This window comes from Phascolarctos cinereus, unplaced genomic scaffold, assembly GCF_003287225.1.
Source record: "Phascolarctos cinereus isolate Bilbo 61053 unplaced genomic scaffold, phaCin_HiC Scaffold_5;HRSCAF=322, whole genome shotgun sequence".
Classification (NCBI taxonomy): Eukaryota; Metazoa; Chordata; class Mammalia; order Diprotodontia; family Phascolarctidae; genus Phascolarctos; species Phascolarctos cinereus.
The window spans coordinates 375,451,747-375,595,925 of record NW_027555958.1 but is presented as its reverse complement, the minus strand read 5'-3'; the positions used below and the strand labels follow the sequence as shown (position 1 = coordinate 375,595,925).

At 41.9% G+C, this 144,179-nt stretch overlaps 2 protein-coding genes across 3 annotated transcripts; one reads left to right on the top strand and one right to left on the bottom strand.

The window, feature by feature from the left end:
• Window positions 1-28,370: 28,370 nt before the first annotated feature.
• Window positions 28,371-91,366, top strand: MAPKAPK2 (MAPK activated protein kinase 2). The gene is given in 11 exon segments (XM_078156360.1): window positions 28,371-28,809; window positions 28,812-29,074; window positions 83,435-83,574; window positions 83,915-83,979; window positions 84,681-84,760; window positions 86,302-86,428; window positions 86,977-87,052; window positions 87,430-87,554; window positions 87,914-87,999; window positions 88,140-88,220; window positions 89,267-91,366. Coding segments are annotated over 11 exon segments (1,263 nt in total). The 5' UTR covers window positions 28,371-28,733; the 3' UTR covers window positions 89,411-91,366.
• A 42,194-nt stretch (window positions 91,367-133,560) lies between these two features.
• Window positions 133,561-139,906, bottom strand: IL10 (interleukin 10). Of its 2 annotated transcripts, XM_021002936.2 has the most exons (5): window positions 139,600-139,906; window positions 138,237-138,296; window positions 137,764-137,916; window positions 136,097-136,162; window positions 133,561-134,735 (listed from the first exon to the last, which is right to left on the bottom strand). In XM_021002936.2, the coding sequence occupies exons 1-5, from the start codon at window positions 139,846-139,848 to the stop codon at window positions 134,643-134,645; spliced, it is 621 nt and encodes a 206-aa protein (XP_020858595.1). In that variant the 5' UTR covers window positions 139,849-139,906; the 3' UTR covers window positions 133,561-134,642. The 2 variants fall into 2 exon arrangements, with proteins under 2 accessions (XP_020858595.1, XP_078012485.1); XM_078156359.1 differs by lacking the exon at window positions 138,237-138,296 and having other exon boundaries at window positions 139,600-139,897.
• Between the last annotated feature and the right edge of the window lie 4,273 nt (window positions 139,907-144,179).

Genomic DNA, 144,179 nt, shown 5'->3' with positions numbered 1-144,179 from the left:
CTGGATGTGAGATGGACCTGTAGTCCATTTTACTTCAGAAATCACTCTTCTTTTGTAGAATTGGGTATGTTATTCTCCCTCAAAGAAGAAGAGGCTGAAATGAGATAATGGAGCTTTACATAAGCGCTCTGCAAACCAGAGAGCACCATGTAAAGGTCAGTTGTTTATTACTGTTGTTGTTAGTCTGCTGTACCTCAGCACTGAAGTCACCAATCTGGTGACGACTTATTCCCTGACCCTTTTACTCCACTCCTGCTAAGCTCAAGCAATGTTTATAGAGCAATACAAGGGTGCACTGGTAAAAGTTTAACAGCCAGACTCCCCAGAGGGGGAAAAATGTATACACATATGCTTTAAATTGAATCCACATAATTAACACTTTCTTATGTCTAGGCAATCAGGAAAACAATCAAGGCCTGGTTTGTAGTATTTCTTGATTTCTGAGGTATAAATGCTCATATTGAATATTTAATAATCTCCAGAGCTGGTTAGAGTTGGCTCCAGCACACCCCTGAAGAGTCTCTTTTGGAAGAGAAAAGGAGCCTGAAGAGCAAAGGGAGAATTCTGACAAGGAGGCTTTTTAATATTTCAGAATAATGGGATCTGGGGCTAGAAGGACTTTAGCTATTATCTAGTCTAATCTCATTTTCTAGATGAAGAAACTGAGGCCATGAGAGGGGAGTTCCTTGGCCAAGATTACACTGAAAATATGTACAGTTAGGATTCTCCCCCAAGTTCTCAGCTTCTCAAATCCCAGTATTTTCTCTATCACACTTCATTATACTTGCTTTTGTTATTTTAAACTTATTATTATAAACTTTATCCTCGGGCATGGTAGTGAGTGCCTGTAATTTTTGTTATTGGGGAGACTGAGGCTGGTGGATTGCTTGTGATTGGGAGTTCTGAGCTGCTGGCATCTGAACTCTAAGTCTGGCTCCAATATGGTGAGCCCCTGGCAAAGTAGGGCAGTAGGGGGGTGGGGCTGGAGCTCTTGGCTGCCTAAGGAGGAGAGAACTGACCCAGGTCAGAAACAGAGCAGGTCAAAGCTTCTGAGTCGATTCAGTAGTGGAATGTATTCTATTAGTAGTTGTTGTACTTCCAGCCTTGGTGAGATAAGGAGAACCAAGTCTCAAAAAACAAAAATGTTTACTGATATATTTTGTTTTTATATTACTTTCATTTTTGAATGTATTTCTCTCCCTCTTACCCAACTTCCCTTAACTCATGGAGCTATCACCAGAATAAAGAACAAGAAAGAAAAAGGGAAAAGAAAAACAATTCAGCAAAACTAACTGACATGTCAACAGAGGTTGAGAGTATTTGTAGTGTTCTATGCCATGGTCCCCATCCTTTGCAAATATAATGGTGGCAACCCACCCCTCCCCCATATGCCCTGGCTGGAGCACATTATGTTGGTGCTTGCACAGAGTTGAGCTGGTTTCCCTTGGCCACTTTCAGGCACACATGTGGCTCAGCACCGAAGGACTGGATGATGAAGCAATCCCCTTATCAGTCCCTTGTTCTGTGTCAAAGAGCTTTGGCCAATTTGAGTCAGGAAGAACCACCTATTTAGGAGTCTTTAAAAGGGGAGGCAATTTTTTCTTTTGTCCTAACCTTCTCACTCCTGAATGTGTGGTATGGAAATTTCTCACTGAGAATGGAAAAACCTTCTCCTTCCCTTCTCCTATCCTGGATAGCTACACTGGCTATTCATGCATGGCAGCAAGCATATCTACTCACTAGGCAAGCCTGGTTTGGGAACTTGGGCTGACTGCCTCTTCTGATTTGTGTTCCTTTCCTTTCTTTCCTTAGACATCTGTCTTAAGATGGATATTTCCACCTTTGGAGGCAAATTTGTCAGTTCAAGGAGTTAGGAGCTCTCGAGTCCATTAACTGGAGCTGGCTGGTAGCAGGAAGAGATTTTGTAGCCATATCTTTCTTGGAGGACCCCTAATAGGAGAACGAACCCAAGCCATAGCCCAGCTTGCTGGAAGATATGGACTCTGAGAGTTTGGACAACACAAAGCTGAAGTGAAGGTGAAATACATATTCAACAATCCCACAAAATGCTCCATATTTTAATATAAGTACCCGCTTTCCCAGACAATATAGGACTATAGGAGCTATAGGTTACTTGTTGTATTTTAAGCTTTTGTCAAAGTGAGCTTATTATTCTCTTATGTTTTGACCATTTCTCTAGTGTGGAGGAAATAAATAGCTGTCCCATCCCTGATCTACATTTTACTTTGAATATTTTTTTTGATCCCTTTTGTGGAGACCCTAGACTTAAGCCAAAACTAAGCTGTCTTTCAGTGGTTTTCCCTCAGGGTTCCTGTGTAGAGAGGGAACTAGGCGGGGAAGGGAATAAGCATTTATATAGAGCCTACTAAGTGCCAAGCATGGTACATGGAGCTTTACAAATGTTATCTTATTTGAGTAGGGTTTTAAAGAATCAGAGACAGTGCGAAAAAGAGCACGACCTTCTCTCCTCATAGTTTAGGCTCCCCCAAACATGAACCTGGTCTGTATATGAGACCAGAAATAGGTCTTTTAGTGGAAGAGGGCAAACTGTAGTCCTTTTGGGCAGCCCTGGTCTATTGTTACATAAAGAAGGAAGACAGAGGACTTTTCTCATCTCTTCTTCAGGGCCCAGCTTAGTCCTTATAATTATACAGTATTTGGTTTCATCTTATTGGTCTTCCCATTTACTTTGTTGTAACTGTTAGGTTCTGCTGATTTCACTTTGCATCAGTTCAGTTAGGTCTTTTCATTAGTTTCTGAATGTTTCATATTCTCACGTACTGAAGATCAAGAAAAGAGAATTCCATAGTCATTTGCTTCTTGGCCAAAGGTGAAAAAGGACTCTTGGGTCTGTGCAGGTTATGTCATTGTGGATATAGATCCAACCACAGAGTAAATAGGTCCCCTGGGAAGGGGAAGGGGATGTTAATAGGGTGGATGGGGCTATTGGTTGAGAGGAGTGAGGTGAGACAGGGCCTAAGGAATCCAGTTCTACCCTGAGCTAGAGTGATTCTTAGTCAGCTCTACTGTCCCAGGATACAAAACACCAGTGGTCACTCAATTGCCTCTCAGGGCCAAGCCCCTACTCAGTCTAAGTCTGTATCTATCAAGTTGATTATTCATGAGATAGCCTTTAAATATTTTACTTTTCAGATTATTGTTGTGCTTTATTTTTAAAAGATATTTAGTCATTCATAAAATAATAATATTCTAAATTTTTATTCACAGCATGTTAGAGCTAGAAGGGGCCCAAGAGACCGCCTCATCCAGATTCCTTATTTGGAAGAGGGAGGAGCAAAGGGCCAAAGAGGTGAAGAGATTTGTTCAGTGAGACAATGTATACAAACATTAAAGCCTTATGAAAATGCTAGCTATTATAGTTACTGTTGTTTATTCCATATATAACCATGATGTGACTATATTTCCAGAGTGTACAGACTGGAGAACATGGTCTGACAAAGGATACTTATAAAGCCCCATTTGGAGTATTTTTTAAAATGTATTTGAAATTGAGACTGTCCCAGAAAATCAAGGACCTGTGATTTTATATGAACAGATCATTCCCAACATTATCCTAAACAGTGTCCTAAGGGACTTGAGAGCTAGGAGAAACCTCAGAGAGGGTAGTGGGGCTCACTGTATGTATACGGGATGGAGTAAGGGAAAAACATCTTTTTTTTCTTTTTTCCTTCTGGAAGACAGAGAAATAGCGAGTGTAATAGAGAAGTCTGCCAGTGTCTGTGACCATGAAGAGGGAGAGAGGAGCTGGGCTGGCAGCATGGAGACCACCATGTTGGCAATGAGGAACAAAGCCTAGGGAGGTAACCTGGGAAGCAGTTACTACTGGACAGGCAGCAGTTTTAAATTGTCAATGCTAATGCTGTCTGCACTGAAATTCTCCTCCCTGGCCCCTCATCATCACAGCAGCTACAGAAGAATTTTATACCATCCAAATCTTTTGGAGGAACGATATTTGGTTTGATGAGGGCAGAATACAGACAACCACGTCCTTATTTCTAGAAGCTATGCTTCTCTCAGTGTAGTCTAAGATTACACTAGCTTTTTTTGATTGTCACATCACAGTGTTGACTCATGTTGGGCTTGCAGTTCACTAAAACCCCCAGATCTTTTTCAGATTCTTTAGCACAATATGAGCCAACAATGTGAGACTGTAAGCTCTTTGAGGGCTGAGACTGTCTTTCTTTTTTCCTATTTGTATCCCTAGTGCTTAGCACAGTGCTTGACACATACCAAGTGCTTAACAAATATTGATTGATTGGTTGATAATGCAGCATTAAAAAAAATCTTTAGTGTGATATTAAGCTAAGAGAGGCATAGTTTCTAGGAATAAGGAAAAAATTTTCCAGCTATCTATTACCTTGGTCAGAACAGATATGAAGTATTGCATTCATTTCTGAATGCCGTATTTTAAGAAAGTTGCTGATAAACTGGAAAATATCCAGAGGAGGGTAACACAAGTTGCTAAAGGGCCTTGGGATTATACCAAATGGGGACTGAGTGAAGAAACCAGGAATGTTTAGAAGAGAGAAGAGAAGACTTGAGGGACAGGGGCAAGACAGTTGTCTTTGAGGTGAAGGACTGACTTGGGCAAGAGAGATTGGATTTGTTCTATTTGGTTCCAGAGAGCAGAATAAGGAGCAGTGGTGGCAGATTCAGAACACTTCTGAGTAGTTAGTTAGAGCTGCCCCAAAGCGAAATCAGCTGCCTTCGACAATAATGGTTCTCCCCTCACTTGATGTCTTCAAGCTTAATGATCACTTGTCTGGTATACTGTGAAGTGGATTCTTGTTTCAGTACAGGTTGTAAGAGATGGGCTCAGATGATCTCTTTTAGCTCCGACATTCTGGGATTTTTGTAAGCCTCCCAGGTCTTAAGTCGAAGTGCTTCTTAGCTGTATCACCCAATGAGCTGGAGATATATCTATATCTATACCTATACCTATACCTATACCTATACCTATACCTATACCTATACCTATACCTATACCTATACCTATACCTACACCTCTACCTCTACCTATAATATCCATATGGCAGACATATACATGACACACACACATGCAGTACAATGTACATGCATATGCACATAGATACACCTATATGCACGCATATGTATGCATGTATGTATGTATAGACATGTGTACATACACACATATTTCTATCTATATCTACATAATTTCTTTGGGGGGAAGTCATCTGCATAGAGCTAAATCATTGAACCCATAAGAAAGGATGAAAGCACCAAGAGAGGTTATAGGGACAGAATAGAAGAGACCCTAGGGCAGAGGTCTATTGGCAGACAGTGAACTTTGTGCATGAGTCCAGAATATGAAATTGCCACTCTCCTCCACCATAGTAGTGTGGTAAGATTGGTATAGTTACACAATTCACGTTCCCCTCCCCCCCAGCATCCTTCAGCTTTGCACATCAGAGACAAGTGTTTAAGGCTCTGTTTGGTGGATATGCACTTTAATGGGTTGGGAGGATCATGATAATAATAGGAACTAACATTTTTAATAGTGCTCTAAAGTTTGTGAATCACTTTATGTACATGATCTCATTTGATTCTCCCAATAGTCCTGTGAGATGGGTGCTATGGTTTTCCCATTTATAGGTGAGAAAACTGAGGTTTAAAGAGAGGTGAAATAACTTGACCCTGGTGGCCACATTGGATTGAAGCCAGGTCTTTCTGTCCCTAGATCAGGCTCACCTTCCCTCTCTATTTATCAGCCTTCATGGGAATGGTCAGACAAGTAGGGAGAAGAACCAGCAGAAAATAATAACATGGAAGCTAAGTAGCCAGTAGGAAATTGTAGTCATAGCGTCTATCTAAATGTAAGGCTGCTACACAGCCTCTCTCTTATCTAAATGAAGTACTATTCTGGTCTTTTTTTTTTTTGGAGGGGGGAATTTATTTGCTTTTAGGTGATAGAATAATGGCACTATTACCATCTCCTTCCTCACTTCTCCTGTACTCAGATCCCCAAGGGGGAGGGTAGGACCTGTGGAGAACGGTCAGGAACTGTCATCAAGATAATAGCTCCCACCCCCACTTCCCTCCACTCCCAGCAGATTCCCCAGGGCCAGTTAAGTAATCAACCTTTGTCCTCCAGCGAGGCCCATTACTATACTTTAAAAAATTAGAAGGGTGGCTGTATCCTATACTGTTTAGGACAGGACATTGACCATGGAGGTCCCATTCCAACCTTGAAGACTGTCTCAGAAATAAAGCTTATAGGTCTTTCTGGTTTGTCCTGGAGTTTCAAATTTGCAGGGATTGATTGCACATTTTTTCCTCAGTCAACATAGTTGTGGTTTTTCCTAACAATTTAGCGAGTTCCCTCATAAGGTTGGAAATTCCCTTCATGGTTGCAGCTCTTGGCTAGGAGGCAGAAGAAACTAATTCTATTATGACTTCCCTGCTTACACACTGTTCAACCTTGGGAAAATCCTCTGAGTCTCCAGACACAAAAGTTCTCCAAAGAGAGGAAGAGTGAGGAATAGAGGAGAACTGTGCTAGGATGTAGAGGGGGAAAGGTGCTTGCCAATGCTCCTGTGGTGAGCCTGACCAGTTAACCCCTTTAGTTTCTTCCTCTGAACTGTGAATCCAGTAAGCCCCATTCACTGGTCCTTTGTGGCATTCTGAGTACTGGATTTAATATCAGAGGACCCAGTCTTGAGTCCTAACTCGGTCACTTACTAGCTGTATGGCCCTCCTTGGTGGGACTCAGTTTCCCATCTATAATATGAAGGGTCTGGATTTAATAATCTTTAAGATTTCTTCCAGCTCTAAGTGCTAAGAGATTCCCCCCAGGCACCCTGTTAGGATTGAAGGGAGTGTTCCATCCCACCTTCCCAACCCCCATTGGACAGGCTTAGATAAATAGAAGGTGAGACTACAGAATTATTATTATAATTATGATGATGATTATACTATAAACACGAGAAACCAGAAATGAAACTGACTAAAAGTCTCAAAAAGAAACAACTGCCTGTTCCCATCTCATCTAACAATACCCAAAAATGTACTGGAAGGGGGAAACTGTGGCAGACCAAATCCTGAGCTGTTGACATCTGGGAGGAGGGAGTGGGGTGACAAGAGGTCAGGTCACTGGTTTCCATCATTTATGGGGCCTCTTTCAATCTCCTTCCATCCTCCCACCTCATCCCACTGGGCCTAAAGTTCCTAATCCTTGACCTCTCCCCAGGGTGGGGTAGGGGGCCATCAGACGGTTTCTGACATCCAGAGAAAGAAAACATCTTTCGTCATTCATTTCTCCTTTTCATAGTTTTCAGAAGACACTGAAGACTCTGGTTTTATGATAAATTTGTTCAGGCTTCAGGCAACTTATGGACTCAGTTCAGTTCACAGTCTAGCACCTTCTTTGAATTGCCTTTTGCCCCCAGTGTGGAGACTTTAGCTGGGCCTAGGGTCTTTCTTCCCTCTCATTCCAGGGAGCTCTTTCTCCTTCCCAGCCCTTCCACCTGCCACTGGGTGGGCCTGGTGGATTATTCATGCCCTTTGTCTTCTGTAGGGATCAATTCTGGATAAGCAGTGGTTGTGGCTAAAGCTGCTGGGCCAAAACAATGAGGAGCAGCTGACATTTTCATTTGCAGCATTTTGGCATTCAGGAAAATGGTGACAAATGACTCTATTTTCATACTAGCTTGATAATTATACTTCCTGGGCAGAAAGGAAGGAAAGGATAGGGCAAGGGAAGGGAAGAAATGGAGTTAATGCTTTCTGGAAGCTCAAAATCTTCTCAGAGAAGACCATCACCATACTACTACTACTACTACTACTACTACTACTACTACTACTACTACTACTACTACTACTACTACTATCTGACTCTTCATGATCTTATTTGGGGTTTTCTTGGCAAAGATACTGGAGTGATTTGCCATTTCCTTCTGCAGCTCATTTTGTAGATTAGGAAACTGAAGCAAAGAGGGTGAAGTGACTTACCCAGAGTCACATAGTTAGTAAATATCCAAAGCTGGGTTTGAACTTGGGTCCTCCTGATTCCAGTGCCAACACCTCAATGCCTACTACTACTACTACTACTACTACTACTACTACTACTACTACTACTACTACTATTACTGCTACTCATAATAATAATAATGGTGATAAAGATACTTCAGCTATAGACGCTGCTTAGGCTCTTATTGTGGTCCTCAGGGGTGGAGTGTTTTCGCTAGGGTGGTGTCTTTTGAAAAATCCAAGACAGTGATTGTAGTTCTGACTAGGTGGAAGGATAATAATAGTTTGTATTTCAGTAATGCTTTTCTCACAAAAACCCTATAAGAAAGAGAATAGTAGCTGATGCTTAATATTGGCTTAAATTTTGTAGGCTATATTTGATCCTCACAATGACCTTGATTACCCACAAGTATTTTTATCCCTATTTTACAAATGAGGAAACTGAGGCTCAGAGAAATGAAGAGATTTGCCCATGATCCCATAGCTAGCAAGTGTCAGAGGGAGGATTAGAACTTCTGGCTCTCCTGCATCCAAGTCAGAGATCTCTTTGTTACACCATGTTCCCTGTCTGAATGATGATCATAACAGTTGAAATGCAGATAGAGCGCTTTAAGGTTTATGAGAACTTTATGAAAGCTTTTACATTATTAATCTAATTTTACATCTGAGAAGATGCAGCTGAGGTGAGGTTATTGACTTGCCCCAAGTCATAGACCTGTGAGGTGTGTTTCCATGCTCTTACTCAGTGCAGGTCCTCTAGCTCTAAGTCATGGGATCCCAGATACAGAGCTATAAGGGACCTCAGAGGTGATTCCAGTCCAGCCCCTTCTTTTTTGGATGAGGGAACTGAAGCCCAGAGAAGCCAGATGACTTGCCCTAAGGTAGGAAATGGTAGGAACATTATTTGAATTCTAGTCCTCTAACTACAAATACAACACCCTTTCCATTCTACTACAGGCATCTTAGTTCAGCAACTGTTCCTGTAAATCATGTTGCTTCATCGTACTGCCCCTCCAATATTCTCTGAACCCCAGATCAACCTGACCTAGGGGTTCAGAGAACACCATTATTTTAAGGGATGAGGGATGGTGGGAGTTGGTTCATTTTGGGGGAAGGGAAGTTGGAGAAGCTTCTTTGAGTGAAGCCTCAAGCTGATACCCAAGGCCTCCTGTAGGAACCTATTCCAGACCCTTCTCTTCTGGGAACCTTAGAAAATTGGTCAGATGAACATAATAGGCCCCAAAGGGCAATTATCCTCAAAGTAAGAAGGTCTGAGGGGCTCCAAGGCTCCATTTTGCTGTTTCAAATTCACTTTAATAGGACAAATGATGTCTCATTCTTAATATTAAATTGTGTGATCTTTATGAATATATATATGTGTATATATATATGTAGTGTATATGAAAGCTTGTTACTTTGATATCATAACAGTATGTTGATAGGTCAGAGAGGGCCCCTTGTAACTGTGTTATCCCAGGGTTCTACCTCTTCTTAATTTTCTGTTGTTTAGGTATGTTTTGGGTTCCTCAATTGCCTAGAAAGGGATGAAGGATTAGGTTCAGACCCACTGAGGGAAACTAAGGCAAGGAATATATGTTCAGACCAGCTTCCGTAGAGCAAGATCTCCTCTCCATGAAGTTCATAGGATTATGTCTAGAACTGGAAGGGACCTCCAAAGGTCATCTAGTCCAACCACTTCATTTTATAGATGAGAAAACTGAAGCCCATAGAGATTAATTTAAAGAAGTTGATCTAGGGAACATTATACAACAATCTATCCAATCAATCAATGAGCATTTTAAAAAACTTGATCTCTCTCTCTTTTCTTAAAATAGTTTAACAATATTTTATTTTTTCCATATTATGTGTAAAAACAATTTTTAACATTTATTTAAAGTTCTGAGTTCCAAATTCTATCCTTCCCTCCCTTTCCTTCCCCCTCCCTAAGATAGTAAGTAATCTGATATAGGTTATACATGTGCAATCATGTAAAACATTTCCATATCAGTCATTTTGTGAAGGAAAATTTGAACAAAAAAAAAAAAAGAAAGAAAGGAAGAAAGGAAGGAAGGAAGAAAGAGAAACATAGTATGCTTTGGTCTGTATTCAGACTCCATCAGTTCTTTCCCTGGAAGTGGATAGCATTTTTCATCATGAGTCCTTTGGGATTGTCTTGGATAATTGTATTGCCGAGAATAGCTAAGTCATTTCACAGTTCTTCATGGTACAATATTGCTGTTACTGTGTACAATGTTTTCCTGGTTCTGTTCACTTCACTCTGCATTAGTTCATGCAAATCTTCCCAGGTTTTCTGAAATCATCCTGCTCATCATTTCTTATAGAACAATATTATTCCATTGCAATCATATACCACAACTTGTTTAGCCATTCCCCAATTGATGGGCATCCCCTTAATTTCCAATTCTTTGCCACCGCAAAAAGAACTACTATAAATATTTTTGCACAAATAAGTTCTTCCCCCTCCACCCCACACTTTTTTTGGGATCTCTTTGGGATACAGACCTTGTAGTGGTATTACTGGGTCAAAGGATATGCACAGCTTTATAGCCCTTTGGGCATAGTTACAAATTGCAATAAGCAGTTTTTTTTTTTAAAAAGCTCCTACGGTGTGCCGATCACTGCATTAGGTACTGGGGATACAAAGACAAAAATAAAACTGTTCATTCTCTCCTGAAAGCTATCAGAGAGTTCAGAGCCAGTCCTGACTAAGGCTAGTCAGATGTTTCAGGTTCATCACAAGAATGAATTACACGGGGGAGGGGGGGCCCGGAGATACAGGAGATAAGTATAGGTAATACAAGGAGATACTTTGATAAGTATAGATAAAATAAATATAAGGTAATTTTTTTGGAGAAGACACTAGTGGCTGAAGGAAGCTTGGAAAAGCCTCCAGCAGAAGGGGGAATTTGGGCTCAGTTTGGAGTAAACCAGGCATTTTTAGAGGTGGAGGTGAGGTGATAACCATGTTCTGAAAGTTAAATCCAGGGCTTTCTCTCCTTCCCTCACTTGTCATATAAGTCATAGAAGAGACTTTAGAGATTATCTCCTCCAGTTCTCTCACATTACAGAGGAGGAAATAAAGGCCCAAAGACACAGTTGACTTGCTCAGCAAATTAGTGTCAGAGCCCAGACTTCTCTTTCTCTCTTTTTCTCCTCTTCTAAGTTGCTTACCTTTTAAGTAAGCATCTCAGAGTTCTGGTACAATATTGAGCATGCAAGAGGCATTCAATGAATGAATTGAATCAAAATGATGAATCCCTGTCCTCCTGCCTGGCTCTCTTCTTGCATGCCCCTCTTTCTGCAGTTTCCTCCTATCTCTAGAGTGCCACAAAGATATCTAGGTAAACTGAGGTTTTCTGACTCATGTTTACTGTTCTTCACGTAGGTGAGCCTGGGTGAAGGGGCATGAAGTGGCCTCTGGAGCACTGTGAAGAGCAGGGGTCCCTAGAAGCTCCAGGCTTCTCCTCTCACTCATCAGCTCTGCCATGGTGAGGCTGTCCCTTCTTTAAACCACAAGGGACTCGGGGCCCATCCACCATCAGGGAGAATGGGAGCTGTTCAGCTCTGTAATAACCATGCTTATTCATGGTAAACAAGAGCTAGATTCCTAGGAAGTGACTGAGAAGCAGCTCAGTCACTGAGGTTGCCATAATTATACCAAATACCAAGGGGATGAAGAAACACCCTGCTCCAGGCAAGCTGCTCCCGATCTGAATGGAGTAGTAACACATCAGGAAGAGGCACGTCAAGTTGCCTTGGGCCCTGCTGGTTCTTCTCTTCCTCTTCCCCTCCCAGTTGCCCCTCTCCCTAGGTTAGAGACAAGTCTTGGTGCCAAACAGCTATTCTTTCCAAAGACATGGGCAGCCCATCAGCCACAGACTCCCTGAGCATCCCTTCTCAGACACAGAGCCAAACCAGTGCTCTCCTCTACATTCCTTCCTCTTTGCCCAGTTTACTCCCTGCCCCCATCCCCATCCTCATCCCTATCCCTTGCTCATATCCAACCCTCCAACCTTTCTTATGAAGCCACTCACTTTTCTGCCACTTTCATTTTAAATTAATGTTCTTATTACCGTCCTGTGGGAGCATTTTGGTCTCTAGAAGAGGTGGGGGAATTTCTGTGGCTCCAGTCCTTTTGTTAGGACTTTTCTCTGGGCTGAGGACTGTCAACCCTATTTGGTATAGACATTTGGATGGCATGGCTTGTCCAGCATCTTCTCTTATAAGTAAACAATATGTTTTCTGGTCCTGGGCACCTACATGCCTGAGTTCTCTTTCTTATGCTCAGGCTCTGGAATTTGGACTGATTGACCTCAAAGTTTCTTGGACCTTTCTTGGACAGTCTGGTGAAACCTGTAACTGCCTTCTCAGAACAATGTTTTCAAATGCATAAAAGAAAGTGCACGGACTTATAAAGCAAACCAATTAGGTTGTAATACTGAAATACAACTCAAAATATTGAAATACAACATTGAAAAACAGTTATCAATTTTTTTTAAGTTCGGATACCTCAGGTTAAGAATTCTTACTATAGAGGCAGATAGAGCAATGGAAAGAGTGGTGGATTTGGAACCAGGTATCCTGGGTCTGAATCTTTTCTTTGCTACTTACTAATTATGACTAATTTAGGCAAAGTCATCAACATCTCTGGAACTCAGGTTCCAAAGATGTCAAAAGAAGGGGTTTGGACTAGATGACCTCCAAGATCCCTTTCAGCTATAAATCAGTGGTCCTGTAGCCCTTCCCTTCTTTCATTTGTCAAAGTGGAGCACAAAGGCTGTGAGCCTATTATGCAAGAAGTGAGGAAACTTGGTGTCCTGTCCCTGTTCTTCCATTAACTAGCTGTGTGATATTGAGCTAACCCTCTGTGGTTCTCAGTTTCTTCTTTTGCAAAGTGCAGAGGTACAATAACAACAAATCAACCCAACAACATTTATTAAGCACCTACTGTTAGTAGAGCTCTGTGCTAGATGCTAGCAAGGCTAGGATTGGAATCCAGGTCTCTTGACTCTTACAGTGCTGTCCTTTCTCCTATATTGGTACACAGTAGGCATACCAGGAAGGCACAAAACAAAGTGGAAGGTAAGGTGGATCTACATGTTCTCTAAGATCCCAATCCAGCTCCAAATGTGAGTCTTTCAGTCTATATAGGAATACCGGCTGCATTCCCTCTGAGGAGACTTCAAGTTAGCTTGTAGCAAGGAAGATTTAGGTCAGATTTTAGATTTAGGAAGATCTCTAAGGGACAGGTCACCGGACAAATTAGATTTTGTTACATCTAAGTGGTGAATAGTTCTGCTTTTTAGTGGTTTATGCAGAGCTATGTCTGGCCCTAGGCATCCAGAACTATTTTTTTCCCCAGGAGCCAACATCTGGTGGGGCATACTTGCTCCCCGTACTGCCGCATTCCTATTCCCTGCCCAGAGCGATGTTGGAGTGACCTGTTCTACCTCACAGGATCTTGTGGCCATTGTGCACCTTTCCTGTGACCCTTTGCCAACAGACTTCTGACTCACTGCTTATGGGACAACTAGGATTAGGGCAGGATCAGTAGGAAGGCAGTATATTCTTGCTACCACCAGCCCTCCAATTGCCTATTAATAAACTCAGTTTCAGAGTGCTAATTAGAGCAGGGAGACTGGGGGTTATGCCCCAGGGCAGGAAATTTAGGATTCTATCCTGGGGAAGGATACATTCTCTTCTGCCTACTTTTCCCTGCCTCAGTGGTAACTGAGATAGCAGCAATGGCAACGCCCTTAAAACCTAAGTGTGTTGCTGTCTCTGTTAGTATACCTTGTACTATCTAGAAGTGACCTCCCACCCACCTTGCTACTTTCTCCTGGGTTCAAAAATTCAGTATGGCTCACCTGATTCCTAGCCTAGGGACCACAGTCCCTACATTCTTCAACCCTCCCTTTCCACTGTGGCCCTTGGAATTCTCCTCCATTGTTATACTCCCTTTCAGGCTAGACTTCTTCTGGTGACATTCCTTCCGTCTTTTAAAGCTCACTGAAAACTAACTTTCTCCTGACTACACCTCTCTTAGTATGCTTTCTAAGGCTGGCTCCTGCTTTTCTCATAATCCATGACACATAGGGCCAGGAAGGGGAATTGTTCTACTCCTTGGCCCTCATTGACACTTTCAGACCTTCCCTTGGTCAATTAACTCTTCCCTTGGCCAGTGTCACTCAGAATTCACCTCTCCTCCTTGAAAGTTCCCTATACCTTCTCTAGATCCTTGTCATCATTTGTGAACCTCCAAATCATTCTTCCTCTCTCCCAAAAAGTTCAGTTTCTGGTTCACAATTTTCTTTTCTACTGTAATCCCTGCTCCCTCAAGTTCCATGCCTTCTGTCTCTAGTCTACTTTACCTGTGGCTCCAGAAAGCTGTAGCATGCTCAGTGGCCACACCCTAGCAAAACTGTCTTAACAGCTGAGCTAAACCAGGTTGAGGGTAACTAACAGGCCTCACACCCGTGGCTGAGTTAGGAGGATGTTTACCCCAAACATGGGCAGAATGGGCAGATGAGAATGATTTGTTCCAACGGCCATGAAGCAGTCACTGTGGGGTGCTTAGAGCTCAGTTAGATAGCGAAGACATCAAGTTTATCCACTGCATCCCAGGCCATTTCCAGTCATCTTGAAATTTTGTCCTGCCATTGGACTTCAATGACTCTGGAAGAATGAGTGAGGCTGATGAGTCTGTAATTCTGCCTCACTTAAATCCAATTCATTCAAGAGTCAAGACATCACCCCGTGCTGCCCCTGGTCCTCTTTGAAAAAGGAAGGATGAACAACCTCAACCACAAATAGGACAAGAATGGTCACACAGCAGACTTTTTTCCTACCTCCAACTGAATTTGCTTGAGGACAGGAATCCTAGTTATGCCTCTGGGCTTATATTACTGAGGGAGATGAGTCTCCTTTTCAAAGCACAGGACAGATCTCTCTGGTAGAATATAAAGGTTTCTAAAGGTAGAACCTGTGACCTCTTGAGGTCACCTTTAGCTCCAATAGTCAACGATTCTTTGATTTTGTGGGCAAAAAATGTTCAACACTCCTAGAAAAGTACCACACAGGCAAGAGCCTTTCATGTTGATTGAACATCTTTCTCAACCTGAAACAAAGTCAGCACTTAAGTTCATCCTAAACATTCGAAGGACTTCTAGGGACATTCTAGGGCCAGCATTGCAGTATCTGATAGCTCACTTCCTCAAGATGCTTCCTGATGATGCAAAAAGATATTTCTCTCTTTTTGGAGCTTCCCATTTTCCTCTGATACATTAGCTGTTTCTTTAAAAATATTTATATGATATTAAGTATTTACTATATATCAGGCACTATACTAAGGGCTGAGGTTACAAAGAAAGGCATAAAGAAAGATTTAATATCGTTTTCCATCTTTGTTGCAAAGTTGGTAGCAAGGGAAATGGGTCAGGTTTTGAGCAGGACAGTTAGCTGGCCAATTTTCCTGGATATAGAAATCAGCTTATTCCTTGAACCTTCTGTTTTTCTCACTGGAGGCTTAAAGATGTCCTATGATAAGGACTATTCATCTTGCTAAGTTGTGGACACTGAGAAAAATGGCCTACCCTAACACCAGGTCAATACATTTTCAGTTAGGAGGGAAACTTATCTGAATCATCTAGGCCCTAGGATAGGCAGAAGGATTTTCTTACTGATAGTTGTGAGCCATGGAAAGGGCTAGCAATGAGAGATTATGGGGCCCTTGAGATTCTTAAAATCATAGACATGCCTGCCTATGATGGAGAAGTTTGCAGTCTTAGACACAGCTATTGACCAGATGGCTTCCTAAACTTCCTCCTATCCCTAAAATTCAGAGACATGTGGTTTTCTAAAACTAACAGAGGAAAAAAAGGAAAAAGAATAATTCCTGATACAGGCTGTCTTGGGGCAGGGGGAAGAGGAACAAGAGAGAAAACTCTTTACATTTAGGTTTCCTCATACTTGAATCTTCAATAATTCAATAAAAAAAACCATTTAAATCAATTACCTACTTACTAAGAGCTCTAATCCATTAATGCTTAAATAGTCTTATTAATTGGCTTTGACTCTCATTCTGGGAAGGGCAGCTTCTCTAATGCTTTCAATAAAATGCTGGTAAGGACTGTGTATGTGTGTTTTGTTTCATGTTATTTTCCTCTTCTTATAGCTTGTATTTTGGCTGGCATGAGGCCACTCATTCACCTACTATGTGCGACACTGTAGGGATATAAAAAGAAAAAGAAAACAAATCTACTCTCAAAGTCAATATTCTACCCGGGAAAAGCAATGTGTGTGTATATAGATACATATAAATACATATAAATACATATATATATATATATATATATATGTATATATATATATATACACACATACATTATATATATATATATAAAAGTAAATAGTAATAGCTCACATTTTTTATATATATATATATATACACACATACATTATATATATATATATATATATATATAAAAGTAAATAGTAATAGCTCACATTTTTATGGCACTAACATGTACCAGAAGTTTTACAAATATTATCTCATTTGATCCTTACAGAACCCATGGAGGTAGATGCTGTTATTACCCACATATAATATTATTATGTTCATATAGACTATTTGTGCCTGACCTGTGGTAGAGCCTTCTGAGCTTGTACTGGTCTGATCAGCTACAATCAGACACACTCTAATTTGACTCCAACATAGTGATGTCATTTTGGTCCCCTTCGAAAACAAAGGAGAACAACCAATTATTACCCCATTTTACAGATGAGGAAACTGAGGTTAAGTGACTTGCCCAAGGTCACATAGGTAGTAAATGTCTGAGATCTAAATCTTCCTGACTCTAGGCCAACACTCCATCCACTCTACCACCTATCTGCCCCCTCAAACAGAGGGAAAAAATGGTAGCTGGAGGTGGCTATAGGGAGATTAGGAAAAGCCTCATGTAGGAGATGGCTCTTGACCTGGGCTTTGAAGAGTCAGAGGGGTTCCAGGAGACAGAGGTGAAGAGGCAGTACTGAAAAGAGGACAAAGGCACTGAGGTGGGAAATGGTATTTCAGCCGTGTACAAGAAACAATAAATAGGCCTATTTGGCTGGAATTCAGAGTATGTGAAAGAAAGTAACAAGTAATAGTCCTGATGAGGGTAAACTGGGTACACATTGGCTTTAATTGCCAAACAGTGTATATTTTCTCCTTATGTCCAAAGAAAGCAATGGGAAGGAAGTATTTGGGGAGGGAAGTAACATGGTTAGGGCAGCTCTTTAGGAAGAATCAGTTCGACAACTGTGTGCAGGCTGGGCTGGAGAGGGGAGGGACTGAAGGTTGGCAAACCACTCAGGTGGCTATTGGAGTGGACTGTCAAGATGTGCTGAGAGCCGTAACTAGAGTACTGGCCTAGTGGGTGAAGAGCAGGGGTGGGTGTCAGAGAGGTTTCAAACAGATAATTGGCAACCAATTGGATATTCGAATGGGGATGGTGAGGTAGAGAAAGTGAAGAATACTAGGTAGGCAAACAGATCTCTAGGAGACCAGACCACTAGGAGCAGAAGCATGTGGAGGCATCTTGAACAGGTTCTGGCCAACGGTCAAATTTTCAGCAAAAGTATTTAAAAGCAAACCAGGAAACATTTCAAATCAGGCCTTGCTGTATTGTTTTGTTGATTGGATTTAAGAAAGCGATGGAGAGAATGTTAACAATGTGAGTTGAATTTAGAAATTTGTCCCTAGTTCATTCCCTCCCCCCCCCTCCTCCCACCCTCCCCAGAGCTGGTTGTTAAACATTTACCAGCATGCTCCTAATTAGGAAGAACCTTGTAAGGCTTGCTGCTCTTGACTGTTGCCAAAACCATGGAGTGGTGGCTTCTCCTTATAGGATCATAGAGTCAGAGCTGGAAGGCACCTCAGAGGCCAAATTTAAACCCAAGTCTTCCTGACTACAAGTCTACTGCCCTATCCATTACAGCTTGCTTCTTCTCTTATCCTCCCATCTTCAAAACCTCCATACACAGACACACAGACAAGACACACACACACACACACACACACACACACACACACACACACATGTTCCCATTCACACACACACACTCATCTCCCTATGCTATAACTCCAGCCAGAAAACAGAAAAAGACCACCTCCTCTTATATTCCCAGGCTAATACCTTATTGACTTCCTTGAGGAGTTTCATCTTTGTCTAAATTGTAAAGCCCCCCAGATGGGCATAAGCATTTACTGGGGAAAGTGTTGGATTTGAAGTCAGGAGTCCTGAGTTCAAATTGTGCCACTGATATTGTGTGATCATGGCCAAGTCATTTAATCTTTCTGAGACTCAGGTTCCTCATCTGTAGAATAGGAATAATCATGTTTACCCTGACTGCTTCAGGTAGTTGTTATAGGAAAAATGTTTTGTGTGCCTTAAAGACTGTTATTATTGTTATGATTCCCTTCTACAATCCATTATTCAGACCTTGTATTTATTTGGGCAGGATCTCTGATATGTTTTGAAGGGTGGTAGTGGTGATGAGGCTGCTAATAAAGGAACAACGATCTTGGGACTATATTGAATATGGCCTGGTGTTTCTCCTCCTGCTTTCTCCTGTGCTCAGCTACAGTTTTCAATTACTTTATGTAATTGTAATTGCCCCTATTTATGGCTCAAGATGGATGTGTGTGTATGGGGAGGGAGGGGCCAGGTTTCTACTTCTCTTTCCTCTGCTTTCTTTCTGTTCCCTTATATGCATTCCTTCCTTATTCTTGTGCTCTTTTTTGCACATGTAGTCAGTATCATTCAGCTCTGGACCTGTTTGGAGTTGGGCTCATAGGATGAGGGAGAAGGGGAAGGAATAATGTTTTCATTTGGCTCACATATCCTTGGTCAGTTAGAAAACTGAGAACTTTAGAAGTGAAGTTGGGTCTATTCAGGTAATACTAGAATAAAAAATTCCATTCAAAATTATTACTGAAATGCTTATTAATAAATTATTATTAATTAAATGATTATTTTAATAATATTTTCGCATTATTAAATAAACTATTAATAACATATTATTATTAAAATATTTGAGGGTCACTTTACCAAAGCACATGAAATACTTGTAGAGATTCAATTACAAGTTCTTCTTAAAGAAAAGAGAAAAAGCTTAAATAGCTGGGAGGAATGTTCAGTGCTTGTGGCTGGTCTGTGCCAATATAATAAAAATGCCAATACTATCACAATTATTTTATAATTTTAATGCTATGCCAACCAAGCTATCAAAGGGGTACTTCATCAAAACCAATAAAATAATTTAAAAATTCATTTGGAGGGACAAAAGAACTAGAATATCCAGGGAAATAATGAAAAAAAAATGTCAGAATGAAGGGTGAATAGAACTTCTAGCCTTCAAATTACATTATATGGCCTAGTGATCAAACAATTTATATTGATTGAAAATATAGAAGTAGATAAATGGAAGAGACCATCTAGACAAGGCAGAATCAGAAATAATGGAACTCGACAATCCAGTGTTTAATAAACTCTAAAACATAAATTACTTACAAAAGAACTATCTATATGATAAAAACTACTTGAAAAACTGTAAAGCAGTCTGACAGAAATTAGGCTTAGACCGGCATTTTACACCACATCCCATAATCAATTAAAAATGAATATGTGACCTGAACATTAAAGATGATATCCTAAAAAAAAATTAGAAGAGAAGTAGTTTACATAATTTTCACAGAAATGTATTCTTAATCAAAAGTAGGATAGGGAAATTTAAAAAGATAAAATGGGATTTTGATTACATGAGAGTGAAAAGCTTCTATACAAACAAAATGAATGCATCTAAATTAAGAGAGGATGTGGTCGAATGGGAAAAAATCTTTGAAGCCACTTTCTCAGATAAGGGTTTGATATCAGAGATATACAGATAAGTGATCAAAGGAGATGAACAAATCATTTTTCAAAAGAGGAATATTGCAAAATATTAACAGCTATAAGAAAGAATGTTCCAAATCACTAACAAGAGACATGGAAATCAAAGCAATTCTGTAATTTAACTTTATAGCTAGGAAATTGACAAAGATAGTAAAGACGACATTAGTCGATATTGAGGCATTATGGGGAATATAGACACCACTAATGCATTGTTAGTGGAGCTGTACAGTTGGTGAATCAATACAACCATTCTGGAAGGCAATCTGGAATTAGACAAATAAAGTGACTAAAATATCTAAACCTTTTGACCCAGAGACTTGACTATGTTCCAAAGAGGTCATTGCTCCATTTCCCTTCCTTTCCAGATGTCTCCTTACTGATTCTACTACTGTGTCATAGACATATTGGCTCAAGGATCAGGAAAACATAATTTGTAATAATGGCCCAGGTATCCTGAGAAGTATCGTCTTTTCTGTCCTTAAACGTGCCCATTACACATATAGTAGCAGTCTCTTAAGAAGTAGCTGTTGAATTGAATTTCCTAGCTCCTATCAACTCCCATTATATTTCTATTAGGGTTTGGGGTGGAAAGGAGATGGAGGGACAGGAGATGGCAGAAAAATAAATGAAAATTATAGGGAGCACCATCATCACTACCTTCCTTCCAATGTGTTCCCATCGTATCAGTATTAAGTCTCTTGTCCAACCCACAGAAACAGGGATGGAGGAGGACTTTTGAGGCCCTTTAAGGTTTTTCAAGGTTTTTTTTTATAATGTGGTGATTCTTATATAAATATATTACTTTTCCTTAAGGGAAAGTCCTTACTTTGTCAGAGAAATATAGGTTTATGATATGGGGCTGGCTGGCGACTTTCTCTCTCTATGACTCAATTCATCTTTCTTGATCCTGGTGAGTAGATGATGAGTAGACCCACCCCTATGAATCATTTTAAATTCTGCATTATACTATGTTGCTGTATCAGTACATCTGATAGAAATATCATTCTACTCCACTCAATCACTCCATCCCTGCTTCTCATACAGGAGGCTCTCACTGGTATCTCTTACTTAGAATACAGTCCTCACATCCAAATTCCGTAATCCCTAAAGGAAAATGGCATATCAAAAGGAAAGGGGCATGCTACCACCCTAACTGTTGTCATGGGGAAAGTTTTGTGGGAGAAGGGGGATGGTTAAATATTGGTAACTTTATCTAGAATGTAACTCAGCCACACAAATGACTACTGACTTGCAGTCTGAAACTAATTAAGCCAAGTCTAAGAGAGATGGAACTATGGGATATTTATTACTTCTTCAGTATAATAGTAAGCATTTATATAGTGCTTTAAGGTTTACAAAGCATTTTGTATGTTATCTCATCTGATCCTCACAACAACTCCATGAGGTAGGTGCTATTATCACCCCCATTTTACAGATGAGGAAACTGAAGCACACAGCTGTTAAGTGACTTGGCCAGGGTCACACAGCTAGTAAGGGTCTGAGGCAGGATTATGAACTCAGGTCTTCCTGACTCCAAGTCCCATGCTCTAGCCACAACTGAGCTGCCCAATACTACAAAAACTGATTTCATCGCCGTGGGTACTCTCCCTACGAACTCAGAGATTAATGCTTTCTCACCTTAGCAGGCAGTCTTCTGGAGTTTCTGTGGCTGAAAAAATTCCATCATCCTGTAGCCCACCTGGTGATAAGCCTCTTCAAACTTATTATGGTTTTTATATAGAAGATGCAGCATCGGATCACTGGACCTGTGGATGAGCCTCCCCATCTTGTCAAGGAAGGCCTGCTAGGGTTCTGGTGGGGCTTGGATAGCCCAGAGTCACCTCTGTACCTCAAGGAAGCAATAGGAAAGAGCTTTTGTGAAAGACAGTATGTAGAGTTTGGGTAAAATTAAGAGAACAGTTTATATACCTAAAAATCAAATCAAGTTAATGAGCCATTATTAAGTACCTACTCTGTGCCAGGCACTGTGCCTTCAGGCTGCTTGTGTTCATAGCTATCAGTTGCTCCAGCTCCAACATAGGGACGTTTATACACACACACACACACACACACACACACACACACACACACATATGTAAATATATGCATGTAAATATACGTATATAATAATGATAGTGGACATGTTACAGTGATTGAAGCTTTTGTGGTTTTACATGTACTATTTCATTTGATCTTCACAACCGTTATATGAAATAAGCCTCTTTCTTTTTCTTTTCTTCCTTCCTTCCTTCCTTCCTTCCTTCCTTCCTTCCTTCCTTCCTTCCTTCCTTCCTTCCTTCCTTCCTTCCTTCCTTCCTTTCTTTCTTTCCTGAGGGCTTGGCAGTGTAAGGAAATGCCTTCCATCCAAGTTGATTGGCAACTTGCTCATAACTTTTCATTTCAGAGAGCACTGAGAAGCTAAGCACTCATCAGGAGGCACAGTGGAATAGCAGATAGATTACCGCAACTAGGAAGACCTGGGTTCAAATCTTGCCTCAGACACTTTCTTAGCCGTGGTTAAACTCTCTCAGCCCTAATTTCCTTGTCAGTAAAGTGGGGATAATGATTACACCTAACTCACGGAGTTGTTGTGAGGTTTAAATGAGGGTGACATACATAAAGCATTTGGAAACCTTAACACAATGTATAGATCTCATCTCCAGGCTCACAGAGTTGGTGTACATCACAGGTAGCATTGGAGTCTTCCTGACTCCTAGGCTTCCCTCTCCACTGCATCTCACTGCCTCTCCAGGCAAGTACTACAGGTGTTATTATCCCCACTTCAAAGACAAATAAATTACCCATGGTCCCATAGTTGATACTGTAAATATCTGAGGTAGAATTTGAAGTCAGGTCTCCTCAGACTTCACATTTAGTGCTATTCCCATGACTCCATATGGCCTCTCTTGTGTGTGTGTGTGTGTGTGTGTGTGTGTGTGTGTGTGTGTGTATGTGTGTGTGTGTCAAGGTATGCATGTTTTTATTACACTTGCATGTACAGATAAGGAAGGCTAAGAAACATTTTGAAAGTGGCAAGAATTTTAAAAATCTCTCTCCAGGTCATATCCAAGTGAAACCCCAACATGATAAACTTCATTTTTAGCTTTTTCCCCCCTCTCATGGAACCTGTAGCTTTTTAAGCAAACTATTTCCCGATGCAGGGTGGATGCAAGCATCCGTAGGTGGGTATGCACACAGTAATCTTCACCTATGCACGTGTGTACCTACTATTACATAAATGGCATCTGCATGGGAGGCTTACGAGGAAGGAAATAGACTAGCCTTGTGATTGCCTCTACCAATGCAAGTTGGCACCTTCTCTGCAATGTAAAGTCTTTGAGACCTGAACACTAAACAATATATCCATTTGCCCAGGGTCCCTCAGTCAGGATGTATCAGGCAGTCAGATTTTCCTGGTTTTAAGGCTAGCTCTCTATCCACTGGACCATCTTGCCCCTCATAGTAATAGTATTAATAATACCTTACATTTTTGCAGACATTTTTGTCTTCTAAAGCACTTTCATACATCCTTAAAATATAAATCATCCAGGGACCCTGTGCTAGGTGCTCCTCAAAGTATGGCCTCAATCTGGGGTCAATGGGAGCTTCTGATTTGATTTTATTCTCACAATGACTTTGCAAGGTGAATAAAACAGGCATTAATAGCCTCACTTTACAGATGAAGAAATTGGGGTTAAATGATGGGCTGCATAGCTAGTTAGCAGGATAAATGGGAAGCTTAAGCTGTTCTCATTCAATCATGTTTCCATATATGGATCATATATGATATTACTCATATGCTTGCATGCATGGATCCCTGTGAACTCTGAGTGTGTATGTATGTTGTGTGTGCACTTGGGTAGGAATGATGCTATAGGTATCTTTATTCATTTATAGTTTTCTCCATGCTCTGCAGCAGATTGAGGATTAGGAGACCTGACTGACTTCTAATTCTGACTACCCCAGTGACACTTAACCTGTCTGAATCTCAGTTTCCTCATTTGTAAACTTGGCATAATAACACTAGCCTTGCCTATGTTGTTTGTTCCTCACAACAACCCTGTGAGGTAAGCAGGGAGGCTCATAGCCATTTTACCGGGAAGGAAACTGAGGCTCAGAAAACTTAAGGGACTTAAGTCCCTTAAAAAGGCCCAACAGTAGGTACCAGAGTTAGAACAAGAACCTGATAGTCATTTGATTCCTGGTCTAGTACTCATCCCACACCCCTTCTAGTTAGGCAACAACAGTTCCTGTGAAAAAGATCTGGGGGTGTCAGTGGACTGCAAGCTAAATATGAGTCAAAAAGTATGACATGCTAGCCAAAAAAGTTAATGCTGTGCTGGGTTTGAAAAGTTTCATGGTGTGATGGAAGGAGTATTGGTGATGTAGGGTTAGGGTTAGGGTGAAGGAAGGAAAGAAACAAAGAAGCAAATTTTGTATTAAGTACCTACTAGTGCCAGGTGCTATGTTAAGTATTTTACAAATATTATCAATACTAAACAATCCTGGGAGGTAAGAGCCAGTATTATCTTCCTTTTATACTTGAGGGAACTGAGGGAGACAGAGGTTAAATGATTTGCGTATGGCCAAAAAGCTTGTAAGCATCTCCGGTTGGATTTGAACTCAATCAATTGACCTACTATGTGCTAGGCACTGTGCTAAAGTCTTCCTGACTTGAAGCTTATCACTCTATCCACTGGGCTGCCTAATTGTCACTTGGATAGAGCATGATCTCTCTACTATACTATCCCCTCCCCCTACCAAACCTTACAACCTATTAACCCTGTATACTCTAGCAGGAGTCCTCAGGTGGGGTTTTGGGTAACTTGTTTATCTTAAGGCCAGCTGGCTCCCCTGAGTCCCAGTTGGGTGGGAAGATAGTTCCTGATGTCAGGGGGGCAGTTCCCAGGGCACAGAGCAGAGAGGCTGTCAGCACCTGAAAGAAAGGTGTAGGTAGTATTTTCTACCCACCCTGGAGGCAGAGGAGGATTGTAAAAGATCTAGCTGTGGACAGCAAAGACAAAAGCTGGAGTCTAGCTAAGACTATCCCAGTCTGTAAAGGCACAACTTTCACTAATGGCTCTGGGTTGTGTCATCTGGGATCAAGCAGAACAAATATAAACTTTTCTCTAGGTGATAGCTCTTCTAATACTTGAAGATCATACAATCAAGTTTCCTCTCAGGTTGTGCCAGCTTGAAAACCCCATGTTCTTTCAGAATATCCTTCTATAGCATTTCAATCTTTTTACTATACTGATCTTCCTCTTTTGGATGTGCTTCTGCTTGTCAAAGTCATTCCTAAAAGGTGGTCTCTATCTCAGTTATGGGTATAGTGGGACTATTATTTTCTTGCTTTTGGGTATTTTGCTTCTCCTAATGTAGCTTACTACATCCCACTAGTGATTACTCACATTTATATTTAAGCCCTTTAAGGTTTGTGGAGTACTTTCCTCATAAAATCTCCCTTTGGTAGTACGAGGATTATTATCCTCATCTTACAGATGAAGAAACCAAGGCCCATGGTGACTTGCCCACGGTCATAATCAATCAATCAATCAATACTTATACTAAGTCCTGAGAATACAAAAAAACAGTCTTTGCTCTCTAGAAACTTAAATCTAATGGGGGAGACAACATACAAACAAATATATACAAAACAAGCTACATACAGAATAAATAGGAAATGCTTAACAGAGGGAAGACATTGAAATTAAGAGGGGTTGAAGAAGGCTTCCAATAAAAGATCAGATTTTAGTTGGGACTTAAAGGAAGCCAGAGAGGTCAGCAGTCAGAGTGGAGGAGGGAGAGCATTCCAAGTATGGGGGACAGCTAGAGAAAATGCCCAGAGATGGAGTGGCTTGTTCATGGAGCAGCCAGGAGGCCAGTGTCACTAGATCAAAGAGTACACATGGAGAAGTAAGGTGTAAGAAGACTTGAAAGGCAGGAGGGGGCTAGGTTATCCTAGTAAGTGATCAGTGGAGGAACTTAAAGCAGGTCTTCTACCTTCATATCCAATACTCTTTCCATCACACCATGAAACTTTTTTTTTTACCATGAAACTTTTCAAGCCCAGGATGGCATTAACTTTTTTGGCTAGCATGTCATACTTTTTGACTCATATTTAGCTTGCAGTCCACTGAAACCCCCAGATCTTTTTCACAGGAACTGTTGTTGCATAGCCATGTCTTCTCCATCTTGTACTTGTCCACTTGACGACTTTAAGTCAGTTCAAAAGTCACTTATTATGACCCATGATGTGGTCAGACAATGTCTGTGTCTTCATGTAAAGGGAAGACTTTACATGGACCTTTATTCATTTTCATTTCAGATTTGGTTCATATTTCTCACATGTCTTCTTCAGGATGCCAATGCTGCTGACCAGCATGTTAGCTATCCTATCCAGCTTTTGCTCATTTGGTAATTTGACATGTACACTATCTATACTTTCATCTAACTCATCAAACAAGATGTTGAATACTGCCTTAGTTTCTTCATATGAAATGAAAAAAGAGAGAGAGAAAGAGAGAGGGAGAGGGAGAGAGAGAGTCCTAAGACATTCCTTGTGTGTCTAGGGCAGCCCCAGAATCAATAAGGAATTTTTTTCAGATTCTCCAGTCAATACATGTCATCAAAACAATAAGAAATATTCAGGCTAGGATCAATTGTTGAGGAGAGGAAGGGATAATTAAAGGGTATATCTGGAATGTAAGGTCCTTGAGGGCAGGAATGGGTTTTCATTTTGTCATTATATCTCCAGCCTAGCCTGGTGCACTTAATAAATGCTTGTTAAGTTGAATTCAACAGGGCCAAGGATGGATACCTTGGGTATTGTACTAGTTGCCTTCTTTCAGGCCCATTGCCATGGATCTGGCTTTTCATTTTAGATCAAACATTTAGGCATTTAGTACATAAAAGGCACTTTTCCAGGTGCTAGATAACAAGGCCAGGGAATTCTGGAATTTGCAACATTTCATTCAAACAAATTGCTTGCAGTTATCAACATCATTGAAATTCTTTCCATCTTTTAAAGCCCAATTTAACTACCTCCTTTTTCTATGAACCCTCCTTCTATGTTCACTACAGCCAAAAGTGAGCTCTCTCTCCCTTCTAACTACCATACTACTGGCTTTATCTCTTTCTTATTGTCCTAATCTTATACAGTCTTATATTGCATCATCACCTTTCTGGCTAGATTGTAAGCTCCCTTAGGGCAGGAACCACAGCATGTTAAGTTTAATCACTTACATTTTTATTTAAAGTTTGCGAAGGTTTTGCTTATATAACCCAATTCCAAAATTCCAAATCCACCGGCCCCTTCCTCTTTGTGAAAGAGGCTAAGGGAATCATTACAGTGAGTTTTCTTCTCACGCCTGTTTCAAAAAGAAGCACCTCTCTGAAGGTCAAACACTTCGTCTTCTGGTCTGTTTTTGATATCCCTATTTTACAAAAAAAGAAGGCAACTGATGCTCCAAGAGGTTTTGACTCACAGGGAGGTAAATGAAAGAAGGCAGAGGACAGGAAGCAACACTTGAATCCAGATCTCAGGACATCAGGTTCAATGTTCTGCTACTATTCTTAGCACAGTGTTTCCTTCACTTGAGCTGCTTAATGTCTATTGAATGAATAACTGGCCAGCAGTTTTTACTGTCCCCTCTAGAAACACATGGTTTTTTGCACTCCCCCCCCCCCGCCCCCGCCATTGACCCGCTTTCTCCTTAGTGTCACCGTCTTTCTTACAAGCTAGCAGAGTCCAATGAAGCAAGACAGCTAATATAGTGGTTTGGGGATAGAAAACCTGGGTTTGCATCCTGGCTCTGATATTTACTACTAGTGTGATCTTGGCCAAGTCACTTACTCCCCTCCACTGGGTCCCAATTTCCTCTATAAAATAAAGGGGTTGGATGAGATGACTTCTAAGGTCACTTCCAGTTCCAGTTCCTATGGTTCTCAGCTTTTTCTTCTTGTTCCCTCTTTATCGGATCCAGTTATGACCCTGAGTCACAAAGCCGAAGAATATTAGAGCTGAAAGGGACCCCCTCTCTTATTCATACCAGCCAGAGCTGTCCAGGGTCTCCCCCCTTCCCGCAGCCATTGCTTTGGACGCCTGAATATGAATCACACAATTGAAATAAAAAGTGACCTTTCCCTTTCCCTTTATTTCGACTGGCCTCCAAGAGAAGCCTTCTCTTTCGATTTTCTCTTGTTCTGTTCCCTCCCCAGCTTCTCCAGGACGCTTCATTCCAACCCCAGTCTCTGATCCTTCCCTTTAAGGGTTCCCCCTCCCCTCCCCCACACCTTCCCTTCGCCCGTCCCACCCCCACCCCACCCCTCCCTTACATCCTCCAAACCCCGCCCCCTCTGGCCCTCCCCTTTAAGGGCCGTCCCCAGCGAAGCCGAGGCTCTGACGCGGCCGCCGGGCCCCGGGGCTGGATACATTGTCGCGCCGAGCTTCCCCCGGGCCGGCCCCCAGCCATCCCCGCGCGGCTTCCCGCAGCGCCAGGCCCCCCCGGGGGGCAGGCGCGAGCCCTCACGCCCGGACGGACCGACGGACCGACGGACCGACCGACGGAAGCCGCCGACGGGCCGAGCCTGGAGCCGGGGCTGAGCTGGTCTGGGGAAGCCGGCTCTGCCGCCGCCGGGGAGCAAACTTCCCAGCCGGGCGGGGGCTGGCGGGGGCCCCGTCCAGGGCTGGAGGAGGAGACGGCCCCGAGTCCTCCTCCTCCCGCTCCTGCTCCCGGGTCTCCCGGCACCATGCTGTCTAACTCTCCGGGTCAGACCCCGCCCGTGCTGTTCCCCAACCCTCCGCCGCCACCCCCGCCCCAGCCCCCTCCCAGCCCCAGCCCCCGGTGCTGCCTCTGCCGCCGCCGCCGCCTCCTCCTCCGCCGCCGCCGCAGCAGCAGCAGCCGCAGCCGCCGCCGCCCCCCCAGCCTCCCCAGCAGTTCCCTCAGTTCTATGTCAAGTCGAGCCTGCAGATCAAGAAGAATGCCATCACCGATGACTACAAGGTCACCAACCAGGTCCTGGGGCTTGGCATCAACGGGAAAGTTTTGCAGATCTTCAACAAGAAGACCGGGGAGAAATTCGCCCTCAAAGTAAGTTTGGGGCCCGGGAGGAGGAGAAGGGAACTCCAGGGGGCGACTGCCACCTTACAGGGGGAAGCCAGGAACTGCTTAAAAAGATCTACCTGACCCTCCCTTCTCCCCCTGCTCCTTCGTGGAAGCCCCCAGGGTAAGGAGGGGGAGGGGTAAAGAGGGTGCTGGGGGGAGAAGGAGGAGGAGGAGGAGGAGGTGCTGTTGTCTGAGTTATTGTTGGTAGTTATTACGGAGTGTGTGACTTTGGGGGAGGGGAAGGTCAGAGCAGATTTTTGGTGTCCCTGTGATCGCGGGACAGTTTCCGGTCACCTTAGGGAGTTAGAGTAGTGAAATCCAAAGAGACTGGGGAGGACTATACCATTTTGGGGTTTGAGCGGGCTTCATTTGAATCTGCATGGTCAGATCCTGAATCGCTTCTGCTTTAACGCTCGTAGTCGGTCTCAAGGAAGTGATTTTAAGGGGTTGTGGTTCCCCATCTCTCCCCTCTTTGCCTCTCCCTATCTCTTTCCTTCCCTTCCTCTTCCTCCCCCCTTCCCCCTCCCCTCCCCTTGCCTCCCTGTCTCTCTGCCGGCACAAAAGGCCCATTACTCATTGAGCTGGTTGGTTGGTTGGTTTGGAGAAGTCCGATCGTAGAGGTTTATTTTGCCTCTTTCCTTATTTGGGAGCCGGAATGTGTGATTTCACTTCCCTTGCCCTCTAGAGTAAAAGTCTTCTGTCTTCTACTGAAAATGCATTGGCCCAAAGAAGTGCCAGACCGGAGATTCCGGAGGGGGAACCCCGCCTTAGACCCATGGGTGGGGGAGGGTGATTTGTTTTGGCCAGTGTGCCTTTTCCCTTTCTCAATGTCCACCCTCAACCCCCATACACTCCAAAGAGGGAGGCTTTGATACCGAATCTGCTATTTTCGTAGTTCCATTGATCAAAATTATTATGCACACCTTGACTTGGCCTTTTTGAAGTTTTTAGTAAATCCTTGATGAGGTGCGTGGAGTGGAAACTCCTGCTGAAACCGTAGAGATGAGAGATTTGCTGTGTCCTTCCACTAGGTATTGCTTCAACTTTAGGAAGGAGGATAGAGGGACAGAAATCGGGAGGCACCAGAAAGCAACCCTGTGAGTCAAGGAGTTTGGCCTTGGAGGTCCCACATTGGGAATTGGGACAAAGCAGCCTCAAGTCTGAGCCAGGAACAGGTTAAGGGGAATCATCACAGTGAGTTTTCTTCCCATAGTGGTTTTAAAAGGAAGCACCCCTCTGAAAGTGAAACACTTCATCTTCTGGTCTGATTTTGATAGCTATCTTGGTGATTGGAGGAGAGAGGAAAGTCCTAGTTTGTGTGAGGAGACATCTGTGCAGTGGTGGAAAGAGTCAACAGAAGACCTGAGTTTTGAATCCTAGCTTTGTCACTTCCTCAAGTAGTGACATAGAGCCTCAGTTTCCTCAGATGTAAAATAAATATAGTATCTACAGTACCTCCCTGACGGGATTGTTGTAACAATCAAAGGAGATAATAGATGTGAAACACTTTGTAAACTGTGAAGTGTTTGATATCAGTTGTTAGTGTTAATATCCTTCCTTCCCAAAGTAGTTTTTTTTTTAAAAAGGTACATAAATTCTAGTTTGAATAGCCGTTATTCTTTCTCTGAGGGATGGTGAATAAAAACAGATATATTGGCTGTAGATGATGTACTGACTAGCTCCAAAGATGAGGGTTTTTTTGCCTTAAACTGGACAAATAACTTTCAAATTCTCTTTTGTAATTCCATATTTCTCTAAATCTAAGCTGAAGGTATGTTCTGAATTTTGAAGATCATGAAGGGCAGTTTTCTCTAAGGGACTAAATATAAGATTCCAATGACCTATTCTTTTTCAGACTGTCCTCTAAACCCCTTTTCTTTCTCAGTCCGTGATGGGGGAGGAAAAACTAGAGTTATGACCTTGTGGAAGAATGCAAAGTTTGACCAGAGTTAATTCACAGTGTTAAGCCCGGGACAAATTCTTCTTTCCAGGAGAGCTTGGTCATCAGCTGTTCAGGGATGTGAGTTATTTGCCTTTTTCCCAAGGAGTGAAAATACTTGTATGATGATATCAGAACAGTAGCCCTTATCATAAAAAGAAAAGGCCTGGAAAGTTTATATAATTCACCAAAAGTCTTTGAAACATTTATTTATTTTTGTGTTGGGAGAGGGAGGTGAGTGGTGGTGGTTAGAGAAATGATTGAATTTCTCTTCTAATTATCAGGAAAGTGACTTTGCCTTTTAAACATTTTTTTCCCTCGTGTTCCTAAAGGGAGAATCTCCTGATATTTTAACTGACACTTTTAGCACAATAGGTTTTTATGAGCACAATTTATCCTTCTCTTCAGGTTAGAAGTGGGTGAGAGGAGTGAAGTCACTCTGTTTTGACAGACAGCCTGCATCTAGATCTCATGAGTTGACTCAACTGTTAAATTGCACATTTCCCACACTTCATTGTGTAAAAACTTAATAACAGAGGAAGAAAGCCTGGGTGAGGCATCAGGAGAGTGGCAGCAGTGTCAACAGCTACAGCATATCCAAATATTGGTTAAGACATAATTACAGGGGGAGGAGGGAAAAGGAGGAATCTTGTTCGAAGAATCGTGCTCTGAAAATACACATGAAAGAGCTTGACTTTTGATAAATCTCTGGTGCTGATTAGGGAAGTAATATTTTGAAATATTGCTCTAGCTTGACTGGTAAGTTGGGAGAAAGCCTGGGGTGAGAGGAAGGGTTAGATTGGAGGCTTCCCAGACATTGCTTGGTTTGTTGAAGTCTATGTTTTGTGGGTAGAAATGGGTGATATGGATGGACCCCTTTGTGGCTCTGGCGGCTGATGAGAAATTAAGGTTGTTATGATAGTCTGAACCTTGTCTGTGGTCTAGTGACCTCTCATTCCTGTGAAGTGATGGCTTAAAAAAATGACCAGCTTTGCTCCTTCCTTTCTAACTAACCTTTAAATGTGTTTTGGAGGGTATTGTGGTCTTACCTTGTCATATCCTCCTTGCTCTTGTTAAATACTCCCCCCCCCTCCCCAATCAGTCTAGAGAAAGGCTCTTAGAACCTGGCAGGTCTGTGTTTGAATTCTGTCTTTGGTACTTCCCAAATGTGTGACCTTAGGTGAGTCACTTCAGTTTTCTTCATCTGTTAAATAAAGGGGTTGAACTAAGATGACTTCTGAGGTCCTTCCTAGCTCTAAATTCTTGATTTTATGACTATGAACTATAGAAGGTCTGACTTTAGTCCCCCCACCGCAAAAGCAAATCTTTCAAACTTAAATACTGTTTTAGGGTTTGGAAATTGCTTTTCATGTAATTCCCTTGTGAATCAAGTAGAGAAAGTACTATATTTTGCTGACAAGAAAACTGAGGCTCAAAGAGGTTGACCAGTCATCCAGCCAGTAAGCATTTGAGATAAAATTAGGACTTTTTCCTATGTTGAAACTCCCACTCCTCCTCCCTGTCATTGATTTTTACACTCCTTGACCCCTCCATCATTGCTGTGACGCTAAAGGGTGTTTTCCACTGTTAAACCATGCTCCCTTTGAGCCTGACACACACTGTTCTCACTATAGGTGTTACTTTGAAATGTAGGTGAGGAGCCCACAAGGTAAGAGTCTTGACTAGGTCATGAGAAATCGTCCAAAGTTTGAGGCGGTTTCTAAACCAGAACTCAGGGGATCATAGCTTTAGAGCTGGAAGGAGCCTTAGAGGCCATTTATGGCCAACCCTTTGATTTTACAGATGAGATTCAGGGAAGCAAGTGACTTGCCCAAGGTCATATTGGTAGTGAGCCTTGGAACTGGGATTTGAACCCAGGTAGATTCTCAGACTCGATTCCAGCATTTCACTGCTTCCTTCTTGCTGCTACTTGAAAAGCTTTTCTGTTAGAATCAATCCTAGAGATTGGTTTTTATTGTTTTAAAATTAAAATTTCTCTCAGTGGTGGGAGCCCATGTAAATTTCATTAAATATTTTACATTCTATCATTTTAAAACTGCAAGGGACCTTTAGTGATCATTTTGTCACAGGATATATCTCTCCTCCTCCTCCCCGCCCCCTTGCTTTTACAGATGAAAGGAACTGCTTTCTTGGGAAGTGAGGTGACTTATTTGAAGGCATACTGCTAATTTGTGGCAAAATGATTAAAACCCAACTCTCCTGAACTCCTTTTTTCTGGTTGATGGTAATTCTAGTCCCAACTCACATGTGCCAAGATTGGTTATATTCTCAGATGGGGTTCTTTGGTTCCTCAACTGTACTTTCTTCTCCTTCCCCTCCCCCCAATTGTGTAGTAATTACTCTTGTATACTAGCTTGACACACTTAATTAAAGCCAATCCTATTGTCACTGTTCTCTGATTAGTTGAAGCATGTTATTGCTTCATGAACTATAGGTTTCCAGAATGTGTTGTCATAACTTATCTCTGTTTGTCTTCCCATGGCATAGACTAAAGAAAACAAGAACTTGTGGTTTCTCTTCTTTTTCCATTGTTTCTTTCAGAAGCTGCATTTTCATTTCTTCCTTTTCTTCTTTAGATTTTTATATGGAAATATAAGGTGTAGTATCTACCTTAATTTATAATCTCATTGTAGTAAAATGTTCAGTGGTAGTCATGGCATCATAGATTTAGAACTGAAAAGGACCCAGTCCAACCATTTAGCAGTTGAAGAAACTGAGGCCCATTGAGGTGGTGACATGCCCAAGGTCATACAGTGAGTTGGCTGAGCAAGGACTAGAACCCTGGTTTCTTAACTTCAATTCCAATGCTCCTTTCACTAATATCATATGTACATACATACATATGTACATACATATTTACAAATACACATACATACAAGTAAATGATCATTGTTGAGAGTATAAGAGTAAATGTGTAAAATGCTAAATGGTGTAATGTAGGGGTTACCATGGGTTGTTCAGAGAAGAGGGAGAGTATCTAGGGCTAGTGTAGTTTGGAAAGGTAGGATTGAGTTGAACCTTGGGGAAATAGTATAAGACTTGGCTAAGTTTAGGGGAAGGCATTCTGAATGAGGGGGGCTATCCTGGGTAGAGAAGGAATGAACCTGTTTTCAGGACAGTGGTTTGACTAAAACTGAGAGTGCTGATGGTTAGATAGGGTCAAATGGTGACCATATTGTAAAATTCATTTCAATTTAAATTCATTTAAACATCTTCTTCATATAGGGAAGAAATGGTAACATTAAGATAGCAAGCAATTGGCAGTGGACAGGGCCCAGAATCAGGAAGACATGAATTCAAATTCTGCCTCAGAAACTTACTATCTTTGTGACCCTGGGCAAGTCGTTTAACCTCTGCTTGTCTCAGTTTCCTCAACTGTGAAATGGGGATAATAATGACACCTACCTCAGAGGGTTGTTGTGAGGATCAAAAGAGACAATATTTGTGAAAAGGGTTTGGCATAGTGCCTAGCAAATAGTATGTGCTATGTTAATGCTTATTCCCTTCGCTTACCCCAAGACAGAGGTCAGTTTGGAGGAGGACAGTAGTGTTTAGGTTTTCAGGAGACCCTTTCGTTTGTTTAATTTCTTGAGAACAAAATTCTATTATATGTAGGTCTGACCTATCTCTGTTTTTTTTCTGATGCAGCTGGACTGCTGGCATCCTGTGACACAGGCTCCAGGCTGAGACCTTTCAGTGATTTGCATATTACGAAGTCTGGGCACTGTGGTGCTTGAGACCTAATCTTCAGCAAACATCTAGGATAGATGGGTCCGAAGAGAGGAGGCTAAAAGCAGGCCTTAGACTGCAGCATCAAGGCTACAGCTATCAGTGGGTGTCTGGAGAGATAAAATGTTCCCTTTCTCAAAGGACAAGGTGTTCAAAATTGGGAAGGAATGGAAAATTTGCCGTTTGGTTTTCTGGTTGGTGTAGGAAAGGCTCCCCTGTGTTGGATGAGACCATTTTTAATAGTGGTCTTTCATCAGTGGGGGGTGGGAGTGGGAACCTCTTAAATATGGGGCCTCTAAACTATACATAAGGATCCCTGTAGGCTACATATTGACTTAGAAAATGTTTTATTAATAGATTTTAATTTGTTCTTGTTCAGTCATTTCAGTTAGGTCTGCCTCTTTGTGACCCCATTGGGGGTTTTCTTGGCAAAGATACTGGAGTAGTTTGCCATTTCCTTCTCCAGCTCATTTTACAGATGAGGAGACTGAGGTAAACAAGGTTAAGTGACTTGCCCAGGGCCACATAGCTATTAAATGTCTGAAGCTGGATTTGAACTCAGGTCCTCCTGACTCCAGAGCCAACACTGTCCACTGCATCATTGCCCTGTTATATTAATAGATTAATTATATATCAGTAATGAATAATGTGATTAATAATTAATATATAGATTATTAATAGATTAACAGATATTAGCATTATCTATGATCTATTGTATTTTTATTTATTTTGTTAAATATTTCCCAATTACATTTTAATCTGGTAGGCTTCATGTTTGTCACCTGACTTATGTATTAAGAAAAGGTATTTCTTTTCTTTTCTCCCCTGCCCCCACTCCACCCCTATCCCACTGCCAGATTCTCATGTAAAATAAATTTGGAAGATCTTGACAAGGATAATTGGACTGACTAGACAAGCAGATGGGAATCTGTGTCTTGTGGAAGTCTTGGTTTTCTGGATGGGACAGGAAGATCTCTGGTGGCCCTGGGTATGGGGGAAGAAGAAAAAAAATGATATGACTTTTGCCTGCTTCCCTTTCACCACAATCTTCTGGTCCAAGGCTTCATGAAACCTGTCTCTTTAATTGTGGTACATCTCGGTCAGTTAAGTCTTGATCCTAACCTTCTGATTCAGAAATGAGGGAGTGGGGAATAGGGAATAATGGAGCTGGTTGTTGACCATGAAGGCGTTTCTAAATATTGTGCCATGTTTCTTAGATCAAAGAATAGGCTATCAGATAGCAGGTGTTGGAGGTTGTGAAGTCCCTGAGACTCAATCCTTATCCGTGGTACTTCTCCTTTCTTAGATAATTGTTTTCTTAGTCCACTGGGAACTTGAGCCCCCATGAAGGGGCTTGGTTATCCTTACTGGAAATTTCAAGCATTCAAGGTAGCAGGAGCATACTAGAGAGAGTTTGGCAAGGGAAGGTGTTTGAACAAAGGGGAAAGCTACATCAGAGTATCCACCATCAATTCCTGTGCTTTCTCTAAAGGAGTTGAGGGTGAAGAGGAAGGGAAGGAGGACCATTTCATGCCTTAGAAAGATCAGCCGAAGGAACTTGGGAAGTGTAGGCTGGAGCAGAAGAGGCTTTTGGGGTACATGATGTACCTCTTAAAATATTTGAAGGAATGTTTTTTAGAAGAGAGGTTAGGCTTATTCTGCTTGGAACCAGAGGTCAAAATTAGGAGCTATGGTGTGGTGTTGAAGAGAAGCAGATTTAAGTTTGATGTAAAAAAAAAGGCTTAAAGAGCCAGTCAATGCTGTCCCAAAGTGGGATGAGCTGCCTTGGACAGTCGTGGACTCTTTTAGATGGAAGCCTTCGGGTGATGGTGACATGACTACTTTTGTTGGGGATGTTCTTGAGAGGATTCTTGTTCAGGTACAGGCTGAACTAGATGACACGAGGCCCCTCCAACTCTCAGAATGAATTCCATAGTGCTGGTCCATCCCTCTGTCTTTGCTCCCGGAACCCATTGTGAAGTTGCAACATTACAGCCAGGTGTCCCAGTAAGGAAGAGGTGAGACTGGATGGGGGTATCATTCTGTTGGACTTTAGGCAGGAAGGGAATCTTTGACCACTTAACCCTTTCTCATTTCACTCTGGTTTCGGATTCTGCCTTGTCTTGTACCATGGAAAGATCAAGCAATCAGAGCTGGTTTCCACTGTGTTTGTGTGGTGTATTGACCATTTTTTTGTGGCTCCAATCACCAGATTGTTATGGGGCTCCCAGCCCACTGGACATCTGCAGCCTGGCATCATGCCCAGGGCTGAAGGACTGTCTTACTTGCCCCTTCTGTCCCAGCCGGCTAAAAATAAATCTGCCACCACTGCAGTCTGCCCTGACAGCCTGGCCCCTGAGATTTCACTCCTGGCCACCTCCTGCTAGGCTGCTGAATTGTACGGTTCCCTTTCCTTCTGCTTCTCTCCCCTCCTCCTCCCCATTCTCCCCACTTGACCCTATGGTGTAGAGTTAGGCCAAGTCACAACCCTGGATGCTGGGAAGAGAACTGTGTGGTTGGTAATCTAACAAGCTTTGTTGAAAAGGCTGATTGGGTCTGCCTTGCCCCATCAAGTTCCCCCAAGGGAAGGATGAGAGGAGGAAGAGGAGGAGGAGGATTGGTTGGAAGGCAAGTAGAGCTTTTAGTTCTCTTCTCTGTAACTTGCATCCTGAACAAGTTTCCTCTGCCAGGAAGGGTTTGCAGGGGTGAGGATGAGAACCTAGGGGGGCTTTCCCTCACCCTAACTGCTCTTTGGCTTAGAGGAAGGCTCCTGCTTTGGCTCTTCCTGAGTCTGCTCCCAAATTTCTTCACCACTACCATGGAATGGGGCTTCAGGTTACAGCCCTCAGAGTGTGACCTCATCTTGATGACTTCCAAGAATAACTGGGCCCAGGCATGGTGCTGCCTGATTCATGCGTCATAGGGGCCTGTCAGGTCCCTGTTGCAGAAGTTTTCTCTGAGTACTGTCCCATCTGCCTGGCTTCAGAAAGCCTCCCTATCACTGGGCCAAATGCTACTGCAGCAACCTCCACCTTCCTTCTCCTGACTGGGGGTCCAGGAGGCCTTTGCAGTCTGGGTGGTGCACTTACAAGTGTTTAGAATGACATTTTGGTGCCAGGTTGGGGTCAATTTTTTTTTTCTTTAGTTTGATTTTGTTTGCTTCTCACTATTTGGTCCCCAGAGCAGGTGTCGGCGTTGCTAATTGTGGCAGAGAGATAGAGGTGTTCAGTAGACTTGATCTCTGATTGGGATTTTGAGTTGGTATGGCATGGGATGGTGTTATAGCCAGGAGGTAAGAATTCAGGGTCCCCCACCTTCCCCTAAAGTTGTATAGTTTGTCCCAGTCTCCAGTGCTGCCCCACCACCTCTGGGGCCTCATTTCCTCTGAAGGGAAAGATTTATCTGCCAAGGCTCATTGGCCTCTGGAGGGGAGGGGCAGGGCAGGGAGTGCTAAGAGTTTATTTTTAACTCTGCCAGAAGGAGCCTGTGCACTGGCCCCTGCCCTTGGAATAGTTTTACCCTCTCACCTCTCTCCCCCAACCTGGGCCTCCTTCCCTTGTTTTTGTAGTCTTTAGAAGAAACCTCACAGAACTCAGCCAACAGGAGAAGACATCCTCATAGTCATGGAAGGAAGGCCTCTTTGGGTAAAGAGTGCCTATCTACCTTTTGAAGAACAATATTGTCTGGCTTCTTGCCATCTCGGCTCCCCTCCCCCCCCAAACCCATCTCCCTGAGTCTCAGGGCTCCCTGGAATTGGAGGTCACATTCATGGAACTTGGAGCATCCCAGGAATGCAGTTTGGTTTGAAAGGTTCATCCAGGCCAAGCACATGCCCAGACTGAGGTACTGTTCTAGGAAGAATATCAAGGGTTCATCCCTTTCAACTCTTCTCGTTTTCCACCTACTGTCTCTGATCAGGCACAGAGAACCCCTGAAAGTCTCTCCCGGTCATTTCGGGATGAGTGAGGAAAAAAGAGAATTTTAATTTTAAGCTCCTCATGTTTGGATTGCTGAAAAGACTCATTCCTTTCCACTGGGGATCTAAGTAAGAATCTTGTTTTGAGGTCGAAACAAGCTCTCTTCTTGCTACTTCTTTTATATGTTCACCATTAATGTTTGTTGGTGAAGAAAGAGCATAAATGCCTCTGTGCCCCTCCTTCCCCCTTTGCCACCTTTCCTACTACTCCTTCCCTGCCAAGATGGGAGGGGTCCCCTATCTGACCAGCTGCTTGTGGTTACCTTGGTGACTACTCTGGGTTAGCTTTTAAAACATTCTCCAGCTAGGGTGTGATTAGAGAAGGGGGGCAGAGCAGGCAGAGTGAGGAGTTGGGCATAAAAGGTTTGTGAAGCCATCTGGATGAATATCTGAATTAATTAGTAGGCATTTATGGGGCCTGGAAGTGTAAAGTATATAAAAGAAGACCCTGCCCTCAAGGAGTTCATAATCTAATTAGGGAAATAAGTTTAACTGGTGAATCGGGAGATCTTGTAAGACAGTATGTAAAAGAGTACTGAATCGGGCAGGACAAATCTATAAATGTAGGAAGAAATCCTTTGAAGGGCAGGATACCTAGGGAAGGATTCATTGAAAGGACAGGACTTCATCTGTACATGGAGAGGATTTGGGTAGACAGAGGAAATGAGAGCAAAGGCATGAATGAGTGTTTAGGGGCCGGTTTAGGGGCCAAGCAGAAAAGATGGTCTATTTAGGGGAATCATGAGAAATAAGGTTGTTTCAAAAGGTCAGAACAGATTATTCAGAGCATGAGAAGGGGGAGGGGGTAATAGTGAGCCATTTGGACTGGATATCGTAGGAAGTAGGGAGTCATTGAGGATTGTTGAGTAGGGAATGAAGGACTAATGGATTATCCTCCCTCTCCCCTCTTCCCCAAGGGTTATCATCTGGCTATTCATCTGGCAGAGTGTCTCTGGCACTAGTCTCCAGAGAGGAGAGGAACAACCACCATTGGATGACGTTGGGCCTCTAGCACCTATTTCTGCTGTGTTTCTTGTCCCCCAGAGAACTTTTATGCTGCCAGGGTTAACTTTGCTTTACTCTCTCCCTTTTTGGGGGAGATAGGACTAGTTGGGGTGGGGGGAGGGTAAAACATACGTCAGTAAATGTTGTTTCATTAGCTGGTGAGAAAACTCAGGCTAACCTAGGAAAAACTCTAGAATTAGGGCTTCACTACTAAATTTACTTCTGAGTTTCTTAAATCCTATTTTGGGAAGAACTGAAAACAGATAAAGTTTAATCTGAGGTAAAGCCGTCGGACCTAATAACCTTATGGACAAAGAAAGCAATTCTGTAGAACTGGGAGAGAGGCAGGTGAATAGTGGGCTTGGTCTTGGGATCTAGCTTAAGGATGAACATTCAGCTAAAGGACCCTGGGTTCAGAGGTCTGATGGCTCTACATTATTCTCCAGAAATTGGGGTTTTCTGGTGGGAAACAAAAATAGTGCAAAAAGTGGTCCTCTAGGGGTTTGGGAGTAGGGAGGATACCGAAGATGACAGCTATCTTATGAAGAATGACCCTGGTCAGGATCAGTCCCATCCCTCCTTTTTCCTTCCAGTTAGTCTTCCCAGGTTTCTCTTCCTGGAGAAGAAACAACAACAACAACAACCACAACAATAACAACAACAACAGCTTGCCAGTTGATAACCTGAGGTTCGGGCATTATCGTCATCATGATGTTTGCAACTTCTTTACAGTTAATTGTGGCCAGAGCAGAGAACTCTTTCTTTTTCATTTCCGCCCCCCTTCAGTCTCAGCTACAATGTAAGGGCTCCTTTATAACCTTTTAAAGTAGTGTGGTGAAAAGTGTTCTGGCTTTGCTACTTACTGCCTGTGTGACCGTGGGCAAGTTACCTGACCTCTCTGGGCCTCAGTTTCCTCCTCTGTAAAATTAAGGGATTAAACCCGAGAACCTCCGAGTTTCCTTCTAGCCCTAAATTTGTGATCCTCTGGTTTTTCCACCTTTTGAGAATGTTGCCAGATGGATTTTCTTAAAGCTCAGCTCTGATTCTGTCACTGCTTAACTTTCAATGATTCCCTCTTGCTCACTGGGCAAATTCCACCTTTCTTAGTTGAATGCCAGGCTACGGCTTAGCCCCAGCCTACTTTTTCCAGCTGGATCTTTGTTATGCCTTTCCTAAACTCTAGGCAAAGTGGCATATCTGTTTTTCCCACTTTCCCATCTCCGTGTTCTTTCTTTTCCTCTTCTCAGTTCTCTTCCTCTTCTCCCATGTTAACTAATTCCCTCTTTCTATCTCTTCCTTTCATGATGTGGAACTTGGATTAGATGACCTTTAAGGTCTCTTTCCACTCTAAGTCTATGATTCTTTGAAGGCTTCCCTGATTCCCTTCTTATCTGAAATGACAAAATTTCCCCTTGTATTCTCTATGTCTTCCTAATGTACTTTTTGTATCCTGTCTTTATGGTTTATGTATTCTTTATTCCTGATACCAACCCCCGTCTCTCATCTCTTCTGCCCTAATTCAGCCCTGAGATCAGAAGTTCTTTGAGGTCACAGACTGTTATTCATATTTCCCACATAACTTAAGTCAACAAAGTTTGGGAAGAAAAGCCTTCTTCTTCACCTCTTGTGTCACTGAGATCCAGAGGGTAGTGGTCTGTTCATTCTGTCAAACTGACTCATTCCATCATTCATGAATTTCAGAGTTGGAAGGGACCTCAAATGACCCATTTAGTTCATTCTGTGCCTGGAAAAAGAATGCCTGTTATTATGTGCCTGACAAGTGTCACCTTGCTTTTGCTTTGAAGACCTTCAGTGAGAGATGCCTGCTCCCTCCCCAGACAGCTTCATCCACTTTTTGGGTTGCACTGATTGTTAGCAAGTCTTTCATTATATCAAGCTTATATTTGCCTCTTTCCAATTTCTACCCGTTGTTCTTTTCTCTAGTCAACACTGACTCTTCTTCCACATGATCGCTCTTTAAAATATTTGAAGATAAATATTGCGTCCCTGCTTGAGTTTTCTCTTCTCCAGGTTAGATATCCTGTTGTTCCTTCAGCTGGTTTTCATTTGGTGTAAACTCAAGGCCTTTCACCATCCTGGTTATCCTGCTCCAGGTTAGCAATGTCCTTTCTAAAATGTGGTGCCCAGAACTGACCACAGTACTCCAGTGGAACCATTGATGCCTTATTTCTAGAATCCATTTCTCTATTTCACTCCAAGATCACATTTACCTTTTTGGCCTCCATGTGACACTATTATCATATGTGGAACTTGTCTAATAAACCCCTCAAATCTTTTTTTTAGATAAACTACTTTCTCACCATGCTTCTCCCATCTTATACTTGGGGTATGATTTTTTGGAATCCAAATGTAAGACTCTACATTTACCACCATTTTGATATTCACCTGAATTTTAATTGAGTACAATGTTCTGGTCCATTAAAATCTATGTAGTGTCTCTAATATTAGATTGCATGCTCCTTGAAATCAGGGACTATGTCTTCTTTCTTCATCTTATTCTTTGAATTGAAAATGAATCACTTTCCAGGAGATTTGAGGAATATTTATGTACTGTAGCTTTGTGGGTCCTTAGGATGTTTTCTTTTTCTCCAAGCCCTCTTCAGTAAATAATAAGTTGTGGAATCTGCTAGGCTGAAAGAACATTGGATTTGGCATTAGTTGTTGAGATCTGGAGGATTCCAGTTTGAATACTGGCTCTGCTGTTTATTGCTTTTGTGACCTTGGGCAAGCCATTTCCCCTCTGGGCTTCAGTTTCCTCCTTTGTGAAATGAAGCAGGTTCTTAAGCTTTTTTGTGTATCTTGGGCTCCTTTGTCAATCTGGTGAAGTATAGAACCCCCTTTTCAAAAATAATGTTTCATTGCTCATATTTGTAATTGAAGGAAATGCTAAATTTTGGTTACAGTGGAAGTAAAAATGTAATTTCCTCCTCCCAAGCTTACAAATCTTATGAAATCTATTCATGGACCCCTGGTTAAGAACCTCTGTCCCAGAGGTTCCTGAGGGTCTTTCTAGCTCAAAAGCCTCATGATTGATTCTCTCAGTGATCATCTAACCTCTGAGCCTTTCTCTTTGAAATGGGTAGATAATGTCTAGTCTGCTGTAGCCTCCTAGCCCTCTGGTGGATGTAAGGATGCAGTGAGAGAATGGATGTAAAAATACTTTAGAAGCCGAAGTGCTGTGCTGATGAGAGGTAGTATTAGCTCGGTAAATGTCAGCTGAATGAATCAATCTCTTTGGGCAGGGGAGGATTGCATGGAGGTGGGAGTACTCTAGGGTAGTATGGTGATGCTGTTCCCATGGAGGGGGCGGCTTTCCTGGGAGCGTGACTCTTACTCTAGTAGTGCCTCATGACACAGCCAGGAGTTCTTTGAGGGTGTGTGAGGTTGTTTATGTGTGGGCATGTGCTTCTAGTAGGTTGAAAACGGGGATAACAAAACATCTACTTTCCGAGGTTGTTGAGAGAGGATAATAAAGCATTTACTTCCCAGGATCGTTGAGATGGCGTGCATAAAGCAAACCTTAAAGCACTATATAAATGCTATTCTTCTTCTTCATCACCTTCATCACCATCATCATCATCATCATCATCATCATCATCATCATTATTTAAAGTTGTTTTTTCTCCCTATGCAAATACTCCCTGTCTGCCCAGAAAAGAGACTTCAAAGTTGCCTTTCTTTCCTCCCCCACCCCATCTGCTGACTCAGATTGGCACCCTTTATTTCTTCTAACTAGGTTCTTGTTCTTGTAATCGGTCCTTCACCACAAGTCCCCCTCAAGGTTTCCCCTCACCTCTCTGCTTCCTTCCAGGGCTCTTCCTTTTCTGCTTCAGGAGCAGAGACATCCTTCCTCTCCTTGGAAATCTTGTATTGGAGGGAGCAGACTGAGCGTCAGGCTCATAGACTGTCAGACCTGGAAAGGGAGCTTACGGATGATGTAGTCCAACAACCTTGTTTGTCGGAGGAGGAAACTGAGGCCCAGCAAGGTGAATGAGAAATCACACAGCAAGGAAGGGGTAGAGCTAAGACAACTCAAGTCTTTGGACTTCTTATCTGGAGCTCTTTCCATTATGCCTCAATACTTCCATGTCACCCCTTAGTGGGGCTACTGTACACTATTTCTCCCATTAGTTGCTTCAAAGTTACCAGCTGGACCTCACTCTTGAGTGTCAAAATGGTGGTGCAAGAGGGCTTCCTGATTAGTTCATGTGGACAGAAAACCAAGCCAAACCTATGGGTTTATTATTGATCCTTGAATCAGCAGGCTATTTCCATGATAAAAACAGTACCTTTGACTCTGACGAAAGTATATCATTGCTCACAAAGGAGACTAGATAAGAGTGTAGGTAGATGCCTGGTATAGTGGAAAGAACAACTGGATTATGAGGGAGTCTGCAGACTAGGGTTCTGTCTTCTGCCATTAATGATGTGGGTGAGTTTGGGCAAATTGCTATCTATCTCTAAGGCCTCAGTTTCCTTACTTGAAAAATGATAAGAGTTTGGAGGTCTGTTGTACCTCTAAAGTTTATATTCTGTGTTCAGCATGCTTTCATCCCTCCTACGGGACAAACCGTTTAGAGTGTATGTCTTACCTACTTGAAAGAACTAATGAGGTACTGGATGAAAACATGGCAGCTCTGCACACTGGCATTATCTCTGAATGTCAATACAGAACAATGATTTTTGTAATACCTAATGTGAATGACTATATTAATGTTAACTAATTGGCAGATTTTTACCAGTTTGTAAAATCTATTTTCAAAGTGCTTTTGCTTCTTAAAAGTAAGCAGCTAGTTAGTGCCAGAGATATAGTGCTGGACCTGGAGTCAGAAAAACCTGAGTTCAAATCCCACCTCTGACATTTCCTAAGCTGTAAGACCCTGGGCAAGTCCCTTACCCTCTCTCAGCCTCAATTTCATCATCTGTAAAATGGAGATAATAATAGCATCCACCTCACAGGGTTGAAATGAAATATATAAAAAGGCTTGGAAAATCTCAAGGAACTATAAATGCTCACTATTATTATTATTATTATTTATTATTATTATTATTTATTATTATTATTATTATTAAAACCATAGCAAATTGAATGACTTCTCCCTAGGTCCTGTGCCTTCCACCCAGCCTCTTCCCTCACCTCTTGAATTTTTAAGACTGAATTTTGATTCCTAATCCAACTAAACCATGGACCTGTAGGATAACAATGGATAAAATGACACTTGTCCTCTGTCTCAACTGGAAGTTTAGGCACTTTGGGATCAAGGCCTAACTGCCCCTGACTTGTGTTCCAAATCTCTGTGGGCTTAATATTTTTCCCCCTCTGTGAAGTAGAGCTCATGGACATAGGAGATCTGATTTCTGCCTGAGACAATGCTGGGTGATTAAATTAATCTTTTAAAATTTAAAATTTATTTTTATTATTTAATTTAATCTTTTTTAGCCCTAAGTTCGTCATCTGTAAAATGAGGCTAATATTTGTTGCACTTTCCCAAAAATTGTTGTGAGGATCAGATGAGTTAATGTGTATGTATGAAACACTATATAAATTATTAGTAATGAGAACAGGTGGGAGGAAGTTGAACTGACTTGTTCCCCCTATCTCAGAATTGGAGTAGTTAGGTTAAGTGACTGATTGGGACTTAGGCACAGTTTGGGAGTGTAGTCTTCTACAAAGGGGAAAAGGCCTATTGCCTTGTATAAAATGTTTTGGTCTCCAGAAGGGTAAAGTCTTCCTCTCCTCCATTTTTCAGAGAGAAAAATGAGGCCTAAGTAATCTGTCAGGCTTTGATTACTGAACACCTGGACTCGTAGCTTATGGACAGGCCTAAGTAACAGCTTTATTATGTATTTAAACCTTACTTCGGTTGTCTTTCATATTATTTCCAGGCCTTTTCTCCATCCCTGTCCCCTACCTCTAGTTCCTTCTAGTTGCTGCGGCGGCAGCAGCTCCGCTTTATATACTCTACTCCCTCCACTCCCAACTTCTTCACCTGCATTTGGGAGAGGGTTAACTGGTGGTCCTGCAGTAAGAGCCCAGAGCCTCGGTCATCCACTGGGCGCTATAGCCTAGGTGATATTGCTGCTGTGTGAGATGGGAAGAATTTAGAACAACTGAAGTTCTACCTTTTCCAAAAGCTAAGCTCAGAGTCCCTCTCTGCAGATTCTGGAGCAGGCCACTTAGCTAAATAATCATGAAAAAAAATTAATTAGCAATCCTGGGGATTTGGCATTTGCTTTGTCCCAGAGGACAGGTAGGTCGAGACTACACAATATATTGTGTTTCATCCTGCCTTCTCTGAGCTGTAGGCAGACAACACATCCAGGTTTTCCTCATTAACCCTTGCTGGTTTGATCGTTGTTATTTCTCATCTCTCAGTTCTTATTTTTTCCGGTTCTTATTTTCATTTCATTTTCAAATATTTATATTACATTTACTCTGTATGAGGCGCAATGAGAGATGCCCTCAATTCAGCTGTCCCTTTCTGACTACCTTGGGGAGACTTTGTTCCACTGATTATCTCTGACCTCTCAAATTCATTTCCTCCTGGTGCCTTCCCCTGATTCTCCCATACTTCGAAGGGATCATTTTATTTCTCTCTCAGGCCAAACTCCTAGAAGGACTAGCCCTCATTTGATATGGGACTTCAGACCACTTTCTTCCTACTTGGTCCCTCCTCAGTCCCTCAGAATCTGGCTTTCGTTTCTAACACTCTAGTGAAACTACTGTTTCCAAGGAAACCAGGGATCTTCTAATTGTCAAATCTATCAGCCTTCTCCTAGTCTTCCTTCTTGGTATTTCCTCCTCCCTTGAATACTGAAACGCTACAATGTCCTGGTTCTCCTCCTACCACAGATAGTTAACTCATTTCCTTCTTCAGGCTTCTCTTCCTACCCTCGAAATTGGGTGATTCCCAAGGCTCTGTCCTTGACCTTCTTCTCTTCTTTCTTGTATCTCTTGGAAATTCTATCCCTTCCCCTGGCTTTGCATACATGACTCCCACATCAATATTTCTAATCCCAAACTCTCCTCTGAGTTCCAGTTCTGAATTTCTGATAGCATGAATGAGCTATCAGTACCTCACATTCAACATGTCTATACATTAATCTCTTCTCACCATTAACAAAACCCTCATTCCTCCTAATTATTCTCCCTTACCATTCTCCTAGTTAATTCTCCTAGTTAATCCAGAAATCCAATCAGTTGACAAATTCTATATGGGGGAGGGGAAGACTGGGCATCACGTAATCAAGAGTGTCAAATTCAGGATTGAGCTTAGGTCTCTCCTACTCTAAGGCCTACTGCCTCACTATAGGCCCTGCTGCCTCTCTAGGCCTTTGTTTTCTTGAGATCGGGGATTCTTAATCTGGAATAAACTTTCAAAAAATTGATAACTGTATTTTAATTAGTTTCTTTGTTATCCTATGTATTTATACTTTTGAAAACATTATTCTGAGATAGGATCCATAGGTTTCATGAAAAAGGGACCCATGACACAGAACAGTTTTAAGACCCTTAAAATAGCCTTGTCTTTTGTTTTCCCCTTTTCTAATCTGTCTTCCATATAGCTGCCAGGATGAGGTCTATACTTTGTATCCTTCAGGGGCTTCCTGTTGGGTGCTGAATAGCATTGAGAGGTAGGAGAGATCGTTTACCTTTGAGACAGTCAGGAGAGTCTGATATTTACTGTTTGAACTAGGCTTTTAAAGGATGGTTGGGTTTTCAGTAGGGGAGGGTAAGTAGGCAGGTTGAGAGGTGGGACATCCAAAGATGAGTAGAGTGAGTACAAGATGAATAGGCCAGTTTGGCTAAGAGTAGGTCAGTCAGTATTTTTGAGAGCTTACTGTGGTGTCAAGCTCTGTGCCAAGTGCTAAGGATAAAAAACAAAACAGGCAAAAACAAACAAACAAAAAACTCCCTACAAGGAGTTGTCATTCCAATGGGAGAACAACATATAAATAACTAGATTTGTACAAAATAGAAACAAAGTAGATGGGAAGGAGTCTTAAGAAGGGAAGGCATCAAGGGACAGGGAGAGTCCAGGCAAGGCTGCTTGTAGACGTTGAGATTTGAGCTGAAATCTCGAAGGGAGCTTGGGAAACCAGGAAGTCAGAGGTGAGTGGGCAGAGCATCCCAGGCATGAGGTTTAGCTAGTATGAAGGCATGAAGATGGAAGAGGGAGTGTCCTATTTCAGGCACTGCGAGTAGGCCGATGTACTTAGATCGTAAGGTTTGTGGAGGAAAGTAGTATAAGAAAATTGGAGTAGGGCAGTCATGGTTGTTTTGCTTCTGATTACTTGAGTTATAATCTTGTTTTATTAGAATATAGACTCTCTGAGCAGGGACTCTCTTCTCTTGTTTAGGGCTTTGCACATACAGAGACTATTTAATATGTGGTCCTGTCTGACCAGAGCCATGGAGGGATTGGGAAAAGGGAAACTATAGGGTTTTAAAGCTGTGGGCTACAGCAGTTATTTTAATCCTGGTTCTGACCCAACAAAGCTCTTCTCTGTTGCATCAGAGAATAGTTTCTTTGAGGCAAGAGTTTCCTAGGTAGGGTTAGTCTTGGGAGCAAAGTGAGCATGCAAGCTGCTCTGAAGAGGAGATCTCCGAGGAAGAAATTGCCACCACGCTTCCCTCCTTTCTCTTATTCTCTTGTTCTTGGGTTTTGGCATTTTGGGGAGGATTGAGTGGAAGAAACTTGGAGACATCAACCAACCGTTGGTGCAGATGGGAAAGTGAAACGGTAGGGTTATGCCTGTTTTTCCCGAGCGCTCTCTCGAGACAAAGGAAGTTGCAACACCCCTTTGTGTGTTTGTGTTTTTTTTTTAAATGCAGTGTAAAGGAGGAGAAAAACCCTTCCAGTAAAGGCCAGAAAAAAATAACTGGTCTCAAAGTAGATAGTTATCATCCCTTTTCTCTTAAAATCATTCATCTTCCTTTGCTTCCCTTTTCTTCTCCACACTGCCTCACAAACCATTGCCAAGGCTGAGTAGACAAACTTTCTTCCTCTTGAGAAACCAAATCCCTTCAGTAGGTTAGCTGTCTCTGCAAAGTGGACACTATGGCGTGGTAGGCACATTCTCTTTCAGGCAGGACAGTGACCAAACCAGCCCAGAAGGAAGAATGTTTTCAAACATATTTTTTTAAAAAAAGATCTCAGAAGGAGATCACATCCAGTCTTGCTTGATTACCTGTTTCTAATAGGGAAGTCTATTTAGGCATGGAAATTGTTCTGATATCTAGCTTTTGAGATTCTCAGTATTTTAGTTATAACCATCTTCTGGTTGATCTGCTGTGTAATGGCAGAGGTGCATCTAGCATCAAATTATTAATTTATCTGCTCAGTTCTAAGCATGTTTCTAGTACGATATTGGTAAATGAACTGAGAATTCCTTCCAGAGGACCTGGGTTCAAATTCCAGCTCTGAAACTTACTACATGTGTGAACTTGAGTGAGTCTCTGGTCCTCAGTTACCTCCTCAATAAATGGAACAGGCTGAACTAGATGACCTCTGTCCTTTCCAGATCACTCTCCAGACATCATCCCTTCGTGTCAGTGAAAATGGGGATCAGTTTAGAGAACCAATAATCAAGGGTATCAGGGAGAGCAGAGCTTTCTGAGCCATCTCTAGATTGTAGTTTGAGGGTGGAAGAGGGGAGTTTGTTAAGTCATTGGTAGTTGTTAACATTTTTAGCATTGGTTCTGAAGCATGTGAAGCCTACATTGGGTAGAGACAGTGACATTTGGGAACACAGAATGCCCTTTGACAACAGCACTAGGGATTCACATCAGAAAAAAAAAAGTTGCTTTTCAGCCAAGCATTGGATGATTCTGTATCTGCCTGTGTCTAGGGGCACAATCCAACTGGTTTAGGGAGACAGAGGGTTGATGCTGTCCTGTGGCCTCACTCCACAAACCTGGTATAGAGTGATTGAGGGTGGGCTGGTCTGTAAGGCAGCCCTGCAGGATATTAATTGCACCGAGAAGGGCAAAGTCCATTGGGATATAGGCTCTGTTTAGACTGTTCTGTTTTCCATGACAGGGTAGTTAATTATGTTGCCTATGGTGCAGCTGATAATGAGATTTTCCCCTTCTGAGCCATATCTAGATTGAAGCTTGAGGAGGCCGGTCAGTTGTACCAGGCAGCACTTGTGCTTAAGAAGGGATGGGACATTAAAGAGTAGCTGTATTAAAACTTATTTATTTGGATCTGCCGTTGAGATTACTTGAATAGAAAGTTCAGCCTTCTTGGGGATTCATTCAGCCAGCACTTAAATGCCTGCTGTCTACAAAGCACTGAATTAGGCTTTTAAGACAATACAAAATTTAGTTAAGGCAGCATCTCAGTCTAGTTGGAGAATAAAATACAAATGCAGATAACTAGCATGCCCCATATTTCTAAGTCCATTTGAGAAATAACAAAACAAATTACACTCAGTTTTGCTATAACGAGTGCTGCAAAAACATGAATTTGTTCCAATTTGACTGATAGAGTGGGGAACATTTTGAGCATAACTTGAATTTTGGATTTGCTTCTGAGAGATTTCTTCCACAAGAAATGAGAAAACTCAGAAAATTGCACCACTTCATGATAATAGCTGCAGCCCTTCTCATGCTCATTTCCACAAGCAAAGTTCAGGTCTTTGTCAAGGTAAAATGTCACATTTATTGTATATCTTCTGGTATAGGAGGAGCTGTGATTGGAGGAAGGCTGGTCCTCCCCCTCACTCCTTACCCCATTCTGCCTTAGCCTCCAGTCCCAACTTGCCTCTTCAGCCCAAGGTACAGGTGGAACAGCAGCCCTGAGGCCTCTGATTTAGCCACTGTTTACATTTCAGTAGTATTTACATATTTCTTTTTTCTTTTTTGGTGAGTCAGTTGGGATTAAGTGACTTGCCTGGTGTCAAGCATCTGAGTCCAGATTTGAACTCAGGTCCTCCTGACTCCAGGGCCAGTGCTCTATCCACTTCGCTACCTAGCTGCCCCCCCCCCCGATTTATATATATTTAAATGTGTCATTGGCAAAATTTTTGAGTTGTTCCCCAGCCCCACTTTCCCTTTCACCCTTGTGGTTTTTATTGCTTGCTTTTGTGTATTGAGGTGATTCCAGCATTTTCCCTGTATGGGTATTGATAACTTGGATTTCATTCTTTGAGAACTGCTATCTATTGAGGGGATAGCTGTGATTCTTGTATATTTGAACCCTATCTTTACATATTTTGGATGTAAGATCTTTAATAGAGAAACTTGCTGCAAAGGTGATTGGAGGTTTTTTGTTACTTACAGAAGGGTTGTTGTTGTGGATGTTTATCCTTCATTCTGGAAGAGGACCATGACTCAGGAAGGTGATGCCATGACTTGCAAGTGAACTGGATTTAAGTGAAAGCAGGCTGTGCAAAGTTATGGGCCTCACTTTCTCTTCCAGAGCCATCTGGGTCCAGTGGCCAGATATTGATCAGGACTACTGGAGATGGCCCCCTTATGCAAGGGCACAAAGAATCAAACACACTTAGATTCTTTTTCATCCTTAGGTAAAAACAAAACAAAAACCAAAAGGGAAAAACCAACCTTTTCCTTGACCTTTCTACCCCATCTATCACATGTCCTTTTAACAGCCAAACTCCTAGAAAAAGCTCTCTATACCCATTACTTCCTTATAGGATACTCACTTCTCAAGCCTTTGCACTTTGCCCCACAACTGAAACTGCTCTCTCCAAGGTTACTAGTGATGTTACTTAATTGTGAAATCTAATGCTCTTTTTTTTTTTTTACTAGCGATGTTACTATATAGTGAAATCTCATGCTCTTTTCTCAGCCCTCAACCTTTCTGACCAATCAGTATCGTTTGACATTAGTTGCCCCTTCCTTCTGAGTATTCTCTCCTCTTTGGGTTTGGATGACACTGTTTCCTCCTGGTTCTATTTATCTCTTCTTTCTCAGTCTCTATTGTTTTGGATCATCATAAATATCCCCATTCTTTGAAAGTGATATTCATAAAAATTCTGTCCTGGGACACTCTTTTTATACCTTATGCATGCTGGAGGGGATCTTGTAAGCTCCTGGGATTCAGTTATTTCTATAAAGGTAACTCCCAGATCTTTATATCTAGCCTTAATTATTCTCCTGACCTGTTTGTTGGATATTTCTACTTGGATGTTTTTAGGCATCTCAAACTCGGTATGTCCAAAGCAGAACTCATTCTCTCCTCTTCCTCCAAAGCCCCAATCTGCTCTTCCAAAATTTCCCATTTGTGTAAAGGGTGCCCACCATCATTCTAGTCATCGAGTTTTGTCAACTCTGAGTCATCCTCACCTCATTGCTCTTCCTTGATGCCCAGAACCAATCAGTTACCAAGTTTTGTCTCTAAGAAAACATCTCTCTTCTATTTCCTTCTCTGTACTGGTTTGTCCTGCATCCTAGATGGGAAAAGACTGGAAGCCAATCTTTTCCAATCTAGCCTCTGCATGGCTGCAAAATAACCTTCCTAAAGAATACCTGACCATGTCTCTTCCTGCTTCAGAAATGTCATAGGCTGCTTATTGCCTCTAGGATAAAATGCAAACTTCTCATGATCTGAAGCTAGACTGTCTTTCTAGGCTTATTTTATTTACTAAACGATCTAGCATAAACAGCCTACTGGTTGTTTCTCAAGCTCTGTATTCAATCTTCCATCTCTGTGCCTTTGCAATGGTTGTTCCAAATGCCCACAATGCATTTCTTTTAAATTTGCCTTTTAGGATCATTCCGTTTCTTTCAAGACCTCAGGTCCCTTTCCTGATCTGCCCAGTTGTTAATGCTTTCTCCCTTCTCATATCATCTTGTATATACTTATCAGTTTAAGTAATATATCCCTTTCTCCCCATACCCCTTCTTCTACCCTGAAGAGAATGTAAACTCCTCAAAGACAAGGACAGTTTATCATTTTGTATTTGTATTGCCAGTACTTTGCACATAGTAGACATTTAATAATTGCTTGTTATAGTAAGGACCTTAAATGTCATTCCCTTCTGTGGCCCTCCACTAGTGGCTTAACAAAATTTTATAAATTGTTTGTGAAACGTTTTACAAAAGTACTTCTTGAAACTTAGAAATTTAGGATGAACTCCTTTGCTTTCTTCTCCCTGCATCCTGTTCTTCCCAGTTCTGTCCTCAGTTCCTTTCTTTTCCTATGGTTCCTGGTTTCTCTATTCACCAAATCTGTCTTTATCTTCAAAAGTGATTCATGGGGAAGCTTTGGAGGCCAAGAGTGGTCAGTGATAGGGAATTTAAATACTTTACCAGCCTAAAGTCTGAATTGGTTTGGGAAACATTCTAATTCCAGTCTTCCATTTAGTCCAGGAATCTGTTCCTAGATAGAAGTCTTCCCAGGAGATTGAACCTTTGTTTCTTCAGTCATTTCATCTTTCACCTGCTACACTAAAATCTTCAACCTCTGAATACTTCCATTAATGGGGACTTTATTTCTTTGAGGCAATCTGTGTGATTTTGGGGTATTAAAATTATTATACTATTTTTTAAATGGATGAATGCAGATTTCTCTCCCTGTAACTTACATCCTTTGTCCTGGCTCTGCTTTCTAGAGCATTGCAGAATAAATGTAATTCTTTTTTCATATGGCAGCCCTGTGCATTTTTGAAAATACCTATCTTCTCTTCCCTAGATCCCCAGGAGTTCTCTTGCTAAAATAAGTGTCTGAGCTCTGAAGTAGGATAGAGAACGTAGTCCCTTACTCTGCATCTTTATTCAACAAGAGTTTAAACACCTGCTATGTTCTATCCTGGGAAATACAAAAACTGGTAGATCCTGTCCTTGAAGAGCTTACATTTTATTGGGGGAAACAACACGTACACAAGAAATGCAATAGTTTGCATTTTATGTATTTTGTAACTTCTTGGATGAGGACAATAGCAACCAGGAGGAGGATAAGGCTAGACTTCTAATGGGAAATGACATTTGAGCTTTGAAGGGAGCTGGGGATTGATTCTATAAGATGTGAGAGTGCATTCCAGCCATGGAGACTAGTGGAAAAGCACAGAGATTGGAGATGGAATTTTTTGTTTGGAGAAATTGCTAGTAGCCCATCTTAAGGGTAGATCAGACTAGATTTAGTAGGGCTGTTTCCATTGAAAGGAAGTGAGAAGACTTTAACCTCTGAGGAAGGATCTTCATCACGGTTTCTCTGAAGCTTCCAGCTTCAAGGCACACCAGGATGCTTTACCATCCTATGTATTTGATTAAGGAAACAAGTGTTTCCAAGTTCTGTTAGTTCTGTAGTTAACATTGGCGCCAGTTTACTTTCAGTTAACTTAGCTTTGGTCTGATAAGCATTAAGTGACTGCTCTGCCAGGAGAAGATGCTTCTTGGTCCATGTTACTTCTGGGGTTTCTCTCCTTCCTTTCTTTTGCTGCTGCTTTAGTGGCAGACACTCCTTCCCCCACCTCCCATCCCCACTTTTTTTTTTTTGGCATTTGGGAGTCACCAGCCCTGGCATCCTGCCTTGGAGGAGGCAGTACCCAGTGGGAAACATTTACAGAACAGCTGATTATTGAGCTGTAATGAGCAGGCAGCTCCTGCTTGGGAGACAACACTGGTATTTAAACAATAAAGTTGTTTTAATCAGGAATTAAAGTGTCAGTTGCAGAACCAGCAACTGGGAAGACTTCTATCTAGGAACAGAAAATAAAAGTGAAGTAGTGAATGTAACCAAGGAATTCTTTAGTCTGCAGTTGAATCTTTTGGGAGTAGGGGCTGGGCACTGGCGAGGAGACTCTTTTGTGTCTATGAGTTGCCTGGAGAAGCTTAATTTTGTTAGCCATATAGTTGCTTTACTGGGAACTAGTCTCTCTGCTTCCTCTTTTGTCTTTTCACTTTTTTGTAAGTTAAAGTGTATCTGTTGAGGAGGGCAGGAAGAAGGTTTCTGGAAAACCCCAGGATGACACCTCTACCAAGCTTGCCCACCTGGTACCATTCAGATGCCACCATGTATGGGAACTCTTGATTGACTCTGTCAGAAATGATCTTTCTTTCCTTGGATTCCAAAGACCACTGTACCTCTCTCTCGTGCGCTTTTTTCTGGTGCTGTTTTGTGGTATTGTTATTTGTGTATCCATTCTATCCCCCTGCTGGACTGCATGCCCTGTGAGGGGAGTGACCAAATCTGATCTAAACTTTATATCTCCTCTTGTGCTTGACATACTGCCTACTAAATGTTTATTACTAACTACAACCAAGGTAAATCTACTCAGTTCGTAATTTTGCTACTGGCTTATTATTAATAATTCTAAATTAGGGGTTCTTAATTTTTGTGTGTGTCATGGACCCCTTTGCAGTTGAAGATTTTGGACCCCTTCTTGGAATAATGCTTTTAAATGCATAAAACAAAATACATAGAATTACAATGGAAAGCAAAGTAAAATATAGTTACTAATTAAAAAAAAGTTTACATATCCCAGGTTAAGAACCTCTGTTCTAAAGCATATGCTGTTGTCAGCATAGTGTAAATTTTAAGGATAATAGGATGGATTATTTGAGCCAAGGTCCTGATCTGGAATGGGCTATAACAGGAAAAGAATGGATGTGGGGCCTAGGAGGTTTGGGTTCTACAACTTAGAAACAATAGTGGAAAGGGGTGGGGCATCTCCACCAATGAAACTGCTGCTCTTTGGGGAGGAGCTTATGGAAGTCACATTTGGTGTACGGATGAAACGGCCAGTAGGATGAAGCCCAGGGTTACTCGAAATCAGAATGTCATAGAGCTCGACAGTACTGTCTGCAATTATCAGTTTGTAGATCTTGCACAAGTGTATATTTTGCGACTGAAACTCTAACGCATCCTGATGCATTTATGGAACGTGCAATAGAAACCATCATTTGCTAGAGTTAAAAATCAGAATTCTAGGGTGAGGGTCCACAATGCAAATTTATAACATTTCCACTGAGTGCTCCTAACATTACATACAGAATTGGAAAAGTACTTTTTTTTTTCACAGAGGATAATTCTGTTGGTGATATTCATATAGACCTTTAAGGTTTGTAAAGCACCTTGCATACATTAACTCGTGTGCATATCACAGCAGCTTTGTGAGATTTTTGTTGTTTTATAGGTCAGGAAACTGAAACCTAGAAAGTTTAATTGACTTGTGCAGGATAGCACAACTAGTAAGTGTCTGAAGCAGAATATCCTGAACCCAGGTTTTCTTGATTCCCAAGTTCTATGCTCTAACCACTATGCAATGCCACCTTTCTATTAATATAGGCTTTCTGAGAGAGTTGAGTGTTCTCCTACTTCTAACAGTCTATGATTTTTGCCAGTGTTCAATCCTTAATGGAAAATGCAGTGTGATATTATGGTGAAAGCATTGAATTTGGAGTCAGAAGACCTATTTTTGAGTCCCAGCTCTATTTCATCCAGCTAGATGGCATAGTAGATAGAGACCACTGGACCTGGAGTTGAGAAGACCTGAGTTCAAATGTGGTCTCTGACATTTACTAGCTGTGTGACCCTGGGCAAGTCACTCTCTGCCTCAGTTTTCTTATCTGCAAAATGGAGATTATTATAGCCCTATCTCCCAGGGATATTGTGAGAATTAAATGAGATAATGTTTGTAAAGCACTTTGAAAACTTTAAAGAGCTACATAAATTATTATTATCATCATCATCATTGTGACCCCTTAGCAAGCTATTTCACCTCTCTGGGCTTCAGTTCCTCATTTGTAAAATTAGGGAATTGGACTGGATCTAAGGTGTCAAACTTGGTGCCTTCAGGCCCCAGCTCCCCACAAAACCCTCTAGAGTGCTGCCCAAACCAGATTAAAATGTCCTTGGGAAATGTTTAACAAAAATCCATAAAAATGCAACACAGATAATGTGAATTTGTAGTTTTCTAAGTCGATATCTATCTGAGTTTGACACCATTGGAGTAGATGATCTCTTAGATCTCTTCTCTCTATATCTTAAGCCCTGAAACCAAAAGTAAGCTGTGACTTTTGCTTCTTGTGACACAATCGTAGAGAGATATGGCAGATTTCTAGGGTCATTTCCTTTGCTTGTTTAGAACCAAAGGATAAAGAAATCCCCAGGCTGCCTCTGAGAGTGACAGGTGGCCCAGCTGTTCACTACAGCTTTCATCTCTGCAATTACTTCAGCCAAAGGGTATTCTAGAAAAAAAAAGTGTAGGCAGGGATAGGTTTGGATAGGTTGAGGGAGGGAAGTCTGTTCAGGAGGCTTCCTGGGTGAGGCAGTAGCAGGGGGATTTATGTCTCTGCCCCCTGGCAGCTGGGACTTTTGTTGCACAGGTAGATGGGACAGACTGGGCTTATGATTGTAACACAAAACCCACCTGGGGTGTTTACAGTAGGAGAAACTGCTAGCAGTAACTTAGGGGTCATTTGAACTGGTGGTGCAGGTTGGTGTGAACTCAGTGTTAGGGTTTGACAAGTTCCTCCATCACTTTGGTCCTTGAGTCACCTCAGGAGCATTTGCTATCCATGATTAGGCATGAGCCCAGAATGGGGTGGGGGAGAAAATTGAGTCAAAAGTGTTTTTTTGCCTCCTCCTTGTTAGGGTCTTCCTCATTTCCTCACTAGCTGAGTTTTTCTGTTCTTCTAGTCTTAATTGCCTGTGCTGAGTGAATGATTTATGGGAGCTGTGATATGTCTGCCTACCCCTGTAGGAAGATTATAGTACTGACCTGTGCTTTTAGAGCTGCTTTTCCATTAATAAGAGTGGGTTACATGAAGCCATCTATCTGTTCTTCCCTAGTCTTAGCAATGATACATATTTGCAAAACAGCTAGTTAGGTCCAGGGAAAAAAAAATCTGACTGTATAGGAGTAAAGATAACTGTCCCCTGTGGGGATTAAACCCACAGTCTTAGTCTAAATAGGACTGTGTGCTAACCATCCAAAGACTGAAAAGTCTGTGTGCCCTTGCATATTTTCTCATTCTTTGGGGACTACCATCCATCTAGGATAGTGGCCTAATCCTGAACTGAATTGAATAGGTAAGTATTCCAACACCCTCTTCCTCAAATCCTCTGTATAAACTCCCTGACCCAGGCAGGAGACTTTCCAAGGGCTCAGGCAATCAACCTGTCCCTCAGCCTGGAAGGGTTTGAAAAGGGATGTAGGAGAGCAGGAGGTGTGGCAGGGAAGGGCCCCTGGCAGGTGGCTTCTATTGAAGCTGGCTCTGTCTTGTTCCCTGTTGGCTTTGTGTTTCTGGAGAATGCTTTGTCCTGACCTGAAAAGGCTTGATAGTGGTTACATCTGTCATGGCCAGGAAGCAGCAGTTTGCGGCGTGGGGGGTGAACAAATACTCAGCAGACACCCTGCCTTGGGGCCCAGGTCATGGGAGACTTCTTAGTAAAGGCAAAAGTGATCAGGAGACAGCTGCCTGCTAATCCTGGAAGCGGATAAGAGAGAGATTTAGCTTTTTGACTCCTTCCTTATCTCTCTCTGGTTGTGTTTTCTTCTCGAAGGGGCACGCAGTTCTGAATATTAAGATAAAGGCCCTGAATACAACAGTATTGTTAAAGGTTTCTCCCACCCTGCCCCCAGTCATTGTGAATTTGACAGTGGCACTGGCCAACGAGATGCTAGAAGCGCTTGTCTTCCCCCCCCCCCATTTGTGTGTGCCCCTGGAAGGAGCTGCCATGTTTCACTGAAAAGAAGCCAAAAGGCAGCAGGCATATTATGAGAGGAGAAATATTGGCTTAGCTGTTAGTTTGAGGCAGTTCTGTGGGGTGGTGGATGGAACACTGTATTCAGTCAGAAAGACCTGAGTTGTAATCTTGCCCCAGTCACTTACTAGCTATGTGACTCAGGCAAGTCACAAAACCTCTATGCCCTCCATTCTTCATGGATAAAATGAGGAGGATAATAATAGTCCATATGTCCCCCACTACTGTGAGGATCAAGTGAGAAAATGCATGTAAAGCTCCTTAAAAATGCCATATAATTATTAGATATTGTTATTACCAGACCTTATGAAGAACTCAAAATTATAAGATGCTAAAAAGCCCGTGTGATCTTGGGATTGTTTGAATGCAGACTCAATGGGAAGGAACAGTGTAACTGACCTGAAGCTTCTTCTTCTAGTCTAAGGATTACTGGGGTATCCTTTATAGTCAGAAAGGATGACTTAGGGGGGCAGGAGATTGAGGCAGCAGATGAGGGTTCCTAACTTCTTAAAATAAAGCATTTTATTACTAAGTGTTTTGTTTTTACATCATTTTATGCCTCCCAATATAATCCTTCAGCCTTCTCCTATCTTTGTTGAGGGGGACCAAGTGTGGCCATTTGAACTTTACAGCATTTAGTTTTGATCATTTGGGGTTGTTTCCATTTTCATTTTTGTAGTCCGTCCCTATTCCCTTAATCAAAGTATCCAAGATACTTTGTTGCCTTTGCCTTTGAGGGTGCCTGAAGTTAATTTTCTTTGGCTGGGCCTAGCCGCTGGGTGGTGGTAGTTTAGGAAGTGGTTGCCAGTCAGTTTTACCAGAGGTATGGGACTTCTGTGTCGGAAGCTGCAACAGGATGAGGTCTCAATGGATTTCTTACTTGGAAGGAACCCAGGTCTGGGGAAATCCCAGGATCTGTTTGTAGACCTCATCACTGGGAAGTTCAGCGAATACTGGAGTGTTTCCCAGGAAATCCAGGAGTCAGTGGTGAAGGATGAGGACAAAGTACGGGGAATGGAGTCATTGTTTAGAGTTCCTGGGAATTGTTTGCCCTTAGCAGAGTATCTGCTGCCAGGATAAGGAGAGTACTAAATCTGATACTTATGATATCATTCTTGCCTTTGTTCTACTTTCTCTCCACTAGCTTCTGCCTCTTCTGAGTGACAAGGGAGATGTTGACTTTGTTGGAAGGAGTGAGATCTAGAACACAGTCTTCTGAGTGTGCCGTTCATCTACCTGTATGCCAGACTCCTTTGCCTCAACCTCCTCCTCTGTACCCACTGGAACCACTAAGTTTTGGGCTCTGCTTGGGCTAGCCTTTTGTGGGGAACCTGTGGCCTCGAGGCTACATATGGCCCTCTAGGTCCTCAAGAGCAGCTCTTTGACTGAATCTGAACTTCACAAAACAAATAAAAGGATTTCTTCTGTAAAACTTGGACTCTGTCAAAAGGCCTGTGCCCTAGGACCTAGAAGGCCACATGTGACCTCAAGGCCACAGGTTCCCCACTCCTGTGCTAGCTCCTCATAGGCAGAAACAGGGAAGGAAGCCTTTGAGCTCAGCTGAGTAGTGTGTTGGTAAGAGGAATACTCTAGACCATTTAACTTGGATTAGCCCTTCCCCTTCCCATCATATATTCTTCACATTATTTCCAGACAGGAATGTATCGCTCCCTATGGCATCACACTGAAGCCATTTCTGGACAGAATTTGTCAGCATGGAAATTGTTGTTTTTCCCCTTCTTGGACTGGACCTGTCCAGATGAATCTGTAGAAGTGGCCCTTTGGGCTCATGCCTTGGAGGGTCAGACCATTACCACGTTTCACCATCAGAACTTGCCTTGTCATAGTGTCCAGCTAGGGACTGAATGAGTTCTCCCTAATGATTCCCTCCCTCATGGCCATTGTGTTTCCCTTCATCTAGCCATCAAAGTGCATTTGCTTTTCCAGTTCCTTCCCAGGTATTGTTTTGAGGTAGGAAGGAGATCACCAAACTTCTGGAGTATCATGAGAACTTTAGGAGTTAAGTGTTCATGACTTTTCTGAGGGGGATTAGGATGGTGTAGGAGGTTAGTATGGTACAATAGAAAGAACACTAGTCAGAATACATGGCTTCACATCCTGCCTGTGATGCTCATACTACCTGTGTGGTCCGGGACAAGTCATCTCACCTTTCTTGGCCGTACAATGAAGGGTTTGGACTGAAATCCCTTTGTGCTTTAGCCTTGTGATCCTATGTGCTATGGCCCAAATTTAGAGTTGGTCTAAACCAAAAGAAGTTAAATACAGACCAGTTCTTATGCTGGAATTTCCACTGCTAATCCAGGGGCAGGTTAAGGTGGCAGAAGAATAGAAAATTAGAAAGGGAACAAGAAATGGTTCCTTTGTTTTTGTTCTCCTGTAATCTGGGATGCTTATGGAGGTCAGAAGGCCTCAGTGGTTTTAGGGGTTGAATGATCTAGGGAGTAGAGGGCCAGGACAAATTACATTTTAAAAAATCCACATTTTTCTGGATGGTATCAGGCAGTCCTGAAGGGGGAAAAAGCTACCAAAGGGTGTAATTTGAGGACTGGGTGGGGGATATATTCGAATGGACTGGTAAGTGTTAACTTATTTGCCTTGGTGTCAAAGTGGAGGATTTATGCATTGAGTTTGTGAGGGCCTCCATTCTTTTTAGTACTAGCTTACTAAACTATTAAATTAATCAATTACCAACCAGGTGTTAAGAGGGCTTTTTGCCCTCCCCCAACTTCTCCTCATCCCCCCTCCCCCAAGTGTAACTACTTGAGAGGCCTTGGGTGATTTGCTAGATTTATGACTTTATATCCATTGGCCCGTACCTAGCAGCAATGGCTGTCTTGAATGTTGATGGAGAACAGGGGTCTCTAACCTGGGGTCCGTGAACTTAAATTCTTTTGGAAAACTATTTCAACATAATTGGCTTTTAAAAAATAATCTTGTATATTTCATCTATCATGTCCAGAAACATGAAAGTTTCAATAGGCTTCGGCAGATTGCCAAAGGAGATCCATTGCACACTACTGCTTTAGTAGGGAGAGTAAAACATATTCCTGTGGTGGTGGTGGTGGTGGTAGTGGTGGAGGAAGGTGTGGGGGATATCTTCTACATGAATTGATGATGAAGACACTGGGAGGGCCCCCTGAGGGCTGGGGAAAGCTCCTTTTTAACTAATGGCTTAGCTTGAATTTCTCCCATCAACTCTTCAGTGGCCAGGTTGGGGCTCTATTTCCTGCCCCCTAAGACACAGTCAGCTCACTCTGCAGCTGTTGTACATCTGGACCAAGACAAGCCCTTGGAGGTATGTCCACTGGCTGCTTCTTCAGGGGGTGGAGCCCGGCTTGTCCAGGCCTCTGGCCAAAGTTGAGGGGGAGGTGGAGGGATGGGATTTCCCTTGCCCCTAAGCATTTCCATTTCCTCCTGCTTCTCTGCTCTTATTATTTCTGAGTCTTGGCCTCTGAGCAGTGTGCCTCTTCCCAGAAGGGCCTGGGAAGGGAGGAAGTGCTGCTAGGTGGCTGTTCTTGGTTTGTGGGAGGCAGAGGCAGTTGCTTTGTGGTTTTGGGAACAGATGTGTATCTTCTTTCCCCCTACTCTCTAACTCCCTAAGGGTGGGGACCCAAGACACTATAATCACAATATGCCATAAGAAAAAGAATACTCAGTAGAGAAATGAGGAAGGAAAGGGCTAGTTGTAAGTTCTTTGCATTTAGGAGGGTACTCCTTTGGTGAATAGAATAGCAGTGTAGTCTTGTGGAAAGAGTATTGAACCAAGAAAGTTATTATATGACCTTGGGTAAGTCGCATGACCTTGGCCCAGATTCCTCATCTGTACAATACCTGCTTTGTCTATCTCAAAAGTTGTTAGAAGACTAAAATGAGGTAATGGGATAGGAAAGTATTTTCAAAAGTCTAATGTTCTATGTAAATGTAAGGCAGTATTATTATGTGTCTGGGAAGAGAGAAATAACAACGTTGAGATGGAACATGAGACCTAGAGCTAGAAGGAAACTTAGAAATGATCTGGTCGGGAGTACAATGAAACATACATTTTCAGGCATGGACAGTGTATCAAATTGTGCTTGACTGTATTTGTTCCAAGGGAGGGTTGAGGGAAGAGTATAGTGGGGTTAGCAATAGAGATAAAAAAAGAGCAGCAATAAAATGTTGAAAAAATGCACAGTAGAAAAAAGTTCTGAAGGAGATACAAATGAAGCAATTTTGTTACATTGCTAAACAATTTGTAACATAAATTCAGTTTCCAATACAAGCTTATTTTTTTGTTAATCTTTGCTGAAATTTTCATGGCTATTAATGAATAAATTCATCATCATCATCATCATCATCATCATCATCATCATCATCATCATCATAAATACAAGTAAGAAATGATCAGGTTCAGCCCCATAATGGTACAAGTGGGGAAAATAAGTTCTGGAGAAGTTAATTGATTTGCCTAATGAATTGCTACCTAAGGTAACATAGCATGTTAGTGACAATCTTGACCAGAATCCAGGTTTCCCATGAAAGAGAACAAAAGACTTGGGAGTCTATCAGGACCCAGCTCAGTGCTTATGTTGTCTAATGTCTCCTTGGTCTTTTAACTGTAACTCCTATACCTTCTTCCAGGGAAGAGGGAAGTTCTGGCTTTGGATGAAATGCTGCTGCTCTTCTCCCTGCCCCTACCTTTCGTTTTCACATGACACCTTGGCCTTGGACTTATCTTGCCCCTGCCACTTTCCAACGTGTCGCTGATCGTTGATCTTCTCCATACTCCTCTTCCCAATAAATGATGTTTATGTAGCGCTTTAAGGTTTTGAAAAGTTCCTCTCTCACAACCAACAACTCTGTGAAACAGGCAGGGCAGTCATGAGGAATCAGAATTCTAAGGGAGGGGAGGTGACCTGCTCATTGTTAGCCGGTGTCAGAGCTAGATCTCCAAACCAGGTTTTCTTACTTGAGACCAGTATTTTTTCTATTAAACAGTATGATGCTGTTTCTCAAATGAAAGAATCCAGTAATTGGACAGCACCTTTAAGGTGCTCAGCCCTCTGCATGAGGCAGCATTCCCATCTAGTGTCTCCCTAAATGCTTCCAAGGTTAGGGACTTCAGTGAAGCCAAGTCTGTTATTGGACATCTGTGGTAGTTTCTCTCACTCTCCTTGCTGCAGCTGCTTCTGAAACCAAAGAATCTAAAAGCTGGAAGGGCCTTGAAACCTTCTAGAGTCTTCTCCGCAAGCCTCAGACTCCCCTTCCACTTCCTCTCCCCACTCACTCACAGCAGATGGCCTTGCCTCTTCATTTATCGAGAAGACTGAGAGCTCAATTTCTTTCTTGGACTTCTTTGAAGCTTACAGTGTCCCGAAGCAATCTATTCCACATTTTCTGGTCTTGGAAGAGTAGATGGTCTCTTCCTTGCCAACGCTTAAGCCCTTTCTCTCATCCCTTCTTCTGTCTTCTGTGACTTACCTTCATAGTATTCTCTCTGTCTCTCCTCTCTTTTTCTTTCTCCCTTAGCCTAGCAACAGCACGATAATGTTCTTTCTCTTTCCACTTTTAGTGCCAGACTTATAAAGAGTAAGCTACACTTATGGTCTTTACTTTGTCACCACCTACTCATCTTTAACCCTTTGCAAGTTGGCTTCTGTCTTCATCATTCTACTGAAAGAGATTTCTCTAACGTTACTAAATACTTTTTATTGCATTTTTTCCTGGCCTCAGCCTTTTTGATCTGTCTCAGGCATTTGATACTGTAGCTTATTTGTTTCTTCTTTAGAAACCTTCTCCTTAGGCTTCTACGGTAACACAGTACTTTTATGATTCTTCTGCTTCTCTTACCATCCCCCACCTTTTTTTTTCCTGGCTCCACGTTCTGTTCCTTGAATTTGGTTATACTCAAAAGTCTTTTCCTTCTCTTTCCATTGTACTCATTCTGTCTTGGCCATATATGCTCCCATGACCTCAGTAATTCACTCTATACAGATTAATACTAAATCTACATCTCCAGACCCAGAGCTCTGATCTTGTATTTTTGTTTGGTTCAATAGCTCCTCCAGGATGTATTAGGGCAATTCAAAATCAACATTTAAAAAACCCAGCTCATCTTCTACCCCAAAACCCTCTCCTCCCCTGCCTGTCTTATTTTTATTTTTTTTATTTTTTTTGGCTAGGCAATGGGGTTAAGTGACTTGCCGAGAGTCACACAGGTAGTTAAGTGTTATGTGTCTGAGGCCAGATTTGAACTCAGGTCCTCCTGAATTCAGGGCCAGTGCTCTATCCACTGCACTACCTAGCTGCCTCAATTTTTAAATTTAATCTTAAAAAATTATAATTCTTATTTTCTTCCACAATCCTTCTCCCCTTTGAAGGAAAAGGGGAAAAAAAGCCTTTGTTTAAAAAAAATACATAATCAAGCAAAACAAATTCCTGCATTGGCCATGTCCAAAAAAATGTGTCTTAATTTGCACTCTGAGTCCATCAGCTCCACATCAGGAGGTGGATAACATGTTTCACTGTGGCTTCTTTGGTGTCATGGATGATTATTACATCAATCAGAGTTCGTAAGTCTTTCAAAGTGGTTTGTCCTTGCATTGTTGTTATGGTATGAATTGTTCTTCTGGCCCTACTCACTTTACTCTTCATCAGTTTATCGCAGTCTTTCTAGGCTGAAAAAGCCTCTTCATTTTTTATAGCACAATAATATTTCATTATATTTTTGTACTGTAATTTGTTCAGCCACTCCTCAGTTGATGGGAATTCTCTTAGTTTCCAGTTCTTTGCCACCACAAAAAGAGCTGGCAAAAGCATTTGTGTACATATGAGTCCCTTTCCTCTTTCTTTGATCTCTTTAGGGTATAGTTCAAAAGGGATGTGTCATAGGGTCAAAGGATATGTATAGATTAGTAACTTTCTGGTCATCATTCCAAATTGCTTTTCCAATTGATTGTGCCAATTCATAGTCCACCAAACAGTACATCAAACAGTCCAGTTTCCCCATTTTTATTTCTCTTACTAGTACTGACACTTTTCCTTATCTAGTCATTTATGACTCCCCTCTCTCTCTCTCTCTCTCTCTCTCTCTCTCTCTCTCTCTCTCTCTCTCTCAACCCGTATGGCCAGTTGGTTACCAAGTCCTGTTGTTTTATCTTCACACAATTTCTTGCTTTTGTCTCCTCTTTCACACTGCAGCCAGCTTAGTTCAGGATCTTCTTTTTTCTCACTTAGGGATAGGGACTAAACCTTTGATTTCATTGGCATAAGGACCACTTGGGTAAGGAAATGCCCTGTACCAGTATGGTTAGAGGTACCTTCTCTGCAGCTTATGACCTCACAGAATTGTCTGGAGCATTGGGAGGTCAAGACTTGCCCAGGGACACAGTAGTTATGTGTCTTCTGTCATCTGTTAACAGTGGAGCTTGTCTATACTGGCTTTTTTTTCCTTATTGCTTTAAAAAGCCCTTCTTCTTGTCTTTAGCATTTCTGTGGTTTGTTTTTTGGTTTTTTTTGCAAGCCTTAATTCATTTGAGGTAGTTAGGTGGGACAGTAGAATATTGGACTTGGAGTCAGGAAGATCTGAGTTCAAATCCTGCTTCCCATACTTCTAGCAGTGTGAAACTGGGAAAGTCACAACTTCTTTCACCCTCAGTTTCTTAATCTGTAAAATAAGGTTAATAATAGCATCTATCTTCTAGGATTGCTGTGAGGGTCAAGTGAGATAACGTATGCAAAGTGCTTTGGAAAACAAACCTCAAGGTGCTGTGTAAATGTGAACTGTTATGGTCATGGTCATCATCATCATCATTATGGGGCTATGTATCCCTCTCTTGTTTTTTTATTGTCTGTGTTTACATGCCCTAACTTCAGTGTTTTTTGTTTTTTGCATGTCTAGACAGCTAGGTGGCAGAGTGGATAGAGTGCTGGACTTGGAGTCAGGAAGCCCTGAGTTCAGATTCTGCCTCAGACACTAACTGTGTGATCCTGGCAAGTCACTTGACCTCTCTTAGCCTCAGTTTCTTCATCTGTAAAATGGGGATAATAATAGTACTTCCCTTCTAAGGTTATTGTGAGCAACAAATGAGATAACATAGATAAAGCACTCTGCAAACCTTAAAGCTATATATAAATGCTAGCTATTATTATTTATCATTGTTACTATTATTATTTTAAAAATTGAGCTCAAAAGAGGCCCCACTGTCAGGGCAGCTAGGTGGTGCAGTGGATAAAGCACCAGCTCTGAAGTCAGGAGGACCTGAGTTCAAATCCGGCCTCAGACCAAATACCTGGCACTGTTAGCTGTGTGACCCTAGGCAAGTCACTTAACCTCAATAACCTCAATTGCCTAAAAAAATAAAAGAGACCCCACTGTGAAGTTTGTTCTTTAAATATTTCCACTGTTTTTGCTCATCAGGAAAATTTATGATTTATATTGTCAGGATATCATTTTGAGAGCCTCTCATGTCTTTTGAAACATCTGCCTATTTACAATGTTTGGCCACAAGATTATACCTATCTTTTCTCAGATGTGTTATTCCCCCCACCCCCACCCCAAACTGCTTTCCTGAGGCCTAGGGCATACATCTTTACCCAAGTTCTCTTTCTATATTTACAACTTGAGTTGATACGCCCACTTTCTCCCAAGGTCTCCATTACTTCTGCATTATCAAGCAACTCTTCCTTGATTGGAATTAAGTTCTCTTTATTGATTCCTTTTACTTTCTGAAAGATGAGATGGTTAACTTATATAAGTCAGAAAAAATTCAGATTACTTTGTTATTAGTAAAATGAGATCTCTAGCAAATGTTTAAATAGTTTAGTTGAAGCCCTCTATTACTTCTGTCTATTGCCACTGCAGTATTTTAAAAATCACTGCTAGACATCATCCATATCCTTTGCCTGACTGCATTATATCCTTTGACAACAATGATTAATTCTCTTTCTTTTATTATCACCTACATGTTCTCCGTCATGCTTCTGCTTTCAGGTTTGTGAATTTTTCACACAAGTGTTTTTGCTAGGTGGTGCTGTTCGCCTTCTGTTTTGTTTTGTTTTTTCTTTTGCATAAGACTTATTTCAGTTATGAATCTTGTTTCTGGATTACCCAGTGAAATCATATTTACCTCATTGTGTTAAAATTTCAAGTTTGTATTTATTTATGGCTCATACTTTCTGCGATGATATGTAGCCACTTGAAGTTACAATTATTATTCCAGATTCTTTCCTCTACTTGTCATGTGAGAAACACTGGGCACCACCCTTATTATTATATTATGTCAAACTTCTTGTTGTCTTTCATGTTTGATTTTATAGTTTATCTTGGCCATTTTCTTCCTCCCCAATCAGATTCTAGTTTAAAGCTCTCTTGGTCAAGTAGGGCAATCTTCTGCCAAACACAAAATATGTTAGGCAGTGGGTTTCAATTTTGGCAGGTTATGTATTATGTTTCAGATAGAATACCTCTTGGTTGGTCAAATCAGATCTACTTAGGGCATCTCTACCCTGTAGCAAGCCATAACCCACCACCATGGTGATTTTCTTCTGGATTAGTAGGAGGATTCTTGGCACTTTGGAGTCTTCTTTACTATGCTGTGGACCAAGGTATGCCATTTTCTTCAAAAGTTCAGATCCTACCTAATGGATAGCTGTAGGGATACAGAGTTCCTCCTTATCTTTCTCCTCCACATCGCACTCTAATGCTTACTACTCTCTTGGCATTGGTTTTGGTTCCTACAAACACAGGGCTGGCAGAAGGGACCTCAGAGGACATTTGGACCCACTGGAATTTTTACTACCTCTTCTCCATAAAATGGTCCCTTCACCTCAACCTGAAGACTGTTGGTGAGAATGAACCCACTGCCTTTTGAGGTAGCCCATTCTACGTTGAACTCTCCCCCTCTCCCACCTGGTTCTAACCCCTGGAGCTAAGCAACATAAGTCCAATCTCTTTGGTAGTGTAGTTGTTAGAATATTTAGGAGGGAAAGCTTTGTAAGACTTACGCTGAGAGAGCTATCTTTGGCATATTGTTTTATGGAGCAATTGCGCTTTTCTACACCAGTCCTCACCTATTGAAGGAAAAAATGTATAGGGAAAGACTATTGGGTTGGGGAAGTAAGGAGGAGGGGGGGTAGAATATAGTCAATAATTACTGTAATAACTGACTCTTATAGTATATACTTCCTTCGTTACCTAATTTTACATGTATGAATTCAGGATGTCTAATCTGCTCCCTCCCCTCCCCCCGTCACTTTGATAGAAAGGGGGCTTGTTTACAGATATCAGCTAGTCTGTCAGTTTCCCATCTTCACTTCTGCTGATGTGCAAAATTGGGGTTTGAGATACCAGTGGCTCTCTTGTGAGCACCACCTTCCTGGCTTTAACCAGGGGACTATCTCCAGCCTACTAAATTAGAATTCTTATTTCCTTCTCTTCCCTTTACACATATATTAATAGATCCTCAGAGTTGACTTACTGTTTGCCTCCTTAGTTTCTTTCCTGGATATATGGATTATTTCTTCAATACTGTTGGAATCTATAGATAGAAAGGAGGTCTTCATTCTAGAAATATCCTTCTATTCCTTTCACTTTCTTGGGGGTGGTGGTGGAGATCAACTTACATTTATATGCACATAATTAATTGATGGCTGCCTTAAATAGGGAGATAGATACAGGATAGGTCTGGCAGGTTAACAGAACAATTTACTCTTTGTTCATATCTCCTGGGTATCTTGTTGAGTTCTTTATGGTTCCCTATGTAAAGCTCCACAGCAGATTGCCTATTTGATAGTTGGCTTCTGGGCTTTCAGACAGTACCTTCAAGCCAGCCTACTACTTCTCATCTCTTCCTTTTCCTGTCCTCAAAGATGTTAATCTCTTCTAGGTGATAGATCAAGGACAATTACTGCAACTATCTGTTCCAAGGCTAACACCCTTCAGTTAATATAAAGACCTTTGGCCCCTTGACAGCTGCATCTTTTTTCCTGGCCCAGAATACTCCACGTGGCAAAATTTGGCACCTCACCTAGTGGTGAAAGGAGAATTTTTATGTTCTGTTGTAATTTCTGGGTAATAGGTACCTGAGTCATTGTTCTTGTCTTTATAGTGATACCTTATTCCAAAGAAATTTGATGTATAGAATTACTGAACTTAATCCTTTGAAGCTATGAACAATGCCAAGTTCAAAATGCTTAATAAATGTTGTTGAACTTAAATGAATTTTGGGTTATAATGTCTAATGTGTTTGTCATATGTACTACACTGGTCTGAACCAAATATTGGACATACTCTGCAATGAGATATCATTGAAAGGAAATATATATATGTATGTACATATACATACATACATACATACATACATATGTATGTGTATATATACTGGAAAGTAATTGTGTGAAAAAATGAGCGTGAAAGTATTTTTATTTCCTTCATTTCACTTCAAGAGGTATTTTATTACATTTTTATCATTTACTACTTACTTAATCCTCTTTGCCATTTTGCCCCCCCCAAAATACAGTCATAGGCCACACTCTGGTTTTATATAAGCCAGGCTTGAAAGAAGAGTGTGGCTTGAATTTGGACAAATACAATAAATACTGTGCTAGAGCCTAAGCCCTAACCTATCAGGCATCCTTTAAATGACCAGGAGAAAGTGAATCAGTCATTTAGTTTATTTATCGCTCTAGAGGTCTAGGAGCTGTGGGTACAAAGTCAGGGTATCTCTATAGTCTAGGTGTCACAAGGGAGTAGGCACCGTGAGTTGATTGCTCATGGCAAGAGGGAGACCTTAGGGACAAGATGCTTTAGAGAAAAATGAATTGTTAAAGGGGTTTGTCACTTCCCAGCTGTTATGTTGTGTGTGGTACTACTGAGGGCTCAAAAGGCAGATCATAATTTTTGCTCTTTTCTTTCCAAAAGTTTCAGCTTTGTTTATTGGGGAATTTTTTTTTCTTGTGAACATGAGTTTATAATTTTAAAAAATAGATGTCAATGGCAAAAATAGAAGTAATTTGTTCACCATAGAGCCAGTTCTTCAGAGGGGTTTATTTCTTTTATAAGGCATATACCTTTATGCTACTTCCATGGTGCCTTTTCTGTGAAAGGCTTATTGATTTCTGAAGACTTGTTTTGTTTTGTGGTTGGTTCAGGTGGAAGGGGAAAATCATTGAAGGTTTGAATAGGAACCTCTGATGTTATCTAGCCCAGCTCCTAGATCTTAAAGCCTCTAAAATATGAAACTCCTCTCCAGCACCCTCTATGAGCAGCCTACTTGTTTTTCAGATGACTTACCCCTCTACTGGTGGGGAGCTCACTATTCCTTCTGTGGGCCCCTGCCATTTTGAGGAAACATGGCAGAGTGGAAAGAGTGCTAAATTGGGAGTCAAAAGACCACATCCAAATTGTAGCTCTGCCATATGCTACTTGGGTGATCTGGCACAAATCACCTTTCTGGGCCTCTCAGCCTCTTCATTTGTGAAATAAGGAGGTTGGACCAGGTGACCTCTATGATCCGTTCTCTCTCTAAACCTCGAAAGCCATTATGAGCCATCACTAGGCAGCTTTAGATATTATTTTTCTTTCTTTTGAGCTGGAATTTTGTCTTTCATTAACTTTCTCCTAGCCCTGCCTTCTAGGAACCAAGAGGGTTCAATCTAACTTTGGTGGAATAGTATTTCACATATTTGAAGACAAAGATAATGAGAAAGGTCGTATGACATGATAGAAAGGGCTCTGGCTTTGGAGTCAAAGGGCTCGAGTTCAAATTCTGGCACTGCTGATTTCTGCCTATATGACCTTGGGCAAGTCACTGAACTTCTCTAGTCTTGTTTTTTTTATCTATAGGATAACTCAGAAGGTTCCTTCAGGCTCTAAATCTGTGATCCTGTAATCCTGAAGTTTTCCTTCAGCCACATCTCATGTGATGTGATTTCAGGTGCCCTTGACTGTTATTCACATTGGTGCTGAATTCCCCAGACATATAGGAAGAAGAAGAGTGTTCTTCCTTTTTTTTTTTTTTGGTGGGAAATTCTTTTATTATTATTTTTTAAATTTTTATTTTTTCTACTTAATAGTAGAATAAGTAGAATATTTTTTTCTACTTAATAGTATTTTATTTTTTCCAGTTATATGTAATGATAGTTTTCAACATTAACTTTTATAAGATTTTGAGTTTCAAATTTTTTTTCTTCCTCTTCCCTCCCCAAGGTAGCATATCATCTAATATGTACAATCATATTAAACATACTCCACGTTAGTCATGTTGTGAAAGAAGAATCAGAAGAGGAAAAGTTCTTTTTTTTAAAAAAAAAAGTAAAAACAGAAATTAGAGACTAAAATGAAGGTCATTAATCTGGAGGTATTTTTGAGTAACTGTGATGGTTGGGCGCTGAGGAATCAAGGGAATGATGAAACCTAGTCACTGTCATCAAGGTTATAACTTGTTAGGGACTGAGATGAGACAAAGAAGTGTGCAGTAAAATCGTATGTTAATACTGTGGCTCAGGCTGTAAGTGTTACAAGGCATCCCTTGTCCTTTGCTCTTTTCTCATCATTTTCCTTTTCTTTGTCTCACCACTCAGCTCATGTCACAATTTAAGAGCCTGGCTGAGGTCACAGATGGTAAACAATGAAGTAGCTAAACTCTCCTGCCATGGATCTCCCTTGTGAAGAGAGTCAGGGCAGGGAGAACCTTGCCAGAGTTAAGGAAGGGGTCAGGCTTGCAGGAGGGGGTAACCCAAAGGACTCAGACACCTCTCAGTATTATTGTGAAATGAGTATTGCCTCTGGAGTATGAGGACCTGAGTTCAAATCCTACCTCCAACCGTTACTACTTGTGTGACCTGGGGCAATCCACCTAACTTCTGTGGGCCTTGATTTCCTGATGTGTAAAATGAGGGGGTTAGACTAGATCTATGATCCTTATGATCTCTTCCTCCTTCTCTCCAAGCTTTAGAAAGAGCTAAATAAAAAGAACCAGAAAAATAATAATGAAATCATATAGAGACCAAAAAAAGAGGTCGAGACTCTCAAGAGAAGTGATGAAAAAATGGGAATAAAGTGGGCCTAGCAGTGCCAGATCTGAAACTGCACTACAAAACAGTAATTTTCAAAACAATTTGATTACTGGTTAAAAATAACTTGCTCATTGAAACAAAGTAGGCAAACAACATGCACAGCAAATGAATCTAATGCCTAGTGTTCAGTAAACCCAAAGACCCCAGCTATTGGAATAAGAACTCACTAATTTAAAAAAAAATTGCTGGGAAAACTGGACAGCAATGTGGAAGAAATTAGATTTAACCTAACACCTTATACTAAGATAAGCTCTAAATAGATGTTCCAAATATAAAAGATTACATCATAAACAAATTAGAGAAACATGGAAAAAAATTGCATATTAGATCTATGGATTGCTGAAAAGTTAATGACCATTCATGGGCTAGAGGATCACAGAAGATAAAATAGATCCTTATGATTACATAAAATTTGAAAGTTTTTTGCCTAAACAAATCCAATAATGCTCAGATTAAAGGGGAAACAATTAACTGGGGAAAATTTTTTTGATGTAGCAAGTTTCTTTGAGTAGGGTCTCATTTCTAAAACAGATAAGGAATTGATTCAAATTTATAAGAATGAGTCATTCTATAACTGATAAATGGTCTAAGGATATAACTTCATTTCTCGAGGGAGAAAAAAAGCCTCAGGGCTATCTCTAGTCATAAGAAAAAAATGCTCCAAATCACTTATAGAGAAATGAAAATTAAAATAATTTTGAGGATCCACCTTCCACCCATCAGATTGGCAAAGGTGATAAAAAAGGAAAATGACAGATGTTGGAGGATCTGTGGGAAAGCAAGCACATTGATGCACTGTTGGTGGTCCTGTGAATGGGTACAACAATTCTGGGAAACAGTTTGGAGGTATACACAAAAAGTTACTAAACAGTGAGTGTCCTTTGACATAGCTGTATCTTTGTTAAGCCTATACCCAAAAGAATTAAAAGAAATAGGAAAAGGTCCTACATGTACAAAAACATTTAGAGCAGCTCATTTTTTGTGGTTGCAAAAAAACCTGGAAACTAAAGATTTGCCCATCATTTGAGGAATGGGTTAGATAAATTTTGGTACATGAATGTGATGGAATACTATTGTTCTGTAAGAAATGAAGAAAGAGATGATTTCAAGGAGATGTGGAAAGACTTCTGTGAAGCGATGCAGGGTGAAGCGAGTAGAACCAGAAGAAATATTTCTACTATTTACATCAATATTATAAAAATGAACAATTTTGAAGACTTTTATAAACTGATGAGTGATGAAATGGGCAGAACCAGGAGAAAAATTTGTACAATAACAGCACTGTAAAGACAACAACTTTGAAAGCTGTAAGCACTATGAACAATGAAATGGCCCCCATGATTCCGGAGGACTGATAATAAAACACCTCCAGAGAAAAGTGATGGATTTAGGGGGGAAAGCAAGTATATTTTTGTTATACAGCTAATGAGAGAATTTGTTTTGCTTGACTCTGTGTACTGTATTTGTTACAAAAGATTTTCTTTTTTTCCCCCCTCTCTTTGGAAGATGAGGGGGGAGAAAATAGATTGCAGTTAATTAAAAAAAACTTTAAAAATAGAGGTTGAGGGATTACAGGTGTGGAATATTGCATGCCCTTTCAGATGAGATCACTATATTGTTAGTTTTACTGAATTGTTTTACCTGATTCCAAGAGAATTGTCATGGGATGGGGATCATCTGGAAATGTTTGTAATGTAAAACCAAGTCATGTTACTAAAACTTAAAAAAAAAAAAAAGAGCTAAATCAGAGTAGTAAGGTTAAGGCCAAGGGAAACTGGAAGAAGGAACAGAGGAGCGTGGAGGAGTAATCCTTACTTTTCTCCTTTTTCCTTCCTTGTGGGGAAGCCTGAGATTCTCTTCCCTTTGGCTTAGTCTCCTGGAATGTGTATTTTGGGAGGAGGGGGAGAAGAGGTCTATCTGTAGGTGTCGTGTTTCTTATCCCTCATTCCCCCCCCCCAACTCCCCAGACTCCATGTTACTGCTGTAGGCTGAATTCTTTCCACCTGCTGTCACATCAGAGGCAGCCAGGGCCAGCTGGGCATCAGATGCTTTCTCGGATGTGTGCTTTGGCCTTCAGGTGTGGGGGAGTAGCAACTGCAGCTCTGGGTCCCTAAATTTTGAAGCTCGCTTATTAGCAGTGATGACCTTGTAGAATCAGGGCCCTTTTTTCTCTGGCTTATTATGCTCTTAACCCTGAACTCTGGGGAAACAGGATGGGAGCCAAGGCTCCTGGAGGTGAAAATGCAGATTTTGGTCAGCACCTGGTCTAAACTTGGGAGGGGATGTGTGTGTTGGCTACGAGGAAGGAGTGTTGCACTGAGTTCCTGTTTCTGACTAGTGATAAGAACTTGAAAGGAATCCTGACAGTGAAAACTCAATGAATACTTATTGAGCACCTATTCTGTGCCACGTACTGTGCTAGGCACTTGTGGGGAGGGGTACTGGGAACAGTCATTGAAAAAGAAAAATCCCTGCTCTCAAAATGCCTAACGTCTAGACCGGGAGGTAAGCTATTCATGGATGTCAGCGTGCGCTGAGAAGCATCGCAGTAACAGCCTGGGTGCTGTGCCCAGGCAGAGGAGGTCTTGTTTAACAAACACAGAACACTAATGCTTACACGCACCGTGGGTGATGTTCTCATGTCTGCATCAGATTTGGTGAATCAGAGTCCTGGAGAGGGAGGGAAAACTTGGTAGCATTTTTCCTCTTTTCGACCCCTCTCCACCATCTGTCAAAGTTAATTAAGTGATGTGAGAAACAGAGGAGAAACCTAGCATTGGGATGCCAGAGCTGAGCTTCCTTTGGTAGTAGTCCCTAGGGGATCTGTATCTCCCCCCACCCCCACCCCAAGCTATTAATAACACCTTCTTTGCAGAGCTGTTCATCCTTCTAAAGGAAATAGGTTGAAGCAGGCATGTTTCCCAGTGCTCCCTGCCCCATCAGAGGATTTCTGACGCCACTGGGGGTTGGGGAAAGGATAACATGGGATCTGTCCTTGGTTGCCTCTCTTTGCTCTTACTCTCACAGTAGCCTGGCCAGTGGTCAGGACCTTGGACCCAGCTTTTCCTTTGAACTATCCAGATTGGGTCAGGCTTAGGGAGCACATTCTATGACCTCCAGCGTCTACCCTGTGTGACTCATAGTTAACAACAACACTGGCAGCTGAAGGGCTTGTCTCGTTGATTGGACAACCTGAGAGAACCCTGAATCTTTTCCCATTCATCCCCACCCCCAAGTCTTTATTTGAATCTGAATGTTGCCTAATAATAATTTGAATTTATATAACATTTTAAGGTTTTCAAATCACTTCTCCCATGGTATGTAGATAGTGCAAATTATTTCTCCATTTTATAAATGGGGAAACTGAGAATCAGATGCAGAATAACGTGACTTGCTCATAGTCATATCTAATAAGCATTAAAGCCAGGATTCAGACTTACGCCTCCTGACTCCATGGCCTGTTTGCTTTGTACTGTACCACACTGATCCCAAACCATGGTAGACAAGGAGATGCCCCTAAGGGTTTAGTGCGGAGGTTCTTAACCTATGGTCTATGAAATTATATTTAAAAAATATTTTGATAACCATAGTTTAATATAATTGGTTTCCTTTGTAATCTTCTCTTTAAAGCATTTAAAAACATTCTGAGAAGAGAGCCATTGGCTTCATTAGACTGCCAAAGGGTTCTATGACATAAGAAAGGTTGAGAACCCCTGTTTTGATTTTTTTTGAATCCTACTGTGTTCCATCCAAGTTTTGCCTACAGAGAAAGGGATGTGATGAAATGGGGTATTATACTACATCATAGGACAATGACTTAATCTGTGCTATCACACTATAAGGGTAAGAAGTGTGATGGTACTCCTGGGCCTCTACCTTTCTTGTGCTCTCACTGCCTTCCCAGGCAGGCCATCCTGTCCTCTACAGCCCATCACACATAATTAGTTCACTTGTTACATACATTGTGAGGAAATAAGCCATATATATATTTAAGCTAACTCACTCATCATGGCATTGTATTTTTCAGCTTAGCCAAGGTTAAAAATATTTAGTCCCCCTTTCCTAGACCTAGCAATTATATAGCTAGCATTTATATAACTCTTTAAGGTCTGCCAAGTGTTTTACAAATATATTATCCTGGGAGGTAGGTACTATTATTATCCCCATTTTACAGAAGACTTATACATCTGTCTGAGTCAGTCAGAAGGTTAAGGGACTTGCTTAGGGTTACCCTAGTAAGGGTCTGAGGCTAGATTTGAACTCATCATCTTCCTGACCCCAGGTCCACTGCACCAACTAGTACTCAGTATAATTGGTGTTCCCTCACACCTCACCCACCAAATCTGAAGTCATTTCCTTTAGGTCTTACTGGCTCTTCTGGGCAATTCACCTGACTTTTACCCTCTGATATCAGACCATACTATTGTTATTAGTCTTTCTTTGGTTACCAGAAAAAAATAAAAATAAAGTTCTTTCTTAATTGGGTGCTTTTTTGGGATTTTTGTTGAAATTGCTGCCTACTTAGCCATTATCAAGTCATGTGATATCCCCTCTGACCCCCATTTTAAGCCCTCAGTCCCTGTACTTTAGCTCCACTGCAATGTGATTCTCTGTCCATTCTTTGTGTTTGCTCAGCAGTTTTCTGAAAAGATGTTTCAAGTTCTTCACAGCTCCATCTGATAAGCCCAGTAGCCCCCTTGCCAAGTGAAGGCTGCTTCTTGTTGTCTTCTCTGTTTTCAAGATGATTCTTCCTCTATGTTTCCGTATTAAAAGAAACAGTAGTCTTTCTTTGGAAGTCTTCTTTGACCATCCTTAATCCTTCAAAAAACCCGACCCTCCCTCCAGTTACATTTTTTTGCAACACAATCAATGTTTGAAGAAAGGAGCATTTTGATACAAGGGCTCATTGGATACCCAGAGAAAGGTGTCAGTGGGCAGTGGTTGGCTCAACACTGCAGAGTTTGACCCTGGTATGTGGATCAAATGAACAAATTTACTAAAAGTATATACTTTATACAAGGAAATAATGAGAATTATAAGACATAGTCTTTGCCCTTAAGCTTATAATCCGGTTGGGAAAAAGAATTATACATCTGTGAAAACACAAGTGAGAGAGAAGGGGGGGGGGAGAGGGGGGAGAGAGAGAGAGAGAGAGAGAGAGAGAGAGAGAGAGAGAGAGAGAGAGAGAGAGAGAGAGAGATGACACAGTGAAAGATATAATAAGGCAGAACATGATTCATTGCTGTATAAGCAATATAGACTGTGAATTTGGAGAGAGGAGAAATCATTGTGGGCTGGACACTTCCTCTGAAGTGGTCTTGGGCAAGTTCCCAACTTTTAGAGCATGAAGATCTCTTTATAACATCAAAGATTGTGTGAATCATAGCATCGTACAGTTAGACTATTAACATTGGAGGGGTTTTTTTTTTGATAAAAATATAAGTTACTAGGAATTCAGTAATTCTCTTATATTTTCTCAATCACAAAAATTTTTGCATATCTTGAAAAAAGAGTAACATGGATATAGGATCATGGTGATAGAGTAGTGATTTGCTGAAGTTCACATGCATAGTAAATGTTGAGTCTTTAAGACCTATGACTTATTCAGGCTACATAAGTTATATTTATTTACCATGCCATGCTTTGTTGATGTGCCTATGTATGGATTGCATTAACTCTGTAATATCATCCAGGACTAGGACTGTGCTGGAGCCAGCTTGAACCAGCTCTTGTGCACCAACTGTGAAATTTTTAGTGTGAACATTTATACCTCAGAAAACACTGCATATCAGGGTTTGATTTATTGTTTTGTGGTTGTCTAGATGTTTGAAAGTGATGGAGAAAATGTTGATAATGCAGATTAAGCTTAAAAATGTATCAATTTGTACATCATCTCTCTCATGCGCACTCCACCCCCCCCCCCAAGCTAATTGTTAAACATTTACCAGCACTCCTGCTAGGACCATAGATTAGGAATTATTGGTCTGGAGTTATGCTATACCAGTGGCTGGACATGATACTAAGAACTGGAAGGTCTTCAAGCAGGCTTACTCGTTTTGCTTTGTTTCTGTGTCTCAAACTGCCTCTTTAACCTCAACTAGCCATCTTTCAATTGCCTGCCATCAGTCAGCAGCAGCACTGGCCGGTAGTTTGTGGGCAAATCGACAAAGAGTATGCTGGAAAAGGCTCATCAGTATAGGAAAGGTATCAACGTAAGAACTAGGTGAATTTGAAGCCTGCATCGTTTCTTCCTCCCTGAGCATCAGATTTTTTTTTCTTCTTCTCTCTCATCAGTGGATAGTGCTGGCATTTACACAATGTGGCCTCCTACTGACCTTTACAAAATTATTTCCTATTACCCCACTTCATGCACTCTCCTTTCTAGTCAAGCTGGCCAGCTTAGTCTTCCCCATATTCTTCTTTCCTGTCTTCCTTCCTTTGCACAGTCAAACACTAAATCCTAAAAACCTAACCTTAAATCCTTCATGTCTTAAATAGACACTCCACAGTTTTTAGAAACCTTTTTTGTTGTTTTCAATTGTTGTCTGACTCTCCATGACCCCATCTGGGGTTTTCTTGGCAAAGATGCTGGAGTGGTTTGCCATTTCCTTCATTTTGACAGATAAGAAAACCAAGGCAAACAGGGCTAAGTGACTTGCCCAGGGTCACACAGCTGGTAAATGTCTGAGGTTGAATTTGAACTCAGGAAGAACAGTCTTCCTGACTCCAGGCCAGGCACTCTGTCTGCTGCACCACCTAGCTGCCCTCTTAGAATCCTTATTTTTCTTCAAATTACAATTCGGATGCTACTTAATACACAGAGCTTTTCCTTACCTTTCAAGTTGTTAAATTCCTTTGGGCCAGGTGGTGCAACAGATAGAGCAACTGGGCTAGAGTCAAGAAGAATTGAGGTCAAATCCAGCCTTGGACACTTACTAGACTTGTGACCCTGGTCCAGTCACTTAACCTCTGCCTGCCTCAAGTCTCCTCATGTGTAAAATGGAAATAATAATAACACCTACCTCCCAGGATGAGTGTGAAGATCAAATGGGATAATATTTCTAAAACACTGCTTAGCACAGCGCTGGCACATAGTAGGTGCTTAATAAATGCTTGTTTCTGTTATTTAGTATGTACACTTTACTTGTATGTACATTATCTCATCTGTGAAAGGAGGGGGTTGGACTGGATGGTCTTCTCAAATCCCTTCTGGATAGGGAGAAAATTTGGAACTCAAAATCTTGTGAAAGTGAGTGTTGAAAACTAAAAATAAATAAATTAATATAAAAATTTTAAAGATCCATTCACATTTAAAGTTAAAAAAAAATCCCTTCTAGCTCTAAACCCATGATCCAGTGGTGTGTATTGTATCCCACCCCCCACTTTCCCCTCCCCACTTTGCAAATGAAAATTCCTGGAGGACAAGGACTGTTTGGTTTTTAGCTTTGTAGTCTAACTCCTAGCATATGAGATGTATTTTAAAGTGTTTGTTAAATGGAATCAGATAGTGAAGATTTCTTTCTCTTGCTTGGTGCCATGGGAGGAGTTTGTAATAGGTAAACAGATTAGTGGCAGCCCATTGTACATATCCATCCCTTAGAGTATGAGAAAGGAAAATTCAAGTTTATTTCTGGCTTGGGGTTGGGCTAATAATCAAGTTAAAAGGGGAGGGGGCCCCGACTGAGAATCTGTGTAGTGTTTCAACATAGCCGTTAGGTGGCAGTGTGACTCCATAGCAATATTTCATTTATTTTGTAAAGGATTGCGGATTTACTCTAACCCCCTTGTTTTACAGATATGGACATGCCCAAGGTCAGGCAGGCAGTAATCGACAGGAGCCAGGTTGGGCATGTTCTTATGGCTTCCAAGGAAGTCACAGGATCATCTAGCTAAAGGGTCTTCTGGAAGACCATCCCCAGCGTGGACTCAAAAGATCATGAAATTTAGGGCTAGAAGAGACCTTAGATATTATCTGGTCCAACCCTCTTATTTTACAGGTGAAGAAACTCAGTCTGGATGGGTAATCATTTGTCCAGGGTCACACAGAGAATGTGTGTGGCATGGCCTGGATTCAAACCCAGGCCCTTTGACTGGAAGCCCAGTATTTGCACCTACACTAAGCTTCATTCTCTTGGGATATTCTTTCTCTTTCAGGCTGAAAACACATCTTCCTGGTTTCCAAAGTCCTCCACAATCTGTCTCCAACCCTGCCTATCGAATTTTAATTCCTTCTCTTTCTTGCTTCCAGCCCCCCATTACTTAACCTTTTTTCTAATCCAGGCATTCCCTCAGTCTCCCACACTTCTCAAGCATTCTTCCTCCCCTGTCTGCACCTTTGTTTCTCCTCACCCTAGGATGCCCTTCCTTCTCTTCTCTAGCTGGTCATATCCTGTCTATCCTTCAAAGACCAGGTCAAACCCTAGCTGTTTCAAGTAGCCTTCCCTGGCCATGCCACCCTCACTGTCACATGTGGCCATGCCACAATCCTCACCTATGAATACAAGTCACTGCTCATTTGCATGCTGTCTAGTCTTCATGATTGTCTTTTGCAGGGAATCTTATATATTTTTTCTATGAGATTGTAAGATTTTTGATGAGGAGGACCTTGTCAGTCTTTTATGTCCCCTCAGAGTGCCTAGCATTATGCTGGGCCTCCTGGTGGGTGTTCAATAACTACTTATTAGCTGGTTAAGAAAACAGGAAGCCACCTGAGTGGACAGAAAAGTAGAATGGATTTGGACATATGAGTCCTAAAGTACCTTCTGGGGATGCAGCTAGGTGACCCTTGGAGGTACTTCCAATTTCTCCTCTATTTAAGCCCCTTCCACCTCCCTCTATGTCTTAGTTTAACCATTCTATCAGACATTTCCGTCTCTTGAGCGTCTGTATCCCAGCTCCATAGGCAGATGGGCTCAGCTGGAAAATGTAACCTAAGAAACTGGTAGGAAGCTGTCTGTGATGGTTGCCAGTTCCAAAATATCCCAGAGAGATCAGGTTTGGTTTATTTCTGATCTCACAATCACTATGAGAGAGAGGGTGGTGAAGTGGTAGGAACCTTAGACATGAGTCCGATCCAGGCTCTTAGGTTTAACAGGTGTGTGACTTTGAATAAGCTATGTCATCTCTCCAAGTCTGTTACTCTATCTGAAAAACAGGCTTGATAATACTTGTACCAAAAAGGTGGTATCAGTGAATAGAGAGCTGGGCTTAGAAAAGGAGTTCAAATGCTACCTCTTGATCACCCAGAGCAAATCACTTCCCTGCTCAGTGCTGTCCACAGCTGTTGAAGGAATGAAGGAAACTTTATTTAGTTTCTTAGCATTTACTAAGTGCCTGCTATGTACCTGATACTGTTAAGGACTTTACAATATTATCTTATTTGAGCCACACAACACCCTTGGAAGCTGTTATCATCCCAATTTTACAGAGGAGGAAACTGAGGCCAACAGGGTTAAGTCACTTGCCCAAGGTCACACAGCGAGTAAGTGTCTGAGGCAGAATTTGAAATCAGCCTAGCCCTTTATTTGCTCCAGCTTATAGTTCAGGACTGTAACTTACAGAACATTGGTAGTGGGAGTTCCCATACTCCATAGGAGTGAAACCACAGGTCTTGTCCAAAAGTGCTTGGTATTTTGCCTCTGTCATAGAACTATTGTGAGGGAAGGACTCTGCAATGTGCTGGGTAACTGTGAGCTATTAATATTCTGATGCCTCACTGTGGTACAGACACACTCCTGACCCTGGTTTTCAAAGGCTGTGCTGTCAAACATTGGCAGGTCCCCTCATACGGGAAAGGTTTCAAGCACAGACCTGGGGGATCAGGGTTGTTTGGGGAGCCTTCCAACTGATTTTTGGAGAAGCTCATCACCAAACTAATTGCAGGGTGGTGATTTTCCCACATTAGAAGAATAAACAAATGAATGGAGAAGAAAGCATTAAACTCTTTTTGTTGTTCAGTAGTGTCCAACCCTTTGTGACCCCATTTGAGGTTTTCTTGGCAAAGATACTGGAGTGGTTTGCCATTTCATTCTCCAGCTTATTTTACAGATGAGGAAACTGAGACAAACAAGGTTAAGAGACTTGCCCACGGTCTCACAGCTAGTGTCTGAGGCTGGATTTGAACTGAGGAAGATGAATCCCGACTTCCTGCCCTGCACTCTGTCCGACTTCCTGCCCTGCACTCTCTCCGCTTCACCACCTAACTGCCTTAAACTCTTATTATGTGCAAAGTATTCAGCTAAGTGCTGAGAATAGATAAAACAGTAAGTTAGTCCCTGCTGTCATGGAGTTTTCATTCAGATAGGAGAAGACTAAACATACTGAGGGCTTCAGCTGCAAGAGACATGGCTAGGACAATTGACAAAACACGTGGCAATGCCTCTACTTTAATGAATGACATTTCTGCTGATCAAATCCTATAATTTTCTAGTGGCAAGAAGTTTCTTTTCTGGGTCCTCAGTAGCTATGACTGCAGTAACCCACAGAAGCAGTTGCTAGGCCACATCTCCATGAGGTTTGTACTCTCAAGATGGTGGCTGGGATGGCTGGGCTGGAAGCAGGACCAGTGGCTGTGAGTGGAGGATTCAGGGGTAGAGAGGAGGGATGGTGCTACTCCCCAGAGCTCTTGGGCTCACCTTCCTGACACTGGTAAGTCGTCCCCAGTGAATTGCTCCCTCCAATGCAGGGTTTGGTCAAGAAGTAGAATGAGGTGTCAGGAGGACACTCCTATTCCTGAGGTTCTAAAATTCAGGCTCCTGCACTGTTTGTAGCTGCATTTCGTGGAAGGTTGTGGTTTAGTGGTGTTGACTCACCTGGTAACTTGCCTCCTGTCTCTCCTTCAGGGTGCTTTGCTGGTTCACGTGGTTTGGTCATTCTTTCATGGGCTCTGTTTCTCTCTGCAGATGCTTCAGGATTGCCCCAAGGCCCGAAGGGAGGTGGATTTGCATTGGAGAGCCTCTCAGTGCCCACACATTGTCAAGATTGTGGATGTCTATGAGAACCTGTATGCTGGAAGGAAGTGTCTCCTGATTATCATGGAATGGTGAAAGACTCTTCTACACACCCCTCCTTTTGCCTCCCCCTCAAAACCCTCATACCCTGCTTGTCCCTTTGTCTCAACCTCCTACTCCTTCCAGCTCTACTCCCTGCTCAACCCTTCTGCCTCTCTGTTCCTCTCCAGCATTTTCTTCAGCCCCATTCAATCCAGTTATCCAGTTTTTAGTTCATTCTCATAGCAATCTTGGCAGTAACAGGGAAATCTTCACATGTAAATGCTTAATTTTTTTGGTCATTGTTGAAGGATGGTGCCTGATTAGGTAGGTGGGAGATAGCTAGAGGCTCATTTTCAAAACCCATCGCTTGTCTGTTGGCTTTTATTTCAGCATGAATGGTGGAGAGCTCTTCAGCCGCATCCAAGACCGAGGAGACCAGGCCTTCACCGAAAGAGGTAAGCAAGCCCTCTTGTGAGAGGCAAAAAGGTCTGAGTAAGTTCCCTAGAAACTACGATTGCCAAAGGACACTTTCTATAGTAGGGTTAAGGGGCTACTCTATTAGCCGTGGCTCCCTGCCCCCTACCCCATTCTGGAATTCTGGCAGGCTGAGTAATTCCAGGCTGGGGTCATGACTGACCTTGCTGACATCATTCTTGGGCAATGTTCTTAAACTTGTTTGTGTCATGATGTCTTTGGCAGTCTGGTATGGCTTATGGATCCCTTCTCAGAATGTTTTTAAATGCACAAAGTAAAATGCTTAAGATTACAAAGAAAGCCAAAAGTTAATGAACATAAAGAAGTAATATTTTTCCTGTATCCAAGTTCATAAACCCCTTGAAATTTTGGCGTGGACACCTTGGAGGAGGGGTGTCTGTGGATCCCAAGTTAATAGCCTGTGTTCTAGGGATGGCATCATTAGAATGTAAGCCCCTTCAGTACAGAGAGTGTTTGTTTCTTTGTATCCTAGTGCTGGAGATCCTTGTGGGTTGACTGATGCTGTCTAAGGGCTCACACCTGTGAAGCTCAAGGCTTCCAATGCTGAGCACCATTCTACTCTATTGCAGTTCCATATTGAGGTTAGGGCCCCTCAGTACGGAGTTGGAGTTGTGTTAGAATTTCTTCAAGCTTCAAGACCCTTTCTTATTCCTTCCCCCAGAGGCTTCTGACATCATGAAGAGCATTGGTGAGGCAATTCAGTACTTACACTCAATCAACATTGCGCACAGGGATGTCAAGGTAATTGCTGTGAGGCCCCCTTCCCCCCAATCTGGAGACTGTGGAATCATACTAGCAAGGGTTGGCAGTGACATAGTAGGGAAATCATTGGATCTGGAGTGAGAAAACTGGTATTTAAATTTGTCAATCCCTGTGTGTCCTTGGACAAGTCACCTAACTATTGTGAACCACAGCTTCTTTTTCCATAAAGTATGGATAATGCCTGTTAATATCAACTTCCAGGTTGTTATGGGGCTAAAGTGAGATAATTTATATTAAGTGCTTTGCAGACTTTAAAGCTTTATATGTAATGTTGATTATCATTCTTTGTGCCTCAGTTATCTGCAAAATGGGGACAAAAATATCTGTAAAATCATAGGGTTGTTATGAGGATCAAGCAAACTATTGTATGTCAAGTACTTTGTAAACTGTAAAGTGTTAACTGTCAGCTCATTTATCCCAGATGAATATCCACAGTGATGATGAGAAGTCTGGTTCATTTCCCTATACCCACTTCTGTAGGCTGAGACAGCCTCTCCCTGATTTTGGCTGCTGCCAGCTCTGAGCGTAGCCAGGTCCATGCTGACTTCATCAGATTTGGGTTATGACCTTTTGCTTGCTGGATTTTGGAGAAGAATTTGCCTTCACCTCCCCTCCCTTCTTCTCTTTGCCTATCTAGACCAACCCAAATCACGCCCTGCCTCCCCCATGAAGTCGTCCCTTCTTCCAGCCCACAGGAATATCTCCTTCATTGTACTTCTGCAGCCATGAAAGCTGTTAATTCTCTTGTCTTATATTGTTTTCTCACAGCTGTTTTGTGTATCTTCTCTCCCAAACTTGATTATAAGCTCCTTCTGTTTGAAGACTGCATGTGCTTCTATATTCTCCTCAGCATCTAGAAGAGTTCTAAGCTTTTAAGATGCATTCAGTACTTGTTGATTGGTTAAAGGAATGAATAAGTGAGTGAATGAAGCTTCAGTGCATCCCCATGAGCTTTGGAATACAGGGAAAACTCCTGTTTACTGTTTAAAGCCCTTCGCAATCTGGCTCTAACCTACCTTTCCAGATTTATTGCATTTTGCTTCCTTTCCTTTGCTCTCCAGTCCAGCCAACTTGGCCTAAATAGGCCAAACAGTAAATACTGTTTTCTGTATCTAACATTCCAACTTCTGTTTTTCTGCTGGTGCACAGGCTGTTCCCCATGCCAAATGTACTCCCTCCACGCCCTAGGGACCTTTGACACAATCTCTAGCTTCCTTCATAGCTCAGCTCAGGTGTTACCTCTTACATGAGGTCTTTCTTGATTTCCTGGTCACCACCCCCTCCCCTCTTTCTGTCATGTCCCCAGTACCTAACACACACACACGCACGCACGTGCGCGCACACACACACACACACACACACACACACACACACACACACACACACAATGCCTGAGGTATAGCAGACCCTTAATATATGTTTGTTGAATGGATGAATTGGCTGTCCTCGTGGCTCCTAGTTTTGGTCCCACAGGCTCAGTGAGGCCTTTCCTTCTCTTTCTCTCTTTTGTTTCTGTGCAGCCTGAGAATCTCTTATACTCCTCCAAACGGCCCAATGCCATCCTGAAGCTCACTGACTTTGGCTTTGCCAAGGAAACCACCAGCCATAATTCCCTTACTACACCTTGCTACACACCATACTATGTGGGTAAGTTCTAAGAGTAGATTCAGAGGGTTCACGCTTCCCCTACCTCTCCCCCTTGCCGACAACCCAAAGAAAGTCATGCATTTTGAGCCTCAGTCTGAGGTGGGTTTTGATAAATAGTCATGACCAGAAGCAAGAGCGTGGTTAAAATGGCCTACTAAGGTTTACAGTTTCCATATTTTTATAGTCTTGGGACCTTGGACAGGTCATTTCATCCCTAGGAGCCTCAGTCTTCCACATCCTTAAAATGATGGGGTTGAACTAGATGGTATGTAAGGTTCCTTTCCACCTCTAAATTCTAGCATCAAATTATTGATGGTTGTAGCATTGGAGTATCTGGGGGGAATGACAGATGTTTCCTCTCCTTCCAGGAGAAAGGAAGGTCTACATCATTCTCCATTTGGGTTTTCCCAAATGGGTCTCTTCTGTGGGGCTTGGGATGGATGTAGCAGTCTACCCAGGAGAATGAAGATAACCCCTTTGTCCATTGGTTCTGCTGAGGGACTGATGAGGAGTATATTCCAATCCCAGTAATCTCTTCTCCTTTACAGCTCCAGAGGTCCTGGGCCCTGAGAAATATGATAAATCCTGTGACATGTGGTCCTTGGGTGTCATCATGTATATCCTGTGAGTGCTGTGGGAAGGTGGTGGGCAGGCACTGTGGGCAGAGCTTGGATGAACAGTGTGTGGTGGGGTGGGAGGGTACTACCATTATTTTTCTGGTTAGATGGGGATTTCTGTGGGAGATCTTTGCAAATAATCTGTCCTCTCTTCCCTGCCCCTATCCTTGAAGCTGAAAAGAAGGTGGGAACTACTTGGTGCACAGGATTCCTGATTACTATTCTTGGATTGCTTTTTACAGTGGAACCAAGTTATTGAGATCCTCTTTCTTCTATCAGTGGGACAAGGGAAGAAGCAGGCTTTCCCCCTTTTTCCTGGTATATGTTTCTCAAATAACACCTCTCATCTTTCCCTTCTTTTCCTCTTCTTTTCTCTGGGTCTAGACTGTGTGGTTACCCTCCATTCTATTCCAACCATGGCCTTGCCATCTCTCCTGGCATGAAGACTCGAATCCGAATGGGCCAGTATGAGTTTCCCAATCCAGAGTGGTCAGAGGTATCAGAGGAAGGTAAGAGACCTCAGCCTTCTGGGACATATAAAATACACCCATGTGGGTATTTTTATTCATCTGTGGATGTATAAAGCCATATATTTTGCAAGAGAGAGGGAGGGAGGGAAGGAGAAAGAGAGAGAAAGAGAGAGAGTGAATTGTGTGAAGGAATTTGAGAGAATGCCTGATTAGGTTATCAGAGCTTGTGGGGACTTTGAAAAGCTTAATTGTGGTCAAACCTTAGTGCTCTCTCCACTGGGGAATATTATCCCAAATGGGAACTTGTTCTCACTTTTAGAACTATAGGTAGTTGGTAGTGGGGGTAGGGAAGCATGGAGCTTGAATTCTGAAATCAACTTCCTTTTCCTCTTGTGCAGTCAAAATGCTTATCCGGAATCTGCTCAAGACAGAACCCACTCAAAGAATGACCATCACTGAGTTTATGAATCATCCTTGGATTATGGTGAGATGGGTCTGCTGGGAGGACCCCAACCAAACCCAGGAGTACCCCCTCTAGGAGTGGGGAGAGCAGGAGTCAGCTCTTCTCCAGGGGAATCCTCCTGACTTTGGTCTGATCCTAAATCCCCTTTTCTCTTATCCAAGCAATCAATGCAGGTCCCTCAAACTCCACTGCACACCAGCAGAGTCCTGAAGGAAGACAAGGAGAGGTGGGAGGATGTGAAGGTAAAGGAAAGGCATTGCTTTGGAGTTGGAGTGGGGATGAAAGGGTGGGTGCTGACTCCTGGATGGGGATGGGAATAAGCATTTATGTAGCACCTACTATGTGCCAGGCAATGTACTAATTAATCGCTTCACAAATATCTCATTTGATAATAAAGGAGGGAGAGGGAGGATGCTATAGAATCTGGTGGCTTTGGTCTTTTGTGGTCTCAGGGCATTTGTGTCAAAGAAACAAAACTCCTGGTCATCCCTAGACAAACTCCAGTCCGTGCTATGGGAAAAGGATTCAGTTTTCTCATAGGTTCTGTTACCACTCCCCACCATGATGAATCGTCACTTTATTTAGTGTCATAAAATGTTGGAGTTGGAGGAGACCTTATAGATCATCTAAGGACATAGGCAAAAATTACACATAAGTGTCAGAGCCTAGATTCAAACCCAGATCTGGCTGTGCTTTGTATCTGGGCAGTCAGTCGATAAGCATTTATTAAACACCTGCCATATGCCAGATACCCAGTTAAGAGCTGGAGATACAAGGAAAGGCAAAATACAGTCCCTGCCTTTGAGGAATTCAAGCTAATGGGGACATTCCATAAACATGGAAACAATCATCTACAAATAAACTATATACATGTGAAATGGGAAACGATCAACAGGGAGAAGGCATGAGCATTAAGAGTGATTGGGAAAGGCTTCCTGGGCACGTAAGAAATGTTTGTTGAATTGGGTCATTGGACTTCCTCCAGTGATCCTTCTTCCAAACTTGCTGTCCTGTCCTTTGGGGTCTGGGGAGAGTTGCTTGAAATAGTGATGGTGTCCATGTGAAGCTTGTGGTCCATCCCTAATATGGAGGTGCTGTTAGCCAGACCCAATGTTCTGACTGTTCTATGTCCTCTTACCTTTTTTCTTTTTCTTTTCATTTTTTTTAAACGTTCTGCTCCCTCTTCTTGTACCTTTGTGCTTCACTTGGGTCTTCCCTTCTCATTTTGTCCTCATCTGGCCTCATTTCTTCCTCTCCTTCTACTCACCCTTGCTGTTCTCCTCCTCAGGAAGAGATGACCAGTGCCTTGGCCACCATGCGTGTTGACTACGAGCAAATCAAGATTAAGAAGATTGAGGATGCCACCAACCCTCTGCTCCTAAAGAGGCGGAAGAAAGCCCGGGCTTTGGAGGCAGCTGCCCTCGCTCACTGAGCCACTCTCAGCACTCCTCCGGCCCTGATGGAGGGAAAGCAATAACTCTCTATTTTTTAAAAGCAGAGACACAGAGCTGTCCTCCCCCAGCTCCTATTTGCGTGGAGCCCAGAAACTTGTCAGCAGATGAATGCTGGTCCTTTAACTGCCACCTTCCCTGGAGCTCCTGGACCTGACTCCTGGGAGGTTGGGAGGGTGAGGACAAGGGGGCAAGTTGCTCTCAAGATCTTCCTCATTGTGCAGTTTTTCTTGGCTGATTCGGCCTTGAATTTTTATAAAATTTCTATTTTTTTCTCCTCCTTTCCCCCTTTTCCCTCCCAAGTCACAGGATGATTTTTTTAAAAAGGTATTTTGGGGAGCCACTTCAGGGAGATGGCTCAGTGTTTGTTACCTTGTTCCCTCTGCCCTCCCCTCACCCCAGTCTGAGGCTTCAGTAGACTTGGGGGCCAAGTGGCTGGAAGGCTGAGCCCTGTGGAAGACAGAGCCTTGGTGGTATGGGATCCAGGGGGCTTGGCCTCAGGGGGCTCCCCCTGCCTTAACTCAGAGGCCTTGGACAGCTGGAGCTGTGGCCAAGGGGTAGGCATACAGGGCTGGATGTGTGTGTGGACAAGGGGTTATGAATCGGTGTGCAGAAGTAGTGTGTTTGTGGTGGGTAGGGGACCCTGAGGCTGCTCAGAGGGGCTTTTCTGTTAGGCTCTGACGCAGCCCAGGGAAAGGTCCACATGTCCATCTGTACGGGAAGCTGGCTAAGACTGAAACTAGCTCAGGGTCTTCTCTCTAGTAGGCAGGGCTCTGAGGGCAGGGAAAGGGCTTCCCTGCCATTGGCACTGAGATAAAAGAGACGGGAGCGTTCCTCTTTCTCCTCCTCCCTCCAAATCTAGCATTTAGTGCAGAATTTCAGAGTCTTCCCTCCCTCCCTCCTCAGTGAATGGAATGGAGGAGGAAGTGGTCCTAGGCTTCAGAATGATCCCTCTTTTCCCACTTTCCCTGAACACTATGTGTTTGGAAAAAAAAAAAAACAACCTTCCCTCCCCTTTCCTAACCAGAGGTATAGAGGGCCAGGGAGTGGGGAGTATAGTGTCCAGGGCCTTGGTTTTTTTTTTTTTTGCACACCTTCCTCCATTCCCCCCCAACCCCCTCCTGCGCAGATCTGGAGCCAGTCTGAGCCCACAATGTCTGCTGCCTTAAGCTGGGAGCAGACAGAGAGCCCCACTCTGGAAGATGAGTGGGAGATAAGGTCCTTTGGGCCTCTGTGGATAGGGCCATCCAACTTAACCCAATTGCCTCTCACCCTTATTTTAAAACCCTCCTGGTTTTATGTTTCCTGGATTTTAGCCTTTTTTTGTTGTTCTTCTTGGGCCACCTTTTAGCCTCCCACCCTGTCTGGGGATGAGCCTGGCTATTTGTTGTGACCATAAAGATTTTATGTTTTGCTTGGCCCTCCCTCCAGCTGTGGGACCCCCCTGCCTTTTCCCCTTCTCTAGGCTTGTTTTCTCTGGGTTCTCCTTCTTGTCCTTCCTTTGAGTGACCTGGAAGACAGAGAGGAAGCCTTCTCACCAAAGATGCCCCACCTCTACCCACTTCTTCACTGATGGCTCTCTTAGCCCCTCCATAACTTCTCCAGCTGGCCAATGGGGGTGGAGAGACACCTCCTCCCCCTTCTTCCCAGTATTAAGTAGGAGTGGAATTGGAGGAACCCCCTTAGTGTCTTAGGCCTTCTCCCCCCACTGGTGCAGTGGAGGGGGCAGAGGGGAAGGAGCTGGGAGTAGCTCTTCAGTTCTTCATCTCCCTCAGGGGCATATGGGGGAGGGGCATTGGGGGATTGGATTGAGTGCCTGCCATGCCTCCTGACCTCCCCTCCCCTCGCACAATGGTATGTCTGGCCCTCGGATTATTGTTAACTTGTTGTTTTGTATGATCAAAACTGTCTTTACTAAACAGATTTAATAGTTGAAAGTTTCTCATCTTTCTCTTCCTACATTGCGTTTTCTCCCAGTTCCTCATACATCTCCGGCTGGTACGACATCTTTCCCCCTCCCTTCCGAATCCAGCATTTAGGGGATTGTAGGAGAGAATGAGTTGAATCCATGGTTCAGGGAAATCTATTTGCAAGGGTCTTTGGGGGGAGGGGTTTGGAAAGGCAAAGGAAGTAACCATTAGGGCAATGGGAATCCTCAGTGATGAGCTCTTACTTAATTTGATGAGATAAGTTGTGGAGACCTCAGGTGGACACTAAGCCTGAAGCCCACAGTGCATGTTTAATGAGATGTGGTTCTCTGGGTTTAGTGAAGGGAGTGTCAGTGGCTTGTAGAGTTGTATTTGTGAATCTGTGCCACCCTCCATATGATGAAGAAGATGCCGGGGAATGGAACCGAGCTACACCAAGCAGAGTTTCCTTTTGTGGGGGACAAAGCAGGGGCAGGACCCCTTACTACCTTTGCTGTTGGACCCTATGATTATTTTACATGGCTTCCATTTTCACATAAGGTAACCTTCTAAGCCAGGTAGGTGGGGAAAAAGCTGCCATATTAGGTCCTTTATTGAGAGAGTAGATGGAGATGGAGAGCTGCCACTTTGGTTGAGACATGATATGGACTGGGAGTGTAGTAACAAGACAGTCCAGCAGAGGGAGGTGGGAATTCAGCATTCATGGCACCAGCAATTAAACAAATGTATTGTATACGTGTAATGTGTAGAGCCAGAAGAAATAGAAAGTTTAGATAAGATACGACACCTGTCTTCCTGAGGCTAGTAACATCTCACAATGAAATCATAATCACTGATATTTCTATAACTCTTACAAAGTACTTTATTTCCAATGACCCACTGAGGTAGGTGTGAAGGGAGTAGGTAAGAAGGGTAGGCAGGAATATGGCACATGTAAGAATAACTGTACTAATGATCAGTGCATCAGAGAGACACAGATGAACCATCTTGTGAGGTTGGAGAGGTGCATTGGGGGTTGGGTTATAGGGAAGGTCATTACTAATTCAGAGATTTGGGAAGCCTTCCTAGAGGGGGGTGGTAATTGGGATAGGCTTAAAAGGGTAATGTATAGATCATCTAGTCCACTCTGACCTCTCCTTCCAGTTTTTTCAAATGAGGAAACGGAGGCTCAGAGGAATTAGGTGATTAGTCATGGTCATACAAGTGAGCAGCTTCTGAACCAGGATTTGAACCCATTTCAAATGCAGCTCTTCTTTTACCATACCCCACTGCCTCTGATGGGTCAAGATTAAACCGGTAGACTGAGGCCCAGAAAACTATGAGTCATGGAGGTAGGGTGATACAAAATGTGTTCAGATAGACTGTTTCGGAGAGGCATAGAAGCAGTGGAGGTGAATTCAGACTGAAAAGGTAGGTTAGCAACAGATTGTGTAGCCTTGAATACCAAGCAAGGCAAATCTATACTTAAAAGCTACTCTGTACTACCGTGTGGCATGATAGGTGGCACCATAGTGCATAGAGCGCTGGTCCTGGAATTGGGAAGACCTGAGTTCAAATCTAACCTTAGATACTTCTTAGCTGTGTGACCCTTGGCAAGTCACTTCTGTTTGTGCTCACCCCAGCAAGACTGTCTTTTTACTCCTTTCTAATTCATTCTTTTTCCTGCTCCCTAAAGAAGCTGTTCAAACTTTTCAACTCTCCCACCATTTTCTCCCCCTCATCCTTTAAGCTGAATCATATTAGATTGAGAAATTAGAGACCATTCACTGTGAGCCTCTTCTCTATTCCCCCCCCCCCACACCTTTTTCCTATCTACTGATTTTCCCCTAGCTATTGATTCTTGTTCTCTACAAATGTGCTTGTCTCCCCTATCCTGGGAAAAAACTTCAGGAGGTCCTACTGGCTCTCAAGCTATCATCTTATAGCTCTCCTTTCTTTTATAGCCAAACTCCTAAAAAAAAAGACAAAAAAAACCTCATGTCCACAGCTGTTGTTGTCTTCACTTCCTGTATCACTCTTCTTCAACCCTTTGTCATTGTTGCCTGGCTTCCAATCTCATCCCTCAACTGAAATTCCTCTCTCCAAAGTTACCTATGTTCTCTTTTTTGTCAGGTCAGAGGATCTTGTCTTCATACTTACTCTTCTGAACCTCTCTGTGGTGTTGGGTAGTCCTGCACACTCTTCATAGGTTTTCGTGACACTGCTTTCTCTTGGTTTTCTTACCTGCAGGACAGGTAAGAATACAGTCTCCTTTGCTGATTCATCAGCCGTATCGTGCTCCCTAATTGAGAAAAGCAGTTCGTGTGAAGAAGATCTTGGAATTATAGTGGATTGTGGTTCCAACTGAGTGGGCAATGTGATATTGCAGCCAAAAAAAGCTAATACCATCCTAGACTCCATTTAGACTGGCATAGAGTGGTCCTGGGCTCCGTCCTCTCTCTGTGCTTACTCAGTGGCCTTATCAAGAGGCTCTGTCCTGAGTTGATTGTATATCTCCAAATGCCTTTTGAATATTTCAAACTGACATGCCTCTAGGCATCTCAGATTCAACATGTCTAAAACTGACTTCCATTTCACCCCCTTTCAACCAGTACTGTCTCTGTTGAGGACACCACCATCCTTCAGTTACTGAGGATTTCAACATGGGTGCTATCCTCAACACCTCACACTTCCTCACCCCACATAACCAATCGGTTGCCAAATCTTGTTATTTCTTACTCAACACGTCCACCCCCTTCTTTCTGCTCGCACAATAGTTGCCTTACTGTGGGTCCTTGTCACCTTTTGCCTGCATTATTGCCGTTGTCTTCTGATTGGCCTTCCTGATCCAATCCATCCTCACTCTGATCTCTCCTCCATTTAGCTACCAAAGTGATTTTCATAAAGTAAAAGTCACTTCCCCTGCTCAGTAAACGGCGCTGGTTCCCTTTTGCTTCCAGGATCAAGTACCGGCTCCTCTGTTTGGCTTTCAAAGCCTTTCACAACCTGGCATTAACTTACTTCTCCAACCTGATTATGTATTACTCCTCTTCCTGCACTCTCTGGCTCAATCAAATTGACCTTGCTGTTCTTCGGTATAACACCGTATTACCCAGGTTTCCACCGGTAGTTCCTCCTACCTGGAATGTTCTTCCTCCTCATTTCTGTCGCTTACAGTCCCTTGTTTCTTTCAAAACATTGTTCTGGCTTCTTCTTGTGTGTGAAGCATTTCCTGATCTCCACCCGTCAGCTACCCCCGCCAATTTTCCTGGTAAGTTATTTTGTCTACATTTAGTAATCCAGGAGTTCAAGTCTTCCTCCTGGCTGTGTGTGACCCTGAGAAGCTCACTTACCCTTTCAGTGTTCTAGGTAACTCTCAAAGACTAAAAGCCATAGAAAAAAAGCACCACCCTGCACTGGGAATAGGACTTTGCTCATTCAGGGAGTTTCCTCTACCAATGAAGTCAGAAGCTCAGTGCCGGTCCCTTGTGCATGCTTAGTTTCTGTATGTCTTAACTCTTTAGTAGAACGTAAACTTCATGAGGGCAGGGGATTTCCTTTTGTCTTTGCATTCCGGGCTTCTAGCATAAGGAAGTGATTAGCACCTAATTTGCACTTAATAAATGCCTATGGGTTTCTTGTTGCAAGATACACCAAAAAGAGTAAGATATGATTCCTTTTATAGCTGCATAAGCTGAAACATATATACCACTGTAGTACAGAAGAGGTCTAAAATGCCATGGAAATGCAGAAAGCTGACTTCTCCTTGGAGGAGGAGGGAGGAAACGCTTCATGGAGGTGGTGGCATTTGAGCTGGACCTTGCTGTTCAGTTGTTTTCAGTCATGTCAGACTTTTCATGATCCCATTTGGGGTTTTTGTGGCAAAGGTATTGGAGTGTTTTGCCATTTCCTTTTCCAGTGTGCCCCCATTTTACAGATGAAGAACTGGGGCAAATAGAGGTTAAGTGACTTCCCCAGGGTAACACAGCTAATAAATGTCTGAAGTCAGATTTGAATTCAGGTCTTCCCGACTCCACAGCCAGTGCTGTATTCATTGCACCACTTTGCTGCCTTAAGTGGTTTCAAAAGTCCCATTCGGCTCTGACATTCAACATTCTGTGTCTTAAACATCCTCTTCTAAAGCCCCTTCCAGCTATCTCTTAATGGCAGAACCTCAATCCTGTATTTCTTGTTCTAAGACCTAGCAAACTCAACATGATCCTCCAGCACTCAGGCTAGATGAGGATTGGAGTGGGAAGAGGTCTCATAATCTGGGAATGGAACCCATCCTTGGAATGGAGTTTCTCAAGCACATGGAGAGACTTAGAGACAAGTAGCAGGTAGAATGAATTTTCATCACCATGCCTTTTAGTCAACAAACATTTATTTAGTGTCTATTATGTGCGAAGTGCTAAACATATAAAGAAAGGCAAAAAAACCAGTCCTGCTTTCTGAGAAAGCAGTCTGATGGGGAGACAAGATGCAAACAAGAATGTAAAAACATGATACAGGCAGGGTATTTAGGCTTAATATGCAGAAAACCTTGCTAGCAGTTGTAATTGTCCAAAAACATAGAATGGACTCTCAGGGGATGCTGGGTTCAGCCTCCGTGCCGCTCTTCAGTAGAGACTGGATGCAACTGACGGAGAGGACGTTTTTGTTCAGGTGCATCGTCTGAGTTCCCTTCCAGCTCCGAGGCTGTTATAGGCAGAAGCAGGAACCAAGCTGAGGAGGAATGGGGAGCCCTAGGGTGGAAGTAAGAGAGCTCTGGGAAGAATCAACTTGGCCCTCCGCTGGCTTACAGGAGACACTGCATTTGGTTTAGTCATCTATTGTTGGGGCTGGATTTGACTGGTTTAGTGTCACAGAGCCAGCTCCTGGCCAACCAGGACGTGGGGTGGGGAACCTTCAGCCTCCAGGCCACATGTGGCCCTCTAGGTCTTCAAGTGTGGCCCTTTCACTGAATCCAAACTTCACAGAACAAATAATCTCCTTAATAAAAGAATTTGTTCCGTAAAACTTGGACTCAAAGGGCTGTACTTTACCTAGTGGGCCACATGTGGCCTTAGGGATGCAGGTTCCCTATCCCAGACTTGGGGTTTGGGTTCTGTCTTTTCCCAGATGTGTGACCTTAGGCAAGTCACTGAACTTCTCTGAGACTCAGTGTCCTCATCTGTCAAATAGGCACAATAAATGTGTGCTCCTTGCCTTTTGCAGACTGTGGGATGGTTTGCTTTGCAAACTTGAAAGCATTGTAGATATGAGGGAGCCTGTTAAGGGAGGTGAATGAGGGACCCTGGTCTCCGAGAAGTGATTGATGGGTTGCTGAGGTTGAGTTCCTAGTCAAAACTTTTACTCATTGCTTTTGGGAACTGTAGGATCCAAATAAGCCAGCTTGAGGTTTTGTGTTCAGAGAAAGCCAGTGCACTTGTTTGGGCCTTGGGGAAATGTCAGAAGTGATAAGAACTTAATAGAAATGAGAAGTTGGGGGAGGGGAGTGTGGCTGGAGGGGTGGTTGAAGCCCAGGAGCCCCAGCACTTTGGCCCACGCTGTCCACATCCAGATTTCATTCCATCCAACTACCTGCCACCCTCTTCTCCTGCTTGGGCCAGCCCAGCTGGGCAGGCGACATTGGCTAATAGGGGGACTGCGAGGTTTGGGGTTTGGAAGGAGGCAGTAGCAAGGGCTCTGATGGGCTTTTCTCTCGTGGACTCCCAGGCTCCCTTTTTTCTTACTTTGAGACCTGCCCATCCCTAGTCCTCCAGGAACACACCTTAAAGAAGATGCTGGCTTGGGGCTTACCCATGGAGCCTAGGGACTGTGAGTCTTAGTACTCTCCATGTTCCAGGCCCTCCAGAGAACTGAAGCTTCATGGGCCAAGGCAGAGGAATTTTTTTTGTTAGCACATTGTCATATACTGATTTGTAGTTTGCAAAGTACTTTCCTCACAACAGTCCTGGGAAGTAGGTGCAGTGCACAGATCATCCCCCTTTTAAAAAGGAGGAGGCTGAGGCTTGGATAGGTGAAGCCACTTGCCCAAGGTGACATAGCCAGGAATTGGGAGGGCCAAAACCTGTACCCCAGCTCCTTGGGGGACCATTCAAGGCCATGATCATATAGCTAAGTGGTGGAATGACTCATCCAGGGCTTCTTACGCATTCTGTAGTATATGATTCAGGGGGAGAGAGTGGGAGAAGGGAAGGGATTAAGCCCTTATTAAGTGTCTATGTAGTAGGAGCTTGTTAGTACAGGAAGGGAATAAACATTTATAAAAAACTCCCATTATGTGCCAGGTACTGTACTAAGTGCTTTGCAAATAGGCAAGATGTCATATTGGGTAGAGCACAGGATTTGGGGTGAGAGGCCATGTGTTAGAATCCTGGCTACCCTCTTGACCTCTAGAGCCCCATTCACCTCTAAATTCTCTGTTCCTTGAAGGTCAAGGTGGTGTAACAAGCACTCTTCACTATCACTGCCTAAATCAGGCCCAGAGAAAAGAGTTCTGTTTTCCATTAGGGTGTGAGGACCTTCTTAATGGAACTCCTCTTGAATTCTGCCTTTCACTAACCCTCTACTAGTCTCTGCTTGTTTTCTCTAAAATTAGGGGGCCACTTTAGATGGCCTTTGAAGTCCCTTCCAACTCTAGATTCTGAGATGTTTTTTTTTTATCTGGAGTTTGCTCAAATGCACATAAGGCCTGAGGAGGCCTGGCTAATCCAGCCATCCCACCTCCTAAACAGCTGTTGCCACTGGGAGCCAGCATGAGCTACTGCTCTCATACCCTGTGGGTAATTTGGTGTTTGAGGTGGTAAACAATAACAGTAAATTGTTTGGGGTTTCCTTTGAATTGGTAGGCAGCAGGAAGTGGGGGGGGGGTGTGGGTAGAAGACTAGGGCTAGGCTTATGAAGGAAACACTTTTTGAGGACTGAGTGGGGGTGGAGTGGTGAGGCCAGGGGAAAGTTGTTGGTGAATGTCAACAAAATTCTGAATGAGGGCCCAAGGGTAGGCCATTTCATAGGATGATAGATTTAGAGGCCACTGAGTCCAACCCTTTCATTCTGTAGATGAGGAAACTGAGTCAGAGATTAATCTACTCACTGAAGGTCATCCAGCTGGTAAGGATCCAAGGTGGGATTTGAACCCCGGTCTTTTTGACTTCATGTACAGGGTGTTATCCCTAGTCCACGCTGCCTTTCAGAAAGTGAAGCCCAGGGAGATTATGACTCACCCTAAGGTGACATAGGAAGCAAGTCTCAGAGGTATGAGTTGAACCCAGCATTCCTGTGCCCCAGGCCAAGTCCTAAAGGGTATCAAATTGTGTCCAGATAGGGTCTGGGTAGAGAGAGGGAATCAAGATGGTGGAATAAAGGCAGGAACTCACTGGAGCTCTTCCCCAAACCCCACCAAATTCCTTTTAGAAATGACCCCAAACAGATAAAAATCTGGGGAGATACTAGTTATTTGAAAGGGAGTCACACCTGATGCCTGTGGTGGTCCACAAGGTTGAGTGCATCTATGCTTCTCTTCAGCCTAGTCCATACAAGACCAACATTTTCTCTTAGAAAGGAGAGGACAGAACCTTATATCTCAATACCCTTTCCCTGAGGCATATTGTCTTGGGTCTTTCAGAACTGCCATGGTCCAAAAATTTTGTCACTCTTGTGGCCAGCATTGGTGATGAACCTCTCTGAACAGGTCTGGTTCCAGGAAGGCACATGCCTTCCAAGTTGATAGGACTTTCTGGGGCTTGCCCAGCACTGACATGTAGGGTCACTACCACCGCATAGGGAGGCAAAAGGAGAACACAGCCTCTTGTGGTTAGAGCAGCAAGCATCAGAACTCCTGTGTGCCCAGCACTAGGAAGAATGCTTTAGAGAACGCAAGAAATACTCCCAGCTCTCAAGGAAAGCTTACAGTTGTCCAGAGGAGACGAGTCAGATGTAGAAAGCACAATGACAGGTCAGTACCAGGTAGTGCTGGGTAAAGTGGGGCCTGTGTACAGATTGGGAGCACCAGTTGGTCATAGACTTGTCCTGGGAGCCAGGAGAATTGGGTTCTAGTCTTACATTTGACTTGCCCATTACTACTTATCCTCCCTGGGATTCTCTGTTTATAAGACAGATGTGATAGTACCTGTTCTGAATTCTGTCCAGGGTTGTGAAGATCAGAAACTAAGAGAGAAAGAAAGAATAAGAAAGTAAAGGCTACTCAGGGAAAGTGAGGCTTTGCTAGAATTTGTTCATTTTGCTGGCACTGATGTAGAAGAGATTTCTCTATTAGAGTCTGCCCCATGGTCCCAGCCTCTCACCACTGTCTCCTCTTGTGGGTACCCCCTTTGCCTGCCCTATCTATTGCACCCTAGTTCTTACAGTTTCAGATTTCAGTTTAGTGTGAGGAAGTTGCTGGCTACAAATTAGATACTGCTGAGGTAGGTCATGGACTGACTGCTAGAGCTAAAAAGGGCCTAGGAGATTATCTATTATAACCCCCTCATTTTACTGATGTGGAAAGTGAAATTAAGTAGCAAAATTAAGAATTGATCAGGGTCTCCCAACTCCAAATCCAGTATACTTCCCATTCAAGTTTCTCATTCCTTAGTGAGGCAGATAGTTAAAGCATTTAACCATCACCTTCCAGGTTTTCACTCTATCTTTCCAGTCCTGAGATCAGAACTTCAGAATTACTCTTCTTTCAGCATCTGTCTCTATGTTTCCTCCCTCCAGTCCAAGATAAAGTTGTTTTCTTTTGAGCCCAGAAGTAGCAAGGCCATTTATTTGTTTGGTCCAATTCTTTTTTGATACCTAGTCAAAACCTTTGTCTAGAGAATCACCAGTTCTGCCTAGTTGTCACCTATCTGGACTCTGTAGTTTAAGAAATACTTGACTCATTTTTCTACCTTTATTCTTTTTTTTTTAATTTAATTTTTAAGCACCCTTAATCTTTTCTCTCCTCCCTGTCTCTTCCTTTATGATGTGATTTAAGCTTTGCTTTGGGTCTTTTCTTAGTAATTTTTAAAATATAATTTTTTTCAGTGAAAACTTTTTTATTCCTCCCACTATTCTCACCTCCACTGGAAAAAAATAAAAGTGAAACCCTTGCAACAAATATGCATAGTCAAACAAAACAACTTTCAGCATTGACCACTTAGAAAAATTATCTCTCAATCTGTAGCCAGAATCCATTGCCTTCATATCAGGAGTTGGGCAGAATTCATCTTCTCTCTATAACTGGTCACGAATTCTTGATCCTTTTGAAGTTGTTTGCCTTTACAGTGTTGTTGTGATATAATTTTTTCTTCAGGTTTTGCTCACCTCATTCTGAATCCGTTCACTTAAGTCTTCATGAGTGTCTCTAAAACCATCCCTTTGGATCCTTTCTTTGCATCTCTTCATTTTGCATCAGCTTGTCTTGGCTCACCGTCCATCCCACCCCTAATTGTTATCAGTCATCAAGTCAGCTCATGACAATTAAGATCCCATTTCTCTAACATCATGGATCATTATCCTTTAACCCAAACACATCAGCTCTCCAGAATTCAAGATAGCTGTTACCATGTGGAAAATGATCACCACTTGGTCCTGGAAGTTCTCACTAAAATGCTTGTACTTCAAGATCAGTGAGATGCAAGGATTTCATTGATGTAAGTATGCCAACCCAACTACTCAGTAGCCGGTCTTCGTGAGCTGCTGTGGCAAAAAATCTCATTGCCTAGATAGATTCAGGCTACAGATAGAGGCATATATTTTTTGACATGGCCAACGTGGAAATTTGTTGCTTGACTGCATATTTGTTACAATAATTTTGTTTTACTTTCTTTTTCAATGGGAGTGGTGGTAGGAGAGAAAGAAGGTAGATTTGTGTTCATTAAAAAAAATAAAACGTAAAACTTATCACTTGGTCAAAGTTCTAAGGATGAGATTAAAATTATAGATTTAGAATTGGAATGAGTCATTTAGTCAAGCCTACTTATTTTACAGCTGAGGAAATTGAGAGCCAAAGAGGTTAAGTGACTTGCTTAAGGGCCATACAGTTAATTCAGTAGTAGAGATGGGATTTGAAGTCAGGTCCCTTGGCTCCAAATACAGTGTCCTCTCATTTGTTTCATGCTGTCTCTCATACTTAACACCACACTTAAAATTTTAACATGCAGGCTTTGTACCTCCTGCCTAGGATTCTTCAGTGTCTTTGGAGGGGAGGTTATCTTTGCCTCAAAAAGTGGAATCGTAGAATTGAGAGCTGGAAGGGATGAGAAAGCTGATTTTCTAGATGAGGAAACTGAGGTGCAAAGGCACTGACGTCCCCTAAATCTTCTCTTTCCCCAGGTAAAACTAGCCATGTTCCTTTAAAAAATCTTTAGGTAGCCTGATGTTGAGGCCTTTCACTGTCCTTCTGGTTCACCTTACATGCTTTTCAGCCTCCCCAATGTCTTTTTTAAAATGTGACATCTACAATGGAATACAATACTCCAGGTGTAGTCCAGAGAACGGCAGGATTCCCAGCTTCCTGGTCTTGGATCCTACGCCTGTCTTAATGTAGCCTAAGATTTCGTTGCCTTGATTGGCTGCCCTTTCATGCTATTTATTAACTCATTGAGCTTTCAGGCCACTAAAACCCCAAACAAATTTTCCCAAACTTTCCCAAACAAATTGCTTTTTCCACTCATTTGCTCCTCTCAGAAAGTGTCTTCTTTCTGCCTAGAGACCAACTTGAACCTAGGAGAAATGAATGAGGTGGAGAAGGAGGTCTGAACCTGCCTGGGGCAAGTTATTTTGAGGGGCAAGAGCAGTAATGAAAATCTCCTCATTTGCATAACCTTCCTGCTTTAAGGGGTAAGGAAAATCTTGACTGCCCTTACCCTGGCACTCTCTTCCACTCAGACAGGATTTGCAAATAAAATACTGGGACTGACTTTCCCCCTCGCTTCCCCATTCTCCCCTCCCCCAATTCTTTAGGGTGACCTTTTCCCCATGCAGTTTTGGTTCAGTTCATGTGATCTTAGACTTTTAAGCCTTTAGAGCTGGAAGGGATCTTAAGGAATACAACCTGTGTCACCCAGTGTGTTGATCTTAACTTTTCTGGTACTCTGGAAGAGAGAATTCCCCAGTGCTTCTGATACTAAATGATATGCAATCACATGTAAATGAACATTTACAGCTTCTGGGCCCCTGCTGAGTGTGCTCCACATTGTTATCACATCTGGGAATGAGTCCCATGGCAGGCTTCCCAAAAAGCTGCTCCTTAGCCTGACCTCTTACAATTCTGCGAACTAGTGATTCCAAATTCACCCATAACAAAGCTTATCCTTAAATTAATGCTAAAGAAACAGCTCTAGCCTTTAAATTGCTGCACGGTGTCCTCTGAATGAGGATGTAGCTTGCTGAGTACCAAGAGAATGGAGTCCGAAGCCCTTCCTCGAGCATGAAAAACAAAGTCATTGAACGCGTACTGAATGCAGAGCACTGTGGTTGGAGGGGAATGAAGATTAAGTGAGACACAGCCCGCAGACCTCCTGGCTTTTGTGATCTAATACACTATCATCGGCACAGATACACACAGTCATCAAATGGGACAGTGCTCACTCAAATAAAGAGCTAATCCAAATCCTCGGTGGGAAGGAGAGTTACTGAGAGGGGAAGGGTGAGGCGAGCTGGCTTGGGGTGGCTAGACCTCTGGCTTTGAAGTCAGGATGACCTGAGTTCACATCTGGCCTCTTACTAGCTGTGTGGCTGTGGGCAAGTCACTTAACTCCAAATGCCTCACCTTAAAAAAAAAAAAAGGAGGGAAATTGGGCTTGGAAAATGGCTAAGCATTCAATGAATTTTAGAACTTCAGAGTAGTTTTCAGGAACCTCAGAGATCATCTAGCCTAGCTCTGACCTGAATAGGAATTGTGTCTATAACATTCCCCACAAATAGCCATCTAGTTTCCCTTTAAAGACTTCCAATGGAGAGGAACCCACTTCTGTACCTCCACAGGCAGTCTGTTTTACTCTTACTCAACTCTAATTGATCATTGATTTTTTTCCCTCTTTACAATTAAACCTAAATCTACCTCTTTGCATCTTCCCTCATGGATCCTAGTTTGGCTCTCTGGGGATACTGCTTCCACAGGATAACCTTACAAATACCAGAAGACAGCTATCACATGCCTGCCAAGCCTGCTCCAGTCCAAATATTGAATTCCTTCAATTAGTCCCCATGTTGAGGTCTAGAGGTTTAGGGGTGCTGGGACCCCAAAATTATGACATGCGGGTCCTGCCCAAAAGAATTGGACCCAAGCCTTCTTTCAGCCAAAGACAAGGCTTATTAAAGATGAACCACATAGGCCAGACTCTTAAGGAATCTGAACATTTGTGACACTCATAAGGATGAGCAGGTGTGAGGGAGTCTCAGTCCCTAAATGGCAGCCAGGATGGGAGGGATCTAGGAGTGGTCAGGTGGTTTGGGGTGACTGGGGCCGGGGTGCTGGGAGAATCCCAATGGGAGTGTCTGGGAGGTTGAATGGGGTTATCCAGGAATGGAGGACTAGGCTTAATTAGGATAACAAAGAATTGGGAGATTGGGCATAGATGAAAAGGAAAGGCCAGTTGAGTGGATTATAGCCTTAGGCAACCGCTTGAGACTTCTTTGACCCAGTAAGTGAGTTCAAGGAAAGTTTAAGGGTTTTCTGGGGACCACAGACAAATTTGGCCCAAATTATTTTTTTGGGGTGAGGGGCAAAGGTCTCAGATTCGATCTGTACCCCATCACCCACAAGGTATGGGCTGTCAGTGCTACATGAAGCATCATGGTTATCCTCCTCTGTAATATCCTCCAGTTTATCAAAGACATTTCTAAATAGTGGTGCCCATCACTGAAGACAGAACTCTAGGAGTAGCTTGATTAGGGTAGAATCCAGGGAGACAGTCATCCCCCTTGGTGTGCATGCCATGCCTCTCAAGAAAGCCTAAGTTTGAATCAGCTTTTTTTTTTTAAAGCTGCCAAGTTGTATCTGCAGTCTGCTAAAATGCCAGGATTTTTTTTTCTTTCAAGCAAATGGCCAAAGGTGGGAAAAACATTTCAAGTTTATGGAACATTCTGAACAAAGGCCCTGAGAGGATGTTATACTTCCAGAAAAATGCAAACATCTTTAAGCCTTCAGCCCCAGTTAATGGAGCAAGTTGAAGCAGAGTTTTTGAGGATACTAACTAACCAGTCAAAAAGAATGAAAATGAATCCCTTTAATTCAAAGTGAAATCATCATCTAGATGTCCAGTAAACTGATGGGGAATTCCAACTGTGAATATGTCAAGCATTGGAGTCGCTGATATTAATTTTTCTAGTCATTTAAATAGAAAAACACCTGAATACAGAATATATTATAATACTGACTATAAGTTTTAAAAGGCTACTTAGTTTGATGTGGCTGGCCTCACATGTTGACATAGGACTGGAAGCCCAAGGTGCTCAAACTCCTAACAAACTCTTTTCTGATATATTCATTACCAGTGGTGAATCTTTTCCCTTAATTTCCAAGGTACCTTAAGCAACTTCTAGTCCTTAATATAACAGAAAATGCCCAAAGAGAAAGGGAATTACTTGCAATATTGCTTTATCCTATAGATCAAAGCAAAGGGTTAATTAAAAAAAAACTAGACTGTTTATTAAGTCCGATATTCAAAGCCAACACTAAGAGGCTGTTGTATGGCCATAGTTCAAGCTAACTTTTTTTGGGAGGTGGGATTAAGTCTGGGCCTGTGATTTTATTGGAGGAAACTCCCAATGAGGAAACTCTACCAATCAATCAATCAAGCCTTTACAAAGATAAAGCAAAGCAGCCCCTTCCCTCAAGAAGCTCACATTATAATAGGGAAGACAGTATGTGTGTGTGTAAAATAGGGTTATCACCCCTAATGGCCAAGAGGTCATTTCATGGGGAATGCATAGGAATACTACTTGAGACTTGGAACACTTCTGTATAAAAGTGATAAGGATCACCTCTGAAAGCTTTACACTTTGGGATAAGTGCAAACAACCTCTTATTAGTCCTTCATTCCTGTGATGAGTTGAAGGGTGTGTATGCCATAGAGGATTGGCCACTAAACCAGAAGAAATAGCCCACTCACTAGACTTTAATAGTCCCTCTGCCTTTTGTTTCTCTCTCCTATACTCTTTACACTCTTCTTCAGATTTCCAGTAAGAGGCATGGAGACTTTCTCTCCTCTCATCTGGCAGCTATGGTGACTCTGAGCATATGGCAGTGAGTACAGGTAACCTACGTGAGTTTGAGACTGAATCTTAAGTTCCTCACTGTTTCCTCTCCCTTGTGTTTTTTTTCTTTGAGAGTTCCTACAGTGTCGTACCTACTCTGGTGTTTAGCTACCCTTCAAGTCATGCTTAGTGGGGATCCTGGGAGGCTACCACCCTGGGCCCGAGAAACTCTATGGGACCATACTCCTAAAACTATAATTAATGAGTCCCCACCTGTTTATTCACTCTTAATAGTTAGCTCAAAGCAAAAACTTTTACTGAAATGGATTAGCTTGAACGGTAGTAACAAAATATCCCTGCCATAAACCTGGGACTCACTCTTCCACAAATATATACAGTGCTGGTGGGTACATGACACAATGTCCATTAATAGATACATATAGGGAATATCTGGCTGAGCCAATTCAGTCTTCTGTCCTGCAGGGGCCTGACGGTATTGTTGTACCGAGAAATCAGCGAGCGAGACCCAGACATAATTTGAAATGTGGATTTATTAGTGCACAGCTGCCAGGGGTATGCACATCCAAATCAAGCAGCAGCGATTAGGGGTCGAGCTGGGGTTTATATGGAAAAGAGCATGGGAGAGAAATGCCAGGAACACTGATGAGGTAATCCAAAGGTGCAGGTGTCTTTGGGGGCTATGGATGGGAAAGTACAGGGAGTATACCGGACAGGGAGGGGTATGGATCTTTGGAGTCTGGCAGGAGGAAGAGTCCTTGGGCTGGCCAAGGACACCCCTCTCCCTCTGTCTTGATGAAAGAATGCTCTGCAACAAGGGAAAGCTTTCTCACAACACAGGAACTTACTGAGGAATTGGGAGGCTTCCAGAGACATGATCTGAGGGCTGGGGCCTGAGCAGCCCAGCTCTGTGTAGCTGTACCAGGGAGAGAGATAAGGGTCATGCTGAGGCCCATGCATGAATAACTGGTAGGCACAGTGTCCTTGGGCTGGGGAATGGTTGTTAGAGACAGTGTTTCTGAGACTAGGGAGAAATTGGGGCACAAGTACAAGCACAAGCACCCAAGCACCCCATTATTACGGGTCAGAGATCACACAATTTATCTAAAGCAATTATATTGCAAGGTTTCTTATCCATTTGCATTGGAGGTAGGGGCTGTGCTGAGCTATGCAAGAGTACATTTCACTATTGTTTAGATTTAGGAGGAAAGAGGTCTGGGGCAAGATTAAGCACCAACTTTTGCTTTCCACGGCTTAAAGGGCCCTACTACCTAAATGGCAAAATAATGTTCTGCATTACAGTATCATTGTATTTCTCAGTATCTTTGCTGGGAATGTTATCTGATTGGGTTCCTGGGACTATTTTTCTCTGCAGCTCAACTCTGGAGTTCCACTTTTAGGGCTTATTTTATGCTGAGAGTTGTATCTGATACTGGGAAAATTGCTCCACCACAAGATGCCATTATTGATTTAGGTGGGAGGAGAGAGATATCCCCTTCTGTCCCTACTGCTGGACTTTGAAAGAGATACTAGGGAAAGGTGAAGAATAATTCTCAAGGGCAGGATTTTTCTTTGATAACTGGCTCTTTTCTTGGTTGCCAGAGATGACCCACCTAATGTTTCAATGACTCTGGATCTCTTGAGGGAACCAATGTTGGCTAGGCACAAAACAAAAGATGAACCTGAAGACTTGAGACCTGGCTTAATGCTCACCTAGCAAGCAGATGTACTCATTGTCATGTGCTCATAGCCACCATAATTTAGCTCTCAAGGAAGAAGGAAGGGAGATTGATAGGAGTTTGAAAAGGAGCTCAAAGAGTCCTGATTCAGTGGAAGAGGAGGAGAGAGAAGGAGAGAGACAAAGAGTCAGAGAGATGGGGTGGGGGAAGAGGAGTTATATTGGCGCAGTTGCAAATCATCTTTTACATAGCACTTCCCCAATCTTGTAATGAACCCAAGGGACCAATAAAGGATGGCTACATCATCCCAAAGTTCAAGTTGCCAGAGACCAAAGACTTATGTATCAGTTCACGGAACAAGTCCTTCATCACTGACCTGAAGCATTTTTCTCCAGAATTGGTCCATAATCTTAGGACCATATTTATGCATGACCCATGGAATAGTTCCTGCAGGTTCCAATCCAGTAGGTCAGGTGACTCTTGATTACTGCCCTGCCCCCCATTAAATTTTCCCTTTAGTTATTTAGTTTATTCATCATTTAGTTATTTCGAAAATTAACTGGTGTATAATTTCTATGTTTGTCCACATCTCCAGTTTTGGAAAGTTAGCTGGGGACCTCAAGCATTGTACTTTCAAATGTCCTTTCTCAGGGCCTTATACTACAGAATGTAAACAAAGTCCATTGTGCACAGTTCTTAATGTCCTCCTGGATGCCACATAAAGAATGCCTGCAATCTATTCAGCACAGTTTTTAGACAATCCCATAATTAGTCTTTTTTGAAGACCCAGACCTACCATAGCTAAAGTGGTCATCCTGGAGATTACACATATCTTCAAATATATGGTTGCACAAATTTAAACACAAAACACTTTACAAAAATTCTCATAAAATATCATTTGCAAAGGTCTACCCTAATCTGAAGGAAATTAAAAAAGAAGAGTTTAAAAAACACACACACACAACTAACTTCCACCCCAGGAAAGTCTGACTCCCCAAAGGGAAAGATTTCTGCTGTTACACAGAACGGCCCTGTTGGCGGTCTAGATATAACTACATCCAATGTATCACTGTAATGGCAGCAAGGTGGCGCAGTAGATAGAGCTCTGGGCCTGGAGTTAGGAGGACTTGAGTTCAAATCCTGCCTCAGACACTAGATGTATGACCCTGAGCAAGTCACTTAATCCTGTTTACCTCAATTCCTCATCTGTAAAAATGAGCTGGAGAAGGAAATGGCAAACCACTCCAGTATCTTTGCCAAGAAAACCCCAAATGGGGTCACAAAGAGTCAGATACGACTGAACAACATCACTGTAAATACATAGGGTGACTGAAATTTCTCTGTTGGATCCCTGCAATACATTGGACATTCCAAATGGCAAGGCCCAAACGTTTATCTTGCTAGGGTAAGCATGCCAGCTTAAAAAAAAAAAAAGCCAAACTCATAAAGGCTTAAAAAAGGCATAGGGCTTTCCAAAAGGGTTTAAACTTTTGGAATAGAATATTCATGGCTTCTAGGCCATCAGGCAAATCTTATCCTACCAATCTGTAATCTATAAATACCTGACAAATTGTTCTGACTTATGTCACACTAAGGCAAGCAGTCTAGGTATGCTCTTTAAAAGAAAAGAACATAGAGAAGCCCTGAGAGTGTGTTCTATACCCATTGCTAGGCACCAGTATTTATCCTGGGATATACAACATTCAAATTGCTCATAACTCATTTACCCAAGGAGCTCAGTAATAAAACAGAGATCAGTACTTCAGCTACATCCATGCAAAAATTATCACAAAGAAACCGGTCTGGTTTGTAAAGGAAACACACCAGAAACTGAAACATCAAATCAGTTTAAAAGCTAAAGAGTTTAAAGACAATCCTGCTAATTTTTCTATGGTGAGTCCCTACAAATGGATGGAGTTCACCAAATATATCCCAGATGAAGGCTCCAGAATGTAAATCCCATGACTCTAACCCTAATTCTATTTCTAACTCAGCCCTAACTCCATTTTAACCCATCAGACATCAAACCTAATTCTGAGGTTGGGTAGTGTTAGAGTTAGAAATTGAATTAAGATAAGAGATGGAATTAGGGGTAGAAGGTACCCTCTTCCCACCAAGGAGTTCCAGCTCTGGACACAAGTGGAATGAGTTCAGACCAGATTATTCCATTGATTACATCCATTATACTGATGCATAAAGAACAGATGTACAGGTTACCTACAAAACACATATAAAGCAGATACAGTGTAATCTTGGAGAGAAAGACATCAGCTGCTGGGGAAACTAGGAAAAGCCTCAAATCATCAACACATTTATAATTTCTTGGTGGTACACTGAAAAGTTAAGTAACTTAAGTGCTTAGGGAGGGGTAGGGAAGGAATCAAGCATTCATTTTAACCCTAAACATCTCATTCCATCCTCACAACAACCCTGTGAGGTAGGTGCTAGTATTACCCCCATTTTACAGTTGGGGAAGCTGAGGCAGACAAGTTAAGTGACTTTCCCAGGGTCACACAGCTGGTAAGTGTCTGAGGCTGGATTGGAATGCAGTGTCTCTAGTCTCAGTGCTACATCCACTGAGTCACCTAGCTGCCTCCTAAAAGTGGTTTAAGCACTTGGTGTCATTGATCACTTGGGGCTTCTAGTGTAGATATTTATTGTATCACTGTGATCATTAGGCATATTATGAGTTGTCTCTCACAGAGTCCTTAATTTTTGGCAGCTCTACTAGGTGGATTTAGGTATAGCCAGATACCTAAGTGGCAGCTCTTTGGCTTTTGGTTAGGTGAGAATAGGATGAGGATACAGCATTTAAATAGTTTAGCCACCTAAACTCTTTATTGCTAGAGCATTGCACATTTTTGCTCAATTCAGCAGCCTGAAAACTTGGGTTCTAAGCAGTGTGAAGAAAATGTGAAACAGGGGAAAATGAGCACTAAGCCTTCTCTGGTACCATTTTGCTACTGAAAATGGATTCTATGATCTGATAATTACTAGTGTGAAATTCTGCATTTACTTTGCAAAACTATTTTTCTTATGCTTCAAATGGTTTTGGCAGACATTTCCAGAACATATTTTTAATAAAATATTTAAATTCCTTGACATGATGGTAGAATGAACATAAAAAGAAGACATATAGTTTTTGTTTAAATTAAGCAGTACCTTTTAATTTTGGTGCTGCTATTCTGAATTCTTTTAAATTAAAAAATTGTAATGAACTTTTAATGTTAATGAATTAGCGCCTTCCAGAAAGCATGAACTCAAAAGGGAATGCCCAAGAGGTAAAAGGAGCTAGGGACTTTGTGGCCCTGCATGCATCAGTGAAGAGAAGTCTCTGTGGTTTTGCAGTTTTGTTTTTCTAGCACATTTTCTTCCACTCTGGGCCTCAGTTCCCTTTTATATAAAATGAGGGTGTTGGACTAGATGAGCTGTAAGTTCTCTTCTAGTTGTAAATCTATGATCTATTACTTTGGAGGCCACTGCTGAGTGTTCCAAATTTGCTGGCATATTGAATGCAGCACTTTAACAGCATCATTTTTTAGGATTTTAAATAGCTAAACTGGAATTCTGTCACCTCCACCAGCCTTATTGCCCGCAATACTTCCTAAGGCCCACTTGACTTTCTTTTTCAGGATGTCTAGCTCTAGATCAGTAACCACACCATTATGGTTATCGATGATAGTAAGATCTTTCTTGTACAGTTCTTTTGTGTATTCTTGCCACCTCTTCTTAATCTCTTCTACTACTGTTAAGTCCCCACCATTTTGTCTTTTATCATGCCCAATTTTGCATGAAATGTTACCTTGACATCTTTAATTTTCTTGAAGTTATCTCTTGTCTTTCCCATTCTTTTTTTTTTTTAATTTCTTTGCATTGCTCATTTAAGAAAGCCTTCTTATTTCTCCTTGCTATTCTCTGGAATTCTACATTCAGTTGGGTATATCTTTCCCTTTCTCCTTTCTCTTTTGCTTTCCTTCTTTCCTCAGGTCTTTGTAAAGCCTCATCAGACAACCATTTTGCTTTCTAGCTCTTCTTTTTCTATAGAATGTTTTTGTTGCTGCCCCCTGTGCAATATTGCAAACCTCTGCTTCTTTAGTTCTTTAGGCACTCATCTACCAGAACTAATCCCTTAAATCTATTCATCACTTCTACTTCATATTCGTAAGGAATGTTATTTAGGTTATATCTATAGGGCTTGATGGTTTTCCCTGCTTTCTTCAATTTAAGCCTGAATTTTGCAATAAGAAACTCATGATCTGAGCCATAGTCAGCTCCAAATCTTGTTTTAAATGACTATATCAAGCTTTTCCACCTTTAGCTGCAAAGTATATAATCAATCTGATTTTGATGTTGACCATCTGGTGATACTCATGTGTAGAGTTCCCTTTTGGGCTGTTGAAAAGGAGAGTTTGCTATGACCAGTAAGTTATCTTGACAAAACTCTATTAGATCTTTGCCTTGCTTTATTTTGCACTCTAAGGCCTGACTTGCCTGTTATTCCAATTATCTTTTGATTTTCTACTTTAGCATTCCAATTGCCTATGGTGAATGTGACTCCTCTCTTTTTTTGGTGTTATTTCTAGAAGATGTCGTAGGTCTTCATAGAACTGATCAACGTTGGCCTCTTTGGCATCAGTGGTTGGGGCATTGCTTCCATTGGGGTAAGGCATGCCTTACTGCAATGGTAAATGGTTTGCCTTGCATTCAAACATATATCATTTTGTCATTTTTGAGATTGTACGCCAGCACTGCTTTTCACACTCTTTTATTGACTATGAGGGCTAGCTCAATCTTTCTAAGAGATTCTTGCCCACAGTAATATATGCAGTGATCATCTGAATTAAATTCACCCTTTCCCATCCATTTAAGTTCACTAACATGCAAGATGTCAATATTTAATCTTTCTATCTTCTGTGTGACCACATCCAGTTTACCTTGGTTCATAGATGTTATTCTTAAATGCCCAGAATTACACTCATTCTCCTGATGCTGCCTGACTAGAGCAGAGTACAGAGGGAGTATCAACTTCTTATTCCTGGAAACTAAACCTCTCAAAGCAACCCAAGATTGAGTTAACTTTTTTGGTGGCCACATCAAACTGCTTACTCATACTGAGTTTACAGTTACTCAACCCCCAGATCTTTTTCAAACAAATTGCTATCCAATCCTGCCTTCCCTATTCTGTATGTGTGAAGTTGATTATTTTTAAACTCAGATATAAGAACTGACATTTATCCCTATTAAGTTGTAAAGAGGACAATTTAGTCTTGATGTTGGGAAACATTTTCTAACAGCAAGAGCTGTCAGAAAGTAGAGTGGACTGCCTTGGAAAGTAGCTGATTGCCCTCTCCGTGGAGGTCTTCAAGCAGAGGCTGAATGAGCGCATCAGGCCTGTTGGAGGGGTGATTCTTTCTGAGTTGGATTAGTTGCTTATTGAATTCTTTCCAACTCAAAAATTCTGTGAAAATGAAGGAGAATTTCCTGGTTGTTCAGGAGATTAAATAAAATTTATTCCATATCTAATGTCTCATTATCTTTTTTAAAATTCAATTTGATTTTCAGTTCCAAATTTTCTCTCTCCTCCTTCCCCTTTTTCTACCTATTGAGAAGGAAAGAAAAACAAAAACCATTATAAATATGTTTAATCATGGAAAACAGATCCCTGAATTTAACCATACACCTTTCCCTCTAAAAACAGAAAAAGAAAGAAAAGAATATGCTTCAATTTGTGCTCTGAGTCCATTAGCTTTCTATCTGGAAATAGCACGTTGATCAGGAGTTTTTGGAATAAGGTTGAGCATTCGTTGATCAGAGTTACTATATCTTTCTTAGTTCATTATCTTTACAATATTGTTGTTATTATATAAATTACTCTTCTGGTTCTGCTTGCTTCACTTTGTATCAGTTGATTTGACTTCCCAGGTTTCTCCGAAATCATCCCCTTCGTTATTTCTTATACCACATTAGTATCCCATCACATTCATATGCCATAATTTGTTTATCCATTCCTTGATAGGTGATAGGCATTCTCTCAGTTTCCAATTCTTTGCCCCCTTCCCCCAGAAAAGTTTTTATAAATATTTTTGTACAAATGGGTCCTTTTTTATCTTTTGGGGGTATAAAACTAGTAGTGATATTACTGGGTATTCCTTTTCCACTTCTTAACCACATACAGGTTCAGTAATAGATCCCCAAATGGCCACAAGACCCCTCACCATCCTGGGTATGCACAGTCTAATAGCTTTTTGGGCATTGTTCCAAATTTTCTGTCCAGAATGGTTACTATTTCATAGCTCCACCAAGAGCATTCGTGTTCCTGTTTTTTCCTACACAGCCCTCCAGTGTCTCATTATCCTGAGTGCTAATTGGAAAGATAAAAGCCTTTAGAGAGACAAATCTAATTCTGATGGTCTCAGGAGAAGTGCTGATGGGGGGCAAAGTGAACCATAGAGATTACTATTGACAGAAACATCCAAGGCGCTCCTTCCTGCCTTCCAAATTTCTCTGTTACTATTGGGTTACCACTGTCTTCCTAGTCACTCAGGTTTGAAACTCAAGTGATATCCTCAACTCTTTTCTCTCACTCCATACATCCAATTTATTGTCAAGGCTTATCATTTACTTTTGTAACATCTCTTCGATACATCCCCTTCTCTTCTCTGATGCTGCCACCACCATGGTACAGGCCTTTATCCGCCCACACCCGGACTAGTATAATAGCCTGCTGGTGGGTCTGCCTGCCACAAATCTCTCCCTCCTCCAGGCCATCCTCCACTCAGCAGTCAAAGTGATCTTCCTAAAGTGCATGTCTGACCAGGTCAGGTAACTCCTCCTCCCTGCCTTCTCTTCAACTCAGTAAACACCAGTGGCTTCCTATCACCTCCAGAATTTAAAAAAAAGTCCATTGTTTGATATTCAAAACCCTTTATAAGCTGCCTCTTCCCCTCTCCTCCTCTATCTTTCTAGTGTTCTTAGATAATAAAACATTATAGGGATTCATAGCTAGTTGAATGATTGTTCTTCAATCATTTTATTTGTGTCTGACTCTTTGTGACCCTATTTGGGGCTTTCTTGGCAAAAATACTAGAGTGGTTTGCCATTTCCTTCTCCAGCTCATTTTACAGATGAAGAAACTGAGGCAAACAGATTTAAGTGACTTGCCCAGGGTCACACAACTAGGAAGTGTCTGAGGCTGGATTTGAACTCAGGACTTCCTGATTCCAGACCAGGCACTCTATCCATTTTCTCACTTAGCCCGCCCCTGTACAGATTGGTGGACCCCATTTCTATCTGAGTTTGATACCACTACCATATGGTATCAGTCAGTCAAAAAGCTTTACTAAGAACTTACTATGTATCAGGCACTGTGCTAAGGTCTGGAGGTATAAAGAAAGTAAAAAATACCACCCCTGCCCTCAAGGAGCTCATATTCTAAAGGGGGAGACAACATACAAAAAGATTTATACATGCTATTTACAAAATAATAGGTTTGAAAATTTGGACTCCTTTCTGTCTTTAAGGTGGAAGGAAGCTAGCAGCTACAGAGCTAGTGAATGCAGATATTTCAATCTTAGAAGAGATCTTGATCACAGACATGTAATTCTTTACCACTTTCCTTCCTAAGAAATAGCTTTTAAGAACTACTGAACACACTTCTGGTGCCAAGATGGCAGAGTGAGGAAGGACCCCTCTGAATCCCTCCCAAATTCTCCTCCAGAGGACTAGAAAACCACCTCAGAAGTGATCTAGGACAGGAAAGGTCTGTCTCACTGGGCTGGGAGGGGAGAGAAGTCCAGGAGAAGCAGCAGCAACAGCAGCCAGCCTCACAGCAGGGGGCCTGCAGCAAGGCCCCAGGTGAGGCTCAGCCATCCTGCAAGCCAGCAGCCCCCTGGGCAAGTGAGCAAGCTGGGCAACATAGAAAGGCCCCACCTCAGAGACCCCACCCCCAGCACAAGCCACTAGCCAGGCTTTGACCCCATTACTGCCCAGTAGTGAAGCCCCGCTGGGACTGGCCAAGAGTGAGATCCTGCCCCTGGGAGACCTAGTTTCCATAGCAACCCAGCAGTAGGGCCCCACCACTGAGGCAGGCCAACAGCTAAACACCACACCCAGGGGAGGCCAACAGGGAGGCCCTAGTCAGCCTACCCTGAGTAAAGCAAATAGCCAAGCCCTGAAGCCCAGTGAAAGCCAGCAGTAAGACCCTGGGCCCCAGCACAAAAAGCTTGGGACAGTGCAGGAACAGAGCCCAACTCTTACATAAAAACACCAAGTCACAAAAAAGGCAGAAGAAAATGAGCAAAAAACAAAAAAGAACTTCACTATAGAAAGTTATTATGGTGACATGGAGGATCAAGGCATAAACTTAGAAGAGGGCAATAGTGTCAAAATGGCTGCATATAAAGCCTCAAAGAAAAATGTAATTTAGTCTCAGGCCCAAAAAGAATTCCTGAATGAGCTTAAAAAGGATTTTAAAAAGCCAATTAAAGATGTAGAAGAAAAATTGGGAAAAGAAATGAGAGTAATGCAAGAGAATCATGAAAAAAGGGTCAATAGTATGGGAAAAGATATACAAAAATTTATGGAGGAAAATAACTTTATAAAAAATAAAATTAGCCAAATGGAAAAGGAAGTACACTGAAGTTCACTGGAGAAAATAATTCCTTAAAAATTAGAATTGAGCAAGTGGAAGCTAACAACTCCATGAGTCATCAAGATATGATAAAACAAAAAAAAGAAAGTAAAAAAAATAGAGGAAAATGTGAAATTTCTCATTGGAAAAACAACTGACTTAGAAAATAGATCTGGGAGAGAGAATATAAATAACTGAAAGCCATGATGGAAAAAAAAAGCCTGGATAACATCTTTCAAGATATCATCAAAGAAAACTGCCCTGATATATTAGAACCAGAGGGGAAAATAGAAATCGAAGAATCCCAATCACCACCTGAAAGAGATCCCAAAATCAAAACTCCCAGGAACAGCATCGCCAAATTCCAGAGCTCACAGATCAATGAGAAAGTATTACAGGCAGCCAAAAAGAAACAATTTGGATATTTTGGAGCTACAGTCAGAATTACACAGGATCTGGCAGCTTCCACATTAAAGAACTGGAGGGATTGGAATACGATGTGCCAGAAATCAAAGGAGTTAGGATTACAACCAAGAATCACCTACCCAGCAAAACAGAATAGAATCTTCCAGGGGAAAAAAATTGACGTTTAATAAAATAGAGGATGTTTAAGCATTCCTAATTAAAAGACCACAGCTGAATAAAAAATTTGACCTCCATGTACAAGGCTCAAGGGAAACATAAAAAGATAAAACAGAAACAAGAAAGTGAAAATGTAAGAAATTCAATAAGGTTAAACTGCTTATATTTCTACATGGCAAAATAATATTTGTAACTCTTAAGAACTTTATTACTACAAGAGCATTTAGAAGGAGTATATATAGACAGAGGGTGTGGATATAAGGTGACTTTGATGGGATGATACCCTTAAAAAACAAGATAAAGGAGTGAGAAAGAAAAATTGCATGGGAAGAAGGAGGATGGAGATTAAGTGCGGTAAATTATCCCACATAAAGGAGGGATGAAAGAGCTATTATAATGGAGGGGAAGATGAAGGGCAGGGATGGCAGGCAAAGCTTAAACCTTACTCTCACCAAAATTGGCTCAAAGAGGGCATAACATATACAGTCAGTTGGATATAGAAATCTATCTTACCCTATAAAAAATAAAAAGAGATAGTGATAATAAAAGGGGGAGGAGAGACTAATAAAAGGGAGGGTAAATTGGAGAAGGCAGTGATCAGAGGTAGAACACTTGTGAGGAGGGAAAGGGTGAGGGGGTAAAAGAGAGAGAGGGAATAAACAAGCAAAAAATAGCAAGGAGGGAAATACACAGTTAGTTAACATAACTATAAATGTGAATGGGATGAACTCACCCATTAAACAGAAGTGGATAGCAGAATGGATTAAAAACTAGAATCCTGCAATATGTTGTTTACAAGAAACACATTTGAAGCAGAGAGATATGCATAGGGTAAAGATAAAGGACTGGAGCAGAATTTATTATGCTTCAGATAGAGCAAAGCAGGGGTAGCAATTGTTTTGTTGTTGTTTGTTTGTTTGTTTTTGGCAAGGCAATGGGGTTAAGTGACTTGCCCAGGGTCACACAGCTAGTAAGGGTTATGTGTCTGAGACTGGATTTGAACTCAGGTCCTCCTGAATGCAGGGCTGGTGCTCTATCCACTGCACCACCTAGCTGCCCCAAGGGGTAGCAATTGTAATCTCAGACAAAGCAGTAGCAAAAACAGATCTAATTAAAAGAGGTAAGGAAGGAAACTCTATCTTGCTGAAAGGCATCACAGACAATGAAGTCATATCAAAACTAATTATATATGCAGCAAATGGCATAGTGTCTAAATTTTTTTAAGAAGTTGAATGAGTTGAATGAGGAGGAAATAGATAATAAAATTATACTAGTGAGGGACCTCAACTTTCCCCTCTCAGAACTAGATAAATCAAACTAAAAAGTAAACAAGAAAATTTAAGGAGCTGAGTAAAATCTGGAAAAGTTAGATATGATAGATCTCTGGAGAAAATTGAATGGGAATAGAAAGGAACATTTTTTTTTCTCAATAGAACATGGCACCTACACAAAAAAATTGACTATATATTAGGCCATAAAAACCTCACAACTAAATACATATTCATAATGCCATAAAAATTACATTCAATAATGAACAATAGAAAGATTAAATAATCTAATCCTAAAAAATAAGTAAGTCAAAGACCATCATAGAAACAATAGATAATTTCATTAAAGAATATGACAACAATGAGACAACATACCAAAATTCATGGGAGATGCAACCGAAGCAGTACTTAGGGGAAATTTATAACTTCAATTGTTTGCATCAATAAAATAGAGAAAAAGCAGATCATTGAATTGGACATGCAACTAAAAAAAAAACCAACTAGAAAAAGAACAACTCAAAAATCCCCAACTAAACACTAAAAGAGAGATTAAGAAAATTGAAAGTAAGAAAACTATTGAACTAATAAAACTAGAAGCTGGTTTTATGAGGAAAAAAACCCAGTAAAATAGACAAACCATTGGTTAATTTGATTTAAAAAAGGAAAGAAGAAAACCAGATTACTAGTGTCAAAAATGAAGGGTGAATTCACCACCAATGAAGAGGAAATCAAGACAATTGTTAGGAGCTATTTTGTCCAATTATATGCCAATAAATTTGACAATCTAAATGAAATGAATAAATATCTACAAAAATATAAATTACTCAGATTAACAGAAGAAATAAAATACTTAACCCAATCTTAAAAAAAAAATTGAACATGCCATCAATGAACTTTCTAAGAAAAAATCCCCAGGACCAGATGGATTCACCAGTGAATTCTATAAAACATTTAGAGAACAATTAATCCCAATACTATATAAACTATTTTGAAAAATAGGTGAAGGAGTCCTACAAAATTACTTTTATGACACAAATATGGTACTGATACCTAAATCAGGAAGAGGCAAAATAGAGAAAGAAAATTATAGACCAATTTCCCTAATAAATATTGATGCAAAAATTTTAAGTAAAATGCTAGCTAAAAGGTTACAGTAAGACATCACAAAGATAATATACTATGATCAGATGGGGTTTATACCAGGAATGCAGGGATGGTTCAATATTAGGAAAACTCAGCATAATTGGCTATATCAATAGCAAAACCCACAGAAATCATATGATTATCTCAATAGGTGCAGAAAAAGCCTGTGACAAAATACAGCACCCATTCTTATTAAAAACACTAGACAGCATACGAATAAATGGAGCTTACCTTAAAATGATAAGTACTATTTATCTACAACCATCAGCAAGCATTATTTGTAGTGAGGATAAACTAGAAGCCTTCCCAAAAGAATCAGGGGTGAAGCAAGCATGTCCGTTATCGCCTCTATTATTTAATATAGTACCAAAGATGTTAGCTATAACAATAAGAGAAGAAAAAGAAATTAGAGGAATTAGAAAAGACAACAAGGAGACAAAACTATCACTCTTTGCAGATGATATGATGTTATACTTAGAAAATCCTAGAGAATCAACTAAAAAACTAGTTGAAACAATGAACAACTTTAACAAAGTTGCAGGATACAAAAAAACCCCACATAAATCACCAGTATTTCTATATATTATCAACAAAGTTCAGCAGCAAGAGATAGAAAGAGAAACTACATTTAAAATAGCTGTAGACAATATAAAATACTTGGGAGTCTACCTGCCAAGGCAACCCCAGAAACTATATGAAAACAACTATAAAATACTTTTCACACAAATAAAGTCAGATATAAACAATTGGAAAAATATTAATTGCTAATGGGTAGGCCAAGCCAATATAATAAAAATGGCAATTCTACCTAAATTAATCTATTTATTCAGTGCCATACCAATCAAACTATCAAAGAATTATAGAGCTAGAAAAAATAATAACAAAATTCATCTGGAAGAACAAAAGCTCAAGGATATCAAGGGAATCAATGAAAAAATGAGAAAGAAGGTGATCTAGCCATACCAGATCTCAAACTGTATTATAAAGCAGTAATTATCAAAACAATCTCGTATTAGCTAAGAAATAGAGTGGTGGATCAGTGGAATAGATTAGGTACAAATTACACTATAGTAAATGACCATAGTAATCTAGTATATGATAAACCCAAAGATCCAAGCTTCTGGAACAAAAATTCATTGTTTGACAAAAACTGGAAAACAGTATGGCAGAAACTAGGTATAGACCAACATCTCATACCATATACCAAGATAAGGACAAAAATGGTACGTGATTTACACATAAAGGATGATAACATAAGCACACTAAGAGAGCATGGAATAGTTTATTTGTCAGATTTATGGATAAGGAAAGAATTTAGGATCAAAGAAGATAGGTAGAGCATTAAAAAATATAAAATAGATAATTTTGATTACAAAAAATTTAAGTTTTTGCACAGAGAAAAACAATGCAACCAATATTATAAGGAAAGCAGAAAACTGGGAAAATTTTTTTGCAACAAATATCTCTGATAAAGGTCTCATTTCTCAGATATATAGAGAACTGAGCCAAATTTATAAAAATACAAGTCATTCCCCAGTTGATAAATGGTCAGAGAATGTGAACAGGCAGTTTGCAGTTGAAGAAATCAAAGCTATCTATAGTCATATGGAAAAGTGCTCTAAATAACTATTCACTAGAGAAATACAAACTAAAACATCCCTGAGGTACCACCTCACACCTATCAGATTGGCTAATATGACAAAAAAGGAAAATGTTGGATGTTGGAGGGAATATGGGAAAACTGGGGCACTAACGCATTGTTGGTGGAGTTGTGAACTGATCCAACCATTTTGGAGAGCAATTTGAAACCATGTCCAAAGATGGTAAAACTGTGCATGCTCTTTCATCCAGCAATACCATTGCTTGGTCTATATCCCAAAGATGTTAAAAAAAAAAAAAGAGGAAAAGGACCCATTTGTACAAAAATATTTATAGCAGCTCTTTTTGTGTGGCTAAGAATTGGAAATCAAAGAGATGCCCATCAATTGGGGAATGGCGAAACAAGCTGTGGTATATGATTGTAATGGAATATTATTTAGCTATAAGAAATAAAAAGCTTGATGATTTCAGAAAAACCTGGAAAGATTTATATGAACTGATACAAAGTGAAGTGAACAGAACCAGGAGAACATTGTACACAGTAACAGCAATATTGTTCCATGAAGAATTGTGAATGACTTAGCTATTCTTATAAATACAATGATCCAAGACAATCCTAAAGGACTAATGGTGAAGCATGCTATCTGTCTCCAGAGAAAGAACTGATATTGTTTGAACACAGACTGAAGCATGCTATTTTTCACTTTTTTTCATTTTTTTTATTCAAGTCTTCTTGAACAAAATGATGAATATGGAAGTGTTTTGCATAATCGCATATGTATAACCTATATCTGATTGCGTACCATCTCAGAGATGGAGAAGTGGAGGGATAGAATTTGGAACACAAAACATTAAATAAAAGTGTTTAAAAATTTTTTTTAAATTAAAAAGAACTACTAAATTTAATGTTATTTGGAGGTGTAGTGCTCATATTAACAAGCAAATTTCAGAAGGCCATTGAAATAGAGTTGATTTCAAACAATACTTTGTTGAATTGAATGAGCTGAGTGGGACATTTGTCTTCCAAATGAAAATATTTTCTCTGAGAGACCTGAAATGCTACCCATTTGGAAACATCTGGATTAATCTCAAACCCTCTTACCAGTGTCCTCATTCACAGGGCAGTTAGGGTTAGCTTAATCAGACTGCTTTTCTGGCTGAGACGAACCAATGGATTAGAGGAGAGGAGGAAGGAGGCAGGTAGAACCCAGAGCACCTCAAGCCTGGGTTAGGGAGCAAGGCGGGTGAAGGATAACCAAGTTCAATCCTGGCTTTGCCACTCCCTAGGTGTGTGAGACCTTAGATAAGCTGCTCGACCTCTTTAGGCCTCAGTTTCTTTATCTGTAAAGTGAAGAATGTACTATCTCCCTGAGAATATTGCTATGAGTATCATATGAAATGGAAAAACTTTACACGTCAGCAGTTGTTTGGAGGACTTTGGGTAGCATGAAGACATTGGGTTCCTGGAAAGGAGGAAAGGGGCAGGGTCCCAGGGGTAAACTTTGCTTACTTTGAAATTAATCTATGATCTTAGATAGTGCCAAGATTGTTACTACATTTCTCCTCATCTTGCCTTCTCTTTCTTTCCCTCTTTTCCACCCTACCCCAGGGCCTAAAGCAATTATCATGTCACCCTTGACAGGGTCTGTGATTCTCTGTTTCCCCTCCCCTCCAACTCTCTGTTCTCTTCCCTCACCTCACTCTGCCTGGAGTGGTGAGGTGGTATAGTATAGGGGAGGCAGTTATGGGAGTGGGGGAGGCAAGCATTTATTAAATGCCTACTCTGTGCCAGGCATTGTGCTAAGTTCTTTATAGTAAGCTGTCACTGGAATGAAATACCTAGAAACCTGGAAATCAGCTGTACACAGTAAACAGAAGTGTGTGTGGCATGTCTGGGTGGGAGGGGTACTATTTTATGGATTGTAGTTATCCCTGGGCCTTACTCAGGGGAACTCTCCGTGATGATCAGGATGGTGTGGGAAGCACATGCTTCGTGTAAGACTGTGAGGTGGGAAAAGGCTGACTGGATGAAAGGTGAGTCAGAAGGAGTCATGAGTAACATCTCTTCCTGGCTGATGTTTTAGGGGAACCTCTGTTTGGAGGAAGCATCTACCTTTGAGGAAGTCTTTTACTTTTTCCTCTTCTACCAGTTGTCAGACAGGAGTAACCACAGCAGCTTCCGCTGGTGGGTACCAGTGTCCCCGCCCCAAATCTCAGGGGACTACAGAACCTGTATTTCTCTCTCCAGCCCTTCAGGTTTCATACCTGAGTGGTAAAATGGGAATGGAAGAGAAGCACACCAGGTGGTGATCAGTGATGTCAAGGGAATTTCTTCTGACAAGGGCCCCGTTCTCCTTGAGACAAATGACTGATCTCCTTGGCTCTCACTTGAATCTTCCCTCTGAGATCTTCTTAACAGTAATTATTAGCACTGTATGAATAGTGTCTCATTTGATCAATTATTATCCCCATTTTGTAGATGAGGAAACTGAGATAGAGATGAAGTAACTTGCCCAGGTTTATACAGTTAAGCATCTGAGGCTGGATGTGAACTCAGGTCTTCCTGATTCCAGGCGCAGGACTCTATCTACTGCCCCAACCACTTGCCCTGTGATTGGGACTGCTGTGATCTTTTGTATTTGCTACAAAGACCCCTGTGCCTAGAGCCAGGCTGAGCCTGAAAGAGAATGTGAACAGCGAATGTGCAGAAACACACCACTTTATTTTCATTACTTATCAATCGGTTATTATTGAGATTGACTGATTGAAACTGTGACTTCTGTTTTCGTTACCTTTTTTTATTTTTTATTTTTTTTTAGGCAGTTGGGGTTAAGTGACTTGCCCAGGGTCACACAGCTAGTAAGTGTCAAGTGTTTGGTCTGAGGCCGGATTTGAACCCAGGTCCTCCTGACTTCAGGGCCGATGCCCTATCCACTGCGCCACCTAGCTGCCCCGCTTCTGTTTTCATTATCAATTAATCTAATCACCTCTCTCCACTTTCAGGAGACTGTTGGGCCTTTCCCAGGTGCTTCTTAGACAACCTGTGGAAACAGTCATTTGTTTGACACTGACCTCCCAGGGCTGGTATGAGGACAAAATGAGATAATATTTGTAAAGTGCCTTGCACCCAGTAGGTGATTAATAAATTTGTGTTCCCACTTGTTCCCCTTCAGGCTGAATACAGCTCATCCACCCCTAGGTGAAACACTGTTACAGGAGGAGGATGTTACTCTCACATTGACAAAATTATGAGTGGACAGTGGGCCAAGTAAAATTACCAAGAATTGTATTCAAAGCATTTCCACAAAAGGATGATAATGATCATTTATATTTCTATAGCATTTTAAGATTTTCAGATCATTTTTCTCTGAACAACCCTGAGAGATAGAAAATTGCAAGTATTATCATCCCCATTTTACTGATGAGGAAACTGAGCTTCAGATAAGGGGCATCACTTGTTCATAATTATTCAGCTAATACATATCAGAATGGATTTGAATCAGGATAAAAAAGTAAGCTTTCTTCCCAGTTTACCACATTGTCACAGGGCAACCTCACGTGGGGTATGCCTATGAAGTCAACTCTCTTATTTACACGTGACTTACTGTACAAACTTTGTGGGTTATCTGTGGTGAATTTTTATATCTTAGGCTAACCTCTCACCTTTACTCAGTGCCAACCCCAATTATCAATGGGTGTTCATTGCCTTGGCTAGTTAACTCTTATTATCAGTTAACATTGATATCAAAAGTGTATAATGAATGCCTTCGAATCCCCAAAGTGTTTATTAGGAACTTGAAAAGACTGCATGTGCAGGCATGTAATCACACACACATATGTACACATAAATACATATATATATATATATATATAAACACCCATATTGCTTATGCATTGGTGCTGCCTATGGGGTTTTGGAAAGTTATTAGTACAATAAGAATGGACCACAGAGATGTAACAAGAATGCCACCCAGCTATCACTGAAAAGCCTTAGACCTTTTATGCAACATTGACTGTCAGCCAATCAGGTAATAAGTATGTATTATGTGCCAGGCACCATGCTAAGAGCAAAGGATATATAAAAATGGCAAAAGAAAGTCCCTGCCCTCCAGAAGCTGACTATCTAACGGGGAAGACAATAAGCAAACAGATATGTATAAGCAAGCTACATACACACAGATACACATAGATGTATACATTATATGTGTGTGTGTGTGTGTATATACACATACATACATATATGTATGTATGTCTATGTGTGTATGTGTGTGTATAGGATGAATGCTGCTGTTTGTCCTTCATCCTCAAAGAGGACCATCACATCAGGGAGGTGATGCCATGACACACAAGTGAATTGGATTAAAATGAGGGAGAGTCACCAGCCAGGTCACCAGCCTTGCTTTTTCCTTCAGAGCCACGTGGGTCCAGTGGCCAGATATAGATCAGGACAACTGGAGATGGCCCAGCATGCAGAGGAGCATAGGAAAAATGGGAAATAATCAATAGGAGGAAGGCCCTAGAATGAAGGGGATTTGGGAAAGGCTCCCTGTAGTAGGTGGGATTTTAGCTGGGACTTGAAGGAAGCCAGGGAAGCCAGAGGGTGATAAGGAGGGAGAGAATTCCAGGCATGGGGATCAGTCAGAGAAAGTGCCTGAAGGCATCATGTTAAAAGGATTCTGCTCACAGTGTGTCATTGTTTCTTATCCAGACCAGTGGCATCTTGATGGTTCTCTGCTGAGATTCTTGAACAGCTGTCCTTGGACTCTGGTCAGCTAGCTTGTCTCTGAAGGCAAAGTAAATTTTGAATCATTTGGGTCATCACACAGGCCAGAACTATTATGGACCCTGGGTCATTATAGTCTTCCTGGAGGCTATTGACAACACTCAATTAGTTCTTTAGGAGATTGCCATTTACTCATTTGTTGACATAGTTCATGAGATCATAGATTCAGAGCTAGAAGGGACCTTTGGAGATATCAAGGGTAATCCCTCTCACTTCATAGATGAGGAAACTGAGCCCAGTGGGTTAAATGGTTTGCCCAGTCATATAAGTGGCAAAGCAAGGATTTGAGCTCATGTCCTCAGGCTACAAATCCAATGTTCTTTCCACCTCTTCATGCTGCCATAGCCTTGTTAGGACCAGACTAGCCAATTCATTGAGTGAACCCATAATGATAGGCTAGATCAATTCAGGTTAGTGGCAGTGGTAGGGGTGGGAAATGGAGGGTATTCTTGTGTGGGATTCTTCCACTGGCAATATTTGATTGTAATGAGTAAAATGGCCACAAGAGGAATGTGCTAAGCATTGTGTATATCATATGACTGTCTGGTTTATCAACAGGAACACGCATTACCTGGAGTGAGGAAAGGGAGATGGCTTAGGATGACTGGCATGAGGAGCTCAAGACCAAGGAGTTCAATGGCCGTAAACCAGTGGCCTGCTCTGCCCTTTTTTGTCTTCCCTGGATTAACCTAGAACCCAGAACAGTCTTAGTTCCATATTCTCTTTACAATTCCTCCATCAATCCCCAGTCCCTAGCCAGGGCCCTGCTTCTAACTCTTAATGTCAGAATAGTCCCTTTGATGATTTCCACTTCCTTCCGAGGGTTACATGAAGCAAAATGAGTCAGGTCTTACTGAAAAAAACTGACCCTACAGTCACAACAGGCTGGGTTAACTCTAAAAATATTCATTTTGTCTTTATTTCTTCTCCTTTTATCTAAGTCCGAGTCAGTCCTCTGCCTCCCTCAGAGGCCAAAGAAGAATGAAAAGGGTAGGAATAGCCTGAACCCTTGGGATATCCTAGCCAGTGGCCTGACATTATGGCTATATACTCATTTTGCTTTGAAAGGTTGGTCATTCCTGCCTCTTGCTCCAGGTCTAGGGTGGCTTTGATGGAAATTCTGGACAGGAACAATAATGCCAACACTGTCATGTAGAGGTTGGTATTGAGGAATTTTGAGAGGGAAGATGCAGTCTTTCAGTGTCAAAAGAGGAACATTTACACAAATTAATGCCTACCCACGTACCGCTGGGCAAAACATTTTGTCAAATCTATTTGTCTTCCTTCTGTCAATGAAGGATAAATAGGTTGAGTTTAATCTTGGGGAATTTCTCTTTAATAATTTAAAATTTAAACTTAATACATTTAAAACATTAAAATTTAATAATTTATTTGAATTTCTCTCCAATAAATAGCATGGTTCATGTTTGCCCTTATCCAGAAGTGTCTCTGGGAATATCTTAATTTGGATTATTTCTAGCTATTTCCTGAGATTGTTCTGTAGTTTCCCTGAAAGCACAAGGCTCTTAATCGGTTCAAAACTTTCTCTTCTCTTCTCAAGCCTCCCACATTTCTTCCCCCCCCCCCCCCGCTGAAGACTTTGCCTTTTTTATTAAGGAAATTGAGACCTTAAGTTACATCTCTCATTACTTTATCTCAAAACCCCCTGACATCATCTCCTACCCCCCAACTTTTTTGTCCATTCTCCCAATCTTTGACAATGAGGTGGCCCTTCTCTTTGCCAAGGTCATTTGCTCAACATATGCCCTTACTTAATCCCATTCTCTCTAGCAGATTGATCCCTCAAACACCCCTCTTCTCTCTAACCTTCAACCACTCCCTCCCTACTGACTTCAAACAAACCCAAGCCTCCTCATCTTTGAAAAACCTTCATTAAACCCCACCATATCATCAAGCTGGAGTACTTTATTCCCCCCTTTCTCAGTCCAACTCCTTGAAAAAACTATTTCTACTCTACCTTCACCTACTCTCCTCTCACTCACTGCTCAGCCCTTTGAAATATGGCTTCTGATCTCATCAGTCACCTGAAACTTATTTCTAATGTTACAAATGATCTCTTCATCTCCAAGTCTCTCCCCACTCCAGTCCATCCTCCACACTGCTGCCAACATGGTTTTCTTTATGCATAAATCTTGCCATGTTGCTCTTTGACTCAGTAAAGGCCAGTGGCTCCCTATCACCTCTAAGATAAAGTAAAAACACTTCTGGTTTTTAAAGTCCCTCATAACCTCACCCTAACCTCTCCTTCTAGACTCATTAGACATTACTCTTCTTCCTCTACTCTATGGTTTTCAGCTGAACTGGCCTTCTCACATGGCACCCTATCTTTTGTCACCATGTTTTTGCACTGGCCAAACTTGGAATGCACACCTTGCACCTTTGCTTCATAGGATCTCTTTCCTTTTTTTTTTTTTAAATAATTATTTAATTTATTTTTAATTTTCAGCATTCACTTGCATAAGGTTTTGAGTTTTAAATTTTCTCCCCCTCCTTCTCTTCTCCCCCTCCAAGACAGCATACAATCTGCTATAGGCTGTGCTTATACATTCATATTAAGCATATTTTCCCATTAGTCTTGATGTAAAGAACTATTAGAACTAATGGGACGAACCATGAGAATGAAGAAAGAAAACAAAACAACAAAGGAAAAGGAGAGCAAATAGTATGCTTCCATCTGCATTCAGACTCCATAGTTCTTTCTCTGGATGTGGATAGCATTTTCCATTGTGAGTCTTTTGCAGTTATCTTAGATCCTTGCATTGCTGAGAAGAGCCAAGTCTATCAAAGTCAGTCACCTCACTATGTGGCTGTTACTATGTACAATGTTCTCCTGGTTCTGCTCATTTCATTCTGTGTCAGTTCGTGTAAGTCTTTCCAAGTTTTTTTGAATTCAGCCTGCTCATCATTTCTTATGGAACAATAGTATTCCATTACATTCATATACTACAACTTGGTCAGCCATTCCCCAATTGATGGACATCCCTTCAATTTCCAATTCTTTGCCACCATGAAAAGAATTAGTATAAATATTTTTGTACATGTGGGTCCTTTCTCCATTTTTATGATCTCTTTGGGATACAGAGTATCTCTTTAAGAAGCAACTTGTGCTCTACCTTCTGTATGAAACTGCCTGATTCATCCCCCAACATCTAGTGTCCTCTGTCCAACTTTACTTTGCATTGACTTTATATTTACATATGTGCATATTGTCTCCCATTATACTTATAGGTATATAAACACAAACACACACATACATATATGTCAGTTCCTCGAGAGCAGGAATTGTTTCATTCTTTGCATTTGTATCCCCAGAAGCCAGTGTAGTGTGTGGTATGTCATAGATGCTTAATAAATGTTTGTTGATTGATTGTTTGGTTTTATTGACCAAAATTTATTAACCAATTAACCTTGACTAAAAGCGTATTTATTTCCAACAGACATAGGACTTGCTTTTGAATTAAGCAGCCATGGAATAGCTCTCTTCTCTTTCCTTCTGTGGAGGGTCAAGTCTCCAGCCCTATAGAAACAAGTTTCAGCACACTAAGGAGGAAGTAGCACACACACATAGATTTAGGAACTCTGCTGATGGCAATGTTCACGTGCTATCTTGTGGTGACATCCACTTCCCTTAGAGTCTTGGTTTCCAGGGGTGGGGAACCTGTGGCTTCGAGGCCACATGTGGCCCTCTAGATCTTCAAGTGTGGCCCTTTGACCTGTCAAAGGCTTTGGAGGTCAGAGACGCTTGAGGACCTAGAGTGCCACATGTGGCCTCAAGTCTGCAGGTCCCCCCCCCACCTCAGTTTAGGCATTCAGATGCCTGATTTATGCTCTAGGTCCTACAACACTGTCCATGGCACTGCCAGTTTGTTGTATCTCCTACCTTCTGCTAGGCTTGGGTGTCCATTGCTGCTCAGTCAGCAGCCTGCTTGTCCTGCCCTGTGGGTTAGGTGTTTCTAATTGGCACCATGAAGTAACTGTCATCTGGCATTTAAAACCCTTCACAACCTGCCTCCTTCCTACTTTTCTAGTCTTCCATTCAACTCCCTCCCTTCCACGTACTCAATGATCTAGCCACACTTCTTGTTCCTCATAAACTCTTCTCCATCTCTGACCTCTGTTCCTTTCTGCTAGCGTGCCTGAAAACATTCTCCACAATCATTTCTGCCTACTGGCTTCCCTGGCTTCCTTCTAGACTCAGCTCAGAGCCCATTTCCTGCAGGAGGCATTTCCTGGTTCTCCCTACTGCCGGTGACTTTACCCTTTTCCGTTTACCCTGTCAATGTCTTACATATGCCTTTTTTGGGGGTCATGTTGTCCTCTGCATTAGAATGTGAGCTTCTTGTGTTTTTGCTTTTCTTTGTGTCCCCAGAAGTCAGCACAGTTCCTGGCACAATGTAAATGCTTAATAAATGTTTATTGACTGCCTGCCACCCGCATGGATAGCTGGTCTCTTCGTCCCAACAATCCCTTATTGCCTCCTCATTTCATATATATCCAAGGGTGTGCTGGGGAGTCAGGTTCATGAGAATCTATTGTTAAATTTTCAGTGTGAGCATGTACACTACTCATTCCAAAGCATTTATAGCATGCCTTAGGAAATGGCAAGGCTTGGTTTGTTCTTTTGCTGATTGCTAAGAAAGTAATGGGGAAAATGTTGAGTGCAAAATTAAATTCACAAGTGTGTTGTGAATACATTTTGTCCCTTAGAGAGCCAGTTATTAAACATTTACCAGCATATTCCTGTCCTGGGCCCACAGCCAGTTTTTTCCTCTAGACCTATGTTGACTATATGTGTATTACAGGAGTCTTTGCATTTCATGGGGATGTATGTCTAAGAATCAATCTCTCATGAAACCACCCAAGGGGAAGCTCTTACTACATACTTATTTTGTTGTTTTTGTTGCTGTTCAGTCATTTCAGTTGTGTCTGACTCTCTATGACCCCATTTGGGGTTTTCTTGGCAAAGATACTGGACTGGTTTTGCCATTTCCTTCTCCAGCTCATTTTACAGATGAGGAAACTGAGGCAAATGGGGTTAAGTGACTTGCCCAGGGTCACACAGCTAGTAAGTCTCTAAGGCCAGAAGTGAACTTAGGGAGATGAACCTTCTTGACCCCATGTTTGGCACTCTCTGCCCACACACTTGTTGCTGGTCCTTAAAAGAGAGATTGGAAGTTATTGGATATTCACTTAAAATTTTTCTCTGTCCATCTTAGAACCTGATAGCTCAAAGACCTGTAATTTGACCCCTTACTTACTGCATAAATCCCCATTCTAGTGGTGGGCTGAACTAAATAAGGCAAAATTAAATAGGAATAAAAAAATTCCTTCACTTAGTTTCATAAGATCATAGATTTGAGAGTGGAAGCCACCTTTGAGGTCATCTATTCCAACCTCTTAATTTCACAGAGGAAAATGAGGCCCAGAGAGGTTAAGGATAATTTGCCCAAGGTCACACAAATAGTGAGTAACAGAGGCAAAATGAGCAACAAACAACTTTTTAAAATTAACAAAAGACTCCAACAGCAACACCCCCGGCTACATGAGTACAAGAGTGGGGGGGGTAGTTAGAAAATAGTTTACTTAAAAATTACTGTGGTAGGGGGCAGCTAGGTGGTGCAATGGATAGAGCTCCAGCCTTGGAGTCAAGAGGACCTGAGTTCAAATCTGACCTCCGACACTTGACACTTACTAGCTGTGTGACCCTGGGCAAGTAACTTAACCCTGATTGCCTTACCAAAAAAGCAAAGCAAAAAAAAAAATACTATGGTGGGTTCTTTTGGGATGAAAGCTATAAGCTATTGTGATGCAATAGTTTGAAAATTAACTTCTATTTCTCCCTTACTCTAATGTCCCTATGATGTCATTGCTCTAGTCATTCATTTCAATGATACAGGTCACTCTCTTCTCGTACCTGCCTATGCTGTGTGAGTTTTGTCCACATTCTACCATATGTGAACCTATGATGGAGGGGGGGAGGGAGCATCGAAAGACTCATTGAAAGATTTAACAACATCGTTTGCTTTGTTCATCCACCTTCTGATTATTAGTAGCAAATGAGCAATAAACCAGGAGATGTATGCCCATTGAATGTGTTCACTACTTTAATGGAAGAGGTCCTGTGCAGGGTCCAAACCGAAAAGGTGAGTCTTCATGCAGAGGGTGAGATCCTCACGATGTCCCTGTTTGTAGAAGGCATTGTGCCAATTTCATTAAGCCCTGGAACTTCGGAGAGCCTCCTGAGTTGAGCTTAGATCACATTCATAGAAGGGAATAATACACAATGAGGGAGGTGGCCATCCCACTGATTTCTATCCTGTTCTGACAACATCTGGAAATCCACGTTTAGCTCTGGGTGTCACCTTTAAGAAGAGACATTAATGAGAGAACACATCCTGAAGATGGTGACCAGGATGATGAGAAGACTATAAACTCTGACATATGAGGAACTGAGAATGTCTAGCTTGGAAAAGAGGAATGGGATATGACAGCTATCTTCAATTATTTTAAAAGTTGCGTAAGACAGAGACTAGCTTTCGTCTTCTTGCCCTCAGAGGGTGGAATTAGGAATAATGGATGTAAATTAAACCTCTATGTTTAGACTTGATATTAAGAAAAAAAATCTCCAACAATTAATAGCATCTTGAAATGGGATAAATCTGCCATGGGAACAAGAGCTTAGCTAGGGGATGGAGTAGAAGCTTCTGAAGTTTCTTCCAACCTTCAAAGTCTATAATTAGTATTTTGGTCAACCAGATCCATCTCAGATTTAACTAGCAACAAACTAAAATGCCTTTTTTTTTAAAGCAAGCTGCTCCCTAGCTATGTCTCTGCCATTCTATATTTGTGGGGTTGTTTTCTTTTTTAAGCTAAGAATTTTATATGTAAACATATAAACACATAAAAATATCACATTTAATCTTATTAGCTTCATCCCATCCTTCTAGCCAGTTGAGTTCATTTTGAATCTTGATTCCCTCTAAGTCCCATGTGTCATCTAAAAACTTGATGAATATGTGTGCCATCCATGTCATCATCAAGGTCACTGATAAAAATGTTAAACAGATTAGAGTCAAGAATAACCTTGGGTCACTCCAGCAGAGATCTTCCTCCTAGTTGACATTTATCCATCAATGAATACTTCTAGTCTAATCAATCAACTGGGCAGCTAGGTGGCTCAGTGGATAGAGTACTGGGCCTGGAGTCAGGAAGACTCATTTTCCTAAGTTCAAATCTAGCCTCAGACACTTACTAGCTGTGTGACCCTAGGCAAGGCACCTAACTCTGTTTGCCTTAGTTTCCTCATCTGTAAAATGAGCTGGAGAAGGAAATGGCAAATCACTCCAATATCTTTGGGGTCATGAAGAGTCAGAGACAATTGAACAACAATCATTTAACCAGCTATGAATCCCTGTAATGTTTTGTTATCTAGCCCATATCTCTCCATCTGGCCAACAAATATATCATGAGAGACTTAGTAAAGAAATTTCTATAAGGATTGAAATTCAAGTACTGTAACTGTGCCCACATGATCTCCTGGTCCAGAACTCCTTCCAGAAAATGGAAGTGTAGCAGGAAACCCATAAAGGAGAGAGGTAACACAGACCAGAGCAGGGCAAATGCATCTCTTTTATAGTGGGGACTGCTACCATGGCAATCTCAATTAGGCAAAAGGCACAGACTCATAATTTTGGAATTGGAAGAGCTGTCAACATCCATCCAACCCACTCCAGCTTACCCAAAAAGTGCTCATTCTTGAAGACCTTCAATGACAGGCAACTTAGTACACCCCTTTCTACTTTTGGAGAATTCTAATTATGAGTAAGTTTTTCCTGGCGTCAAGTGAGCATTGATCTCTTTAAAACTTCCATACATAGTTGCTGGTTCAGTCCTACATGGCCAAACAAGACAAGTCCAATCCCTCTTCTATGCAATGGCCCTTCAGATACTTGAATATAACCATCATGCTTATCTTGTGTTTGTGCTTCTCCAGGCTTCACATTCCCAGATCTTTCAAATGGTTTTTACGTAGCATGGACTCTCAAGGTCCTTCACCAATCTGGTTGTTTTCCTATAGCCAGTTTATCATTTTACTTGAATTGTAACATTCAGAACTGAACATAATACTCTAGATGTGGTTTGACTAGGAGAGAGTGTGGCTGGACTGTTTCCTCTTTATTCAAACAGCCCAAGGTCATATTAGGCTTTTTAATTGCTCTATGTTGAGTTGAAGTTCACTAAAATCTCCCAGATCTTTTTCAGACCAACTGATATTTTCCCACGTTTCCCTCAGTTTGCATCAACAACATGCATTTCACAAGTGTTCTTTCTTTTTTTTATTACAAAATAAAATTCTGATACAAAATTATACCCTGCAATTCCCAGAGGAATTTTATAGCTCTTACAATTAAAATTGAGTTCTATTAGAACCAAAATTAGGTCATTCAAAATAAAAAACAGTCTGTGTCCTCCAAGAATGAAGCATGTAGAGGACGTGAATGGGGTACAATAAGGGGGAGCTGTGGTGTGATGGGATTTCAAGATAACTAGGGAAAAAAAACCCTAAAGTCCCTCTTGAGCATGAATCAGATCATTGGTAGAGTTGCCCAAGGCATTTGTCAGTTCCCCTTTCTGAAGGAGGAAAAAGAAGTCATGATGACAGCAGGTCCACGAGGCTGATGCATGGTGCTATGGAACTCATGCTGGACTTGGTGTCAGAGGCTCTGGGTTGAAATTCTTATTTTGCCATTTACTTACTCTGTGACTATGGGTAAATTAACTAAGCCTCTTGGATCATGGTTTTTTCTTCCATAAAATGAAGGGGCTGGATTAGATAACTCCTAAACTCTGTTCTAGCGCTGCTTCTAGAATCCTATAATCCTAGGTGAGGGGACCCAGAAAAAGGACAAAAATTTGACTGGTGAGAAAGTGGAATCCATTAGTCCTCAAAAAAGAATCTAAATATGTGTACATATATACATATATATATATATATATATGTATGTATATACACACACATATACATATATACATATATGTATATACACACATATACATATATACGTATACAGCCTATAATCTGTTTTTTAAAATACATAGGATGTCATCTTATGGATACAATTTAACTGATATAAACAATAAATAGTTTAAAAAATAAAAGATGTCTTCATTCTAAATAGTTCAAAGAGAAGTTTGATAAATAAATAGAGATGCTAGATGAGGTATTGAATGAAAGTAATAAATAGCCCAGTGGGTGAGGGGAAGAGGCATCCCTGGGGTTTCCAAAACCTGGCTCAGCTCACATGGAACCCTGGCATCTAAATGTGGAGGTGCCTCATTCTCTTCCAGTTTCTAACAGAGGCACCATCTCGGTTTTCCTGGTCTGAGGGATCTCTCAGTTTCTGATATGCGTCGTCAAGTATTCCTCCATGTAGCTGATGAATATATCAAAATCCCCCATTGCTTTGTAGACTCCTCGTTCCTGGAGCTGTACAAGGAGGAAAGAAATATTTGGTCAGAATCTAGACCTCTCATATTGTAGCAGGGCTAGCGAGGTCATGCAGTGGTTTAAGCATTGGACCTACAGTCAGCAAAGACTTGAATTCAGATCTGGAACTCAGACACTTCCCTGGGCAAGTCACTTAACTGCTGTCTGCCTCAGTTTATTTGTAAAATGGAGGTTATAATAACACCTGCTTCCAGGATTGTGGTCAGGATCAAATGGATGTAAAATGAGCACTTTGTAAACCTCAAAGCACCATATAAATATTATTATTATTATTATCTTTCAAGAGCACAACTAAAATCTCATTGATAGCGATTAGAGGGCTTCTCAAAGCACAGCAGCATGGCTATTTTGGTGACCTGTGGGACCACTCACTCTTTTATAATTTCCCTAGGAGGGGAGGGAATAGCTATAGCCCTTGTCTTTGCAAATCATATGCACTTGTCTGGTCTTCTCTGAGGGAAGTTTTTGTGCCCCCTTCATCTCATCTCTCGTGAAACTAGTTTGTGAGGGAAAGATTCATCTCTCTGGGACTCAGTTTCCTCTGTAAAATGAAAGAGTCATTTTAGTTCGTAGATACAGAGCTGAAAGGCACATCATAGTTCATCCAATCCAATCTTTATTTTACAGAGAAGAAATCTGAGGACCACAGACTTCCAGTGTCACAAAGCAGCGCATTAGAGAGGGCATCTGAGCTTTCTGAATCTCTATCTGTCTTTCTTTCCCATGCAGTAGGCTGTGTCTCCTTTCACCAACTTTAAATCATAGGATTTCTGGCAGCCGGATGAATTAATTATGAGCTGGGGCTTTCTTTGTCAGAGAGAAGGAGGTATCAGCCTCCCCTCACCTCTCAAACCATGACTGCAATGGCTAAGGTAAGTGTAGATGGTAGACAGAATGAACTCAGGGCTGAGGCAATGACTGCTGTGTGCCTGACTAAGCCCAGGGAGCCTGTGCCACTTTTCACGTCTGTTCCCTACACATGTGATGATTCTCTGTTCACAGCTAGGCTGTGAATGCTTCTGGAAGAAAGGAGCTATCTTGCACTGCCCCCACTGCTCAGTTATGAGATGTTCACCAGCTGGTACATCAACCAACCTTACAGACTTGTGAGTGCCTTGAGGAGTCATTTAGAAACCCTCAAAGACACTTCACAGAAAATAAAATGCAACCAAGACAGCAACTCCTATCTGACACCATTTGCTGAGTTCCCACACTTGCCTACGGAGGTAAAGGGACAGGGGGGACTGTTGGGCCAAGTGGGAAAATTGGGACAGTTTGGGAACGGCAGAGACAAATTCTCCGTTCAATGTCCCCTTCACCTCCCACTCAGCAGGACTCACCTTCTCATAGGTGCTCTTGACTTGCTTGACAACTCTGCTCCTATCTTCACAGGGCAGGAATCTGTGCTGTAAAGAGAGAAGCAAGGTCGGGTAAGCGAGGCCTTCCAGGGTGCTTTGTAATCTCAAAGGCTGGGGGTCAGGCCAGCTAGATAAAGGAAGGAGGCCCTCTCTTCCTGCTTCAGAGTGGGGCACTCAGGCAGCAATAGTCTGATTTCTTCATGTTCTGTGAACCTCTGAGCCTTGCACACCCACCACCTCATCCTTGCTTAGAAGGGGGTAAGGAATATTCACTTTTTTTTTTATAGAGGTAGATAATTTAGGCCCAAAAAGGGTGAAGTAATCACATGGGGAGTCTCAAGTCACATATAGGGAATCCTTGGCAAAACTGGGATTACAACTGAGATCTACTCTGGGTTTTACCCTCACAACAGAGCTGAGGGTAGGACCCTCTAACCACCACTGAGCATCATGTAAGACAGTAGAACCAGCCTTAAAATTTAGCCAGTGGCCAATACTGGACACAATCTGCAAAGCTCCATGTTCTGATTTCTCTGGATGAGTGTATGGAAATGAACAAGCAGAGGAAGTGTGCATGTGCTTTGGGGTGGGGGGGAGGGGATGCCTTTATAATTTCAGTCAGAAAAATAAGGAAGTTCAATATTTATCTATGGGCACAGAAACTCATTGAAAGGCCTAGTCTCGGGCTTTTCTGAAGTGAAGTGGGCCGGTTTCTCACCCCATACATTTCCACTTTGAGTTCTGCTCCAGAATAACTTAGAAATGATAAGTTACTAGTATCTCCACAGTTCAAAGGAACAATTAGGGTACTAACGGTCCTTGTCTGGGTTACTTTCCTAGGAGCTTGAGGGGCTCAGCCTCCCCAAGATCCTTCTTGCCCAGGGCCTCATCCAGAATGTTAAGAAGTCAGTCTGCCGGTGGAGCTCAGTGATTCCTAATTGTATATGGTGGTGGGGGAGTCCCAGGGGAAGGGCCTAAGGGAGGGGGAAGGAGAAGGGCAAGGGGGAGTTAATAAACCCACTAATGACTCAGAAATGACAGGAAAGCTTTTTGCAAATTGCCAATGCTATGTAAATGCTCAACTGCCTCCCTTCCCTTCCACCACCCCCAGTGAGAAACAAATAGCTGATCAGTCTCTCTGTATTGCTGTGTTTGTGTATGGATGTCTGCATGTGTGTATGGTTGTGACTCTTTCTGTGTCTGTCTCTCTGTGTGTAGTTGTGCAGGTAAGTCTGTGTGATTGAATGTCTTTCTGTGTCTATTGGTGCATATATGGTTGTGAGTCTATGCCTTTGTATGTGTGATTGTATGTCTCTTGGTGTCATTGTGTCTCTGTGTGCATTTGTGTGTTTATATATGTCTCTATGTGGTGGATGTGGTTATACGGTTGTATATCTGTATGTTGGTGTGTATATGGTTGAATATATGGAGGTCTCTGTGTGTATGTACTTGTGAGTTTCTCTGTGTGTCTCTGCATGTCTTTTTGTGTGGTGATGTGTTTGTGTGTCTTTCTGCACGCATGTGGTTATGTATTTTTGCACACATGAATATGTATATGTATATGGTTGTGTGTATTTCTACATACGTATGTATGTGTGTGTGTGTGTGTAGCGCCAAGAGGACTGTGCCATATATCCTCTCCTACTCACACAGCGTTTGAGCCTCAATCTCAGTGCCTTCAGCTTCTCGCCTAAAGAGCCCACGTTCTCTTTGATGTCCACTTCATTCTTCTCTGCCTGAGGCATCACTTCCTCCAGGTAAAACTGAATCATCTCTGACAAGGCCTGGCAGCCCAGGTAACTCTGTGAGGATGCAAAGTCAGAGAGGGTTGTGAGGGAAGGGTAAAGGAAAAGGGATGCTAGATGAACTCTGATTTGAAATCTCTCCCCCTAAGGTGTCCTGTGGAGATGCTGAAAGACCCACTCCCAGCCACTATTCCAGCTTTTAGCAGGGACTGTGGCCTCCCTTGGTGGCTAGGCTGTGGGTGAAGGAGTCCTTTGCAGCTTCCCTTTTTTTTGGTACCAAGGAAGCAGGCAGACCTCCCTACAGTGAATGAGTAAATTCAAATCTGCTTTTTGAGCCCCAAGGTATATTACCCCAAACATTACCCCAAAGTCCTCACCTTTAATTCTTCCAGCAAAGATTTGTCTATCAATTTGGTTTCGAGCTTGTCTCTGGTTTGCTGTAAGAAGCAAAGAGTTAGAATGTGCCTGAAGTAACCATATGCCCTTGATACTGCTGTCTCTTGGGTCCCCCTTTTTATGTCTGTAGGTTGAAGATGTATTTCAAGGGTTGCTGCCTTGGAGGGCCCTGGCTTAACCAAATAGGAACTCTAAACAATTAGGTTTAGTAGAAGATCCCCTTGGAATGTTAGCTACTTGCGAGTAAGAATTGGTTCATTCTTTGTGTGTTTATTCCCAGAGCCTGGCACACACGCAGTAAGCACTAAATAAATTGATTGATTGATCCAGCATGGCTGGATCCACAAATTAGACTAAGCCCCCTCCTCTTGCTGGCCCTCTCCCCACGCCGTATCCTATAGATTTCCAAGTTAAGATGAAGTCCTCTGCTGACTTTAGCAAAGCTGCCAGCTGCTCTGATTAAAAAGGCCACTCACATCACCCAAGCTGGTCTCCATGGTTCTATTCTTTTGCCTTCAATCTCCAGTGCTTTCTTTCCTCTTCTACTACGGACACCCAGCCCCAAGTGCTTAAGGATCCCAGGGAAGGGATGATATCAGTTGGCACAGGTTTTCTGAGCAAGTGCCATAGAATCACTGGATTCTATGAGAGCCAGAAGAGACCTCGGAGGTCACCTAATCCAACCTGTGCTTAAACATATCTAGTGATAGATGGCCCTCAGAGCCTACCAATCAATCCTTAGGACAAGGGGAGCTCTTAAAGGAGAACTTTGCAGCAGGTTGTGTTGTGAGAAACCCAGGTACTTCAGATCAGATAGGAAGAAACCCGGGGGGAAAACCCACCAAAACTAACAACTACAGCAACTACAAAAGCCGCTGTACTAGGAATCAAGAACTGGGTTGAAATCCCAGCTTAGCCATCACTGCAGCTGTGTCCTTGACCTTTCCAGACCTCAGTTTTCTCCCCTGTAAAATGGTAGGGTTGTGCTAATGAGCCTTAATGTCCCTTCCCAGGTCTAATAGTCTATGATTCTATAAATTTGTGAGATTGCCTTTTTGATGCACCTCAATAGATAAATTAGTGGGTGTGTTGCAAAGCTTGGAAATGTCTTAGAAATTATCTATCGCTTATCCATTCATGTATGTATGTATGTATGTATGTATGTATCTATCTATCTATCTATCTATCTATCTATCTATCTAGTGGTAGGGCTTTGCCCAGCTTATTGAACTGATGGTGAAGCATGGGCAGAAGGGTTAGCCACAAAAGGGTTAGCCCCAGTAGGGATCTCATCCAGGGCAGGGACTCACAAAAGGGAAAGGACAGGCAGGTGGGTGTACTTACAAAGTAGATCTTCACGTTGCTGAAGGCTGCTCGAAGTTCTCGGAGCATGTCAGGCAATGTGATGGAGAACGTGCTGCAGCTGTCCCCTGAGGCAGAACTGAGGTTGGAGCCAGTCAGGCAGAGCAAGCAGAACAGCAGCATCAAGGTAGACATGGTAGGGCTTTGGTGTGTCTCCTGGGGGCTGGCTGGTAGCTCTGTTTTGCAAGAGCAAGCCTTACTGGTACTGTCCTTCACTTTGCTGGTCTTCATTTATACTCAATGGGGACTATCCCTCATTCATAAAAACCACAAAACTCATATTTCCGGGCAAGAGATTTTCTAAGTACACCCCCTCCCTTTCCCTGCCCCACCCCCAACCATCCCCCACAGCCTCCGCTGAATTGGAGTAGAAGCTCTGATGCTCTGAGTTTATGTGAGTATGTATTTTTTTTTTTAAATTTCTGCATTGCAAGCATGTGGTCGATCTGTACACTTCTCCATTAGGGCTATTTTTAGGGCTTAGGTTGGAGAGGGGGAGATAAGCTCTGCTTTTTTTTTTTTTGACACTTCTGTACTGTACTACTTACATAATATGCAGCTTTTACCTCAAACGTTGCAGGCCTGAGACTGTCATAGAGAGAATGTTCCTTGCCTATGGTGACGTGGATGTGAGCCCATTTCAGGATGCTGTCTGTTGAGAAATTCTTTGTTGCATACTGTTTAAACAGTCAAGGCTTTGAACCTGCTTAATTTAGAGAGTAAACAGCTCCACTACTTGCCTCTATCAAGAGAAAGCCAGCTTCCCAATAGGACAAGTATAGGCATTCAAATTTGTGTATTAGTCATGCCTCAAACAAAAGGTTCTTTATCTTTTGATATGGACCTCTTTTCAGAAGAATACTTTTCCATGTGTAAAGAAGTAATTTTTTTTTTCCCATCCAAATTTTTGAACCCTCTGAAATCTGTCTAGAGACTCCTTCAGGGTCCATGAATCCTGTGCTAAGAGCTGCTCTTCCACAAGGCTGGAATCCCAATGCATTCTCTGCCCATTTTATGCCTCTGCTTCATTGAGTGTCTCCAGCTTGGAGGAGTTTTGAGTAGTACATCACTTACAGAATTGTACAGACCTAGGCTAGGTATCCTTCTACCTTCTGCAAGACCACACTTAACTTAGCTTGAGTGAGATGGGCTCCTTTTCTCTTCTTAAGCCTCAGTGAAATCAGGCCAGCAATCAACAAAACATTTGTTGAACATCTGGTATGTGTGAGGCACCACAATAATTAAGTACTGAAAAGAAAGACCCAACTGGATAGTTAGTTGAGAGATTCATATCTACTAAAGTTTTCTGGGACATGGGACATTGGACTTGGCTTTCTGTTCTAAAGGTTAAACATAAAAAGGGTTATATGACTATAAAAATTAGGGGGTTTGGCACAGTAGGTACAGGACTAGACCTGAGTTCAAATCCTGCCTCAGACACTAGCTATATGACCCCCAGGTAAGTCACTTAATTTTCCTGTGCCTTAGTTTTCTCATCTAGGATAATGAAAAAGGGAAGAATGATATCACCTACCTTATAGGGTTGTGATCAGCAAATGAGATAACGGAAACAAATTATTTTGCACATCTTAAAGCACTATACAATTGCTAGCTATTATTATTATTATTATTATTATAAGAATAAGTACTTACTAGAGATGATTATAGAAAGGAGCTGAATGGGAGTTACATAGAATCACCCCTTTGGTTCTAGAACAGAAATGATCTCTCCCATCTGTTCTGGGGAGTTTTCTCTCCCTGACTCAACCTTCACCTTGGCAACTAAATTTCCCTTGACTTCAGAGGGAATTCCACGCTGAATAGGAGTTACACAGGAGAACTATTTCAGGACAAAGAAGCAGAGTTGTACCAGGAATATTTGGGGAGAGAAAAGGGAGAGGAGAATAGTGACATGAATGATGCAGATGGAGAAGTCTATGACTCATGGTCATGTGGCATCCTTACTGCTCTGCTTGTCACCCCACCTCAGTCCTAGGCTTAGCCTGGTGGGTTAATGCCTTTCTTCTTTGATTAGCAGCAATTTATGCTACCTATGTCTTGTTTGTACATAGCTGTTTGCATGTTGTCTTCTCTATGAGTACTATGTTCCAGGCACTGTGCTAAGCACTCAGGATACAAAAAGAGGCAAAAGACTGTCTTTGCCTTTGGGAAGCTCACAATGTAATGGGGGAAGATGATAAGCAAATTAGTATTTAGCAACAAGCCAAATACAGGTCAAAAAGGAAATAAGAGAGAGAAGGCATTAGAATTAAAGGGTTGGGAAAAGCTTCCTGTAGAAGATGGGATTTTAGTTGGGACTGAAAGGGAAGGGAGAGCGTTCCAGGCATGGGAAATAGCAAGAAAAAATGCCAGGAGACTGGGAGCACCTTGAGAATGGGGACTTTTTGTTTTGTTTTTTTGCCTTTGTGTCCCCAGCATTGAGCACAGAGCCAGGCACACAGTAAATGCTTATTGACTTGTTGGTATAGAATTAGAGACAGGAAAAATGAATATTTCAAGGGCAGGAGGGCAGAAGAATGTCCTAGTGCTCCCTAGGATTGTCAGGATTTGAAGTCAATGGGAACATTTTGATCTCAATATTTTTCCCCTCCCTCTTCTTTCCTGGAGGGGAACCTCTCTATTCCAATGATCCTTCTCTGCCTTTCAGCCAAGGGTCTCTTCTGGAAAGAAGTGTGTTGTCTTGGGAGAAATAATGAATTGGTTTCAGTTCCTGGCTCTGTGATGAATAGCTATGTATTCCTGGGAAGTCATTTTGCCCACATGCTTCAAATTCCCCAGCTGCCAAAGTGGAATGCTGATACCTGCTCTAACTATTTTACTAGGCAGCTAGGTGGTACAGTGGATAGAGTGCATGGCATGGAGTCAGGAAGACCTGAGTTTGAATCCAGCTTCAGACACTAGCTGTGTCACCCTGGCCAAGTCACTTAACCCTGTTTGCTTCAGAAATGACAAACCAGTCTAATATCTTTGCCAAAAAAAAAAACCCAAATGGGATCATGACGAGTCAGACACAACTGAAATGACTGAACAACAAGTTATTTCTTAGTGTTATGGTGAAGATTGGTTGAAATAATGCATACGGAAGTATTCTACAAACATAAGAAGGGAAATTATTATAACTTTGTTTCCTTAGAGTTTTAAGATTTACCAAGTACTTTCCTTACTACAAACCTGTGATATGTGGCACGTGCATTACTATACCCATTTTATAGATGAGGAAACTGAAACTCTGGCTTAGTGCTTCTTGCCCAAGATCACACAATTAGTAGGTTTCAGAGTGGTGAGATATTGACTGACTGATTCATGGAGAAGACAATATGCAAAAAACCATGTACAGGGTTCTTGTACAACAAGATATAGGCAGGAGAAATTTCAGATAATCAGCAAAGAAAGGCCCTAGAATACCAGACCAAACCTAAGACTGTGGTGGTGTGGCAAACCTGGCTCCCCCTCATTCCAAGTTCAAAGTTTTCTCTACCATGCCATGCTCTCACACCAGCTGGATGATCTTGGCAAGTCATGTCAATTTTCTGGGTCCCAGTTTCCTCATCTGTAAAATGAGTGTTGGACTAAATAGCCTCTAAGTTTCCTTCCAGACTCTCAGGTATTATATCTGTTCTTATATTACAATTTGCACTCATTGGACCTATGTGGAGGGCACAGAACTGAGGCTTGAGTTCTAAGGATGATGAAGGATGTGTCGTTTTGCTAAAGCAACAGCAGCTAAGTTGAGGCATGGGCAGGAGGGGGGAAGGAGAGATGTAGGGCACTCCCACCTCTCAACTCTATGAATTTAGGTAAATTGCTGCAAAGACCAGCTTCAGGCCCAGTGGACTTCTGTCATTGCCCTTGGTGTTCTGGGAACCGAGAAGGAGTCAGACATCCAAATGCCTCTAGGAAATGGGGTGGGACAGATCTAGAAGCTACTCCCTGGCCAGATTTTGGATGCTGATATGGAATGTGAAAGAGGACTTAGTTATGCCAGCAGGGAGGGATAAGAAACTTGGACTTCCTCTGTTAGTTACTCTGCTTTTTTCAACTTGGGCCCACTGTTTATGCTGCTCTTGGGAATCTGTGGTTTAGATCAGGGGCAGATGTCCCTCTGAGGGCAAATGGAGTTTCTGCAGAAGTCATGTCCACTAAGATTGGCTCTTAGCCACATTGTGATGTGTGTTGGGCTTCTCTCCTTTCCTTTCCAGAATCACTTTTCTTTCTAGAAGGTCATGTGTTGTTCCTCTGCTGTCCCCATTCTTCTGAGGGAAACAGTTGGATAAGCTTAGTCACACTAACTTGAGATTTGAAAGAGGTCCACAGGGAAAGTGCCAGGTTGAACTCAAAAGACTTTAGTGGGATGCTGGAGATAGAGCCCAAGAATTGGAGTTAGAAGAACTTCGTTTAATCATTTATTCCCTGTATGACTTTGGTCAAGAAATTGAAAAACACTTGTTCGTCCTTCATTTCCAAAAAAGACCAATGATATCACAAATGAGTAATGCTCGGGCTCGTGCGCACATTGAATTTGTGAGGCAGAGTTGTGCAAA

What these genes read in the sequence shown, in the direction of transcription:
- IL10 (XM_021002936.2), bottom strand. Translation starts at nt 139,848, where the DNA reads ATGAAGACCAGCAAAGTGAAGGACAGTACCAGTAAGGCTTGCTCTTGC. An exon ending in CTTTGCTGGAAGAATTAAAG is followed by an intron (nt 137,917 to 138,236) that starts GTGAGGACTTTG and finishes GCATCCTCACAG; the next exon opens with AGTTACCTGGGCTGCCAGGC. An exon ending in TCAAGAGCACCTATGAGAAG is followed by an intron (nt 134,736 to 136,096) that starts GTGAGTCCTGCT and finishes CTCCTTGTACAG; the next exon opens with CTCCAGGAACGAGGAGTCTA.